The following is a 115,190-nucleotide window of genomic DNA, read 5'->3' on the forward strand; positions in this document are numbered from 1 at the left end:
AGAAAGATGCTTAACCTTGCCCATAATCAGGGACGCCTGGGTGGCTCAGTTGGTTGAGCAGCTGCCTTCGGCTCGGGTCGTGGTCCCGGCGTCCTGGGATCGAGTCCCGCATCGGGCTCCTTGCTCGGCAGGGAGCCTGCTTCTCCCTCTGACTCTGCCTGCCACTCTGTCTCCCTGTGCTCTCTCGCTCTTTCTCTCTCTGACAGGTGAATAGATAAAATCTTTAAAAAAAAAAAAAAAAAAAAAAAAAAAAAGAATTAACCTTGCCCATAATCAGAGAAATTTATTTTTTAATTTTTTTAAAGATTTTATTTATTTATTTGTCAGAGAGAGAGACAGAGGGCACAAGCAAGGGAAGTGGCAGATAGAGGGAGAAACAGGCTCCCCACTGAACAAAGAGCCCAATTCGGTACTCAATCCCAGGATCCTGAGATCGTGACCTGAGCTGAGGGCAGATGCTTAACCGACTGAGCCAGCCAGGTGTCCCAGTAAAATAAATTTAATTTAAATCTACAATGTGATCCTGTTTCTCACCTATTAGATGGGCAAAAATCCAAACTTTAACAATATCTCTCTGGAAGTGGGAAAACGGGTTCGCTCATTCATTGTTGTTAGAAATGCAATAGGATACAAATGCTATAGGAGAGGAATTTGACAATATCTTGCAAAACCACATATACATTTGCTCTTTGACCCAGCAATTTAATTTTTTTCCTGGGACTCTATCTCAAAATCTCAAAGATATTTTGCAAAGATACGGAATGACACATGCACAGGCGTGTGACATTGTGTACCAGAACAAAGTATTTCAAATAGTTCAACGGTCCATCACTGGAGGATGAATGGAATAAACTGTGCCGCACACACACAATACAGTACCATGCAGCAGTACAAAGTTAGGAAATAGTGAAGGCACCAGGTGTGTCCTGTGCGGAGGCTGTTGGCATAGAGAGCTGCAGGTGGGCTAACTGGAAGCAGGGTATATTAGGTGACTGGTTAAAGGCACATATTTGGCTTTCTCCAGTAGGTCCTAAGTTAGAAGTGGGAGCCAAAATTAAGGAAGTTGTCAATTATTAATGAAGTCCAGGCCACTTGGACCAGGCTATTTGACTTTCTAGGCTGATTGTTACAGATAGTACTTTGACTTACTTCCTGGACTGGTTTTTGCACCTACTAGGTTGGCTTCCCAAGCTGACTGCTGCAGGTTTGGGTCAGAGTTCTATTCCTGGATGTAGTCTGGTCATGGTCAATTGCATATTCAGAAATATCTTAATTATGGTGGTAGTCACATGACTATATATGTTTGTCAAAATCCACTGAATGTAAACCATATTCTGAAGTTTAATTATTCCTAGTAATAATGCTAATGTTATTTTGACACAATTGTCACGTAGTATTGTAAGATAAAACATATGTTATCATGTTAATGTCATTAGAAACTGAGACTTCAAGCTTAAGAGAGAGAATACATTCAAAGAAATTAAAATCCTGAAAGAGTAATTTAACTGAAAATATTAATATAAACCTGTCTTTTAAAAAATAAACATGCATTTTCTAGATTTGTCCACCAAGACCTTGAAGCAAAGACATCAATGAGCAATAAGCATCTTAGCTTTCAAGAGCCATCTATAAACACTATTCCTTACTGAAAAGAATGGGGATTACTTAAAGAAACTAGTAATTCTAAGCCTGGGGCAGAAAATGCACAAGATGAACAGGGGACATCCACATACACCAGGAACAAAGGAAGCTGTCAAAGTCGATTGGGATCAAAGGACAAAGGAGCCAACTTGAAGTAGCTCCCACCGGCCTAAGAGGGAGAAATCTAAGCATAACAAAGAAAATGACTGTAATAGAATGACAGCAAATATATAAATCCAGGAATTTCATAATACTAAAAATCTCATTTATCATCATTGGAATATCTGAAGATTGATAAATAAAAGAAAGACTCAAGTGTGTATCTCGCCTTTTCTGTAGGAGCTGTATTGCGGGGAAGATTTAAAGTAGAATTCCAAATAATAAATGCCATTGGAATGATAGAACTAGAAAATTGCTGTTTTGCAATCTCTAATGAAATAATGGATTTAGGCAACAATTATCAGTCAATGGTAAAACCATTAGGGGAAAGTTAATGGGGAACTTACAAGGAAGGGATCAGGCTGACAACACTTGAACCCAAAGAGCCATCTTAGTATCACTAGAAGTGGATCAGCTAGCTTGAAGTACTCAGGAGGTGATGAAGTATGTACCCAAGACCACCAATGAAGGAGTCTCACCTAAAAAATGAACCTGGATCTAATCCATCTTCTAGGTCTAGTCACAGGAAATACGGAGAATGAAAGAATGAGCTAAATGTCACCCAGATACAGAATGTGAAATTCTACAACACCAGGGACTCATTTTCTCTAATGAATCAACTATTTTAAAGCATGGAGTGTGAGGAGAAGCAATGTTTATTATTATCTTATTTCTTAATAGAGACTTAAGAAATATGGTGTCCAAGTACTACACACACACCTGGTTTGGATCCTATTTTGAATATATTGAGTATAAAAGGACAGTTTTGAAATAGGGAAATAAGAACTTGTAGAGTATTAGATATCGAGGAATGGATTGTTAATTTTGTTAAGTGTGAAAAGAATGTAGTGGTGTGCTTCATTAAAAATCCTTATACAGGGAGCCCCTGGGTGACTCAGTGGGTTAAAGCCTCTTCCTTCAGCTCAGGTTGTGATCCCAGGGTCCTGGGATTGAGCCCGGCATCAGGCTGTCTGCTCAGCAGGGAGCCTGCTTCCTCCTCTCTCTCTCTGCCTGCCTCTCTGCCTACTTGTGATCTCTGTCTGTCAAATAAATAAATAAAATCTTAAAAAAAAAAAAAAAAGCCTTATACAGGGTGTTTGGGTGTCTCTGTCCGTCAAGCAGCTGCCTTCGGCTCAGGTCATAATCCCAGAGTCCTAGGATCAAGTCCCGCATTGGGCTCCCTTCTCAGCAGAGAGCCTGCTTCTCCCTCTCCCTCTCCCTCTGCCTACTTGTGCTCGCTATCTCTCTGCCAAATAAATAAATAAAATCTTTTTTAAAAATCCTTATACATTAGACAAGGTAGTTAGATACTTGGACGTTTATTGGTAACATGCCATGAAGCGGAGATTTATTTTCAAATACTCCAGAGAGCAAAAAATGGAAAATGATAAAAAAAATAGGATGGGCATAGTCATTAACAAAACTGGATGATGAAGCCATGGGAGTTTATTATACTAGTCTCTCCACTTTTGTGTACATTTAAAATTTTCATAATAAAACATTTAAAAATACCTGCATCTATCATCTTGAAACAAAAGTTGGAGCTCATTTTGGAATCCCATTGTCCTATAAAAGGAGCCAGAGTTCCTTGAGAAGGATTCAGCAGGGAAAATACTAGATAAGCCCAGAACATCTTGTGCCAGAGGATGAAGAAGCACTCAAAAAAATAAATAAAAAATCCATGGATGAGGAAAAAAGACTCAGGAGACAACTTGAAATAGCTCCCAATGGCCAGGGCTGGAACAATTTGAGCAAAACTAATAATGGAAGTATTGGAACCCAACCCAAAGAATTAAGTAAATATTAAAAAAGAAGAAGAAAGTAAAGATGAGCACATACTGATAGAAATGAATGAGTAAGGGGAGCAGAGACAACTCTTCCTTGCACTATAATTCCAAATAATAAAAGCAAAAGGAAACAATGTAACTAGTTAATGTAGAAAAATGAGAGAAATAGAAAATCACCAGTTAAACACCACAGAGTAATAATCGTTACAGGCAAGATAAAGAGATGAATGCTTGAATTAGTGAGTGAAAGTGTAAAGAGAAATAGGTTGCTTTCATAGCCTCAGAGTGTTTCCCTTAAAATATTTGTTGACTAAAAAGGGGAAAAAATAGTAACTTGACGTTGGCAGATACCTGATACACACCCCCTTAACCAGGAGATTCAAGGTCAACATCATCAGCAGTAATGGGACGTATCAATGTTGTATGCCCCCTGATATGATGCAGGAGAAAGGTGCATCACTTCCATAACCTTATTCTAACCATGAGGAAACATCAGAGAAATCCAAATTGGGAGACCTTCTACAAGGTAGCACTCTTCAAAAGTGTCAAGGTCCCAAAAGATAAGGAAAGACTTGGTGTACTTTCTAGGGTTGCCATAACCAAGAACCACAAAGTAGGAGAAGCAACAGAAATTTACTGTTCCACAGTTCTGGAGGTCAAGCTAGAAGTTAGAAGTCAAGGTGTCAGCAGAATGGATTCCTTCTGAGAGCCATACAGAAAGGATCTGTTCTGGGTCACCTTCTCCTGTCTCCATATCATCTTCCCTCTGTACACATCTGGGTTCACATTTCCTCTCTTTATGAGGACAACAATCATATAGGATTAAGCCCCATCCTAATGACCCCATTTTAACTTCATTACCTCTAAAAAGACCCTATCCCTAAATAAAGTCATATTTTGAGGTGCTAGGATTAAGGGCTTCAACAAATGATTTCACACAAATTCAACCCATATTAGCACTCACAAACAGTTTGAGGAGGTTAAGGGATATGATAACTCAACGCATTATAGGATCTTAGAATGTATCCTGGAACAGAAAAGGGATATCGGTGGGAAAACTGGAAAAATCTGAATAAGATCTATAATTTAGTTAGTGATACTGTCCTAAGGTTAATTTCTTAGTTCTTATAATTGTATGATGGTGTGTGAGATAGTAGCAATGGGGGAAGCCAGACAGGAAGTATGGAGCTCCTTGTACTATCTTTGCATTTGCTCAGGAAGGCTTATTTTTTTTCCAAAATAAAATTTTTAAAGTCCTATATGAGTTGATTTCTATGAAGCAGCTAAAAGATGAACAAGGCCATGATGTACAAACAGCATCAAAATGTGGAAAAGTTAGTGGTGTCTCACTCCCTGAAACCAAAGTTACTTAGTTATCTAGTTGCTTTGAAAATGGAATTGCCCTCTAGTTGAGTACAATCTTGAGTACATCTTTTAATCAAAGCAGGCAGTTCAAATGACGATATGCTAGAAAAATCTCATATATCCCGTGCCAAGTCTTACGTTGCCCTTTCAACTAATAAAAACCGATCCATATAGCTCACATGTTTGTTCCTCAGGTAAAGAGTTCAGACTGTGGTTAACAGAAGTGACCACTTCCTACATTGGAGTGATGTCTTTATAGAGAGAATAAAGATAGTATCTTATTCACTTTTAGAATATACACAGGGGGCACTCAGGACATATGTATTTATTTTCTTGACATGCAATCCTTATAAAGGAAGTCTGACCCTTTAAGTACTTATTGAAAACCTCATCAAATAAACATTATTTTGTGTTTCTTCTCTCTTCCCTTTGCCTTTTCTGTGTTCTTTTTTCCAACTTGTTTTTAGTTGAATTCCTCTGCAAACCAAAATGTCCTATTTCTCTATACTCTGTTCTTAAATATGTTTTCTTGTACTCCTCTTTATTTTCACCACTGTAAGCAGTTTGAAATTCCCAGAACCCAGTTCCCAAGACCAGCAGGGTCACCCATACAGGCATTCATGTTGCACACTGTACAAGAGCACCACATCTAAAGGGGAATTTCGGATCACCCAGCTGAGTTCTGCAGCAGTGGGGGGGGAGGTGCTGGGGTTTAGGCCTGTCCGAATTGGGCCAAGGTGGCCTCCAAGCTTCATATGAGTTCAGGTTTGCTCCACATCTCCCTTCCTCCTTGGACCAATGACTACCCAAGATTTTGCTTCTTGTGGTCAAAGACAGGAAAATCTTGAAATTTTTTTTTAAAAGGGCAAGTCCAGTTGTGCAAGCAGATTTCAAAGTTCTGCTCATATAATCTCCACTAGCAAACCAGTAGTCAAAGCAAGTCACCAGATCAAGTCCAAAGTCAAAGTACGGGGAAGTATACTCCACTCACCACAACATCACCAGGAATATAGATGTATAATAGGAATCCAGGGGAGTAATAGAGACCAATACCAAAATCTAACAAACTCCTCATGTTGCTTCTCTTGCTCACCTTCTTCTCTCAGAAGGCTTAGCCATTCTGGCTTTGTTTCCTCACCTAGATGGATATTGGAAGGACGAATGGTAGCACAATATGCATTCTGCCTGCCTGGGCTCTGGAAATCTCTCTCAGGGGGAGTTATTCAGTCGTACAATAATACATTACCTAAATTTTTTTTTTTTTCCAGAGACAAGAGTGTGCAAAAGCAGAGAGTGAGGTAGGCAGAGGGAAAGGCATCGAGAGAATCTCAAGCAAGCTCCATGCTCATTGCAGAGTCCAACACAGGGCTCGATCCTATGACCCTGAGATCATGACCTGAGCCAAAATCAAGAGTCAGACCCTTAACCAACTGAGCCACCCAGGTCTCCCATATACTACTAATTAAAATTTAATTTTGGGGGACGCCTGGGTGGCTCAGTTGGTTAGGGGACTGCCCTCGGCTCAGATCATGATCCTGGAGTCCTGGGGTTTGAGTCCCCCATCGGGCTCCCTGCTCAGCGGGGAGTCTGCTTCTGCCTCTGACCCTCCCACTTCTCATGCTCTCTCTCTCTCATTCTCTCTCTCTCAAATAAATAAATAAATAATCTTTATAAAAATTTTTAATCTTTTACTTTAAATTAAGTAAAATAAGGTAAAATAAATTTACTTTAATTAAGTTCATATCAAGGCATTGCATGGATGAGAAAATGATAGTCTCACAGGGTGGATATGCCCAATGGTCATCAGTTTTCATTCTAAAGTCCTTGAAGACATGATAAAAGCTGTTCATCTTTGGGTTCCTCATGGCACATAATACAGTACCTGTCCCCAGCAATGTTTTATAAATATAAAAGTGAGGTTTTATTTGGAAAACCAGATTTATTTTTTATAATACAGAGACCTAAATTGTAAAGGCATTTATTTGATTGATTGCTGTCATACTTCCCATTTGCAAATGATACACATTTTTTTTATCCTTAAACAAGTAGCAAATAAGTCTATGATCCTGTAAGTCCATTAATGTGTTGCCCCTGAAGGCTGGTTGTAGGAGAAACTTGGAAACTTTCAGTTCTCAAGTAAGTGAAGCCAAGTCCTGACAGAAGAGAACTGATGGACATTTCAGCCACTTGTTTCCACATCTTCTGAGAGTAGCTTATTCATGACATGAAAGCAGCCATTTCTCCCTTCTTGGGAAAGTCAGCCAGGAAATTATTCATTAACATAATTACTTCCCAGATATTATATGTAGGATACTTAAAGAGATACAATTTTTAATCTAATGTAATATTTTTAATCATCTAATTTTCTATTTTTAAAAATCTCATTAAAAGAAGACATCAGTAAGAATAGCGATGATTGGGGCACCTGAGTGGCTCAGTCTGTTAAGTGTCCGCTTTCGGCTGAGGTCCTGATCCTAGGGTGGTGGGATCAAGCCCTGTGTCAGGCTAGAGAGCTCAGCAGGGAGTCTGTTTCTCCATTTCCTTCTCCCTCTGTGCTCTCTCTCAAATAAATAAATAAAACCTTAAAAAAAAGAAGAAGAAGAAAAAGAGTGACGATTGCCAGGGACTTGGGGGAGAGGGTGATAGGGAGCTATTTCTTAATGGGCACAGAGTTTCAGTTTTGCAAGATGAAAAGTTATGGAGATGGATGGGGTGCTTGTTGCACAACAGTATGAGTGTACTTAATTCCACTGAATTGTACACTTAAAATAGTAAAGATGGTAAATTTTATGTTATGTATATTTTTACCACAACGTTTAAATATTGGGAAAGAAAGGAAACACTGAAAATATTAAGGAAGTGAGTAATCCACTGTGCTTTCAAAAATTTTCCTGCCCTTATGCAAACAACCAGACAAAATAAAAACCGTAAACTGTCCTGATAATTAACACTGATCAGAATATTAAGTCAAGTAAAAATACTTGCAATATTCTCCACCAATGCAGATATTAACAAGCTCCATTTGTTTCAACATCAAGAAAAGAAAAAATAAATTTTGTAGGCATCCATAGATTTCAGAAACAAATCTTTGATTTCAACCATGCTGATGGAAATGTAGTCCAGGTGAGCTCACTTTTCACGGATGGTTAGACCTCATACCAAGTTTTTGTACATTCTTCTTATATAACCATTCTAGGCTGGACAACCTCCTGGAGGCCACTTTTACTGAATTTCTCATAACCGTTGTGCTTTCCTATTTCATGGTTTGACTATCCCTTCTTTGCTCACTACCGATTTTAAATATTGTGCCTGAAAGACTGAAGATGCTGTGAAAAAATAGGTAATAAGTTTACTGCAGAAGTACCAGATTTTATATACATTTTTAAGGGAAAAGCAGTCTTGGAAACTCATTTCATGCCTCTTCTAGGAAGTCCTTGATCTTCAAGAGGCTTCATTAAAGGTAAAAATGAATTATCTATACTCCTTGCCACTGAGTAATGACAGTAACAGCAGTCTTACCTTTGTACAGTGTAAGTGCTACTTACTAGAAAGTTACTTATTGACTGTTGTTTAAACACATTACTTAGTATATGTGAAAATATATTGCCATTGAGTTTAATCCATAAAATAACTAACAATTTAGTAATGTCTTGGAATTAAGGAGGGTTATAAGTCTGAAGCGGTTGGAGTATTCAACATGAAATCTGATTTTTAGCAAAAATTAATGTGGTCAAGCCCGTGTATTCATTTATAGTCATCTTAGTTTCTTTCACTTCTAAGGTGCAGGTGTAGGTTTGCCAGTGGCATTGTTCCTGAATTCCCCAAGTGCAGAGAGAAGAAAAATCCTGTGTCCTGTGCTTGACCCAAGTATATTAACAAAGTCATGCTGAGAATCATTAACTTCAACTTCAAGCCAAAATATGTATATTTTTGTCCATGGTGGCCAGTTCCCAGAAGAGATTCAGAATTAGTTGGAGAGCTGATCTCTGCACTTCTGAAAGAATCCCTCTGAGTGTGTGCAGGGAACTTAGCACCATGTCTTTTATTGTAATATCACCCCACAATATGTACCTTGAATAAGGCAGCTGCATTAAAAAAGCATGAGACACAATGTGATTCTGCAAGCCAAACTTTGCCTTCCTTGTATCTATATATCTTATTGTATTACTTTCTGTGTTGTTCAAATGTGCATCTGTTACATAGCAAATATTCATTTTTTATATTTACTTAATTAATAGTGGCACAGAGAATTATCACTCTCATTTAATGGCTCCCTGACTTCCTTCACTAAAGCTGCAAAGAAATGAAAAGTATTATCATGGGATATTTACATCTGTTTCTAATAAAGCTTAAAACAAACACCAATTATTATATTCATAAGAGTAGACACTGTTCTGTCATCCTGACACTTCTAAAGCCATTTAAAAAGAAAGAGTGTGGGAGGTGGAACACTGCGATTCTCATTGTTGCAAAAAATACTACTTGGTTTTCTTTGTATTCATACTAATGATCTGACATCTCTGAGAAGTTCTTCCTTCCTTAGACAGAAATGTGCCTAATTGAATTGTGAAAAATCAATGCTAAGAGAAAGAAAAGAGAGAAATCCAAGTAACTGACATAATCAAAGTCCCCAAAGTTAGGAATAAGGAAAAAATGAAATGATATAAACTCATATGGCAATTAAAATCAATCAGATGTCAACTAGGGGACAGTTGGACTGCAGTGTTAGTAGGCTCTGTGAAAGTCCACTTCTGTGAGCCCTGTGGTTTCTCACTAAACAAAGTCCACAGAGTCAGTTGTGCTATCCATGGGTGTATCATCAAGCAGAGCCCTGGAGAAGGGCACTTCTGTTGTTCCTCCCTCGGGGTTTCAAACAGAGGAAAAGGGCTTCCCCTCTGCCTCCAAGAGGTGGGAAATGAGGAAAAGAGTTATTCTGAGTGCTCCAAGATCATCAAGAATCCACAAGCTTCCCACCTCTGCTTTTTTGGAGGAAGGTATCAAGAGAGATTTCTCTGAGGAAGCAATTAACTTCAGTAATCTTGCTAATGCTGTTGATGAAGTTCTAGAACCTAGGTGGGGTTCGGTGGGGTGAGGTCCGGAGCCGATGACCAAGAAAGAATTCTTGAGACATCTTTGGTGCAAAATGGTGGTTTATTAAAGCACGGGGACAGGACCCGTGGGCAGGAAGAGCTGCTGCCCCGGGTTGTGAGGGATGGCAGGTTATGTACCTGCGGTTGGGGGAAGGTGAGGAAAGGGAGGTTTCAACGGAGCTTTCATATGCTAAAGAGGGCCTACAAGGTGCCGGGATACCGGAGGTCTTGCGGCTTGATCAATGTTGTCTTTTGGCAAGCCATTAACATCAAGATAGTTGGGAGATTCCTGGTGGGATGTCACAATCCTGCTATCAAGCGTCTTTGTTAGTGAGATTTAGGTATAGAAGAAACTTAACTTTGGGGCGCCTGGGTGGCTCAGTGGGTTAAAGCCTCTGCCTTCGGCTCAGGTCATGATTCCAGGGTCCTGGGATTGAGCCCCGCATCGGGCTCTCTGCTCAGCAGGGAGCCTGCTTCCCTTCCTCTCTCTCTCTGCCCACCTCTCTGCCTACTTGTGATCTCAAATAAATAAATAAAATCTTTAGAAGAAACTTAACTTTACTTATATTTCCTTCTACCCCAGCCTCCTTCAGTTTTGTTTGTGGAGGGGAGGGTGACATTAAGGCTTGAGGAACTGAGTTATTTGCCTCTGGAAATTGTGCTATTGATAAAGTAACTTCTTTGTTTGTAGATCTCTAGGACATTTGTAAACCAAGGGAGACTCCAGTCCTGCAGGATTGTGATCTCAGCAAGTTAACTCTTTGTTTCTCGTTTATGGCAGTCAGGGGTGCCTGAGGAATGTCACATGTATTACCGAGGGGAGGGGAGCGGGTGGAGAGGGGGTGCAAGGTGCCAGCTTTTGCTTTGTCCTCAGCCAGCCTCCTACCCCCTCATCACTGTCATCATCAATATTCACCCCTCTTGGCTGCTTGGAAGAAACTTATCCCTCAGAGCTTTTTAACAATGGAAAAGTTATTTCATGCTATCCAAACATGAGATTACCTCCTATGTGATCTATGTTCATACATGTGGCCTTCTATCTATGAAAAGGAAGCAGGATCTCAGAGCCTGAGTGACTATCACACTTTTTTCAAGAACATCGATCTACCCGATCTAATTTTCTAAATCAACCAGCATGTCATAGCAGCTATCAGGTTTTGACTGCTTACTATGTGTCAAGCACTATCCCAAGTGCTTTACCAGAAATAGCAAATTGCATGAGAGTCCCAAAAGTTGGGGATTGTTATTTTGAACTTACACATGAGAAAATTGAGGGTCGGTAGAGTTAATTAAGTAACTTTCCCTGTGGTCACTTGAACCAGTAAAGACCAGACTTAAACCTAGTTCTGCATGACCCAGTGATGATAGTAACATAAAGAGATATTCATTAAAATACTACTACGTGTTTATTATGTGTCCTGGGGCTAAGTAATTAATCTGTGCCTCCATTTTCTAGTCTTCAAAGTGAGGATCATAAAGATTCTTACCTCACAGTATTGTAGTGAGGATTAAATTAGTTAATACATGTAAAGTGTTTAGAATAGTATATAGAACATAATAAGCACATTGGTATGAGTTCTCGGAACTGGGAATACAACTGTGAACAAAATGGATAAAAGTCCTTGCCTCATAAAGCTTCGTTCTGGAGAAAGAGAAAGAGCAAGCAGACAAATACCATATATGACAGGATGTAATGTCATAGTATTCCAGGATGTAATAAGAACCATGAAGAGGAAAACTGAAGCAAAGACAGAAGATAAAGAGTGCTAGACTGGGGCACTATTTTATTTTATTTATTTTTTATTTTTTATTTTTAAGTAATCTCTACACCTAGTGTGGGGCTTGAGCTCACAACTCCAAGATTAAGATTCACTCATTCTACTGACTGAGCCAGCCAGACACCCCTGGGACACTAATTTAAATTGGGCTATTGTGGAAGCCATTACTGAGGGGACATTTGAGCAAAGACTTGAAAAGGATGCAGTAGTGAGTCATGTAGATATTTAATGGAAAATCACTCCAAGCAGAGGAAAAGGCAAGCACCAAGGTCTAGTTTGCCCGGACTTTTTGTGGAACAACGAGGAGGTCTGAGGAACTAGACTAGAGTGATCAAGTGGGGTAGTGGAAGATGCAGTCCTGGCCGCTGGAGAGGATCAGATTGTGTAGAGCCTTGTAGGTCATTGTGTGACCGTTGGTTTTACTCTGGAGCTACTGGATGATTCTGAACAAAGGGTAACATAACCTGACTCGTGTTTTTAAAAGGATCGCTCAGGAGGCTGTGTTAAGAACGGACCGTGAGGAGACAAGGATAGAAAAGCAGAGCGCAGGGAGCTGTAAGAGGGAGTCTGGACAGCAGTGATTCAGGAGAGACATGATACTGCCAAAAATCAAGGAAAGAATAGCCATGGAGATAGTGAAAAGTGGTCAGATTCTGGATTTACTTTGAAGGTAGAAGCAATAAGATTTCTTGAAATATTGGATGTGGAATGTGAGAGAGAGAGAAGAGAGAGATACCAGTAGCCCAAATAGAAAAAGCTGAGGGAGAAGCTGTGTTTAGAAGCCTTTCACGCAGGGGCACCTGGGTGGCTCAGTGGGTTAAAGCCCCTGCCTTCAGCTCAGGTCATGATCCCAGGGTCCTGGGATTGAGCCCCGCATCGGGCTCTCTGCTCAGCGGGAAGCCTGCTTCCTCCTCTCTCTCTCTGCCTGCCTCTCTGCCTACTTGTGATCTCTGTCTGTCAAATAAATTAATAAAAAAAAAAGAAGTCTTTCACGCATCATTTATTTTTTTTATACATTCTTCAGCTGAGGTATCCTCTAAGTACCCACTTCCAAGTCATGCATCATTTTAAATATTTCCATCTTTGCCTCCTATTCTAAGCGTTGGGCAGTGAACAGCTCTGTGCAGGTATCAACTGGCTTCTCTCAACAGCAACAGAACAGCACCTTGTCTCTCTCACTCCCTGCTCATAGCATGGGATACTTGCAGAGAACAACCCTCCACACCCATGTGCAACCAGAAGCATGCGTAGCAATCTTGATCAGTGACAGGTAGACAAGAAGTGATGGATAAATGCTTTCCTCTCTCTCTCCTTCATTCCAGTGAAGAATTCTGAAAGACATTCCATAAGTCTTCTCAGAAGGCACCATGAGATCAATCAAAGTAGCCCACAGCATAGGACACCTCAATAAAGTACCCCTGTATTGGTTTTTCCTCCTCTAATTTATTTCCCCTGTGCCTCATCCTGTTTCCTGAACCCATATTCTCAAATAAACTACAAGCATGTAACCTTTCATCTTGGGTGCGGAAGCCTGGGCTCTAAAACTGGCTCTAGACAGGAAACCTTCAGGAGCACATTTTGGAGGCTGAGCCTACAACACGGATCACAAGACAATAAGGACCCCTGCTGGTGGTAAGTGGTTGGTGGTAAATCCCAAGGGGTGATAGCCGCTGGCATCCAGTAACGTCACAATTACCAAGACTCTCAGCTCCAGTAGATTGGAAGGAGGGACAGACAGAAGATGTAGCATTGGGTTAAGTGGCACATTCAGTACTTCAGCATTATGGCAGTAATAGCAATTCTAAGATGGGCTGATGTCTGTTAACTGCTTTGGAGATCTTAACGAAAGAAAATGACAGGCTGTGTTCAGCCGATCATGGCACACTGTGAAAACCATAAGTCCTCTAGGACCATGTAGCCACAGAGCAAACTGTGCTAAAAATCAGCTCCAACAAATAATCATAAGTGTGGCAGAATTATGAAGAAGTCTGAATGCACAGCTTTTGAAACATCACCCATGTCAAAGCCTGGGTCCTAATAGAAAAACAATGGGACCTTGAGGTCCAGCATGTGGACGTTTTTGTGGGCATGCCTTATACTCCTAAGCCCTCAGATTTTTTGTTATCCTCTGTGCCAACAGTCTCTTTCCTCCTGATAAAGCCTTGTCCAGAAATTCTGCAGAGAATATATCTGAGGCAAGGGCTTCCTAATATAATCTTATTTCCCTCAATATCCACCCCCATTACCTTCATTACCTCAAGCCTGTAACCACAGTCAGATCTCAGCACAACCTGTGCAGGCGATGGCAATCCCTGCTCTAAGGGTAACTAGACCAGGATTTCTCAATCTCAGCCCTTGTGACATTTGAGCTGGATAATTCCTTGTTGCGGAGTGCTGTCCTGGTATCGCAGGTTATTTATAGCATCCCTGGCATCTCACTACTAGATTCTAGTAGAACCCCTCTAATAATGACAATCAAAAATGTCTCCAGACCTTACTAAATGTCCCCTAGGCATCAAAATCACACCTGGTATAGAACTACTGAACTAGACTAACTCATAAGGAATTGCAAGGTTGTTACAACATACCAATGTGAACCAGGGGAATATTGGTGAGAGTGACTATTTAGAGTGTTAAACCAGAGGGATCTGGTTATAAGGCTGTACAGGGGAGAATTTATATCAGGGGGCCATTTGCCTGTGATTCTGGATTTAATGTTCCACAAAGTCATCTGGAGTCAGTTCTAATACAAAACCTCGATGTCTCCTTAAAGCTGGATATGATGATGGTCTGTGCTAAATGAGATGTTAGAACAATTCTTTTTTTCTTTTTTTTTTTTTATAAATAATGACTCATTTAATCCCCTAATAACCTTATCAGCCCCACGTTATTAGAACAATTCTGAATGAGTATTGAGAAAGGAATCAGAAAACAGAGAAACAGAAATGTTAGAATGAATTTATTGAGGTGCCTGGGTGGCTCAGTCAGTTAAGCGTCTGACTTTGGCTCAGATCATGATCACAGGGTCCTATGATCGAACCCCACGTCGGGCTCCCTGCCCAGCAGGGAGCCTATTTCTCCTTCTCCCTCTGCTCCTCCATTGGTTTGTGTTCTCTCTCTCTCTCTCTCAAATAAGCAAATAAATAAATAAAAATTTTTTAAAAAGAATGAATTTATCACGTGAGACTAAAGAACCAGCACTAGAATGTATTTCTTAGAAGTAAGGATGTTGGAATGAACTTTTTGTGAAACTAAGTACCCATCGCTTAGATATGCTCTCTCAAGGGCTGTAATGCAAGTTACTTAATGCTCAGGTCATTTGTCTGAGCAGATTTCATTGGTGCTAGAGGGATCTATGACAGATTAAAAAAAAATTTTTTTTGACATTTCTGGAAAGCCCCCAGTAAGAGAGTTGCATTACAGGTCCCTCATGTTCTACAAGGTTATGGTTTCTGAGGCAGAGAACTAGTCACTGGAAAAACTAGAGCTATTTATCATGACCTGCATAGGATCAGACCCATCACCCGTCAAGTGACAGGTACAGCAGCAATGAATGAAGTATGGAAATGGTATAGAATGGAGCCTGAGCAGATCCAGCAGACACAAGTAAAAACTACATGACTGGATGAATCCGACTCCTGGCACTTACTTCTACAGCAGTCACATCTGTTCATCAACTCACTCCTACGTCCTTTTGGGATGTTCCTATGTCCACCTAACACAGAATAAAAAAATTTAAACCTGGTTCACAGATGAGTTGGCATATTATGTTGGTAGGTAGACAGGACTGGACTGCTGTTGCTCTATAGCTCCACAAAGGGAAGGATCTAGAGAACAGAGGTGAAGGGAAATCTTCCCAGCTGGCAGAACTTGGAGGATTATTCTTCGTTATTTGCTTTTGAGAGAGAGACAAGTGGCCTGAAATAAAAATCTTTACAGATGTCTAGGTTTTTCTCTCTTGCCTGCAGTGACTCTGCCAATGTCTATGATCACCAGAATTATAACATTCGTGCTCAACATTATCTCAACCAAGGAAACCATTTCACAGCTAAAAACCAAACCAACTGCATGGTGAAAATATACACATCACCATGGAATCCACTGATATTGCAAGATCCCTCTTCGCTCAGTAGCAGCCAGTCTTATAAAAATAGTAAAATGTCTTGCTACAAACCCAGTTAATGTAGCTGCTGGGAGTTGTGGTGTTGTCATAAAAGATGCGGTTAATGCTCAAAACCAACCAATAAAGGGTATCCCTGGACACTCAAAGACATGGCTCCAGAATCACAAGAATTGAAGAAGGATTGGCCCATCTTATCAGTGACTCACTTATAGATTTATGTTTCCTAACTCCCAAATTTAGGTTTTGCTAGATAATAATGATTAGTTCTCCAGGGGTTGGGTGGAGGGATATTTCCACCAGAATACACAGCACGGAATTCAGTGAACTTGAAACTCTCACTATTTCTTGGTCACTTCGGTCTCCATTCTTGCCTTCAGTGGGCAGTTTTGAGACTGAAACTTCTCAGAAGGTCTTAGGGGATCAAGAAAACTTTCAAACGTGGTGATAACCAATTCAATAACACATCATTATATTGCCTCTCCCTCTTCCTTGTTTTACTTTCTCTCTCCCTTCTCTTACTCTTGCTCTCCAGGGTCAAAGCCCTAACAAACTTCTGTACACAGGTCTTTATTTCAGCCTCTTTTTTGGGGAAAGCCAAGAGGGGAGAGGGGAAAGAATAATTTAATTTTGGACCCATTAGGTTGAGGTACCTGAAAAGACATGCAAGTGGAGATGTTAGGGAGGTGGTCTGTACCCAAATTTGGAGTTTAAGGAAGAAGTCCAGACTTTTGAAATGCAATTCACTTTCCAGCTTTGAAGAGAGCCACAAACATACAGTTGTTTAAAAAAAAAAAAAAAGGGACGCCTGGGTGGCTCAGTTGGTTAAGCCGCTGCCTTCGGCTCAGGTCATGATCCCAGCGTCCTGGGATCGAGTCCCACATCGGGCTCCTTGCTCCACAGGGAGCCTGCTTCTCCCTCTGCCTCTCTGTCTGCCTGTGCTCACTCTCTCTCTCTCTCTGACAAATAAATAAATAAAATCTTTAAAAAAAAAAAAAAGCATAATAGGACAAAAGAGCACATGCAATTGTCACCTAAATAGGGTCCACGGTAAGAGTTCTAGGACTGAGCACGAAGAGCCAAATGGGTCCTTTTAAAGATAGGGCTAGATACAGATCCTGCTTTTAAAAGGAAAATCATTTAAAATCATCCAAGTAGCATTAACTAGAGCATATTAATCTCAGCAGCAAATAGGTCCTTATTAATTCTGAATTTTTCCAACAAATTATATATTCAGATAAACACTGAAAGATGCTTTACACAGTTATCTTTCTCTTTCTCAGTGACTCCATACCTGAGAGAATTAGTCCCTTCTTCTTTTACAGTCCCATGGTAGTCTCTTTTGTGTTTACCTCACCAAACTATAATTCATCCATGTGTTTCATTCTGTTTCCCCAATCAGTGTGCCCTCTTTTTGAATGGAATCCCTGCCTTTGTATCTCCAGCACCTGACACAATGCCTGGTATAGAGATGGCACTGTTTGTTCAAATAAATTGAATGCACACATAAATGGATCCCTGCAGAATGCCTGCGAAGGGCTGTGTTGAGCAGGACCAAAGAAGTCACACCTTTGAATTCCCAGCACGCTTATCTCACCTGCACATCTCTTTGGTCCCTTATTTTGTATCTTATTTTATATGTATTTGCACCTACCAACCTGTGAACTTGTCAGCATCGGATTCACATCTGAATCACCTCTGCACCTGGGTTCAGGTGCCTGGCATAAAACCAGGGTCAGGAATATGGAATATGAATTATCTGCCTGCAACAGCAACCTCGGCATCATCTGTGCTTCTCAAACTTAAATGTGCATAGGTCTCATTTTGTTAAGATGCAGATTCGGATTCCATAGATCTGAAGCGAGCCAGAGAGTCTGCAGTATCTAAAAAAACTTCAGCTGATGCCCAAGAAGCTGGTCTGTGAACCACACTTACACTGTCAAGGTCACTACATCAATTGTTCTCGACTGGAGCTGCATTTTAGGATCTCCTCGTAAGATACTGAGAGTACTGAAGTCTGAGTCCCGCCCCTCAGAAATTCTGATTTAAGTCATTTAAACTCCCCATGTTGTAAGTAGCAAGGACCTCGGGTTAACAGACCTTTACATATACAAAAAAAGAAAACACTTAATCGGATAGCTTCCTAATGAAATTGCGGAAAATATCCGAATAAATAACTCTTCTAAAGAAGGTAATAGCACACAACACCAAATTCCCGGGAGCCAAGGCGGTCTCCGGGCGACAGACGCCCCGCCCTTGCCTATCCTTGACACGCCCCTCCAGCGGGAAGCTGATCGCTTCGCCACGCCCATCACCGCCTCTCCTTCCTATTCTACGGGGTCGACTTCCGGCGTGGAGTTTGTCATGTGCCCGGAAATGGGAAGTGGTGGCGGAACGGCTCAGGTGTCGGGTTCATGGTAGTAGCGGTGGCCGTTGGGGCCCTGTCCGGTCTCTCTCTTGGAGGACCCGCCTTGGCACGGCCGGGCTCGGTCGGGCCTTGCGGTAAGCCTTGGGACGTGGCTGCTCAGTAGTTCCGGCGGCGGTGGACAGATTAGCAGACAGGCGGTGCCCGGGTCTGAGACGGCGCTTCAGTCCCGCTGCTGGCTCCGCGTCCAGGGTCGGGTACCTGTCTCTCCCGTTCTGGCCTCCCATCCTTTCCCCCCATGGCTGGGTGAGGCGCAGAGTCCGCTAGGAGCATCCGCCAACTCCTCGTTGTCCTGGGGGCTGGGAGAGCTATTCCCACACATCCCTTCCCTGTTTCACCCGTAAGAACCAGATTTCATTTGTGCAAAATGGCCCTGATCATTCGCTCTTTGGCGTGGACCAGGAGAAAAGGACGTGACAGTGCTTCTTCTTTATCCAAATCCACATTTTCTTCTAGATCTCTGAAGCGCATTCTCCTGTCTCTGTGCACAGTTTTCTCTTCTGGATGACAATGCTACAGTTGCTGAGTTGCCTCGATAGCATACAGGGCCCAACCCACGCGGACACTCAGATTGACAAGCTCTTTGTCACGCAGTGTAATGGCCCAGCTGATTTTAAGGAAACAAGAACCAGTACAGAGAACAGTGGCTAACTATTTCTGGAACGTGGTCAGACATGGATTCTTAAACTTGGAAAATAGCTTTATTCGAGGATCTCTAGTGATTTATTCACTGACTTACACAAAAGTACTCTAACGACTCGACCCTTAGAAATGTAAATGCTACTGGGGCACGATGTTCTTGTCTTCCTGAACATGTCTGTCATATTCACCTCTAATGTAGAACAGTGCTTGGCAGTTAGTAGGCATTGGTACTTGCTGAATGAAAAAGGGTGGCATAGTGCTTTCCATTATGCCTAACTCCTTTATGAGGTATAACCAGTCCTCTCTTGCTTTACACTTCCCATGCACTCATTGTTGCTTTTGACCAAAGAGGGACTGTGTGGTAAAGGTTGGCCACTATTACTCATTTGACCAGTTTTTACTATTCAGTTCAGGTTACCTCAAGAGGCATTTGCTGAGTACCTGCTAAGCAAGAACACAGAACTTCTCCTCTCTCTTCTCTTCTTTCAAGAGCATTCTTGAGATCTACAAGCTTATGGTCTCATGAATCAATTGGACAGCAAGTGCTTGATTATTTAGTAAATACAGAAAGTGCTCTAGCAATTGAGAGGAGAGATCGGTTTGGATTAAAGTCATTATTGAATCCATTCACATAAACCATGAAGTGTAATTAGGGTTTGGATGGATGATATTCCCTGAGTGGAAAAGCACTAAGCAAAGATGCAAAGACTGCGCTGAGAAGAGGGCTTGGACTGGAAGATCTATATTTGGGAACCTTGGGAAAATGTTGAGCAGGGGCATGCTGTGATGAAAGCTATGTTTTAATATTATTTGTTTACACAGAGTTTGGGGATTGTGGAAACTTGCAGAGAGATAACCAGATACTGAAGTGTTAAATGGATATAGTTGATGCGAACCTGGGTTAGTGTGGTAGCAGTGGGAACAGAAAGGAAGGGTAAACTATATGTAGATGAGGGGAAATCAGCAGAACGTGGCAGCAGATTTCATGTTGACAAAGGAGAATAATATATGACAGATTTTGAACTCAGACATTCGCTTACAGATGTGAGAGTTGGAAAAGGGAAATCAGGGAAACTATGGTTGTCATGTCATTTGGTGCTATCATTTTTGCTTAATTTTGAAATGCCTGCTATGTCTTTGCCAAGTTCTAGGAATATGAAGATGAATAAGTTATAGTCCTTTCCTACAAAGAGCTGTTTTTAATGGGAGAAAGAATACAGTTAACTAGAAAACAGGGTTTGTGTTATGTTAGCAGAGTAGAGGTGAAATGTCTGAGAAGTATAAAATGATTATTCTTGTTATGCATGTGACTACCTCACAGAAGAGTTGATATTTTAGTGGGATCTTGAAGAATGAGTTGGAACTTCCTGGGGGAGGGGGTGGGGCGGGGGGAGAATTCCAGGAAAAGAAAATTGCATGAACCAAGCCCAGAGATAAGAGAAAAAAGTGGCCATTATCCAGAGTTAATTTCCTAAGCAAGTTCACATGTATGAAATACCACACATTTGCATTGGAAGATAGTAATATGTATATATACATAAATATATATATTTTAAAATAAAGTTAAAAAGAGATTTTTAAAAATATTTAACCTAAGTTGATATTTGAAAAAAGGCATTGAATTTAGTGAGAAAAAGGAGGTAAATGGAAACCTTTTTCTTTATAATAGCTTTATTGAGATATAATTCACATGCTATAAAATTCACCCTCTCAAGTGTATAATTCAGGAGTCTTTATTGTATTTACAAGGTTATATAACCATTACTATTATCTAATTCAAGGACATTTTCATCACCCCAAAAGAAACCCCATACCCATTACCAGTCCTTCTTGCTCCTTAACCCTGGCAACCACAGATCATTTTGTCTTTATGGATTTGTCTAGTCTGGGCATTTCATGTAAGCAGAATCATAAAATATGTGGTCTTTTTTTTTTTTTTTTTTAAAGTCAAACAAAGCTTTATTTCCAAATATGTGGTCTTTTAACTGGCTTCTTTCACTTAGCATAATGTTTTCAAGTTTCATCAATGTTGTAGCATATATCAATACTTCGTTCCTTTTCTTGGCCAAATAATATTCCACTATGTAGATATACTTCATTTTATTGTATCAGTTCATTAATTAGGGCATATCTGAGTTGTTTCTGCTTTTTTGGCTATTGGAAATAATGCTGCTAGAAACATTCATGTACAGGTTTTTGTGTGGACATATATTTTCAGTTTGCTTGAGTATATATCTAGGAATGGAATTGGTGGGTCATATGGTAATTTCATATTTAACCTTTTGAGGAACTACCAAACAGTTTTTCCAAAGTGGCTGTGCCATTTTATGATCACCAACAATGTATGAAAGGGTTCTTTTTCTCCACATCTTTACCAACACTTGTCTTTTTATTTTAGCCATTCTAGTGGGTGTAAAGTGGTAGTTAGCACATTTGGTTTTGGTTTGCATGAGCATCTTTTCATGTGCTTATTGACCATTTGTATATTTTCTTTGAAGAAATGTCTCATCAGATCCTTTGCTCAGTTTTTAATTGGGTTATTTGGTTTTTTATTTTTGAGTTGTAAGAGCTCCAAATATAGGAAATTTATATTTTAAGATTGAGCATAGGTTTTTATTTTTTTTTTCTTAAAAAATTTTTTTGTTATCCTATTTGGGTAGCACTCCAAAGATTATGGAATTTGATAATGCTGGTTCTCTAATTTCTTTTCCAATCATAACGACTTTTTATTTTTATGATGTTGGTATGTTGATGTATGAAATCATTCTTCCTATGCTTACTAGCCATAAATAAGATAATTTTTTAAATCATAAATGGAACAATATGAGATAGAATGATTTTGAGATTGAGCTTAATATCTATACTCTCAATTTTTTTCAGCTGATTAAAAATGACAGCAATCAAGCATGCATTACAGAGAGACATTTTTACACCAAACGATGAACGCCTGCTGAGTATTGTCAATGTCTGCAAAGCAGGAAAAAAGAAAAAGAACTGTTTTTTGTGTGCCACAGGTGGGTATTTAGTAAGAAAAAGCTCTTATTTGGTATTCTTTTATTGTTTTATTACCCACTTTTCCCCCTTGTTTTTAGTATTTTCATTGTCTCAGGATGGCTGGATGGCTCAGTCGGTTAAGCATCTGCCTTCAGCTCAGGTCTGATCTCAGGGTTCTGGGATCGAGTCCCACTTTGGGCTCCTTGCTCAGCAGGGAGCCTGCTTCTCCCTCTGCCTATCGCTCCCCCTGTGCTATCTCTCTCTGACAAAATAAATAATATCTTCAAAAATATTTGTATATTCTCGGGGCACCTGGGTGGCTCAGTGGGTTAAAGCCTCTCCTCGGCTCACGTAATGATCTCAGGGTCCTGGGATCAAGCCCCGCATCGGGCTCTCTGCTCAGCGGGGAGCCTGCTTCCTCCTCTCTCTCTCTCTGCCTGCCTCTCTGCCTGCTTGTGGTGTCTCTGTCAAATAAATAAATAAAATCTTAAAAAAATATATATATATATGTATATGTATATTCTCATTGTCTCTATAATTGGAAAAACTGTTGGGCCAACAAATTCATTTTTAAAATTGTCTTTAATTAAACTTTGGGTAGATACAACAGAATCTATATCATATTTATAAGGTGCAAAGACTAACCATACAGGGAACACTCATGTGCTTACCACCCAGTATAAGAAGAGTATTACCATAACCTTTGAAGTGTCCTGTGTGCCCTTCCCTAATCCCATTCTCTTCCCCTCACTCATTAAGAGGTAACTAGTATCCTGAATTTTGGTTCAGTCTTTCCTTGCTTTTCTTTATCATTTTACTATATTTGTTTATAGTCTCAAGTAACATATTGTTTAGTTTTGCATGTCTTTGAAATTTACGTCATACATCATAGTGCATGTATCCTTTTCTGACTTTTTCCACTCAACATTATGTTCGTGTTCATGAGTTTAATTTCTGTTTCTTCATATAGCAATAATTCTTTCATTTTCACTCCTATGGAGTGTTCTACCCTGTGAGAGTAGCAGTTTACTTACGCATCCCACTAATGAAGAACATTAGGTTTGTTTTCAGGTTTTACTGTTCAGACAGCACTTCTGTGAACATGTTTGTCCATGTGTCCTCGTGTATACAGGCAAGAATTTTCTAGGGTTGATACTAAATGTAAAATTGCCGGGTCATAGGCATGTAAGTGTTCAACACTACTCTAATACCAAATTATTTTCAAAAGTAATTACACTGGTTTTCAAGCCCACAAGCAGTGTGTGGTTGGAGTTCTTTCTCTACATCGTAGTGAAAAGTTGGTTTTGACACTTGGTTTTGACAGGCTAGTTGATTCCAATCTGGTGGAAATAGTATGTAAATAGTATGGAAATAGTATGTAAAATAGTACTCATTGTGGTTTTAAATTTCATTTCCCTATTAGTGATGAAATTAAGCATCTTTTCATTACTTTATTGGCCATTTGGTTTCCTTGTCTTAGAAATTTGCCTTAAAGCCTTCTGCTCATTTCTCTATTGTGTTGGTTGTCCTTTTACTGATTTGTACAAGTTCTATATATTTACTAATCCTGTGTTGGTTATATGTATCCCAGTATGTGGCTTGTGTATTAGCTTTTTGATACTTTTTAATGAAATTTCTAATTCTAATGAGATCTCATTAATCAGTCTGGTCCTTTATGGCTTCCACTTGTTTATCTTATTTAGGATATGTTCCCTAGAAGGGCGCCCCTTGGTTGGCTGAGCATTTGACTCTTGACCTCAGCTCAGGTCTTGACCTCAGGGTCGTGAGTTCAAGACCCACATTGGGCTCCATGCTGGGTGTGGAGCCAAATTTAAAAAAAAAAAAAAAAAGATAAACTTCCCTGGAGTAGCAAAAGTATTCTCCTGTACCGTGTTCTTAAAGTTTTATAATTTTGCCATTCACATTCTGATATTTAATTTACCTCTTTCCATGTTTGTAGTGATGAATATGAGTGTGCCTGTTTCTGGGTTCTCTCCTGTATCTGGTTTTTATTATGTCTTGTTTTGATTCTTCATTCTTCTACCTAAATTTTAGAATCCACTTGGCAACTGGCAGATTTTGTTTGGATTTTAATTGGAATTGTTTTGAATATGTAGTTCAGTTCAAAGAGAACTTGTATTTTCATGATACTGAGTCTTCTTGTCCATGGATATGATATAGTTCTCCATTTACCTTGGTCTTCTTTAATGCCTTTCAGTAAGTTTAACAGTTCTGGAGTGCCTGGGTGGCTCAGTGGGTTAAAGCCTCTGCCTTTGGCTCGGGTCATGATCGACCCCCAATTCGGGCTCTCTGCCCAGCGGGGAGTCTGCTTCCTCCTCTCTCTCTGCCTGCTTCTCTGCCTATTTGTGATCTCTGTCTGTCAAATAAACAAAGAAAATCTTTAAAGACAAAATATTAAAAAAATAAAATAAAATAAAAATTTAAAAAATAAGTTTTACAGTTTTAAAGGCTTTCAATAATTTTGCACATACGTTGTATTTATTCCTAGATTTTTTGATACTATCATAAAAAGTTATTAGCACTAATATATCTTTAAGACTTTAATTTTTTTTTAAAGATTTGTTTATTTATTTATTTGTCAGAGAGAAAGAGAGAGAGCGTGCACACAACCAGGGGGAGCAGCAGGCAGAGCAGGCAGAGAGAGAAGCAGGCTCCCAGCTGAGCAAGGAGCCCAAGGTGGGACTCAGTCCCAGGACCCTGGGATCATGACCTGAGCCAAAGGCAGACACTTAACCCAACTGAGCCACCCAGGCATCCAAGACCTTAATCTCTTAGAGCAGTTTTAAGTTTACAGCAAAATTGAGGAAGGAAGTGCACAAATATCCCCTACCGTACAAATGTGTAGCCTCCCCCTTTATCAGTACCACTGGCAACAATGGCAACAGCTAGCAAGAATGAACTTTCATTGACATATTGTAATCATCCAAAGTCCATAGTTTACCTTAGGGTTTACTCTTGGTGGTGTTCATTGTATGGGTTTGGACAAATGTATGATGAAATATATCTACCATTGTTGTATCATACAGAGTATTTTCACTGCCCTAAAAATCCTGTGTGTTCTGCCTTTTCATCTCTCCCCCAACCCCTACCCTTTCAACCACTGTTCTTTTTACTGTTTGCATGGTTTTGCCTTTTGCAGGATGTCATATCGTTGAAATTGTACAATATGTAGCCTGCTCAGTGTGGCTTCTTTCACTTAGTAGTATAAATTTACGTTTCCTGCATGCCTTTTTATGGCTTGATAGCTCATTTCTTTTTAGCATTGAATAATATTCCATGCCTGGATGTACCACAGTGTATCTACTCACCTACGGAAGGATATCTCAACTGTCAGTTGGACAGTTACGAATAAAGCTGCTATAACCACCCATGTGTGGATTTTTGCATGGACATAAGTTTTCAGCTCCTTTGGGTATATACCGAGGAGTGTGATTGCTGGATCATATGGTGAGAGTATCTTTAGTTTTGTAAGAAATCACCAAACTTTCTACCAAAATGGCTGTATCATTTTGCAACCGGCAATGTTTGAAAGTTCTTGTTGCTCCACATTTTTGCCAGTGTTTGGTGTTGTCATGTTCTGGAATTTGGCTGTACTAATAGGTGTATAGTGGCATCTCGTTTTAATTTTCTTTGCCTTGATAAAATATGGTGTTGAGTATCTGTTCATTTGCTGATTTGTTTTCCATATACCTTCTTTGGGGAAACATCTGTTAAGATCTTTGGCCATTTTTTAATCAGGTTTTTTGTTTTCCTATTGTTGAGTTTTTAGAGTCCTATGTATAGGGGCACCTGGGTGGTACAGTCAGTTAACGGTCCAACTCAGTTTTAGCTCAGGTTGCAATCTTAGGGTCGTGAGATAGAGCCCATGTCAGCTCCGCACTCAGCATTGAGTCTGCTGAAGACTCTCTCTTCCTCCGCCTCTCCCCTACCATGTCTGCAGGTGCTCTCTCTCAAATAAATCTTAAAAAAAAAAAAAAAAAGACCTTTGTATATTTTGGATAACATTCCTTCATTAGATGTGTCTTTGGCAAATATTTTCTTGCAGTCTGGCTTGTCTTCTAATTCTCTTGATGTTGTCTTTTGCAGAGCAGAAGCTTTTAATTTATTGAACATTAATACATTTTAAAAATCATTTATTAGAATCTGGAAATACAGTTGGCTTTTTATATGGATTTCTATATCAATCTTGCTAGACTTTCTTATTAATTCTGATTATTTGCCCACAGACTCTAAGTAGTGATATTGTCTTCCTTTATAGTCTTTATATATTTTTTTAAAGATTTTATTTATGTATTTGACAGAGAGAGATCACAAGTAGGTGGAGAGGCAGGCAGAGAGAGAGGGGGAAGCAGGCTCCCTGCTGAGCAGAGAGCCCGATGCGGGGCTCGATCCCAGGCCCTGGGATCATGACCTGAGCTAAAGGCAGAGGCTTTAACCCACTGAGCCACCCAGGTGCCCCAATAGTCTTTATATTTTTTATTTATTTCTGTTGCTTTAGTCTGCTGGTTAGGACCATCAATACAGTGTTGATCTCAAAAGGAATGGCTTCACTTTTTAGTATAATTGCTATTGGGTTTTTTACAGTGCAAAGGAAGCTCCCCTCTGTTCTTGACTTTTTTTTCTTTTTGGGTTTTTATCATTGAAAGGATGTTCAATTTTATCAAATGCTTTTTCAAATCTTTGAGATTATTGTATACTTCCTTAATTTATTAGTGTGGTGAGTAATTGTACTTGGTTTTTCAAATGATAAATTGAATTCTTGGAATGACATAACTCAGTCATGATGTACCAGATACCATCAATTATATCATATATTATTTTATGTACCATTTAAAAAGTGCTATGATATTACATCAATTGTTAAGACATACTCTGATTTCAGAAATACTGAACTGTGGAAAAAAGTGTACATCTCAGAATTGTTGAAATGAAATACTACCTTTTGTATATGCCCTTGGATTAAGTTTGCCAGTGCAGTATTTGTTGGTAGTTATTGGTATATTTGTAGTTGTAAGATTTTTCACCCAGGTTCATTAATGACATGGTCCTGCAATTTTCTTTTATACACTCTCTTTGTCCTTACAACCAAAGCAATAAAGTAAGTTGGGAGTGTTCTCTTGTTTTCTGTACAGTGCAGTAGTTATGTATGTTGGGAATGTTTCCTTGGAAAACTTGGCAAAAGATACCAGTAAACCTGTGTTGGACTAGGTTTTGGGGAAGAGATTTTTCCCTTACTAATGCAATTTCTTTAATACAGAAGATTTTCCGTATTTTCTGTTCTTAAGTCCGTTTTGGTAAGTTACATTTCTTAGAGATTCATCCACTTCATGTAAATTTTTAAATGTACTGGCATTCACTCCTATCCATCCACTATTCTGCTGACAGAGTAATTTTTAGAAACAAATTAGAGCAGTTCATTTCCCTAATTAAAGTCCTCTAAGAGCACTCCACAACCTCAGATGAAGACCCTTCATGATCTGAACTTTCACCTTTTTTTGTAACTTCATTTCCATCTACTTTATTGCATAAACAATCCATATTGAACCACTTAGCACTGTTCTGAAATGGTGTTAGGCTCTTTCAAACCCCTTGGCTTCACTTAGGTCAGTCATTCTTTAGGGCTCATACTGTTCTTTCAAAACTGGTCTGAAGCTTTGCTTCTCAAGGAATCTGCCTCCTACCCTTTTGTCTGATTTAGATGTTCCCTTTGATGCTCTGTGCATTCCTCGGTTGTGGCATATATCGGGATATACCACTCCTGTTTTAGTACCATGTACAGGCACCTGACAGCTGTATTTGCAATGAGTGGATGAATGGGTGAAGAGTAAGTGAATATTTCTGATGAAAGTGTGTTTTTTTATTTTATTTTATTTTTTTAATAAACATATAATGTATTATTAGCCATGAAAGTGTGTTTTATTCAACAGTGACAACTGAACGCCCTGTGCAGGTGAAGATGGTCAAAGTCAAGAAATCTGATAAAGGAGATTTCTACAAAAGGCAGATTGCTTGGGCCCTTCGAGACCTTGCTGTGGTAGATGCCAAGGATGCTATTAAAGTATGTTTTTCTTAGTGCTTTGACCTGTGTTCAGAAAGTGTCTTTCATTTTCTAACGTAGTCCTCTGTCTTCTAAGATGATCTAAACTTCTTGTTTTATAACCCTCTCCTCTACCAACTCATCAAGAATTAGTCTAAAGTGTATTATTAAACCTTCCATTCTCCCACTACTAAAATAAATCTGTGTGCATATGGTTTCATTGTTTTTGCTTTTTTTTTTTTGAGCTGTAGTTATGTTTCTGTGCAACTTACGTACACTGGAGCAAAATAACTATGTATTTTGGTATTTAGGTATATTTAATATAAAATCCACATATTAGTACACATTTGTAAAGTGTTGTGAGTAGTTTTTTTTAAAAGCCTTCATTGTTTTGATAAAACCTAGTTCAACATCATGTGTAACGCTATAACCAAAGTGAGTCTTCCTTAGTTTGTCTTCAACAAATTAATATAGAATCATCAGCAGAGACAACCAGGCTGGCCTTTGAGGCCATGGTTTCAAATTTGTGGCTCAAGTAAAGGAAGTGATGGTGAGTTACACACCCTTATTTTAAGGAACTTAAAGAATAAGATACAAGAATGTAAATACTATACTTTCCCCTGAAGCCACAGTCAAACTTTAAGAAAATTGAATAATGTAATAATCATGTTAAAGGACCATGTTTATTTTTGACAAGTCCAGGCTTTTCACAGCAATATCCTTTTTTCAAGGAAATTAAGTAGCGCTCCTCTGGTGAAATTAGATACTCCTTCCCCATCAGCCTCTCTCACCCTGCCCCTCACGTTCCTTCTGCAGGAATGTTTTGCATCACACCCCCTTGTGATGGGGCCGGTAGCAAGGCTTACATTAGTGTAACTGCAGGTGCCCTTTGACTTCACCCTTCAAGTCTCACACATTTACTTCAAAGGCACAAAGAAGTAGAAGCTACCTTTGTAGAACAATCCAATAAAATAAAAGTCTGATTTCACCCTTTTCTCGGTACAGACCTCTGGGGAACTAAAGCCTGGACAGAATGACAGGCAGCTGAGTTGAGTGTGAAATACTTTTTAAATGAAGCAAAAACAACTTAGGAGAGCTTCGCATGACTAAAATACGCAATTCAGAATTCAGATTTCTAACAAAGGTGGTGAATGCCTTTCTGGAAGTTTTTTAGGCACACTGGGTTGCAGCTTTATCCCTAAGGGGTACCCAAAACACTTTAATAACTTATTTAATATATTCTGTTACCCTGGGAAAAGAGCGAGAGTAGAGACTTTTTTGCTAGGTTTCTATTTAAGAGAAAATGCTGTAAGAGCTTTTTAGAAATGTGTCTTTATTAAAGAGGCTTTTTCCTTCAATAGTTTTGCACTTGATAAGCTCACTGACTTGCATAATTCACTAACATTGCTGATGCTTATCTGCATGCTTTCTCACAGCTGATGCCTCCTATTGCTGGCTTTCTTAATGGATATTGTTGTTTTTTTCATTTTATGTAGGCACCTTGGCGTGTGCACCCTATATATGGATATAAAACATAAAATTTTTATACATAGCCTAACATTAGCCATTTAGTGTCACACATTGATCTGTGTGAGCGTTGCCACTGGAGCACTCAGCTTCTTTTATGGCATTATGGGAAGTATTCCCAGGGAAGTGATCATTTCCCATCAAGTTTTAGATTAGTTGCCAATACTCTTAGATTTTTTTAATAAGTAATACAATTACCTTTTTATTGGAAATGCAAATTTTTAATCTTCTGATACGTCGGTTCTGCTTATTGAGCTAATTAGTAGTTCCGTGCTGCCTTTATGTGATTGTTGTACCAGGGCAAGTCCTGATCCCTAAATTATCCCCACTCTTCACAGTGGAAGTCTGATATCATCGCCTTTACCCTGGAGGCAATTATTTACATTTCCACCCCCCCCCCAAAATGACACTTTGAATGAATCGGATATACTAGTAGCCTTCCGTAGGACATTAAGAACAATTTGGATCTATTTTTAATTCTTTGGATGTGAAGAAGAGCATACATCCGTATGGTTTCGTGTTTTAGATAGCAGTCAAGTGATTCTGCATTCAGTGGGAAATATTAGCCTGGTACGGAATCACGGCTGCAAGCCGGCCGGAGAGACGGAGCAGACTGCACTTCTCCCACAGGTTGAGCTTCTTGGTCGTTTGAAAGAACTTCCAGGCTAGCCAGGATTTTTTTATTTTTGAGGCACCTTTGATCTTTCTCTGTTTGCAGAATTGAAGGCAGAATCAGTCCCTGCTTTCACCTCTTTTGTTCTTGGGAACCACACCAGGATGTAGAATGTATTTCTTTCTCATATGTTATAATTAGAAGACATATTCTTTACGAAGGAGCTAGTGTCTGATCACAGTTATGAATAATCGTGTGTTATCATCAAAGAAGAGGTATAGCTCTAAAACCCCAGAGGCAGTTTAAAAAGAAAAAATAGGTCCACATCAAAACTGGAGACCATTGTCATCTTATAGACCAGGAAGTCGGGCCACAAAGCTTTTACCTAGACATCCTGTACTTCTACTCATATACCTAAGGGGCATAGGAAGGAAAATACTGAAACACTGTGTTGTTTTTTTTATCCAGCTTCTTTTGGGAGGTAAACAAAGTTTTTCCTATAAATTGAATTCTCTGAACTGTTCTCTGTAAGTCACTTTGCTGATGTTTTATGGTGATTTTTTTTTTAAAAGAACAACTTCTTTTCATTTTATTGAAATATAGCCTTTATAATAATGCAAAAGGGATCTGATCCAAAACAATATCTTTTGTATATTTTTATTTTAGGAAAATCCTGAATTTGATTTACATTTTGAAAAAATATATAAGTGGGTTGCCAGCAGCACTGCTGAAAAGAATGCATTTATTTCATGCATTTGGAAATTGAATCAGCGATATCTCCGGAAGAAAATCGATTTTGTCAATGTTAGCTCACAGCTCTTGGAAGGTAAAGTTAAATAAAAATGCTTATGTGAAATCAGTATATCTATAAGTGAATATATAATTTGACATTACTCAAAATGATTAGCTTACTGATTTACCTTAAATTGCAAAGGAGTTGAAAAATAATTTTTCTTGTTGCAGAAATGATACTTGCTCATTATAGAAATTGATACATTAAACTAAATAGATAAAAATCACTTATAAACTTAATCTTCAGATAACTGCTGTTGATGTTTTGTTAGACATTCTTCCAGTCTTTTTTCTATGCATATTTAAAAACTTTTTTAAAATTCACATTCTGTTTTCTAACATACTTTTTCTTATAATGAGCATTTTTCTTATAATGAACATTTTTCACGTTATTAAATAACTTACCCCAACATTATTTTTAGTAGTACCATAGTATTCCATTATATGAATATATCCTATTTTATTTAACTAATCATTTATTTTAAAATTTCCAGTCTTTGCTTATTTTAAATAATTTTGACATGAATATTCTTGTAGTTGTATTTTTGTGCAGAGTGTAAGTGTAGTGGTTAAGAATATAACCTGGCTTTGTCACTTACCAGTCATGTGACCTTGGATTATTCTATGTTTCAGTTTTCTTTATCTCAGAAATAGTGATAATTAGTAGTATCCACTCCATAGGATTGTTGTGAGGATTAAATTATTTGATAAATGGCAGTGATGAGAATAGTGCCAGGTGTATAATAAGTACTCAACAAATATTAGCTCTTATTATCTTATCAGGGTAAAATCCTTAGACATGAAGTTAAATAGGATATTTTTGATCAGTATATCTTCAGGGATGTTACTATGGATTATTTTGTGTTACAAGATGAAAACTTATTTATTAAAAATTCACAATGAAATGTTATTCCTTTAAAATTTCTTTCATAAAGACATAAACATTGTAAGAAAATGATTCTGTATGCCTTGTGGATACAATTTGTGTTGTATTTATCTCAAAGAAAGCAGTTGAAATAACAGCTAGTAGGCAGAAGAAGAGTTGTTGCTCCTCTTTATTAATAAAAAAACCAGATTTATTCCAAATAATATATATTAGTAAGAAAACTCAGATTTGTCCTAAGTTGTATATTAGCATTTTAAAATAGGAGCTTCATTCTGTTCAGTTAAAACATCTGAAATAGCTAGTATTCAAACATTTTGACCTATAAAAATGGTGTTTCAGATGCTTCAAACTATTTATTTACTCAGCCACTTGCCTCTGTCCTTTCTCTATTCTGTTTTACTTGCTCCTTTTCTGTTTGCCTGTGGATATTTCCCTGAAATACAGTATCCCTTCCCAACATTTAGTAATTAGTAAGCCCGTTACTGGTTTCAGGTTTGATGCTTGAAACTGGCAGAGGCAAGTCCCATCTGTCAGGCCCTGTGCTACTTCCCCCAGTGAAGCCCTTGTGAAGCCCTCGGCGTTGCCATTTCACCAACAGTAGACCCCAGTGTCTTGTCAATTGAGTATATTGAGGGAATGACCTTAAAGAAATTGATGGTAATTTTTCATGCCTTGAATAGTGGTTTAATTTGTTTTGAACAGCTTTTATTTTATTTACTTTTTTGCCATTTCAGGGTTGAACATTTAATTGAGGGAATGATTGCTCTTTGTTTTTAAACATTGTGTATTTCCAGATGTTACTCATTGCCTACGACATGTTTTAAACCAATACATTTCATTGAATTATGGGAAAATACCTGGTTTTTCCCTCATTAAGAAATATTATCTGGTTTCCCTCATTAAGAGATATTACCATAATCAATAAAAAGACTTGCTGTTTTTTAGAATGAAATGTCTAGCTTAAAAAAAAAAAGACATTAATTTTTCAAGGCCTAAAGCAAAAAATGTAGACATTTTCATGTTTATAAAAGTTGTAAGTTCAGACTAATTTTAGGTGTACTGCGAAGGTCCTTAAGGATCTCACTATTAATATCATTTTTCATAAATCAATAACTGTGCTTTGGTTTAGAGGAGGTCCAGAGAATAGTTTTCTTTTCTTTTTTTTTTTTTTTAAGATTTTATTTATTTATTTGACAGTAGGCAGAGAAGTAGGCAGAGAGAGAGGAGGAAGCGGGCTCCCCGCTGAGCAGAGCAGAGCAGAGAGCCCGATGTGGGGCTCGATCCCAGGACCCTGAGATCATGACCTGAGCCGAAGGCAGAGGCTTTAACCCACTGAGCCACCCAGGCGCCCTGAGAATAGTTTTCTTAATGTCTGCAAATTTGTGTTAATGTTTTAATGGATTTTGAAATCATAGCAGTTGATTCCCATTTAGAAAAAACAATAAATGTGTCTAAGTTTTGGGTGATGTTAGAAAACAAGTAAGAAATTATCACCATCTACTTTTAAGAGATAAGTAATCATCCAAGTCATACTTCACTGTAAATGCTAACAGTGGCTTCTTTAGTGGTTTTTATTGGTGACAATTGAATGTTTACGCTAGTAAGTAGGGTCTCTCAGCAGAAGGCTTTCAAGGTTTTTAAAGGAGGATTTTTGTTAGCAGTCAAAGTAGAGTCAAGTTTTTGTTTGGCTTTTTCTTTTTCATTCTTATAACCAGATTTTAAAAAAGAAATCTTTGACTTGAATCCTTAAAAGCCAGCTTGAACACATATCTCGTGTGTTGTGGGTTTTGTTTTTGTTTTTGTTTTTTAATTATTTCAATCTCGTCCTTTCTAACAGTGTTTTATGACTAATCTATTATGAGGGAGTGTCTGGGTAAAGTTTTGGGGCCTTGAGTGAAAATAACTAGACTAAATGCATGAGTCAGATCTGACCTAAAAATAATTCTCAGGAAGTGATCTATTTCCCAGTTTTCTCCAAGGACTAGTTGGTGCTGTTTCTTAAAAGAAAGGAAAAAAATAGGAAGATAAATGTATTTTTAGTCATTGTCAGAAAAAGAATAAGAGAATTAACTTTGGAAATTTAGTTTCTGAGGATCTTTCCATTTTGTACTTGATTTGGACGTTGTCTTTTAAACTCTGATGTATCAGAAGTTCAAATGAAATATGGGTAGTATTTTAAAAATTTTAAACCTGTATACTTTTCTACCCAGCTAATATTCTTTGCTTACTTTCCTCTGCTTTTTTCATACCTTTTTACTCTCCAGAACTGCCTAAAGTTACAGAAGGTGCGTAACACCTTTTCTTTTTATTCTATTCCATATATTTTTTATTACTTGCCATTGTTATGTACTGTTGGTTGCATATTTTATGAAATTGTGCATAGGGACAGGTTTATTACCACAAAATCCATATAGTAATAAAATTAATGATAGGATTCATTATTGACTTTCAAAGGACTGTTTCATAGAAGAGAAAATACTTCTGAAGCAATTATGGTCGTTTAAAATATTTATTTATTTTAAATATCTGCTTGTGTAAGGAGCTGTATAGTTTCGGCAGTCCCTGCCCCCTAGTGGCTAATAAACTGTCAGATGTGACAATTTGACATTTCCACAGTGAGCTAAAATGGACTCGTTCAAAGGACAGGGAACTAGGTGATGCCTGTCTAAAGAACTATTCATATACTGTAATCTGTAATTGCCTGTACCAAGAGTTTTATTCCCCTCCTTTTTTATTCTGGGATATTATCTAAACCTTCCTAATTATCATTCTTAAGAGTAAATCATTTATTACTTTGAGTCAGTTGGTTTTTTCCTAGAACAAATTAACATATGTCAAGTCATGCAGCATGTAAATGTTTCATTTGCATACAAAATAATGAATATTTAAAGTGTCCGAAGATTGTGATTTAAATCATGTCCTATTAAGTTTATGAAAATCAATAACTTTATTTAGAGTTTTAGTTAGGGGATAAAAATAATTTTTTTTCACGTTACCTCTCCTAACCTCACGCTTTATGTAAAATCCCACAAGCTAAGTATATTTTCTCAAAAAATTGAATTAAAAAAAAAATTGAATTGAAACATTTATCCAGAAACACCTTACGTTTGACCTCTTGGTCTTTTGTAAGAAGCATGAAGACCATTTAAATATTTGTAATTTTGAATAGCCATGTTATTGTTGCTCTTGTTACTCTAGACTTATTGAGAAAACTTTTATACCTGATCTTTAGAAATTTTATCAATGCATGTGAAAGTGTTTTAAACAAAGAGATGGAGAATTCAGTTATTATTTTTAATACCCAAAATAAATCGTGAATACACTTTTCATTTCAACTAAAAGTTATTTGGAAAAAGAAGCATAACCAGGACAAAAAAGAACAAAAGAAAAATGTTACCGGGGGAAAAGAAGGAAAGCAAATTATTTTTTATGTGCCCTAAATTCATAGTCATTGTTTTGTTAGACCAACAACCACCTCAGATAGGAAAAAAAGATTAGGCTGTTCCCATATAGTTTGTTTCTGGTTTTGTATTCATTTTCATAGTTTAATTATGTTTTGGGAAATTGTTATAAAGCCTGTTTTAACACTTAAAAGTGAGTGAATTAGACTGCATGCTTTGTGTTTGTTAAAGTAAATGTTACAGTAAAAATTATATTAACATATGCAGTTTTTCATAAAAATAAGGTTTTTTTAATATCCTGAATCATTCTTTCCTATTTTCCAGCCACTAAATGTGACCTGTGCTTATAACTGACTATAAGTACCATGCTATTGTCCTTCCTCCTTTTTTACTACTTTATTTTTAATTTTTACCCTCTTTAAGAGTCTGTTCCAAGTGGAGAAAATCAGAGTGTGACAGGAGGTGATGAAGAGGTAGTAGATGTATACCAAGAGTTAAATGCAAGAGAAGAGCAGGATATTGAAATAATGATGGAAGGCTGTGAATGTGCAATCTCTAATGCTGAGGCCTTTGCAGAAAGGTTGTCCAGAGAGCTGCAGGTGCTGGATGGGGTAAGACCTTTTTATAATCTGTAAATGACTGATATGTAGTGGACTGAGAAGACCAGGGATGTTCAGATTTTACTTCCTCAGCACCTAAGCCTTTATACTGTGATGATTGCTGTCTCTCTCCATAAGCACATTACCAGATGCCTTATCTTCCACTGCTCTTGTTCAAAAGACGGAACCATTCCTGTTCATCAGGCCAGCGAAGGCAGTTGGCTGAGGTTGGGGATTTGGGGAGGTTCTTGACACAAAGTGATGGGAAAAAAGTAGCCAACCAGAAACCGACTTGGGGTCACCTCTCCCCAGCCTCTGAAATACCGCAGAATAGTTCAGTGCAAAAGAATAGCATTTTTGTGTTTGGGGTGGGGGGGGGAAGGTACAAATTAGAAATAGAAAAATTAGTTTGAAATAAGTGAATCGTGTCCCCAAATGGAGCAGAATACGTATAGTGAAAACAAGGAGCCAGGGGAAAAGGATGTTTGGCTCTCCTGCTAAAATGTTTTGGGATAGCTCTTTTTAATTCGTATGCACAGTTTCTGAGTCTGTAAACTAAAGCACATCTTTAGAAAGTAAAAAGCTAAAAGACAGCTAAAAATAACACCACTAATATTGGTAAAGTCTAGAATAAGAACGTGTTTTTTGTTTTGTTTAGACAAAGTAAGCATTTAAGAAAAACCTCAAATTTGAGAGGCAGGGAGGGGGGTTGTGGGGGGGGTAGGAAAGGAAAAAATGAAACAAGAGGGGATCGGGAGGGAGACAAGCATGAGAGACTCTTAATCTCACAAAACAAACTGAGGGTTGTGGGGGATGGGGGGGTAGGGATAGGGTGGTTGGGTTGTGGACATTGGGGAGGGTATATGTGCTATGTTGAGTGCTGTGAATTGTGTAAAAGTGATGATTCACAGACCCGTACCCCTGGGGCAAGTAATACATTATATGTTAATAAAAATGATTTTTTAAAAAACCTTAGAGAATGAAGAATATTTTAAACACTTAAAGAATTTTGGCATATTATACATGAAAGGTGCAGAATTTATGAGGTTGAACTCAGGCCCTGAGATTACACAAATAGTGCAAGTTTACAAGTTTATAAAACTCACCAGAAGCTAAGGCTAGAAGAAACTTAAAGATGTTACAGTGGAAGTTGTCCTGGACAAGGTCAAGCCCCGGGTCTGCTTCTTGAGAGATCTATTCAGTGGCCCAGAGCCTTGCTGACTTTTGCAGTTGGGTTGCACTCACAGTTGAATATTGAATATTATGAATAGCATATACAATATGTGCGAAATTACAGTATCTTCTGTCCAGTGAAATTCTTTTCATTCCTAGTCCAAGTTTTTTGCTCATACCCCATTACCTGCCTTCTTAGTGTGGCTTAGTCGTTTATAATTTCTTTTCTACTAAATATTGCATCTATGTTACAAGTTATCACATTGCTTCCCAGTTTTATTTTGGATTTGACAGCTTCCATATTTCAGAAAATTTAGAATCAATAGTCAGAATCACTTAGAAAACAATGATAAGGGGATGGTGGTTTGTTCCTGCTTTGCCTGGAAAAAAAACGTACAGTAGTTGCAAATGAAAGAGAAAAGAAAGAAGAAAATAGAAGGAGCTATCTTATGGATATATAGTCTGTGGCCATATGGTCTTATGGTCATGGCTCTTCCATATCACGTAAGTACCAATTATACTACAGTTTTAAGTTAGTTCAGTGTATCCTTCAAAGACTGATATACTGCTGCTACCCTCTTGATTAAAGTATTACACGGGTGATTAGGCATATTTTTTTTAGCATTTTACAACAATGTTAAGAAGTATAGAAGATTTTTATAGCTGGTAGAATTGGAAATACCAGAAATGGGAAATATCGACACTGATGAGACATTGTGGGGCAAAACCCTACTTGTACAGCCTGGGGAAATATGAAATACTGAGGCATGGTCCCTAACCTTGATAGAGAGGCAAGTGTATCTGCTTGAAATACTGTGTAAAAAGGGAGCATAAACATAGAGTGATAAACTAAAAGAAATGTATAGATGCATACCAAGCTTTGTTACTCGGCTGTCAAAGGGATTTTGCAATATTTCATCTTATACTTCTTTTATCCATTTAAATAATGGGAAGAGTTACTTTTGTTTTTCAATTTGTAGGCCAACATCCAATCAATCATGGCCTCTGAAAAGCAAGTAAACATCCTGATGAAGTTGTTGGATGAGGCTCTAAAGGAGGTAGATCAGATTGAGTTGAAACTGAGCAGCTACGAGGAAATGCTCCAAAGTGTGAAAGAACAAATGGATCAGATCTCAGAAAGCAACCACCTAATTCATCTGAGTAACACTAATAATGTAAAGCTCCTGTCTGAAATAGAGTTTCTTGTGGTAAGTATGTTGGTAAATTGCTCCCACCAACAAAAAATAAAAAAAGATAATCTAGTATATAAAACCCTTTTGTGAACATTTTCTAAATTCCTTATGAGAGTAAGATTTAAAATAATTCTAATACCTTATAGGATTAAGTAGCATCTTACCTGTAAATTTCCCAAAATTACATGTGTAAATGGTATATTTATATGTAAATTCCAGAACCACATGGACTTGGCCAAAGGTCATATAAAGGCCCTTCAGGAAGGAGATCTCTCCTCTTCTAGAGGCATTGAGGCCTGCACCAATGCTGCTGATGCCCTTTTGCAGTGCATGAATGTAGCTCTTCGTCCAGGTATGTTCATTGAAATAGTAAAATCTGACCAAGAATCTGAGACTAAGCCTGTAACATGGTATAAAGCTTTTAACAGGAAATACATAGTGCAAGTGGTGTAGGGGACTGTAGTATTAGCTCCTCAAACCAGTTTCACATCTTTCCAAACATGTTTCTCTTGGCACTAAGAACTTTTTCCTTTAGTTTCTGTGATTGATCATCAATGATTCTAGTCAACACCATGATTTTTCTTTAATACTCTCTACAGAACCTAGCACAGAGTCGATGATTTCAATAGACCGGAGAACAGGAGGTTTTATTAGGCCAGTGGCTCCAAAACTTGAGTTTGCTCAGAATCGTGGAGAGGGTTTGTTAAAACATGTTATTGCCTGGCCCCAGCCCCAGATTCAGTAGGTCTGGGCCAAAGCTCCAGTATCCCAATTTCCAGCAGTTCCCAGACAATGCTGAGGCAGGACCACTCTTGGAGAACCACTGTGCTATACCGTTTTCTCCTCTTTTTACCTTCCTTTTATAAAGCAAACGAATAAACCAGTAAAACTTGGGGTTCTTCAAAATATAAATATGGAGACTGTTATAAATGTATTCATTGGGGGCGCCTGGGTGACTCAGTTGGTTAAGCGACTGCCTTTGGCTCAGGTCATGATCCCGGAGTCCCGGGATCGAGTCCCACATCTGCTCCCAGCTCCATGGGAAGTTTCCTTCTCCCTCTGACCTTCTCCCCTCTCATGTTCTCTCTCAACTCTCTCACTCTCAAATAAATAAATAAAATCTTTAAAAAAAAATAATAAAATAAATCTATTCATTGAAGAGCAGAGAAATCTTTTTATGTCTTAAATCAGTCAAGAAATGTTCTGGTTTCAGGCCATGACATGCTCCAGGCAGTCAAACAGCAGCAGCAGCGTTTCAGTGATTTGCGCGAGCAGTTTGCCCGGAGACTGGCCAGTCACCTCAACAATGTTTTTGTTCAACAGGTAATTTTATTTCATTAATAACACTGCCATGTTTCTATTAGCTTTTATATATATATTTCCACAGAAATTATAATGTGTTTAATTGAGATCACAGTATATTCTTTCACATGTTTATTCAATTTTGAGATTTTTAAATAAGATTTTTTTTTAAGTATTTGCTCATAGGTGTATGTTGGGCCTCAACTGTCTCAGGTAGACAGTCTAGTTCCTTTCAACTGAAACTCTGATTCTAGAAATCAGATAAGTAACTCTGCCTACTTGTTACATATACCACTTATATGTTCTTATTTATGGAAGTAAGTCCAAACTTGTTACATGTTTGCTGCTTAGCCTGTTTTATTTTCCAATATTTTGAGGTGAGGACCAAGACTTGACTCAAGTGTTTTTAATGTTTCATCGGCTGTGTGTATTTTTATATGGGAGAAAACTGAATATAGCTGAGTTGTAAATTCCATTTGATTTAATTTTTATATGAACCCTTTGTCTACATTTTTATATGGAAAAGGAGGTTATAATTAAGGTTGTGGCAATAATATTAATATAAATAATATTAAGATATATAATATATATATATTTATGTATAATATAAATAATAATAAGAGTACCTCAAAAGAATTTAAATAGAAGGCATTTTAATCTGGCGTAATAAATTAGGTTTCTTAATGTTTTTCATCTCTTATTAGGGTTATTGGACCAAAAAAGTTGAGAGAAATTTTGTTCTTCAAGAAATGCTGTCTGAAACCTTTCACTTTGCAGTATTCTGAAACAATTGTATTTACTATATTTTATTTCTGATTAGTTTACTCAGGCCCTCCTTCAGCTCTATAACAGGTCCTACTTTCTTTCGGTGCCTGTGAGTACATCAAATTTGGCTCAAGCTTCTCTGATTCTTTTTTTTTTTTCTATAAAGTTTGCTAAACTTAACAGCAGCAGAATCTTTATAGATTATAACTTTACTGACTTAAGCTGCCTGTTAACCATATTTATAGCAGTTTTTTAATATCCCATAGCAAAAAGTTTATTTTCGCCAGAAAGGCATTTCATCTCCTTCTGCTTGCCTCTCCTCCTGTCATTCTTTCACTCACTCCTTCATTTATTTAGAAACCTTTTACCAAAAAAAAAAAGAAAAGAAAAGAAAGAAACCTTTTACCAGGTGACTGGGATACACACCAGACATTTACTTGGGATAAGTGAGAGGCTGATCCTGTTCTCAAATGACTCACAGTCTAAGGGAAGGAGGTAGATATACTTAGGAAGGGTGAATGTTATCATAGTGGTCACACATGCAAGCATAAAGGAAGACCATCCAGCTAAGGGTGTGAGGGAAACACTGGAGAAGACTCTTAACGTTTCACTTGACCTGAAAAGTATCAAGAAAAAAGTAAATCTAGAAGTCACACAAGAAATACTAATCACATTTTTCTTACATTAGTATTTTAATATTTATTTCTGCCCAATTCCATAGTTTTTAAAAATGACAGCATTGATAGTGATGTTATCCACATTTGTAGATGGCATTGGAAATGTTGGAATGTTGAAATGTTACTGTAGGTCAAGAGTAGTCCTTTCTGAACCCTTCATTGTTTGTTGTAACATGCAGTTAATTTATGATTTTGCTTCCTTGCCTTGTAAACTAATGGCTTTGTTTACTATGAATGCTTCGAGTTCTGAAAATCTAATATGTATTGTAACATGTGAGTGATGCATGTTGAAAAACCAGAATGTTGTAACAACCTAGAATGTGCTGAAGAAAGTGGAGGAGGGTGTCTCAAGTACAGAAAATAGATTTTTGTGTGTGTCAAATTCAGTCATCAAGCCACTTAGCAAAAAGGTTCGGAAACATGGGTATTTCTAGTCCTAGCTTTGGAACAAAGGAGCTGGGAAAAGTTGATTACCATATTATAGTGCATCTCTTTGTCAGTTAGCAGATTTTCACTGTGTGCCTCGTAAATACTTGTTGCCATATATAAGAAATGCCTCCTACACTCCAGATGCTTCTAAGGAGGCATTAAGACTAATGTACTTAAAGCTCTACAGCAATGCATATATGAAATTGTTAATTGTATGACTATGTATACATAGTTTATGTGTATATATGTACAAGTGCTAAAAAATTTTAATAGAAGTGAGTTTACAGAAAGTATAGGTAGTCAAGTATGGCATCATGGATAAGATAAGAAGACTTGAACAGAGTCTGCAATGCGGTTTTTGGCAAATGTATCTGTATTCAACATCTATGACTACCGTACAGAAGACTACAGTGGAAATAATCTGTTGATCACAACCTAACAGTAATTTAAGAGCACTGATTGCCAGTCTTTAAAATTCACACATCAGTAAAATTAAAAGAAATAAAATTTGGAGACTTACTAAGTCACCAATTTTTTTTTTTTTAAAGATTTTATTTATTAGAGAGAGAGAGACAGCGAGAGAGGGAACACAAGCAGGGAGAGAGGAAGAGGGAGAAGCAGGCTTCTGGCTGAGCAAGGAGCCCGATCCAGGGCTCGACCCCAGGACCCTGAGATCATGGCCTGAGCCGAAGGCAGACGCTTAACAGCTGAGCCCCCAAGTGCCCCTTAAGTCACCAATTTTTTATTTTACCAAGTAAAAACTTTTTAAAAATTTTTTTTAATTTATTATTATTATTTTTTATAAACATCTAATGTATTTTTATCCCCAGGGGTACAGGTCTGTGAATCGCCAGGTTTACACACTTCATAGCACTCACCATAGCACATACCCTCCCCAGTGTCCATAACACCACCCCCCTCTCCCGACCCCTCTCTCCCCAGCAACCCTCAGTTTGTTTTGTGAGATTAAGAGACACTTATGGTTTGTCTCCCTCCTGATCCCATCTTGCTTCATTTATTCTTCTCCTACCCCCCTAAACCCCCATGTTGCATCTCCACTTCCTCATATCAGGGAGATCATATGATAGTTGTCTTTGTCCGATTGACTTATTTCACTAAGGATGATATACTCTAGTTCCATCCACGTTGTCGCAAATGGCAAGATTTCATTTCTTTTGATGGCTGCATAGTATTCCATTGTGTATATATACCACATCTTCTTTATCCATTCATCTGTTGATGGACATCTAGGTTCTTTCCATAGTTTGGCTATTGTAGACATTGCTGCTATAAACAGTCGGGTGCACGTACCCTTTCGGATCACTACGTTTTTTATCTTTAGGGTAAATACCCAGTAGTGCAATTGCTGGGTCATAGAGTAGCTCTGTTTTCAACTTTCGAGGAACCTCCATGCTGTTTTCCAGAGTGGCTGCACCAGCTTGCATTCCCACCAACAGTGTAGGAGGGTTCCCCTTTCTCCGCATCCTCGCCAGCATCTGTCATTTCCTGACTTGTTAATTTTAGCCATTCTGACTGGTGTGAGGTGATATCTCATTGTGGTTTTGATTTGTATTTCCCTGATGCCGAGTGATGTTAAGCACTTTTTCATGTGTCTGTTGGCCATCTGGATGTCTTCTTTGCAGAAATGTATGTTCATGTATTCTGCCCATTTCTTGATTGGATTATTTGTTCTTTGGGTGTTGAGTTTGCTAAGTTCTTTATAGATTTTGGACACTAGCCCTTTATCTGATATGTCATTTGCAAATATCTTCTCCCATTCTGTCAGTTATCTTTTGGTTTTGTTAACTGTTTCCTTTGCTGTGCAAAAGCTTTTGATCTTGATGAAATCCCAATACTTCATTTTTGCCCTTGCTTCCGTTCCCTTTGGTGATGTTCCTAGGAAGAAGTTGCTGTGGCTGAGGTTGAAGAGGTTGCTGCCTGTGTTCTCCTCAAGGATTTTGATGGATTCCTTTCTCACATTGAGGTCCTTCATCCATTTTGACTCTATTTTCGTATGTGGTGTAAGGAAATGGTCCACCTTCATTTTTCTGCATGTGGCCGTCGAATTTTCCCAACACCATTTATTGAAGAGTCTGTCTTTTTTCCATTGGGCATTCTTTCCTGCTTTGTCGAAGATTAGTTGACCATAGAGTTGAGGGTCTATTTCTGGGCTCTCTATTCTGTTCCACTGATCTATGTGTCTGTTTTTGTGCCAGTACCATGCTGTCTTGATGATGACAGCTTTGTAATAGAGCTTGAAGTCTGGAATTGTGATGCCACCGGCTTTGGCTTTCTTTTTCAATATTCCTTTCGCTATTCGAGGTCTTTTCTGGTTCCATATAAATTTTAGGATTATTTGTTCCATTTCTTTGAAAAAACTGGGTGGGATTTTGATAGGGATTGCATTAAATGTGTAGATTGCTTTAGGTAGCATAGACATTTTCACAATATTTGTTCTTCCAATCCATGAGCATGGAACATTTTTCCATTTCTTTGTGTCTTCCTCAATTTCTTTCATGAGTACTTTATAGTTTTCTGAGTATAGATTCTTTGCCTCTTTGGTTAGGTTTATTCCTAGGTATCTTATAGTTTTGGGTGCAGTTGTAAATGGGATTGACTCCTTAATTTCTCTTTCTTCTGTCTTGTTGTTGGTGTAGAGAAATGCAACTGATTTCTGCGCATTGATTTTATATCCTGACACTTTACTAAATTCTTGTACAAGTTCTAGCAGTTTTGGAGTGGAGTCTTTTGGGTTTTCCACATATACTATCATATAATCTGCGAAGAGTGATAGTTTGACTTCTTCTTTGCCGATTTGGATGCCTTTAATTTCTTTTTGTTGTCTGATTGCTGAGGCTAGGACTTCTAGTACTATGCTGAATAGCAGTGGTGATAATGGACATCCCTGTCGTGTTCCTGACCTTAGCGGAAAAGCTTTCAGTTTTTCTCCATTGAGAATGATATTTGTGGTGGGTTTTTCAAAGATGGCTTTATAATATTGAGGTATGTGCCCTCTATCCCTACACTTTGAAGAGTTTTGATCAGGAGGGGATGCTGTACTTTGTCAAATGCTTTTTCTGCATCTATTGAGAGTATCATATGGTTCTTGTTCTTTCTTTTATTCATGTGTTGTATCACATTGATTTGCGGATGTTGAACCAACCTTGCAGCCCTGGAATAAATCCCTCTTGGTCATGGTGAATAATCCTTTTAATGTACTGTTGAATCCTATTGGCTAGTATTTTGGTGACAATTTTCGCATCTGTGTTCATCAAGGATATTGGTCTGTAATTCTCTTTTTTGATGGGATCCTTGTCTGGTTTTGGGATCAAGGTGATGCTGGCCTCATAAAATGAGTTTGGAAGTTTTCCTTCCATTTCTATTTTTTGGAACAGTTTCAGGAGAATAGGTATTTAAATGTTTGGTAGAATTCCCCTGGGAAGCCATCTGGCCCTGGGCTTTTGTTTGTTTGGAGATTTTTGGTGACTTTTTCAATCTCCTTACTGGTTATGGGTCTATTCAGGTTTTCTATTTCTTCCTGGTTCAGTTGTGGTAGTTTATATGTCTCTAGGAATGCATCCATTTCTTGCAGATTGTCAAATTTGTTGGCATAGAGTTGCTCATAGTATGTTCTTATAATTGTTTGTATTTCTTTGGTGTTGGTTGTTATCTCTCCTCTTTCATTCATGATTTTGTTTTTTCATTCATGATTTTATTTATTTGGGTCCTTTCTCTTTTCTTTTTGATAAGTATGGCCAGGGGTTTATCAATCTTATTAATTCTTTCAAAGAATCAGCTCCTAGTTTCGTTGATTTGTTCTATTGTTTTTTTGGTTTCTGTTTCATTGATTTCTGCTCTGATCTTTATGACTTCTCTTCTGCTGGGTTTAGGCTTTCTTTGTTGTTCTTTCTCCAGCTCCTTTAGGTGTAAGGTTAGGTTGTGTATTTGAGACCTTTCTTGTTTCTTGAGAAGGGCTTGTACCACTATATATTTTCCTCTCAGGACTGCCTTTGCTGCGTCCCACAGATTTTGAATCGTTGTATTTTCATTATCATTGGTTTCCAGGAATTTTTTCAATTCTTCTTTAATTTCCTGGTTGACCCATTCATTCTTCAGAAGGATGCTGTTTAGTCTCCATGTATTTGTGTTCTTTCGAAATTTCCTCTTGTGATTGAGTTCTAGCTTCAGAGTATTGTGGTCTGAAAATATGCAGGGAATGTCCCCAATCTTGATACCGTTGAGACCTGATTTATGACCCAGGATGTGATCTATTCTGGAGAATGTTCCATGTGCGCTAGAGAAGAATGTGTATTCTGTTGCTTTAGGATGAAATGTTCTGAATATATCTGTGATGTCCATCTGGTCCAGTGTGTCATTTAAGGCCTTTATTTCCTTGTTGATCTTTTGCTTGGATGATCTGTCTATTTCAGTGAGGGGAGTGTTAAAGTCCCCTACTATTATTGTATTATTGTTGATGTGTTTCTTTGATTTTGTTCTTAATTGGTTTATATAGTTGGCTGCTCCCACGTTAGGGGCATAGGTATTTAAAATTGTTAGATCTTCTTGTTGGATAGACCCTTTGAGTATGCTATAGTGTCCTTCCTCATCTCTTATTATAGTCTTTGGCTTAAAATCTAATTGATCTGATATAAGGACTGCCACCCCAGCTTTCTTCTGATGTCCATTAGCATGGTAAATTGTTTTCCACCCCCTCAACTTTAAATCTGGAGGTGTCTTCGGGTCTAAAATGAGTTTCTTGTAGGTAACATATTGATGGGTTTTGTTTTTTTATCCATTCTGATACCCTGTGTCTTTTGATTGGGGCATTTAGCCCATTAACATTCAGGGTAACTATTGAGAGATATGAATTTAGTGCCATTGTGTTGCCTGTAAGGTGATTGTTACTGTATATTGTCTCTGTTCCTTTCTGATCTACTACTTTTAGGCTCTCTCTTTGCTTAGAGGACCTCTTTCAATATTTCCTGTAGAGCTGGTTTGGTGTTTGCAAATTCTTTCAGTTTTTGTTTGTCCTGGAATCTTTTTATCTCTCCTTCTATTTTCTTTTTTTTTAAAGATTATTTATTTATTTTTTTTGACAGAGAGAGAAATCACAAGTAGGCAGAGAGACAGGCAGATAGGAAGGGAGAAGCAGGCTCCCTGCTGAGCAGAGAGCCCGATGTGGGGCTCGATCCCAGGACCCTGGGATCGTGACCCAAGCCGAAGGCAGAGGCTTAACCCACTGAGCCACCCAGGTGCCCCAACTCTCCTTCTATTTTCAATGATAGCCTAGCTGGATATAGTATTCTTGGCTGCATGTTTTTCTCGTTTAGTGCTCTAAATATATCATGCCAGTTCTTTCTGGCCTGCCAGGTCTCTGTGGATAAGTCTGCTGCCAATCTAATATTTTTACCCTTGTATGTTACAGACTTCTTTTCCCGGGCTGCTTTCAGGATTTTCTCTTTGTCACTAAGACTTGTAAATTTTACTATTAGGTGATGGGGTGTGGACCTATTCTTGTTGATTTTAAGGGGGGTTCTCTGCGCCTCCTGGATTTTGATGCTTGTTCCCTTTGCCATATTAGGGAAACTATCTCCAATAATTCTCTCCAATATACCTTCTGCTCCCCTCTTTCTTCTTCTTCTGGAATCCCAATTATTCTAATGTTTTTTCGTCTTATGGTGTCACTTATCTCTCGAATTCTCCCCTCGTGGTCCAGTAGCTATTTGTCCCTCTTTTGCTCAGCTTCTTTATTCTCTGTCATTTGGTCTTCTATATCACTAATTCTCTCTTCTGCCTCATTTATCCTAGCAGTAAGAGCCTCCATTTTTTATTGCACCTCATTAATAGCTTTTTTGATTTCAACTTGGTTAGATTTTAGTTCTTTTATTTCTCCAGAAAGGGCTTTTATCTCTCCAGAGAGGGATTCTCCAATATCTTCCATGCCTTTTTCGAGCCCAACTAGAACCTTGAGAATCGTCATTCTGAACTCTAGATCTGACATATTACCAATGTCCGTATTGATTAGGTCCCTAGCCTTCGGTACTGCCTCTTGTTCTTTTTTTTGTGGTGAGTTTTTTCCACCTTGTCATTTTGTCCAGATAAGAGTATATGAAGGAGCAAATAAAATACTAAAAGGGTGGCAAAGACCCCAGGAAAATGCGCTTTAACCAAATCAGAAGAGACCCCAAATTGTGGGGGGGGGGGGGAAGGGGATAAAAAGAAGTTCAGAAAAAAAAATTAAAAAAGAAAACAAATAAAGAAAAAATATAAAAAAGAAAAAATATATATATATATATATTAGATAAACTAGTTAAAAAACGTTAAAAAAGAAAAGGGTGAAAGTTAAAAAAAATTTAGCAGAAGAAAAAAAAATAAAATTAAAAAAAAAATTAAATTAACCGCAAGACTGAAGAATCATAGGGAGAAAGCCATGAGTTCGGGCTTTGCTTTCTCTTCCTTTGGAACTCTGCTGCTCTCCTTGGTAGGTGAACTTGGTCTTGGCTGGATTTCTTGTTGATCTTCTGGGGGAGGGGCCTGTTGTAGTGATTCTCAAGTGTCTTTGCCCGAGGCGGAATTGCACCGCCCTTACCAGGGGCCGGGCTATGTAATCTGCTCGGGTTCGCTTTCGGGAGCTTTTGTCCCCTGAACATTTTCTGTAGAGTTCTAGAGGACGGGAATGAAAATGGCGGCCTCCCAGTCTCTGGCCTGGAGGAGCTGAGAGCTCGGGGCCCCACTCCTTAGTGTGCCCTCAGAGAAAAGAGCCCAGTCACTCCTGTCTCCCTGGCCTCTGGCGGTGCTCCGAGCTCACCCAGCCTGCGACCGGGTTCAAGGTAACCCCGAGCTGAGAGCTCACTCCTTGTCTCTGTCTCTGTAGCTGGCTTCCCCGGTCTAATACCTGCGAGCTCTGCGACACTCAGACACCCCCGATCCTTCTGTGACCCTGCGGGACCCGGGGCCACACTGACCCCGCGTGGGCTTCCCCCCGGTTTAGCCTCCGGAGCGATGTCCCTCCGTGGAGCAGACTTTTAAAAGCCCTGATTTTGTGCTCTGTTGCGCCGCCGCTTGCCTGGAGCTGGCCCCTCCCCCCGCAGTCTATCTTCCCGTCACTTTGGATTCACTTCTCCGCTGGTCCTACCTTTCAGAAAGTGGTCAATTTTCTGTTTCTAGAATTGCTGTTCTTCTTCTCTTCGATCTCCTGTTGGATTTGTAGGTGTTTGCAATGGTTTGATAAGCTATCTAGCTGATCTCCTGCTACCTGATGCCGTCTCAGCCTGCTACTTCTCCGCCATCTTGACTCCTCCTCCCCAAGTAAAAGTAAAAGTAAAGTACTTTTACTTTTAAAAGTAAAAACTTTTAAAAAGAAATCCTGGCATCTACTTTCACTATCTTCTTATCTTGGCACTGAAAGAAAAAATATAAGTTCAAACTTCTAAATTGAATACATTTCCCTTTATGAAAAACTCTCTACCATCATTTTATTTGTTTCTTAGAGACGTAGGCCAGTAAAAAACATCTTCGCATTTGGGAATCACTGATCTAGAGCATGCTGTCTATGATACAGCTTTCACATTAGGACTTCCACAGAGCTGTTTTTTAATGAAACTTGAAATGCATTTTTTTAAGATTTTATTTATTTATTTGACAGAGAGAGATCACAAGTAGGCAGAGAGGCAGGCAGAGAGAGAGGGGAAGCAGGCTCCCTGCTGAGCAAGGAGCCCGATGCGGGACTCGATCCCAGGACCCTGAGATCATGACCTGAGCCGAAGGCAGAGGCTTAACCCACTGAGCCACCCAGGCACCCTTGAAATGCATTTTTATTTAATACTTACTTCTTACTATATATACACATAGTAGAGTAATATTTTTAACAGTTGCCTAGATTCTTCGGGCTCTTCTAGATCTTAAACACTCAGCTTCCATTGAAATTATAGACTCTTACCTATAACTTTTTACACTTACAAGCAATTTGTATATCTAAGAAGATCTTCAACTAGAGACTCAGGTCAGTTACACTGATCAGCATTTTGATACTGAAAACAGGCAGTCAAATTAAAGCTAATGAAATTGAGGGAGTACTTGCATAAAATGTATATATTTAAAAAGTTCTTTGGTTGTGTTTTGAAAGATTCAGCTTGAAAGGATAACTCTGCTCTGCCCTTTTTGTCCCCCTTGGGTTTTACAGAGACCTCATTATTTTGTACATTGTCTTTTGCAATATGATGAGAACTGATTATGCACTGAACTAAAAGTAAAACTGGAAAAAACTGAGATTGTGGGGGTTTTGCTATATGCTTAAGCCTGGGAATTTTTCTTTCAACGTGTATTTATAGAAACATGGTAAAATAAAGTCTGTGAAATATACCACCAATATTCAGTTCATTTCACAGAAGTTGTTTCCTTAAGCATGTTTCACAATTTCCTAAACATAGGTTAATCTGTAGTTAAAAGTTTAGAAAGACTTATGATCATTTAAGATGAGTTTTTGTGATGCTTGTTGAAACTTTCTCAGACTTTCTTTTTTCTTTAAGAAAACAAAAATAAGTGTGTCATAACACAGAAAGAAAGAGTTCCCAAATCTTGAGAATTTAGTCACCATCTGAAATGAGTGTATCATTTCTGTTTGAAAATCAGTTAGAGTGGTTAAGAGTACAACGGTGGAGCCAGACTTCCTGGATTCAAAACCCTGACTCTCTACCTCCTAGCTGGGTGAACTTTAGCAAGTTACATAACCTCTTTGTGCCACAAATTCTAGTAATATATACAGTAATGAGAATTCATAATTTATTAAGTTTGTAGAAAATGCATCTGTCTTAGATTAACTTGGACAAAACCTACTATAATATTTTAATTATGTTAATAATAGAGTTCTGGTATTTTTTAAAAAGATTTTATTTATTTGATTGAGAGAGAGAGTGTGTGTGTGTGTGAGAGAGAGAGAGAGAGACCGGGAGGGAGAGGGAGAGACAATCTGAAGCAGACTCCATGCTGAAGACAGAGCTCAACACGGGGCTGAGTCCCACAACTGCAAGATCACGACCCCCGCCAAAACCAAGATCAGACACTTAACTGACTGAGCCACCCAGGTTCAAGTTTTGCTATTTTTTAAATGAGAAGGAAAGTACTTTACAAGGTTATCATGAATATTAGAATTTATATACATATAGAGAGAGATAGAGCACATCCAGCATGACAACGGGCATTCAATAAATTGTTATTAGTTTATTATTTATTGCTTATTATTAATTATTTATAATAAGAACATATTTTAAAATTTAAATTCAATTTAATTAACATATAGTATATTACTAGTTTCAGAGGTAGAATTTAGTGATACAGCTAGTTGCATACAACACCCAATGCTCATTCCATTAAGTGCCTTCCTTAATGCCCATCACCCAGTTACCCTATCCCCCCACCCTCAGTTGTTTCCTATGTCAACATATAATAAGAAACTTTAAACAATGTCTTAATTTTTTTAATATATAAAGAATAAAGTTGTGTGCACATGAGAGTTCTAGAAGTGACCATAACTTATGTTAGTGATTGAATTAAACAGTTTATATAATTTTCCTATTTTCTATAGTTATTTTAGAACAGTTTCTCTAAAATGAAATCTTCTGTTAGCACTAATCACATTTACTCTATCTAAATAGTAATGGTTTGAAGGTAATGATGTTCTTCATATTAGAAGGCAAATTTTCCGTTGATGGTGATCTTAAAATGCTGTTTGCAAAAGAATAGTAACATGTGTAGTTGCTTTGAATAGTAACATGTGAAAGAGCTTTATAAACTGTAAAATCCTCTACAAATAATAATTAGTTCTTCCATTTTTAGGGGAGGAGAAGGTTTTTAAGTGAAGAGCTTTCCTGACACTAAATTAAGTAATATAACTTAACATGTAATGGCCTGAGTTAACAGTTGCAAAAGAACATAAACAATAATCAGCCATGCAAAAGAGAATGTTCACATAGGTCCATGCTCCCCTATCCAAAACTCTTGGGATGTTTTTAGAATTTTTCAGATTTTAGTAAAGTAACATAGTACACATACTAAATATTACATAGCCACTCCAGGAGGGGGCTGGAATAGGGCCCTGTGATTAAGCACACAATGTTCCTACAGCAAAAAAATATGAATAGTCATTCCAAATTCTATAAATAGCCTCATGTCAGTTCAGGTCAAGTTTTGCCACTAAAATAGATTAGGCACCTAATTTAAATGGAGGTTTGAGAGTTTTTTGTATATTAGAATTGCAGAAAGGGATTGTAGACATCTATAATAGCTGTGAACTTCTGTTGCCTCGCCACTTCTGGTTCTTATTTTGAATTGGTCTAGTTTTCTGATACTTTTCTGCTGTCTCTGGTCCAGTTTCCTAAGTAGGTATCAGTAATCTTAATCTTAAGTAATATCAGTAATCTTAATCTTTGGGTTTTTTTGGTAATCTTAATCTTAGACATATATTGATTGGAGCACCTGGGTGGCTCAGTCAGTTGGGCATCTGCCTTTAGCTCGGGTCATGATCCCAGGGTCCTGGGATTGAGCCCCAAGTCTGGCTCCCTGCTCAGCGGGGAGCCTTCTCCTTCTCCTTCTGCCTCTCCCCCAGCTTGTGCTCTCTCACTCTGTCTCTCAACTAAAATAAAGTCTTTAAAAAAAGAAATACATTGATTGTTCTACATAGTTTTATATGGAATTTCTATATGGGTCCTTATTTTTCTTTTTTCTCTCCATTTTTAAATTGGGTATATAACCTTACAAGAAGAAAATTCTCCCAACAGGCTGATTTGAAAGCTTTAATGAATAAGGTAGTCAAGTAGCAATGGTTTTAGTACTTGGCATGTCTTATTCTCCTGCCTTTCTTGCTCTAAAAGTACTTCTCAATTGCTAGAGAATTCTTCATTGCCTTAAACTAGGAATTTTTTCTGGATACTCTGTAGTTAAATTGCTTAAAAAATCCATAGTCACTAAGTTCTTACTTTGTGTGTATAGTAAAGCATATAAATTAGATAGAGGAAAGAAACCTCTTTTAACTTAAAGAATTTAAATTCAGGGGCACCTGGATGGCTCAGTTGGTTTAGCATCTGACTCTTGATTTCAGCTCAGGTCATGATCTAAGGGTCATGAAATCAAGCCCTACATCGGGCTCCTCGCTCAGCACAACAGTCTGCTTGAGATTCTCTCTCCCTCTGCCCTTTACCCCATGCTGAATAAATAAATAAATAAAATATTTAAAAAATAAAAATAAAAATAAAAGCGTTTAAATTCAGGATATTCATAAGGTAATTTATGTCCACTAGTATAATACGTATATAATTAGGTTTAGGTAACTTTACTAGGAAATTAGTTAATGAGTGCCCAAACTCAATCCCTGTGTCATTTTAACAGAATGCTAACAAGTAAGTTTTAACTAAGCAAATTAGATTGAATCAAAATGAACATCAAATAAGTCCATCTTTTTCCTTTTCCTTATTCTTGGGAATTTATATTTTCAAGGGGAATCTACTCCTTTAATCTTTCAATTCCTCATCTCTTAGACACTGGCTTTGAGTTCATGACAAATATTGACCAAGTAACAGAGAGCTAGATTGTTTCCAGAGATGGCTCGGAAGATTTTTAGTGTTTGTTTATTTGTGTGTTTGTTTTTTAGATACCAATAACTAGTAAGCATTTGCAGTTTTTGACTCTGGTTGAAATGATTTTGTTAGATATCTTTTTAAAAGAAAATGGAAGTGAGACTCACATGACTGAGGTTCTACTTCTTCCCTCCAGTGTGACCTGAGCAAATCACTTAACCCTTTAAGTTTCCACTTCTTCTAGAAAATAAGGTCTTTGGAACAGATAATCTTCCAGGCCTATATTTTTCAAAACAAAAGTCAGGATGCACCATCTAAGACTGACTGATAACTCACAAGTTTATTTACATAAAAGCCTTGTCAAGGTTTTAAAATAAAATCTCGTGTAGTTATTTAACAAATTCCCAGAAAAACTAAAATGACACTGTTATTAAGTATTATCTAGGAAAGCCCAGGATATCATCATCTGTGGTGCTTCATAGTTTTAAAAGTTTATATCCTGTATGTCCTTATCTGTTGTTTTAAATATGGTAAACTCTTAATAGTAGAAATACCATAGATGTAGACAATTTGTTTTGAATGACTTCCCTATTTGATGTGTTTCTTAGTACAGTTGTATCGTGAGGTTTATTTGCTTAGTAAACAGTAAAACGATACAGTATGGGAGAGACAGCCTTGATTAAAACATTCATTTTCAGCTCCTTTAGAAGATGAAATGGTTAGTTGATGTATCCCAGAGTGCCATTCTTGCATGTTTATGATTATTTTATGGTGATGGTATACAGCAGATTTATACGAGATGATGAAAGAAAACAAGTAAGTACTCAGTTTTTAATCCTTCTATCTTCTTTCGCTCTTCTTTGGCTGCATTTGGTCCCTGTTTAGAATTTTCAGTTACATCATGTGTTTCTTTTACTGTCAGTGTATTTATTTACTTATTTACTCACTCTAGGGTCATGATCAGAGTTCAACTCTTGCTCAGCACTCTGTGGAACTGGCTTTGCCCAACCATCATCCATTTCACAGAGACTTGCTTCGATACGCCAAGCTGATGGAGTGGCTAAAGAATACAGATTATGGAAAATATGAGGGACTAACAAAGGTATGAGTTTGATATCGGTTACTCACTGTGTATGGAACATAGTCTTCTAGAAGCAAGATGTCATGCGTTCAGTTCCCCAAGTAACGTTTGAAGTACTGTAGTACATTCTTAGCAAAGCAGAAACTACTTGCATTTCTGAGTGCCCATTAACCAGGCAGGACACTTATTTTATTTACTTGGGTAAGGAAGAGCTAAATTTCGAACTTCAGTTTAGTGTAGTAATGGGCCGTACTGTGGCCTTAAGCATCATTCAGTTTAGTTAAATGCAATAATTATCTCCTGCATTTTTTATATGCGTTATAGAAACTAGAGACTAGATGATGTGTAAGTGAGGTGTTTGCCCTCTAAGAATGGATAACCTGTTCGATGAAGCAAATGCAGAGTACCTCTTTGTTAAGCAAGCATTGCACTATTCCAGGCACATGGGCCCTAACAAACAACCCCTACTTCTAACGAGCCTTACATCTGACAAGAACAATTGTGCTTAAAATAGTCGGGAAAACATTAAGTGCCAAACTGAAAATGAGTTTAAGTGCATGGCAGTTTAGAAAAGAGAAATCCATGTCCTAAAGCCATGGAGGAAAACTTTAGGACAGAAATTGGACTTGAATTGAGGTTTTGTTTTTGTTTTTTTTTTTTAAGATTTTATTTATTTATTTGACAGACAGAGATCACAAGTAGGCAGAGAGGCAGGCAGAGAGAGTGGGGGGAGGCAGGCTCCCTGCCGAGCAGAGAGCCCGATGTGGGGCTCGATCCCAGGACCCTGGGATCATGACCTGAGCCGAAGGCAGAGGCTTTAACCCGCTGAGCCACCCAGGCCCCCCTTGAATTGAGTTTTAAATAATGAGTGGGATTAGATAAACCAGGAAAAAGAGAAAGGGCATTCCGGGGATGCGGAGCAAGACGTGCAGACAAAGGTGGGAAAATACGCCATTTTGTCAGGACAATGGAGGGTGGAGGCCCATGAAGCAGAAATTTCATATTCTGGAGCAGCGAGAAATTATGTTGAAAAAGATGAGCCATGAGACCTAACAGCATTCCTCATACATGGGAAAAGACTAGATGAGGCAAATTCATTAAGAACCTAATATAATATTCAGATGAAATGAAATCTGAACCAGGAAGATAGTGGTAGGAATAGAGAATAGAAACCAAAAGAGAGACTCCAGGAATGGAAGGGACAGGATGATGCCAAACTTTCTAGACTTGGAGACTAGAAGAGCAGCGGCAGCAACATCAGCAGTTGGAGAAGATGAGTCATTCATTCATATACAAATTTACTGAGCACCTGTTGTGTTCTAAGTAAGCGCTAGAGATACAGCACTGAAGGAAGTAGGCGAATGCTTGCATTTTCAGAGCGCATGTTTTGGTGGAAGAAGACCGACAAAAAAGTCAGTTGTATGGTAGGTTAGAAGGTACTGCTGAGTGCTCTGGAGAAAATAAAACAGAGAATGCTGGGACTGGGGGAAGACTGTAGCTTGAGATAAGGCATCATGAGAAGATAACATCTGAGCATAGATTTTTAAAATGAGCAAGAGGGAGGGGTGCCTGGCTGGCTCAGTCAGTAGAACATTCCGCTGTTTGATCTCAGGGTTGTGAGTTCGAGCCTCATGTTGGATGTAGAGATTACTTAAAAATAAAATCTTAAAAAAAATAAATAAGCAGAGGTGAGCAGGGGGAGTTTCTTGGGGAAAGCGTTCCAGGCACAGTACAGCTGTTCTATGGCAGGAGCTTGCCTGCGTACTGGGGGAGCAGCAAGGCACTGTGGTTGGAGCACAGAGGACCAGGAACAGGACCTTAGAAAGAAGGTAGGGGAGGTGAAGTAGGGGTGGGGCAGAGCAGATCTGGAAGGGACTGTGTACCCCTGGTAAGGACTTGTGAAGGAGATAGGGGAAGGGGTTTTGGTGGGTTGTGAGCGGTAGAATGACATGATCTGATTTAGCTTTAATAAATGGCCATTGTGGCAGGAAGCCATGAATATAATACTTTTCTGGCATTTCTGCTATGACCTTTAGTATTGAAATTGACCATGTCACTTAGGGAACTGAAGAATTGCTACCTAATTCCAAAATATAAATAGCTGTATTTATGTATCAGATGTAAGAGCAGTTTACTTAAAATTCTGAAATATCCTGGAAAATGTGAAATCTTTTAAGTTTTTATGAATTTGGAGTTTAAAACTAAAAAATTTAAGTAAGGCATACGTTATTTTAATAATTAGTAATAATTTAATTATGTGGACAATATGACCTTAACAGATGTTCTCGAATTGGAAAGAGTGATGTATTTTGTTTCTTAGAATGAAAACAAAAATATTGAGATTGTTAATATAAAAGCCTTTCCCCTTAACCCATATGCTTGTGGCAGAAAATTTCCTAACAGAATTTAGATAGCAAAATCATCTTATTTTTCACTAGTTTTGCTAGCCAGAGTTTTTTCCCGGTTTTATTCAAAAAGTGGTGCTCTCTTTCAGAGTGTTTTATAATGAAGCTTATTCTCTCTTAGGAAACTAATGTTTATACATGAACCCATTTTATCTTCATACTTACTGAAATAATTATTATAACTTCCTCTAGTGCTAGGTTCATACTTTCTGAGAAGGCAGAGGATTAGGCAGAAATTTATGAGAACTATGATGAGAAGAAAAAAAGCAGGTCGTTCATGCCTATCAGTGTATCAGTTTGAACACATTTGGCATAAGGACGTTCTTGTGTATCAGTCTTTATGTGTTTCAAAGAGCCTTTGCCCACTTAAAGTAAGATCTGGTCCCTTTACTTCTAAACTGAGATCATAAGAAAGGGGACATAAACCTTGGTAAAAATAAATAATATTTTAAAGTATAATTTTAAAAATGTTTTTCAAAAAGAATATAAGTATCCTGAGGTATTTATATATATCTTATCTGGTCAGCTATTTTTAAGACTACTTTTGTTCCTCAGAATTAGTCTTTTAAGTGTTCTGCAACTCTACTGTTGTGTTATATTTTGTTTTCTGTTTTGTTTTCATTCAACAGAATTCTGATTTGGAGATATCTTAAGGAAAAATATTTACAGTACTGGAATTCTTTGCCTTTTGAAGTTTAGGAGGATTAATATTTTGAATAATTAAACATTATTATATCTCCTTAAGAGTTTTGTGCCAACAAGTGCTTTGTCCCTTAGTGAATATTCAAATAAGTAAAGTAATCAATAAGCTTTTTGCCTAATTGTGTTCTCAGTGAGTATTATTGCCCTATCTTTATATATAATGCAGTATTCATGAATGTAATTTAAGTAAAGAAACAAGATGATAGCCAACCTAGCAATGATTTATGGACTCGTTCTCTGCTCACAGTATAGTTTTGATTGACACTATTAATGAGCTTTTTAAATGAAATTGACTTATTTCCCAGGAATGTTACTTGATCCTGTGGCTTGAACTTTTGACAGACTATGTATTTTACCTCATAATCTAATTTGGTTGCTGAAGTCATCAAAAACAGGAATTTGACTAAAAAGGAAGAAGGAAGAGAGGAGTGAAAGAAGGAAACAGACAAACCAGTACTTCTTTAGTAAGAAATAATAACGAAATGCTGTTTGCACTGGATTGGGTGTACGTAGCTCTCCTGCTTTCTGACAGGAAAGAGAAAAGCCTTTTTCTGTTCTTTAAGGGATAAGAATCACTAGGCACTGCCCAGCTGTGCTTCTAATCTAATCTAAGCAAAGCGGCAAGTTTAAGTATACATAATTAGAGCCTAGGGAAATAGATCAACTGCCCAGATTCCTTCCTCCCCAGGACTATAGCCCCTATCCATGGCTCTGGATTTTTCGTGTAGGGCAGTTAAGAATAGAGATGTTCCATCCATGCTTAGGGAGGAAATGAGCTTTCCTCTCCCATTAATTTCCTTGAAAATGACTCGGATGTCTTCTTTCAACCCCAGTTCTGCATTTGTGGAATTTACCCACTTGTGTAAAGAAAAAGTAAAATATAGAGATCTTGGTAAGACTGCACAGTCAAAACAACGAAAGTTGAGAAGACTGCCTGAGACAATAGTATTTAAACTCTTGATAGTTAAATGTAAGGTGCTATATACAAGGTGCTAAGCTCCTTCTAAGAGACATTCTTCAGAATTTGGTAAATGAATGAACTGATGGTTACACCTGTCTGTGGCCTTGCCCACCAATGAGTTCTGTTATGTAGCTGGAAAAAGGTGTCTAGTCATTCAAGTTGCATTGGAAAAGGGTGACTTTCAATAGTCTGCTCATGTCATTGTTTTCTAGATACCAAAGAAGCTGTTTTCAAATGGTTTAAATTGCTTGGGTGGTAATGTGCACTTTAGACAATTTGGGTATTGGAATGCAGTCTGTTATGTTGAATGATTTGAGTAGAAACCACCGATGAAGATTTCACAAATGACGTGAAACTGATTTTCTGTCTGTCAACTCTTCACTGATTTGCAGTGATCAATATATTTTTTAAAGATTTTATTTATTTAATTGACAGACAGAGATCACAAGTAGGCAGAGAGGCAGGCAGAGAGAGAGAAGGGGAAGCAGACTCCCTCTGAGTAGAGAGCCTGATGCAGGGCTCGATCCCAGGACCCTGAGATCATGACCTGAGCCAAAGGCAGAGGCTTAACCCACTGAGCCACCCAGGAGCCCCTTGACTAAGTTTTCTTACAGAGACTATGCGGGAAATATATATGGCCTACAAATTGAAAAACCAAGGATCTGTATGTTTCATCCAAATATATTTTATAAGGAAATATCTGTGAACTAAGAAAATCACTGGTAAACTATGAGTCAGGATACAAATATTCATATAATATATACCCTTTGAAAGGTACACTTGATGTTTAAAGCAACATAAACCTGCTCTAAAGCTGCTTGTATTGGGGCGCCTAGGTGGTTCAGTCAGTTAAGTGTCTGCCTCTGGCTCAGGTCCTGATCCCAGGGTCTAGGGATTGAGCCCCACAATGGGGAGCCTGCTTCTCCTTCTCCCTCTGCCTCCAGCTCCCCCTGCTTGTGCTCTCTCTCTCTCCCTGTCTGACAAATCTTTAAAAAAAATTTTTTTAAAGTGAATATTAATTTCAACTAATAAGGAAGCAGAAGCTTAGATCCCAGGATAAATTTAAAAGAATAGCGAAGTACAGTGGATTTATTTACATTTAGTCAGACTGTGTATGGCATTTAACTTAGGACTTGGTAAAATGTATGGTTTCCCACTAGTGAAGAATCTTTCCTGAGAGCATAAAATATTTTTATGTGATAATAAGCAGATATGATGAAGAAATGAGTTTGTATGCTAAATTATAGATGAGATATTTCCATTTGAGCTAGAATAAATCCAATTTGTTTCTAAAAAATAACTGTGAAAACTGTAAGATGTACTTGTTATAATTCTTATTGAAAATAACTTATTTTGGAATACCTAAATACCCTAAGCTTATTGAAAGATTATTTTTTAAATATATTTTAAAAATTTTTTTTCTTTTTTAAAAGATTTTATTTGACAGAGAGGGAGATCACAAGTAGGCAGAGAGGCAGGCAGAGAGGGAAGGGGAAGCAGGCTCCCTGCTGAGCAGAGAGCCCGATGCGGGACTCAATCCCACAACCCTGAGACCATGACCCAAGCCAAAGGCAGAGGCCCAACCCACTGAGCCACCCAGGCACCCTTTGAAAGAGTATTGAAAATAGCCTATTTTGATATGCCTTACTACCCTAAGTTGGCAGGGGACACTGACACTGAATGTGCCCCTTTGTTGCCATTGACACTGTTGGTATGATTGTTTTTAATAGCAGCATGGCAATATGGAGGAAGTTACAAAGATTCCCATTTTCTTCGGCCCTGTATTTCCATCCTTAGAAATGATTCCAAGAAAACAATTCATTAAAGATGAAAAGGTTATTGTAACATTGTCTATCATAGCAAAACATTGAAACCACTTAAGTGGCCTCTGCTAGGGGATTGATTTGCTGAATTGCGGTGTATCAACAAAGCATAACACTGTACAGTCATTAAAGTGTGAGGCTGGAGAAACACGATTGCTCAGACCCAAATATCCTATACAGTAGGATTGCAACTCTATTTAAAATATATGAAAGAAAATACATAAAAATGAAAATATAAGTATGATTATTTTCGACTTTATATTTTTATAAATTGCTGTTTTGATGCCTGTTCACTTATTTTTTTTTTTAAAGACAGAAAACAGCCGACTTTTTATATCCTATGAAATACATCAGAATTTTAGACCAGAAAATTTAAAGCAAGCACGAAGGATTTGGGGGGACTGAATTGCTATATTTGTTTAATTAATAAGAAGTACCTGTTACTTTTATTTCAAGAATTACATGGATTATTTATCACGACTATATGAGAGAGAAATTAAAGATTTCTTTGAAGTTGCAAAGATCAAGATGACTGGCACAACTAAAGAAAGCAAGAAGTTCGGTAAGCTTAGACACCTCAGTTCATTGTTTTCTATTCTATTCTATTAAAAGTGGTTTTATTTATGACAAATAAGTCTAAGATTTTTTAGAGCAAGGTGGAAGAAGATACGGTAGAATTGATGAAAAAGTAAGTCTGATGTGTTGGTTTGATTTATAGTTATTTCACAGAACAAATATTTATATCTGTAAATACAGCTTTTACTAAAATTCTCTAGTAAATGAATCTGACAGCAGTTGTGTATTCATGCCATAAATGAAAGCATCTGTTCATAAGAAAAGCAGTTGACCAGAAAATGAAGTGCAATCTGGTGGAGAAAGTATTAGGCTCAGAGACAAGTTGAAAGTCCAGTTTCCGACTTCCTAAAAGGCCTTCTGTAGCAGTTGGTGGCAAGTCATCGATCTCTTAAGTCATTGCTCTTTACAGGGAAATGAAAAGTAATTCCTGGCTTCTTACTTCTCACTGGCTATTTTGAATCAAAAAGAAAGTTTGTGTTTCCTCCCTGGTCAAGGGGCTATAAAAATGTCCTCCAAATTTCTCCTGGGATTATACCTTATTTTTCCAAAGGGATATTTTCCAGGCATGTTATTTTTGGTTGCTTCGAAGTATGTTAAGCGGACAGAAACGTGATTTGAAAAGATAACCAGTGAAAGTCTCAAGTTGCGAGGAAGGTGATTTGCCGAGGCCACATTCTGCTCTTGCATGTGTACCCATTTCTGGAGTTCCTTTTGGATGGAGTTCTGTGCCTACTCAAGTCAAAACCCGGCCTTAAATGGCTACAATGTGTACTCCTCAGTGTGTCTGCCTAGTTTCCCTTTAGAACAATGAGTTTAGCATTTGCTTGTTGAAAGGAGCCTATGCCCTAAGCAACTTCTGGTAATCAGGAAACAGGATTGAAATTGATAGCACATCTTTCCATTCTTTTCCTTTAGGACAGAGAAGACTGTCTTTAGTGGGTAATTATTTAGTAATTCACTGTTGTTGTTGTTATTGTTGTTGTTTTAATTCAACACTAATATATTGATTATGCTAGTCCAGACTGTTGAAATGTTTTGAATCTGTGTACACGTATGTTACACTTAGGTAAAGATACTGTTAAGTATCTTGGGACCATAGGCTTTTGGAAACAGAAATGCTAACTCATCCTAAAGGTTAATTGTTCTGAAACAGCAGTGTGTTTATATCCTTGTTAATGTTTCACTGTGGGTATGTTATGCTTTTTTTTTTTTTAAGTAAGCAACATATTAATTCAGTTACATGTTTAATGTTTTCATTTAGTATATTTGTCACCACTTGTTAGTGAACCATTTTATTTTGAGAGAACTCTTCTAACAGAATATGAAAACTGGAGGTAAAAAGGAAATCTTTCTAAAATTATCTCCTTAGGAGGCCGTTAATCCCAGTATCATAATACTTTATCAAGCCTAAGATTCACATTGAGATAAATGACATAACAAAAATGTAATTTAAAACAAGTACAACACTATCTTAATGGTGTCATTGCCTTAACCTGAAAATTAATTTTTTTCTTTTTCTCCCTCCTGGGAAGTTCTTTAAATTATCTTGTTTAAAATAGTTTTAAGTTAGAAGTTTAGAAGGCACTTTTATAGTTTTAAAATAGCATTAAAATCACATTTCTTCCTATGTATAAAATAATAGCAGGAGAGTAATTTGTGATGGTTGAAGGCACCAGAAAATCATAGTTTCAGTTATTTTGATAACATCAACTACAAGAGAAGAAAAACTAAATAATAAACAGAATTCAGAAGACAAGTTAAAACAGATGATTTAAATTCTAAATAAGGTAGAGTAAAATTTTTTTTAAATATCTTTTCATTCAAATTGTGTTTAAATTAACTTTTAATAGTAATATAATTAAAATAGAAACCTGAAATTTTGGAAAAATAACTTGTCCATGAATCAAAATGAAGTAATTATAAATAAAATCTAATTTTATTTTGTTTTTTTTAAGATTTAATTAATTAATTAATTTTTTTTAAAAAAGATTTTATTTATTTATTTGACAGACAGAGATCACAAGTAGGCAGAGAGGCAGGCAGAGAGAGAGGAGGAAGCAGGCTCCCTGCCGAGCAGAGAGCCCGATGCGGGGCTCGATCCCAGGACCCTGAGATCATGACCTGAGCCAAAGGCAGAAGCCTTAACCCACTGAGCCACCCAGGCGCCCCTAATTTATTTATTTGACGAAGAGATCTCAAGTAGGCAGAGAGGCAGGCAGAGAGAGGAAGGGAAGCAGGCTCCCCAGCGAGCAGAGAGCCTGATGCGGGCCTCAATCCCAGGACCCTGGGATCATGACCCGAGCCGAAGGCAGAGGCTTTAACCCACTGAGCCACGCAGGCGCCCCTAATTTTGTTTTGTTTTTTACTTGCTCTGAAAATTCTGGGTCATAGATGCTAATAAGAATAGAAAGTCAGAAATGTATAGTCAATATTGTTATAGAGATTCAGGGGAATATCTCTTTTTGAACCACTTTGACTCAACTTTAACATCACTTTAGCTCAGGTAATTCAAAATAATGTTGAAATACCAGCAGACATCTTTTCTTTGTAATAAGGTCTTTAGTAGGTAATTGCCTTTTTTAATTAATAGGTTTACCTTGATAAACTCAGAGGCATGGAATTTTCTCCCCAAGAATAATACTTTGGTGGAGTTTTTCCCCTTGTGTTCTACAAATATACTTAATGAAATGGCAGGGAAAGAAATTTAGAAATTATTTTTTAAATCACCAATTTTTTTCTTTCTGTAGCTAAGATAACACAACACACACACATGCATATTATTTTAGGCCCTTAACGTATGCATTTATATAATTACTGCCTCCCTTGTATTTAATATTCCAAAATTTTAATAGTGGTATGTCAGAATTATTTTTCAATCTATGTTGTTCCAGTAAACTAAGAATCTTGTTGATTCCAAAAGGAGTCTTGAATACAAGACTAAATTCAGTGCTGGCTAGAAAATTCGTTTAATAAATACTGATTATTATATAATAAGCACTGCTAAGTACTGAGAATGCAACAGTAAGCAAAGACCCTACCTCATGAAGTTTACAGTCTAATGGGGATTATTTAAAGATACTTAAAAGGTTACCTGAAGGGGCGCCTAGGTGGCTCAGTTGGTTAGGCATCCAACTCTCCATCTCAACTCAGGTCTTGATCTCAGGTTCATGAGTTCAAGCCCCACGTTGGGCTCCATGCCCAGTGTGGAGCCTACTTTAAAAAAAAAAAAAAAAGTTGCCTGAATATTGCTTGTTGCTGATAAATAATATAGGCTTTGATGAGCCCGAAATTATTATTAATTGGCACTGTTAGTAACTCTGTATTCCTTACTGGGTATAAAAAAAAAGTGTATGAAGTTCAGGCTTTGCTCTGAAACTGGTGAACTTAGTATAGTGACACCTTAAGGCCACTAGAAGGTACTGTTCAGATTGGCCCACTAGTTGATCCAGCACGATCCCTGCTTACCACTTAAATCTCTAGACTTGGTGTTTCATACTTCTTGAGCTTCACATAGCTAGGGCTGCAAAGATATACATATCCCTGGTATGACAAGTCAGTAGCTTTTACTTGGGCTTTTGCCTGGAAGTTTGGTAGGGATGGTGACAGTTTGATACATTGTTTTCTGTATTTGAATTATTTCTAGGTTATAGTTATATTCTTTAATTTTCTCCTTCATTCTATAAGTTCTTTCTTTGCCTTTCACATTAACTTCTAATTTGAGTTGAGAATGTTTCACAAGATGATCTCTATAATTGATCTAATAAATATTATATAGAGAGAAGTTTTAGAATAAAAGAAATGCCAAATGATCCCAAAAGAACTCAGATTCCTATATTAAACCTGTTCCTTTGGCTTTAAGCCTTCCATCCACCCATCTCCTGATAACTACTATTTTGATATCTAATTTCCATTCTAGGTGTTCATAAAGCCAGCTACTAAGTAGTTCAGCTTGATATTTTGAAATGATTTTAACACCCACCCATGTAATTTTTTATCAGATGTGGTAATAACATTATTCAGTACAGTGGAGACTCCTCTCAGGACTTTTCAGGGAGTGAAAATGTTGATACGCTTAATATCTAAGTCTACAACTTCATTCTAATAAATTTCCACTTGATTAAGTTTTTACTTGACCATATGATCTCACTCGTATGTGGAATTTAAGAAACAAAACGAATGAGCAAAGGAAAAAAAGAGAGAGACATCAAGAAACAGACACTTAACTATAGAGGACAAACTGATGGTCCCCAGAGGGCAGGTGGGGGGGGTGGGTGAAGTAGGGGCTGGGGATTAAAGAGTACACTTATGATTAAAATAAAATAAAATAAAATAAAATAAAATAAAATAAAATGACTTTTAAAAAATTTTAAAAACACTTTTACTTGAACTGTTTTTTCCCAGAAACCAAAACTTACAAATGTAGTCTTTTAAATTTTAAGCGCACTAGCTCCATAAACTTTCAAAAAAAAAAAAATCACTTAAAAGTGTTGGGGGAGGGGCTGACAAATACAGATATTTTTGCCTATTTGAGTAAAAACAAACATTAGACCAGTAAAGTTTTTCTCTCAGAATTTGTCAAACAGTAGCTGACCAACTAAACATACGTTGCACCTCTTGTTACTTGATGCTCATGGTTCTTTGCATGTGTCTTTTAAACTAGAGCTTTAACTTCCTCTTGTGCATGGTTTGTGCAAATTGCAGTTTATTAACTTGTCTTTGTCTTTGATGCTTGCAACCTAATCCATCACAGCTACACTGCCTCGAAAAGAAAGTGCTGTCAAACAGGAAACAGAGAGTGAGTATGCTTAGTGTATTAGTAGGTATTCTCAATGCATGTTTGTTTAATGTCTAGAAATTAGTTTTTTGTCTTGAAAAAAGTTACATCAAAAATATTGATTGCTCTGAGTTGCCAGGTTCGGTGGAAGAAAACCAGCATGATGGTAGTGTTATGGCTACATTCCAGAAATGTAATTCAAAATATATGGTGGGTAATCAGAAATTATGAAAAGGCTTAACCATTAAACTTCTGTTTTCAGGCTTTGTTTAGAAACTATAAAATTCTTACAAATATGGTCAGATTTTTGCATAATGAAACCAAAGTGTATCTTTAATTGTCCTTATTATATCTTCATTTGTCCCTTCTGACCATCAGCAAATAATATAGGTTAACTGAGAAATATTTCAGAAGATTAAAAAAATTATTCATTGTTTATATTTAATTCTGAATAAAAATATTACATTGTCTTGTAAAAATGGAAGCCTTTAATTCCTTGATGGATGTAGAATATTGTCCAGCCACATTGTTCTCATTTTTCCTCAGAAATGTCTCATATTATACAGTTCGTGATGTATATATTACATATTAGTTGTATTTTAAGTGTAACAAGTTTTCAGGTGGTTTTTTTCTCTTCATTTGGTTTTTAAAGAGCTGTAGGTAATCAGTTCACTTACTGTAAAAACAGTTTCTGGATTCAGGAATGTGTTTAGTTGCATCATATGTAATCTACTTTTTGTAGGGCAAGAATGATGGCGTATCGGCAGTTTTGTATGGTTCAACCCGGTATTTTCATTTAATGTGGAGGCATGTAATATTGGGATATGGCTGTCTTCTTCAGAAAGAAAAAAAGTCATTAAAAAATAAAAATAAAAAAGACATCTTAGCTAGTACACCAGGGAGTCACTGGCCTTCACCCATATTTCTATCTTTTGAGTAACTCAGGAAGGAAATCTTCATCTACTTTAGCCTAGAAATACTAGGCAACTTTGGTGGTACTGGGCAGGGTATAGATCATGAGGTCCTTAAGACTGCTTTTGGTCCTATTCTGTAGATCTGTGTAGTTTTCTTTACTCCTTACGGTATGCTCAGGAATAGGACACAAATGTTAATGAGAGAGCAGGACACACTACCGCACAGCCCATGTGGTCGGCTTGTGTGATAACTGATATGAGCACTGAATACGAAGACAGTAGGCAAGAGTCCTCATTCACACTATGGGTCTTTTATTCATGAAGGTCACAACTTTCAAAGTTTTATTATTTCTTAGGTCTTCATGGAAGTTCTGGGAAATTAACTGGATCTACTTCTAGTCTAAATAAACTCAGCGTTCAGAGTTCAGGGAATCGCAGATCTCAGTCATCTTCTTTGTTGGATATGGGAAACATGTCTGCCTCTGATCTCGATGTTGCCGACAGGACCAAATTTGATAAGGTAAAATAATATAGCAAGTATGTCTTAAACACGAACATTTGTTTTCTAATAGCAGTTTGTTGTTGCTTTAAGTGTGTTCAAGGATTTGGGCTATGTTGGCTCTCTGAATTAACGTTATCTTTCAAATTCTGAATCTGAAAAAAAAATACTATTCAGATGGCAACTGAAATGTGTATTATCAATTCATTGACATAACAGCTTTATTAAAATTTTTTATAAATCATTAAGAGTTTCTATCTTTAAGTTCCTTGAGCCAACTACAAAGTAAAGTGAAAATAACAGCTTTTATGAAGCTAAACTGTTCTCTGCAATGCATTAAGTTTAAAAAGTTTGTCTCTGTGTTCCTCTTTCCAGATTCCAAGTGAATAATTATTGTGAGTTAGGTGTGTCTGGCCCTTTTAAGCCTTAATACTTCTACATCATCCTATCAATCTTGGAATAGTTTCTTTTGGGATTCTATTGAGATTAAACGTAAAGCATTTATGATCTCTACAGAAAAGTGAATTAAATGTAGAAGATGTTTTTAAGCATTTGGTGCAGTTCATTTTTGTTTTCTTCAGATCTTTGAACAGGTACTAAGTGAACTAGAGCCCTTGTGTCTGGCAGAACAGGACTTCATAAGTAAATTTTTCAAACTACAGCAACATCACAGTATGCCTGGAACTATGGTATGGCTCACATTTATTTATTAGCTAATATTTATAATCAGTAGTATAATTAGCCTAATTAATTTATTTTCACAATTTCAATGTCAGAACAGAAAAAGAAAAAATTTACAATGCAAGGATTTTTTCAATAATTTTTGTCATACCACAAGATAATAAACAGTGATAGTTGGAGTTCGAGCTTCTAATGCTCCAAATTGTCTTGGACCTAAATAGCCTCTAAATTAGTAAGACGGAAATGTCTGAATTTACTTTGTAAAAAATATTCTTCAAAAGGAAATTTTAGCATTTTAGTAGTCACCGAGAAAAAATGCAATTTTCAAAAGAAAAAGATAAATGAGTGTATGTACCATGGTCTAACAAAAAAAAAAGAAGAAGAAGAAACAAGCCCCAAATCTGAAACTTTCCTATGCCTTTATTACTAACTAGCTACAAGACCTTAAACCAATTATGTAATCCCCAGTTTTCCTTATCTGTAAATGAATATAGTAACTGTTCAGCATGCCTCTCAGGTGGCATAAATGTAAGAAAATAAAATGAGAGACTGCTGCAATATTTTGAAAAACTTAAAAGCACAATACAAATAAAATGATTTTTAAATTAAGGTCATCTTGGGCGCCTCGCTGGCTCAGTTGATAGAGCATGTGTCTCTTGATCTCGGGGCCATGAGTTTGAGCCCCATGTTGGGCATAAAGCTTACTTGAAAAAAAGTAAGGTCATCTTAAAATACAGAACCAATGTATAAAAAGCAATCGTAAAATGAATTTGTTGTTATAGGTGATGGTGATAGTAAATTTGCTTATTTGTTAGCCTCTGAAGAATTTTTAATAACATTTTTTAAATGCCAAAGTTTTATTTAAATGATTGATGAAATTCTTTAATTTTTAAAATTCTTTCTTAAAAGTTGTTTCTGGTTTTTTGAGCTTCCCTCCCCCTCTGAACCTCCGGTACCTTCTCTGTCCCTGTTTTCCCCTCATATGCATACACACAGGCACATCCTCTCAGCCCACAGTAATTCTTAGATAAAATCTAAGAACAAAACATTTCCTGGGGCGCCTGGGTGGCTCAGTGGGTTAAAGCCTCTGCCTTCGGCTCAGGTCATGATCCCAGGGTCCTGGGATCGAGCCCCGCATCGGGCTCTCTGCTCAGCAGGGAGCCTGCTTCCTCCTCTCTCTCTGCCTGCTTCTCTGCCTATTTGTGATCTCTGTCTGTCAAATAAATAAATAAAATCTTTAAAAAAAAAAAAAAAAAAAAAACATTTCCTAACCGTTCTTAAACAACATACTAAATTATAGAGTTTTATCAATAGTACTACCTTTAAAAATCATTGTTTTTCATAATGTATTCTCTCCTAGGAATTTTAGGACTGAGCAGGCTTTTGCTATATATACTAGTCAAATTGTTGGTCTTTTATTATGTAAAGTACCCGAATAATTTTTGCAGACTGAAGCAGAGGACCTAGATGGAGGAACATTATCCCGGCAACATAATGCTGGCGTGCCACCGCCTGTCTCATCTGAGTATGTGTTTGTTAATATCTGTTGTTTATCTGGGGAGGGGGACACTTAAAATTGAACCTCAAGGAGTGCTGGTCGTTGAAGAGCCAGATGATTCTGGTAATGTGACAGCACTCAGAGCACTGATGTGTGTGCCCAGTGTCTTCTCAAACGTCTTACTCCGTTAAAATTGGTCCTGTTGTCTGACCCTTCAGCTCTTTTTGGCTCGTAATCACAAAAAAGTGCAATCAGTTTAGTGTTTGCTGGTAAGAAGTAGCATTTGAATTGTAGGGTATTTCTTAGAAATTACAAAGCACATTTCAGGATCCAGCTTTACAAATGACATGAAGTTATATTTTGAGTAATAAAACTTAACTTCAAAAAATATTTTTATGTTGGAAACTGCTATAGAATAATTAATTCATCCTATCTGGACGTTTTTCATTGAAATGTGAAATTTTAGTCATTTTGTATATATGCAGTAGATTAAAGATCAAGATATGAAACCTATAATCAATTCCCGTATTTTGTTTGTTTCCTGAACAGGAAAGATATGATCCGTCAGATGATGATTAAAATATTTCGCTGCATTGAGCCAGAACTGAACAACCTGATTGCATTAGGAGACAAAATTGATAGCTTTAACTCCCTCTACATGCTTGTCAAAATGAGCCATCATGTGTGGACCGCACAGAATGTGGACCCTGCTTCTTTTCTGAGTACTACGTTGGGAAATGTTTTGGTGACTGTCAAAAGGAACTTTGACAAATGCATTGTAAGTTTTTTGGTTTTTTTTTTTAAATAACTTAGAGTTCTAATCATTGCAAAAAACAGGTAAATCTATTTAAATCAAGAGAGAACTGGGTGTTATACGCAAACAGTGAATCGTGGAACAGTACTTCAAACCCTAATGATACACCGTATGGTGACTAACACAACACAATAATTAAAAGAAGGAGAGAGGGATTTTCAGTTTTCCATTGAGTGTCTACTGTTCACATCCCTCAAAGCCCTGAAGCAGAGTGTTGGCTGCAATTTATAGGCACATAGTTGGATGCTACTATGCCAGCTAGCTGCCCTTCTCCACTGTGTGTGAGTCTTGGCAAGTTCTGGAGTAAGTGGCATAGAGGCAGCAGCTGTTTGAGAGATCCACTAAGTAACTGAAATCTCATTTAACTGAATGGTGACCGTAGGTCACATAAAACAAATGAAACTCTCATTTGGATTTATTGTTGTTTTTCTTAAAATATGCTCTGATAAGAAAATTAATAATCGGATCATTTTAATTGATTCTTTAAATTATTTAATTAGGTTTATTAGTTTGCTAGTTTTATACCTTTAATTAATAATCATATTGTTTTATTTTAAGAATACATTGTTTTTTGGGGCACCTGAGTGACGAAGTCAGTTAAGTGTCTAGCTCTTGGTTTTTGCTCAAGTAATGATCCCAGGGACCTGAGATAGAGCTCCACATCGGGCTCTGTGCTCAGTGCAAGCCTGTTTGTCACTCTCCCTCCCCAAGATAAATAAATAAACCTTTTTAAAAAATGCCTTAACCTGTACCCCTGGGGCTAATAATACATTATATGTTAATAAAAAAATTTAAAAAAAATTTTTTTAAATGCCTTAAAAAAATAGAGAATACATCGTTCTTATAATAACTTCCAGCAATCGTTATGTTCTATAGGAAAGAAAGATCATTAATAATTTTATTTTGTCTAGGTTTTGGTAAGCTTGTAGGTATGAATTGGGCTGGGCCAGGTTCTAAAATAAAAGCTTCATTTTATTAATGTAGTTAGTATACAAAAGTGGATATCTATCATTTGAATATTTCTACTGTGTAACTTCTAAGTCATATCCAGCTCTTGAATATCCATAAAACAATAGGAGATAAAAATATTAAGGGCAGTTAAAATCCACATCACTTTTGTACTTTTAAAAAACAATATTTATTGAGTTTTTAGAATATAAAGGCAATCTATGTTCATTATAGAAACTTAAATGTCGCCTCAGTAGGCTTGTTAATCCTCTTTTCTTACCACGTGACTTCACTTGACATTTGAAATATTATAGAATTTGACCACTTAAGACCTCTTGCCTCTCCTACCTTCTCCAGCAGTGATGCTAAACCTAGACAATCTGACTGCAAGCTGGGAGCAAAGGGCAAAGAAAGCTGCCAACGGCAGAGATAATGAGTCCCGTGTGACATAACAGGAACACTAAATCATGAGGATGCTACATTTCCAGACTATGAAGGCTTTGTTGCTTTTAGTAGTAAAATATAGCTCTGTGTAACACCTGTCAGTCCAACCGAACGTAATTGTTAAAAGCATAGGATGTAGTGTCAGGTAAATATAGATGAGGCTTCAGATGACATGCTTATTAGCACACTGCCTTACACAGAAGTGAGACCTTACTAACTGATCGCTCATAATGGTGGTGCTGCTGTTGCCGCCAGTGGTAATAATTCGTAATAGTTTATTAAACAATGTTCATGTTATTCTCAAGACAGAATAGTGGAAAAACAAAGTAAATGAACTTAGACAAAGGTATAAACTCATTATTTTCTCATAAAAGTACATGTATTTCTCATAAAATTACAAGTATTTCTAAAGGATCTGCCTTTTCTCACTAAAGGCACATCACTAAAGGGACATCTCTTATTTTAACTTATCTTAACTCATGTCTTCTCACAGTGTCTGATGGATAGTATGTACTCAGTAAGTGTCGCATTTTGGTATTTGGGACAAGATTAGACCCTAAGGTGTACCTTGAAAAAGTAATAAATGAGCCTGTTTGTATTGAACCAAAAGCATGAATGTCAGATGGCTGCAGAAAGTGGAACAGATAGCACCTCAGTTTGGCTCTTTCATCTGGCGACTAAGCTCAGAGCACCTGCTGTTCTTCAAAGAACCAGACTAAGAAAGCTAGCCTAGCCTGAGCTAAAACTAAAGTTAGAAAGTAAGTGACATACCCATTTAAGCTGGCAGACTTAATCAATATCAAGGTAAGCTCTGCAATCCCATACATTCTTATCTGCACTCAATTTGCTTCTCAGGATTCTTCACACTATAGTGGTGTGGACTTGCCCTCTTAAACCTTTGAGAATGTTATGATTTGGTTACATTGCCGTGGGCAGAGAGGATGGATAAGTAATTCAGTGATCTGTGCCTCATACCCAAGTTCTAGTCTTAATCCCTGAATAATCTCTGTGTTGAGCAGTCAGCTGCAAATAACGTATGAATTGAGCTTGAGAGAAATTTTATTTTTGTAATATTTAGTTCGTCGATGGCTTTGTTTTGAGAGAGAGAAAGTGTGCACGTGTGTGCAAGCTGGGGGGAACGGGCAGAGGGAGAGAATCTTAAGCAGGCTCCACGGCCGGTGCGGAGGCCAGCGCAAGGCGATCTCACAACCCTGAGATCATGACCTGAGCTGAAACGAAGAATCTGTTGCTTAACTGATTGAGGTACCCAGGTACCCCCTTATGGCTCTTTTCTTAAACAAATGTGTTATTTCTATTCTACCAGTTATAATGCCAGGACAGACAACTGTCATTTAGAATATTTCCTGTTGATGTTTAAGTATATTCAGGCTATAATTCTATCCTGTGCCTTTAAATGCCACACTGAACAAAAATCTTCATGCAGCTTAATAACTACTGTAGACCAGCGTTCATAAATTAGTGCTTCCTGGGTACCAGGCACTGGTCTGAGCATCTTGCACACTTTATGTCACCTAATCTTGACACTATCCTTCCTCCTACATTAAGTAGACTCTCTGAGGGGTTATGTTACTTTGCCCAGGTCAACAGTAAAAAGTGATGGAATTAGTATGCATACCCAGACCGTCTGGTTCCAGCACCTGCAGTCTTACACTACCCTCTCTGCTGCATCCATTTTTTACTTTTCATAATTATCGATACCAATGAAATGGAACACAGGGATACCTCAGAGAATCTTGAGGCTCAGTTGGCCCAAGCTCCTGCCATAAAGCGAGAATCATAATGAAGCAAGTTATTGAAATAAAGTGAATTCAGATGAATTTTGTGGTTTCCCAGTACATATAAAAGTTATGTTTATATGTACATAAAAGTTATGTTTATCATACTATATATTTATCATACTAGCATGCTATAATCTGTTAGGGTTCAGTAGCATTTTGCCTAAAAAACAATGTCCATAACTTAATTTAAAAATACCTTATTGCTAAGAAATGCTAACCGTCATCTGAGCTTTCAGCGAATTCTAATATTTTTGCTGATGGAAGGTCTTGACTCCATGTTTTTGACTACTGACTGATCAGGGTGGTGGTTGCTCAAGGTTAGGGTGCCTGTGGCAGTTTCTTAAAATAAGACAACAGGGAAGTTTTCCCCATGAATCAACTCTTCTTTTCTGTTTCTCTATAGCACGCAAAGCTGTTTGATAACATTTTACCCACAGCAGAACTTCTTTCAAAATTGGAGACCGTCCTCTCAAACCATGTTGCTTCGTCAACTAAGTTTGTATAATATTCTGAATCTGTTGCCATTTCAACATTCTTCACAGCATCTTCACTGGGAGTAGGTTCTATTTCAAGAAACCACCTTCTTGACTCACCCCTAAGAAGCAACTCCTCATCTATTGAAGTTTTATCATGAGATTGTAGCAATTCAGTCATATCTTCAGGCTTCACTCATAATTCTAGTTCTTTCCCCGTTTCTACCACATCTGCTGCAGTTACTTCCTCCACTGAAGTCGTGAACCCCTTAAAGTCCTCCGTAAGGGCTAGAATCCTGTTCACATTATACTTTTGCCCTCTTCTCATGAAGCACAAATGTTCTTAATGGCATCTAGAATGGTTAATCCTTTCCAGAAGGTTTTCACTTTATTTTTCCCAGATACACCAGAGGAATCACTATTTATGGCAGCTTAGCCTTATAAAATACTTTTCTTAAATAATGAAACTTGGAAGTTGAAATGACTCCTGAATCCACGGGCTACAGAATGGATGTTGTGTTAGCAGACACATAAACAGCATTAATCTCATTGTCCATCTCCATCAGAGCTCTTGGGTAACCAGGTGCATTGTCAATAAGCTGTCATATTTTGAAAGGAGTATTTTTTTCTGAATAGTAGGTCTCAACAGTGAGCTTAAAATAGTCAGTAAATAATGTTGTAAAAAGATGAGCTGTCATCCAGGTTTTGTTCTATTTATAGAGCACAAACAGGGTAAATTTAGCATAATTCTTAAGGGCCCTAGGATTTGGGGAATGATAAATGAGCGCTGGCTTCAACTTAAAGTCACCAGATGCATTAGCCCGTAACAAGTCGGTCTGTCCCCTGCGGCTTTGAAGCAGGCATTGATAATCTCTCTGGCTATGAAAGTCCCAGGCAACATCTTCTGCCAACGGAAAGCTGTTTTGTCTCCATGAAAATCTTCTGTTAAAGTGTGACCACCTTTATGAATTCTCTCAGCTGGGTCTTCTGGGGAACTTGCTGCAGCTTCCTCCATCAGCACGTGCGGCCTCACCCTGCACTTTGTGTTCTGGAGATGGCTTCTTTCCCCAGACCTCGTGAACCAACATCTGCTAGCCACCAGCTTTCCTTCTGCAACATCTTCACCTCTCTCAGCCTTGACAGAATGAGTCAGGGCCTTGCTCTGGATTAGGCTTTGGTTTAAGGGAATGTTGTGGCCGGTTTGATCTTCTGTCGTGACCACTAAAACTTTCTCCACATCAGCAAGAAGGTTGTTTTGCTTTCTTACCATTTGTGTGTTCACTGGAGAGCACTTTTAATTTCCTTCAAGAACTTTCCTATGCATTTACAACTTGACTTTGGTGCAAGAGGCCTAGCTTTCAGCCTGTCAGCTTGTGACATGCCTTCCTCCCTAAGCTTAATCATTCTTAGCTATTGATCTAAAGCGAGAAACATGAGACCCTTCCTTTGACTTGAACACTTAATTGGCCTCATGTCGATATTGTGTCTCAGAATAAAACTGTGTCTGGACCTAAGGAGAAGGAAAGAGAAGGAAGAATGGCTGGTTGATGGAGCAGTCAGAATTTACACATTTATTGATTAAGTTTGCCAGCTTAAATGGGCACAGTTTGTGGCACCCCAAACAAAAGATCACTGATCACAAATCACCATAACAAGTATAGCAATAATGAAAAAGTTTGAAATATTGCCAAACAGTTACCACACTATGACACAGAGGCATGAAATGAGCAAATGCTGTTGGAAAAATGGTACTGACAGACTTGCCAATACAGGGTGCCACAGACCTTCAATTTGTGTTAATAAATAAATAAATAAATAATCAGTATCTGTGAAGTACAGGAAAGCAAGGTACAATAAAATGGGTGTGCTGTAGTAGGAAAGATAGTATCAAGTGGTTGACAGTACCCCCCAGGACTTTCTAATACTAATGCCTATAGCCTACAAAGAATTACTTTTTTTTTTTTTTTAAGATTTTTATTTATTTATTTGACAGACAGAGATCACAAGTAGGCAGAGAGGCAGGCAGAGGTTGGGGGGGCGGGGGGAAGCAGGCTCCCTGCAGAGCAGAGAGCCCAATGAGGGGCTCAATCCCAGGACCCTGGGATCATGACCTGAGCTGAAGGCAGAGGCTTTAACCCACTGAGCCACCCAGGTGCCCCCAAAGAATTACTTTTCTAACCCGCATGTCATATGATTTTCAAATTACACCGAAAAAATCATTTATGATATTTAGGTAGAAATAAAAATGTCTTAACAGTATTTGACAGAGTAATTCTTATCGAGATCCTCTGAGAAGTACGCAGAACTGTAACTGAATCCATGGATTTTTTTGAAACCAAATGTCTAGGTTTTGTCTATGTGAGACATCCCTTTTGTACTTTGTCGCCATCATACACGAGCACTTTGCTGAAATAAATAGAGAATAAGTACGATAAGTAACTGATAGTTACAAAGCACACTTACATAGTATAAATCCATTGTGGAAATGCCTGTTCTCCCTCTCTGTTCTTATATCCAGAAATTAAAGAACTGGTCTGTCCAAACACAGATTTTAGGCTGATGAGAATTGGAAATGACTATGATTCTCAAACTTGGCCACATGACCACCAACTAGAAATAACCCAGAGAAATCCAGTGTGGGCTCTGGTATCTGCTTTACCCCAAAATGAGCAATCGCCTTTTATTTACCTTTCATGAATGACAGAATCGTTTATTGCTTGTTTTCACTTTAAACAAAAACTTGAACTTCACAAAGTTTAATTGTATCTTGTTTTAAATAATTTGGCTTTTTTCGTCGACTTCATTTTCTTAAAATATATGTCCATTTGAAGCACCTGCCTGGCTCAGTTGGTTAGAGCTTCCGACTCTTGATTTTGTCTCAGGTTGTGACCTCAGGGTTGTGAGATTGAGCCCCAGGTCTTGCTCTGGGCTGGCCGAGGAGCCTGCTACTCTCTCTCTCTCTCCCTCTGCCCCTACCCCACTTTCTCTCTCTCCCTCTTTAACAACAACAACAATAAAAAGATATGTATATGTTCTTTTTAATCTATAAAAATAGTGTTTCTTGGTTACCCCTGTTGTATTAATCTGTAATTAGTAAACATCCAAAAGGTTCTAGACACTAAATTGTGCCCTTCCTCTGTGATATATACGTTCGCTTACAATTATATGTTTCTAAGTTGCTTATTTCTCTCTCTTGCTTTCTGCCTAACTATAGAGTAACCAAATAAGGCAAATGGAAGAAGTAAAAATTTCAAAGAAGAGTAAAGTAGGAATTCTTCCATTTGTTGCTGAATTTGAAGAATTTGCTGGACTTGCAGAATCGATCTTTAAAAATGCTGAGCGTCGTGGAGATCTAGATAAAGCATACACTAAACTTATCAGAGGAGTATTTGTTAATGGTAAGCCTTTGTGATGTACTGAAGAATTTTTTGGTTGGTTGGTTCACTATTTATGGTCACTCAAGTTGGGAGATAGATATGTTCATTATTTCCATATTCTATAGTCTTATTTAAGGTTTTTGAAAGTAGATATTTCTTTAATCTGAAAAAATAAGAAGCAGTACCTTAAACCCATTCATATTCATCAGGAACCGCTTCTATTTTAGGGTTCATATGGGATTATCACTATGCAAAATTAGAATTCCTTTTTTAATCACAAAAAAAACCCCTTTTAAAAAATTTAAAAATGAGATTTTACATTTGCATTTTAGCGAGACTCTTTGGTAGATGATAGGCAGTGATGTCTTTATAATATTAAGCAAATCAATTTACTTCTTTAGGCCTCGGTTTTTTTATCTGTCACGTAAGGTAGACTATTGCTAAACTACGGTCTTCCTGTGGCAGATACTACAGTTAGGTTACAGAAGCAGTATGATGGGCCATTTAGTTTGAAATAAATGATATGACTGCATATATTCAGGAACTTTAAAAGCTAAAACAGTTGACAGGAAGTGGAATCATCTTTCCAGTCACATACAACATTTTCAGTGGAAGCAGTCCTAGGGGAAAGGTGGATAAATTACATGATTGAATGTTCATATGATTGATCATTCATTCATTCATTCATTTTGAGGGATATTTCTTTTAAAATTAAAAGTAGCTTTGGGGCACCTGGGTGGCTCATTTGGTTAAGCATCCAACTCTTGATATCAGCTCAGCTCAGATCTTCATCTCAGGGTCATGAGTTCAAACCCCAGGTTGGGCTTCGTGCTGGGTATGGAGCCTACTTTAAAAAATATATATATTAAAATCAAAGTAGCTTTTCTTTGTCTGACTGTAAAGTAATATATGCTCATTACACACCCCTCAAAATGAAAAATCAGATTTTAAAAATCAAGAAAAAAATAAAAATAATTTGTAATTTCATCAGGCAGAGATAACATTTAATTTTTATTCTTCTAAACTTTTCAATATTTCTCCTTCATATGTATGTGCCTATTGTATATATGTATATGTGTATTCTTGAATATAAAAGTTTTTATCATACCTTACACTCTGTTTTGGAACCTGCTACTCTATAATTCTAATACCTCTCCTTGTCAATTTATATTATGACTATAATCATTTTTAATGAATGTGTAATATTCCTTGTATCATTATTTATCAAATCTTCATTAATAGGCATTTAGTTTGTTTCCAATTTTTTGCATATATTTTTGTATTCTTGCCCAATAATTTCCTTGGGGTAAATTACTGAAAATGGAATTACCAGGTCAGAAGGTTTGCATATATCTCAAGGCCTTTGCCAGACTGCCTTACAGAAAGGTGAGTTTAATATGCCAGGCTGTTGATGAAAGTTTTCATCACATCTCATTAATGCTGAATATTAGTAAGTATTATCAGTTTTTTTATTCTTTGTCAAATTAATAGACTAAAATTGATTTTGTTCACAGTATCTTTTCTTTTGCCATGCGAGAGCTTTGGAAATTTCCTCCCAGATTTATCCATCTCTCCTTCTATGATTTCTAAGTTTTGGATTATCTATAAAAAAATCATGCAGTCACAAAATTATTTTTTGTAAGATTTTATTTATTTGGCACAGAGAGAGACAGAGAGAGCACAGGCAGGGGGAGCTGGAGGCAGAGGGAGAAGCAGTCTCCCTGCTGACAGGGAGCCCGATACAGGGCTCCATCCCAGGACTCTGGGATCATGACCTGAGCTGAAGGCAGACGCTTAACTAGCTGAGCCACTCAGGAGCCCCAAAATTATTTTTTAAATTAGATTTATTTTCCTTAGTACTTGTGATTATATTTGTTTATTTGCTTTTTACATTTTTAAGTACTTGAGCAATTTAGAATTTGTTTGGCTGAAAATGGGAAATAGGCATCCAGATTTATTGGTGTATTCGAAAGGACCAGCTGGTTGTCCTACCACATTCTGAATAATTCATCATTTCCCCCACTGATTTGAAAAGCTACCTTTATTATATACTACATTTCCATTTATATGTTTATAACTATTTTATTTTATTTAAAGATTTTATTTATTTATTTGACAGAGAGAGATCACAAGTAGGCAGAGAGGCAGGCAGAGAGGGGGACACAGGCTCCCTGCTGAGCAGAGAGCCCGATGCGGAGCTCGATTCCAGGACCCCAAGACCATGAGCTGAGCCAAAGGCAGAGGCTTAACCCACTGAGCCACCCAGGCGCCCCTGTTTATAACTATTTTAGTGTGATTTTTATATTAGGGCTAGGTGGATATGGAGACCCTTCAGAATATCTTAAGTCCAGAAATGTGCTTACTTCTTAAACTTAAAAATGAAATAAAATCATGTAAGTATTTTATAGCTAAATATGGTAATCCTCATGTCAGGATGTTATTATATTTTTTCTTCTTTTATTTTAGTGGAGAAAGTAGCAAATGAAAGCCAGAAGACCCCCAGAGATGTAGTTATGATGGAAAATTTTCACCATATTTTTGCAACACTTTCTCGTTTGAAAATCTCATGTCTAGAAGCTGAAAAAAAAGAAGCCAAACAAAAATACACGGATCACCTTCAGTCTTATGTCATTTACTCTTTAGGACAACCTCTTGAAAAACTAAATGTAAGTATATTTTCATTCAGTATTATTTTCCTGATTTTGAACCTCTGTACATAAGTTTACATATGAAAAACACGAGACATTCATCCTAAATTTGCTCATGCATCGATGGGAAGGATAAGGAAGGAGGGACCCAGTTATCAAAGGTTCCAGTGTACTAAGATACTGCTAGATGGTCTATATTATTGCTTTTAATTGTTGTAAACAGTGACATGGGGTAAGGTGGTATCATCCCATTTTACAAATGAAGAAACTGAAAATAAATAAACTTGCTTGAAGTTACAACAACTGGCAAGTAGCAAAGCTGGGGAATGAACCCTAGGTTAGGCTTTTCCATTATTCCAGACTCTCCTATTTCATGCCTCACAAATGGCTGATCTGAACCTTAGTTCAGATGAAGATTTTAAAAACTTTTATCAAGATAAAAGGAAAAACCAAAAATTGTTTTTTTCTTTGTCTCTTTCTTTCCCTTCCTTTCCTGAACTGAATCATTCCCCAGAACATATTTGATTAAAATTAAGAAAGGATGGTTTGGGGGCACCTGGGTAGCTCAGTCCCCTGAGCCTCTGACTTGGTTTTGGCTCAGGTCACGATCTCAGGGGTTGTGAGGTTGTGAAGTCAAGCACCACATCAGACACACTCACTGGGAGTCTGCTTGACGATTCTCTCCCTCTGCCCCTCCCTCTAGGGTAAAAGGTCTGTCTCAGACCTAAATCCTGTGTGATACTTAACTGCAACATCAGAGACATTCCCTGTGAAATCAAATTTAAAGCAGAAACATTGCTAGATCCTTTAATATTTAACATTGTTGTGGAAGCTCTAACCAATGCAGTAACACCTAAAGCATAAATAAAAGATATTGAAGGAGAGTTTACAGGGCACCTGGTGGCTCATCTGACTCTTGATTTCAACTCAGGTCATGATCTCAGGGTCATGAGCTCAAGCGCCTGCATCAGGTTCTGTACTGAGAGTAGAACCTACTTAAGATTCTCTCTCCCTCTCCCTCTGCCCCTCCCCATCCTGCTCACATGCACACATACTCTCTCTCTTTAAAGAAAAAGAGAGTCAAGATTATAATTACAGGTATATAATACATTGAAATTACTGATCTATGATAAATAACAGGATTCAAAATAAAAATATAAAAAACAACTTATTTCCTGTGTGTCATAATAACCAATTAAAAGTTTGTATAGAAATAATCTAAAAGCACCAGCAATAGACTTGTCAAAACAATTATTAGCAAAAACATAATAATAATAATTTAATGAAGAATAAACAAATAGTAATTGCCAAGAAAATTTTAGAGAAAAGTAATGAGAGGGGGATTTGCCTTTTCAGTGTTAAGAGTATTGTATAGTGATAAAATACAGACTTGCCAATCAATAAAATTGCATATTTAAAAAACAAATATAAAAAAATAAAAAACAGGGGCGCCTGGGTGGCTCAGTGGGTTAAGCCTCTGCCTTCGGCTCAGGTCATGATCTCAGGGTCCTGGGATCGAGCCCCACTTCGGGCTCTCTGCTCGGCAGGGAGCCTGCTTCCTCCTCTCTCTCTCTGCCTGCATCTCTGCCTACTTGTGATCTCTGTCTGTCAAATAAATAAATAAAATCTTTAAAAAAAATAAAAATAAAAATAAATAAAAAACATATATATTTCAGAGACAACCTGAGATGAATATTTGTAATAATCCATAGTTAGTAATATAAAATATAAGATACCTTTTTTAGGGGGAACCTGGGTGGCTCAGTGGGTTAAAGCGTCTGCCTTTGGCTCGGGTCATGATCCCAGGTTCCTGGGATTGAGCCCCGCATCGGGCTCTCTGCTCAGCAGGGAGCCTGCTTCCTCCTCTCTCTCTGCCTGCCTCTCTGCCTACTTGTGATCTCTGTCTGTCAAATAAATAAATAAAATCTTAAAAAAAAATTTTTTTTAATTAAAAAAAAAGATACCTTTTTTAAATCAATAAGACAACCACTAAAATCCCAAGGTATAAATGGGCAAGGGTTCTGAATATACTATGAAATACATGGAAGCAGGTTAACTTCATTTATAGCCAAAGAATTGTGAAATAAAGAAACAAGTGTTTTTCATTCATCAAAATGCAGTGGTTTTTTTTTAATTGTGATAATATGGTAAATAGCAGTCTCATGTACTGTTGCCAGAAATATAAATTGTTTGAACTTCCCTGGAAAGCAATTTATGTAATTAAGAGTCTTCAGTATACTTAAAATTATATAAAATTATACTCCTCAACTTAGGGATTATAGTCATAGAAATTTGTGCTGAAAAGTAGTCAGTAATGTGGGTAAATAGTTATGTATGAAAGATACTTACGACTTTAACCCACTGAGCCACCCAGGTGCCCCAACAATTGTGTTTAAAATAAATTTCTTTTAATCTGAGTAGATTCTGCCAACTTTAAAAAAAAAAAGTCAAATAAATAAAATCTTTTAAATAAAAAATAAATAATTAAAATTTAAAAAATAAAAATATAGAATCTTTTAAAAAAAAAGACTGGAAGGAAATCTAAAATGTTAACACTGGTTATCTCTGAGTAATGGAATAATTGTTATTTTATCCTTCATACTTTTTTTTTAAAGATTTTATTTATTTATTTGACAGAGAGAGAGATCACAAATAGGCAGAGAGTCAGGCAGAGAGAGGGGGGAAGCAGGCTCCCCGCTGAGCAGAGAGACTGATGCGGGACTCGATCCCAGGACCCTGAGATCATGACCTGAGCCGAAGGCAGAGGCTTTAACCCACTGAGCCACCCAGGCGCCCTATCCTTCATACTTTTATGTATTTTCTGAGTTTTATACAGTTAATAAACTGTTTTCTAAGTAGGGCTTTTTAAGTGATAATAAAAGCAGTGCTTAGCCATTATTTCTTTTTTTTCATATTTTTGTTTTTATTTATTTTGGCTTTTTTTTCGTAGTTTCAAGTTTTTATTTAAATTCCAGTTAACATATGGTGTAATATTAGTTTCAGATATAGAGTTTAATGATGCATTACTTACATACAATACCCAGTGTTCATCACAGCAACTGCCCTCCCTTAATACTCAGCACCCCTTTAGCCCATCCCCTCACCCACCTCCCATCCAGCAACCCTCAGTATATTCTCTGTAGTTAAGAGTCTTATGATGGGGCACCTGGGTGGCTCAGTGGGTTAAGCATCTCCTTTGAGGGGGAAAAAAAAAAGTCTGCCTTCGGCTCAGGTCAGGATCCCAGCACCTGGGATCAAGCTGCACATCAGTATGTCCCTGCTTGTCGGGGAGCCTGCTTCTCACTGTCCCTCTGCTGCCACTGCTCGTGTGTACACGCTCTCTCACTTGCACGCTCGCTTACTCTCTGTCAAATAAATAAATAAAATCTTCAAAAAAAAAAAAAAGAGTCTCTTATGGTTTGCCTCTCTTTTTGCCCCCTCTGTTCATTTGTTTTGTTTCTTAAATTCCAGGAATGAAGTCATATGGTGTTTGTCTCTCTGACTTATTTCACTTAGCGTAATACTCTAGCTTCATCCACATTGTTGCAAATGGCAAGATTTTGCTTTTTGATGGCTGCATAATATTCCATTGTATATGTATTCCACATCTTCTTTTTTCATTTCCTTGAAGCATTTCTTTGAAGGCGTTGAAGCCCGAGTAGCACAGGGTATAAGAGAGGAGGAAGTAAGCTATCAACTTGCATTTAACAAACAAGAACTTCGTAAAGTCATTAAAGAGTATCCTGGAAAGGAAGTGAAAAAAGGTCTAGATAACCTCTACAAGAAGGTTGATAAACATTTATGTGAAGAGGAAAACTTACTTCAGGTATGCTTCCTTCTGTTAACCATCCTAGATTGCACATCTTAAAATATATTGCTTTTCTCCAAACGAGTCCTCTGGAAAGGCTACAGATTGTCTAATTCTAGTGCAGGAGGACATTTCCATGAAGTGTCATAAAGTACAGACCAGATCAATGAGTTATGAGGAAGAAAGGAATAATATTTATTATGTGTTTATATGGCTATTCCTGTTTACTTTATATTTCTACTTTATCGTTTTGAGGCATGAGTTGTTTTTCTTTTGTTTGGGGTTGGGGCAGGGGTTTTTTTAGGCTGTTTGTTTTTTGAGATTTGAGAGGAATAACTAAATTGAGTAGAGTATATAGTACAGTGGAGTGATTCTGAGCATGGGAGCCAGCGTTAGAAACAGGTTCATAATGTGGCTCCAGATTAAGCTGCATGACTTTGGGCAAGTCACTTAACATCTCTGAGCCACAATTTTCTTATTTGAAAAGTAGAAATAATACCTCTCTCATATAGCGGACACTACTATTATTGCCATTTATAGATGAGAAAATCCAAGCTTAGAAAGGTGGAGTAACATGACCAAGACCCCGCAGCTGATGGGTGGTAGAGCCAGATTTAAACCCCAAATGGGGCCATTTTTCTCTATAAACCACACTGGAAGGCCCAGAGATAAGTGAGAATAATTCTGACTTCAATATCATCAAAGCCTTTTTGAGGGCTGTTGCATTTGTGTTGGCCTCTGAAAGTCAGAGAGATGTGGATAAAGTGAGAGGAGTGGCAGGTAGAAGAAATACCATAAGCTAAAAGATGTAAAGCAAAAAGTGTAATACTATTCGGTAGGTAGACTTAAGGTGACAGGATGCAGGATTTATGAGATGAAAGGTTTACAAGGAAAATTCCTGGAAAACATATTCCCTCATCTGTTGGATAGTAATGATGGTCATAGCACCGACCCTCACCAGGTAGTCATGAGACTTAAGTAGGATAATACATATATAAAGCACTTTGTACTGTGCTGATACAGAGTAAGCCTCGATAAATGTCACCTGTTCGTATTAGCTAATGTGTCGATGTATATATCAGGTTCTGCCTTGATAGTTATCTACATAGTAGTTTCCACTGCTGAATCATAAATATAATCCTTCTATCTCATCTTGGTATCCTTCATGGCATCAAGCAATGTTTTGTATCATCCATTTTAGATAAATGTTTAAACTTCCATCTAGAATGAAATGTAAGCATTAACTGTTGCATTTCATTTAATTACTAGTCTTAGTTCCACGAATAATTGTGCATATACACATCTCTATTGGATATCGTAGTAGAAATAATAATAGCTAAAATGTAATGAGTGCTTAACCATGTCAAACACTGGTAAGCACCTTACATACATGCACTCATTTAGTCCTCACAAGAAACTTATGAGGAAGGTATTATTGTTACTACCCTGGTTTACAGATGAGGAACTTGAGGCCCAGAGCAGTAATGTAACATACTCCAGGTCACATGTCTTGTAAGTCGAAGGAGCAAAGATGCGTGTCCTTAACCATTACCCTCTACTAAAATCTTAGAATATATCTTGATATTATTTCTACATACTTGATTATATATTTCCATTCATAATTTAATGACTTTTATTTTCATTTTTATAATAGGTGGTGTGGCACTCTATGCAAGATGAATTTATACGCCAATACAAGCACTTTGAAGGTTTGATAGCTCGCTGTTATCCTGGATCTGGTGTTACAATGGAATTCACTATTCAGGACATTCTAGATTATTGTTCCAGCATTGCACAGTCCCACTAAAAAAGAAGAGATAAATGAAAGGAGTGTCTACTGTTTTGTGTGTGTGTATATATACATATGTATATGTGTGTATACATACCTACACATGTATATGTGTGTATACATACATACACACACACACATATGAAAAAAAAGCAAAGATTTAGGTGCTAGGGAGCCCCGTTGCTTTAAGTCAACAGATTGAGTAGGAGGAATGCTTATATACAGCTTTCCTTATCTGTGTAACTAATAACATGAGAGCTACCTGCTGCAGTGGTCACTTGGCCCTATGTAATAACAGAGACACGTGAAAGGATGAACACCAAATTAAGTGGCCCAGAAAGTGACAAAACCATACTTTTGACAAGTTTATTTAATCCATTGTGGTAGAAAAGGTACCACTCCAAAAAATGTATCATTTAAATGTTTAAAATTTTTAAACCTTCTGAAAGAAGAAAAAGATAAATGAAAAAAGCACTCTGAGTACACCAGACATTATTCAAAATTATCAAGTAACTGTTTTGAGAACCCAGACTTGGAACTTTATGTATTATTAAATGTCAGATAAATGGGTAATACCATACTACAAATATTCAAGAGCGGAAGTACCAATTTATGTAGCAGTTTTATCTGCCCAATAAGTTGTGTACTAACTTAAAACATTTCTCTAATCATAAAATGCCTTTAGCATTTTTCTGTGACTGAGCAGAAAATCTTTTATTGCCTACTTTCTTGTATTTGACAAGGTTATCCTGTGTTTAAGGCATTAGGAGTTCTTCAGTTTTCACTAATTCACTCTTGCCTACAAATCATGTAACTACTAAAATATTGTACAGAATTTTTTTCCCTTCTAACTAATGTGTATATGGATAAGGAATCTTGTGATGATCAGTTATAAATTTAGATTTTGAGAATTATGTGACTCATGTGGCAATGAATCTGAAATAAAGAATTTTCAAAAAAGTTGTTTTCAGAAAAGTTAAAGTTTGATATTCTTAGGTCTGTTATATGCTATTTTTATAAAAGCAAATTCTTAAAAAAAATCAATATACAGAAATTAATTACATGTTCATTTACCACAAAACACTTAAAAGTATAATAAGAAAAATGGAACTGTATATAACAGCATCAGAAGTATTTAGTATATAGGACTAAATCTAACAAAACATTGTACTATATATTGACTTACGCCTTCTCAAATTTCATTTGTTGAACCCCTAACCACCAACCCCCCCCCAACAGTGTGACTGTATTAGAGATAAGACCTTTAAGGGGGTGACTAAGGTTAAATGAGGCCATAAGGATAGAGCCATGATCCAGCAGAACTGGTACCCATAAAAGAAGACACTGGAGATCTTTGTTTGCCATGTGAGGACACAGCAAAAAAGGCCGCCATTTCAAGGCCAGAAAGAGAGCTCTAGAATCCAACCATGTTGGCACCCTGATCTTGGATTTACAGCCTCCAAAACTGAGAAAATAAATTTCTGTTAGCCCATTCAATCTATGGTATTTTATTATGGCAGCCTGAGCTAATAATACAAGATGTGAAAGACCTTTAGGAAGAAAATTATAAAAACTTGAAAGATATTAAAGAAGACCTAAATAAGTGGAGGATCATTTCATGCATCCAGATAAGAACACATAACAGAAATATCAGTTATTCTCACATGTAAAGATTTGGTACAGATTTCCAATTTCCAGTCCTGTGCAAAAGAAACTTGGAAGTCACCTCTCTTTTCTAACAAGGGAAAAGCTGAACAAACTGAAAAATTAACTCTTCTTAGATTTGTAAGAGAAGTGAGGTCGCAGGGCAAACCACTGCCACAATTGGAGAGATCCAACAGGAGAAGACAGAATCAGACTTATGGGGCCAGAAACCCACAAGCTGAAACATCCACAGGAACCAATGTCCAGGTAGGGAAAACTGGACTGTAATTGACAAATTCCTAGAGGCTGAGTGTGGGTTAAGTCTGAGAAATAACTCCCGGTCATTGGGAGTCCCTCAAATATTAGTGAGTTTTACCTCCTGTAGTTCTACCAGTGAACATCAGAGAAAAATCCTCTTGTGCTTCTGGCAGAAGGACAAAGAAAGGATCCATTTTGAAATACGGCAGAGTATTCTCCCCCTGACAAATTGTGTTCTCAGGAGAAACTACTTAACCAGAGCTTAAATGACCTGGGAGAAGGGAAGTCCCCAGCTCCAGCTGGCTCTAGCCTTACACATGGAGGAAGAGAAATACCCAACTTCAGTCCATTCTATGTGATCTTTTCCCACATAAAGGGGGAAGGATGACTGAAAAGCACAGGTAAAGTTGTGCCCTGGAAGTACAGGCTCACTAAAAGACCTACTCATAGGGCTGTATAGCAGTTCCTCTCCCCCACCAACACCCCACCTTCACATTATTAATGGCCTATATACAGCAGCTCCTTTTACTTAGCTATCTGGCTATCAAGGGAAAAATTACAAGACATATTAAAGGTCAAAAAAAAAATTTAAAGAGACAAGCTTCAGAACAAGACCCAGATATGACAGGGTTTTTGGAATTATCAGAGCAGCAGTTTAAAATAACTATAATTAGTATGGTAACTGGTCTAATAGATAAAGTAGAGCACATGCGAGAACAGATGGGCAACATAAGCAGGGACAAATTCCTTAAAACCCTGGGAAATCATAGTGATCAAAGCACTGGAATATAAATGAAGAAAGCCCTTGATGAGCTTATTAGTAGATTGGACACTGCTGAGGAAGGAATCTCTGAGCGTGAGGATATCTCAAAGAAACCTCCAAAACCAGAAAGTGAAAAGAACAAAGACTAGAAGGGGGGAAAAAAAATAAGGACAGGGACAACTACAAAAAGTATAATATGTATGTAATGGGAATACCAAAAGGAGAAGAGAAATGAACAGAAGAAATATTTGAAAAAAATAATGCTTGAGAAATTCCCTGAGTTTGTGTCCAACACCAAACCACAAATCCAGGAAGCTGTTCCAAAAACAACAAGCAGAATGAATGCCCAAAAAGCTACACCTACACATAACCATTTTCAAGCCTCAGACAATAAAAGATTTTTTTTTAAATCCTGAAAGAAGCCAGAGTGAAAAAAAGACTTCACTTCTAGAGGAACAAGGATGAGAATTACATTCAACTTCTCAGAAACCAGGAAAGCAAGAAGAGAGTGGAGTGGGATATTTAAAGTATTGAGAGAACCCCCCCCCCACCTAGAATTCTATACCCTGTGAAATTATCCTTCAAAAGTGAAGGAGAGATAGTTTCTCAGATGAGCAAAAACTGAGGGAATTTGTTGCCAGCAAACTTGCCTTAAAACAAATGTTAAAAGAACTTCTTAGGGTTCCTGGGTGGTTCAGTCAAGTAAACGTCCAGCTCTTGATTTTGACTCAAGTCATGATCTCAGGGTTGTGATATTGAGCCCCACATTGGGCTCTGCACTCAGTGGGCAGTCTGCTTGAGATTCTCTCCCTCTGCCTCTCCCCCCAGTCATGTGCTCACTCTCTCTCAAATAAATAAATCTTTAAAAAACTTTGAAAAGAGAAAAAAATAAAATGAGATGAAACCAGAAAGGGAGACAAACCATAAGAGACTCTTAATCATAGGAAACAAACTGAGGGTCGCTGGGTGGGAAGGAGGTGGGGGGATGGGGTCACTGGGTGATGGACATGAAGGAGCGTACATGATGTAATGAGTACTGGGTATTACATGAGACTGATGAATCACTGACCTCTACCTCTGAAACCAATAATACGTTTTATGTTAATTAATTGAATTTAAGTTTAAAAAAAAACAAAAAAGAAAAAAAATTTTTAGAAGGAAAATGGTAGTGAAAATGAGTGAATTTTAGCTACACACAACAGTGTGGATAAGTACCAGGAAAATAATGGCGGATGAAAAAAAGTCACAGAAGAATGCATACAATATGATTCTATTATTATAAAATTCAAAAACCTTCAGAATTAAACACTATGCTGTTTAGAGTCACAAATATGGTAAAACTGAAGAAAAGCAAGGGAATGATGTCAAATTTTGGAGAGGTGATTAAGGGACAGGAAGGAAAGTATTGGTATCTGACAGGTACACGTGGGATTTTTTTTTTTTTTGAGTATTTTATTTATTTGAGAGGGAGGGAGCACGAGCAGGGAGAGCAGCAGGGCAGAAGGAGAAGCAGGCTCCCTGCTGAGGAGGGAGCCCGATGTGGGGCTCAGTCCCAGACCCCTGGGATCATGACCTGAGCCAAAGGCAGACACTTAACCAACTGAGTCACCCAGGTGCTCCCAGGTACACATAGGAATTTAAAGGCATATTATAATAAACTAGGCAGTGGGCACATGGATTTTATTGTATCATGATTATTTATCCCTTACATATTCATTATAAATCTTATTTTCTATCAGTTCAACATTTAACTTAAAAACTTTAAATCAGATCTGTCTGTGTGCATCTTTATTGATATACAATAAAACCTGAACATTTATAGGTAACAATCTGGAACCAAAAGAAATCCAGTGACTTGATCGAGGTCCAAGCCAAGTATTAACAGAGCTGATAATTCCACATGATGCTGAACTCTCTCTCCAAGTGCTGGCCTTTCTTTTTTTTTTAGGAAAACAGGAATGATACAGATATAAATATATATCACATCGAAAGACCAGACATTAATGTCCCCACTAGCAGGCAAAAACAATGGATGACTCCCACCAGCCAGTTTTCTGGACCCTAAAGATCTATACTACCATTTACTGGAAGGGAACACTGAACTTCTAAACAAAATGCTGAAAATGATCATTTAAAGAATAACCGTAGGGTAAAAAGTACTGAGAAAGTAAAAATAGCTATACTGGGTTGAATATGTGATAGACTGGTGTCAAAGAAGTACGATTATGAATCCTCATAGTTCATCTGCTTTGGAATCCTCTGCATCTGTGCTTTTCAAACTTCAATGTAGATATGAAACAAATGGGGATCTTGCTGAAATGCAGATTTTGATTCAACAGGATTTGTATGGACCAAGAGTCTGCATTTTGTTTTTTTTTTCTTCAAATTTTTATTTAAATTCTAATTCGTTAACATATAGTGTAATCCTGGTTTCAAGAGTAGAATTCAGTAATTCATCGCTTACATCTAACAACTCAGTGCTCATCATAACAAGCTTCTGCATCTCCGACAAGATCCTAAGTAACATCAGTGCTGACGCTCTAAAGGCCACAGTTTGAAATACTAAGCTTTACTGTGTAGAGTTATACCATGGATATGTCTGAACAGATCAGGATTACTCGTGCTTTTCTTCCTGGGGAGACAGCTGACCATGAATGCCATGGTTTTAAGAGTTCTCAGTTTGCTAAATGTGGTGGTGCTATGCCATAATGTTCACTCACCTAAATTCCCAAGTGAGTACAGTACAGGGTGCGTTTTGGACTAATCCGTATTTTCAAGAGGATGGGGGAGCAGTCAAAAGGCAGTGAGGTAGATGGAAAGATGGGAGGAAAATATGAAAAAGATGGGGAAAGCATGTACTAAGAGGCAGTGGGGAATACAGCAAGCAAGACAAAACAACCATCCATCTATGAGCAAATTGCTTGTCCAACAAGCTTAAGAAAGCAGCTTCTCTGAGATCAGCATCTCAATTAATTTCACTTGTCTATGCAAGATGGTGGGTCTTTCTAGAAGTTAAATATTTGCCTAGTTGGCTAGAAGAAAGGTAGTGGAGAAGAAATTAAGAAATTAAAAATAAAAAAAGAAATTGAAGGGAAGTTGAAGGAAAATTACATTGTCCTCTAATTCTCTGAGAAGAGCCTACTCTTCTCTTCATGGCACTATAATTTGAAATATATTTGTTTTTTTATTTCTTGGTGTCTTCTCTTCCCTACTTAGACCACAAGCTTTCTGACTCGCATCAAGACCGCTTTGTTGGGGTGCCTGGGTGGTTCAGTTGGTTGAGTGGCTGTCTTCAGGTCAGGTCATGATCCCAGGTCCTGGGATTGAGCCCCACATCAGTCTCCTTGCTGAGCAGGGAGCCTGCTTCTCCCCTGACTTCCGTCCTCCCTGCTTGTGCTTGCTCTCCTCCGCGCCCCCAGGGTCAAATAAATAAATACATAAATAAATACATTTTTTTAAACGCTATATTGTTTACAAGTATCCATCTACCACATGTAAGTACTTACAGAACAATGATTTTCAAAAAGTGAAAAGTGAGTAAGTAAAGCCTGAATTGTTAATTCACGAAGGGAGGAAACCATCACTCCTATTTCTTTACTATTCTCTTCAATACAGACAGCACAATCATCTTCTCAAATCCAAGTTCCTTTAGGGCAGAGGCGCTACCTGCTTTGTTCACTGATTGAGCTCAATGCCTAATTGGCTGCCTCGCCTTTAAGTGCTCCCTAACTAGATGTTGAAGACTAATACTCATTCTAGGTACGGAGTGAAGGAATTATTATAAGGAAACTGACCCACGAGATAAAAATTGTGCTCTGCTCACCATTTACTTTCTACACATAGGGTCTTGCAAATACAGTAGTATAAAGTCACACACGCTTGATGAATCGAATTCATGGAGGACCTGTTAACAAAATTGAACCAAATAAATTTGGAGATCTAACTGGCTTTATTTTTTTAAAAAAAGATTTTATTTTATTTATTTGACAGACAGAGATCACAAGTAGGCAAAGAGAGAGAGAGGAGGAAGCAGGCTCCCTGCTGAGCAGAGTGCCCAATGCGGGGCTTGATCCCAGGATCCTGGGATCATGACCTCAGCCAAAGGCGGAGGCTTTAACCCACTGAGCCACCCAAGCACCCCTCTAACTGGCTTTATTAAATGATTCATGAATCAGGCAGCATCGTATCTAGCAAGGAGGTAGAGGGCGAGCTCCATAGGCTACAGAAAGGGAAACGTTTTAAAAAGGAGGACAAGGAGGACAAATGGGGGAAAAAAAAAGATTATTTTATGTAAGGTCACTTTCATTTGGGGACAAGAATTTTAGTAGGTGGCTTACCTCTCTCCCTTTGGGGATGAGGAGGGTCCATTTGACAGATTCCGTATTAATGCTGACCAGAAAATTCCTGGCTGGTTAAAGGTGATATTCCTGGTGCAGGGGGGCAGGGCAGAGGTTGTTAAACCTGCAGTTCAGTTAGATATTAAGTCTTGGTTTGCTGACCTGGCCCAGGTGATACCATCTGGAGACTGTGGTTTACTTTTTAAAAACCTAAATGAACGATGCCTTCTATAGAATTCAGATATGCGGGGCGCCTGGGTAGCTCAGTGGGTTAAAGCCTCTGCCTTCGGCTCAGGTCATGATCTCAGAGTCCTGGGATCGAGCCCCACGTCGGGCTCTCTGCTCTGGCGGGAGCCTGCTTCCCCCTCCCACCCCCCGCCTGCCTCTCTGCCTACTTGTGATCTCTCTCTCTCTCTGTCAAATAAATAAATAAAATATTAAAAAAAAAAAAAAAAGAATGCAGATACGTTCTCTTTAGGAGGCGGGTTTCCTAGACCTACGTCTGTAAATTCCTCAGATAACCACTGCAGGCTGTGGGGTCTTCCTCCAGGTCCTTGCTAACAGAGCTCTACTTTTCACAGGGTAGGAATATGGCCAAACAAAGGCAAAAAATCAAGATTGGCATAAGCCATTGGATCTCAATCTGCTTTATATTAACAATACTGGGGACATGTTTAAAACTGATATCCTGCGCCCCACCCCAGACAAATAAGTAAGAACTAATGAAGGTGGGGCCCAGGTTTTTTACAAATCTCCTGGATGATTATAATGGGCAGCCAGGGTTACCCTGGTCCAAGGTGCCCGTGACAGTCCTGGTCTCCTTTGCCTGTGTTTCCCCATTTAGAGGTTATACATCTATGAGACCCAGTTCTGGTCACTGAGAAATAAGAGAAAATCTGCTAAGAAGTCCTAAAAAAGATTTCTACCTTGGTGAGCAGTTTATAAAATATACAGGATGTTTTGCCTCCAACTCTTCTTCCGTCTTAGTGTGTCATGATATGAGACCATTAGAACTGCTGTCATGAAAAGGGATGGCTGACACACTCAGATGACCAAGCACAAAAAGCAAGAGTCTTGGGGCACATCGGTGGCTTAGCTGAGCCTCAGACTCTTGGTTTGGACTCAGTTCATGATCTCAGGGTCATGGGATCGAGCTCCGCATCGGGTTCTGTGCTTGGCGTGGAGTCTGCTTGTCCCTCTCCCTCTGCTCCTCCCACTGCTGGCTCACTCTCTTTCTCCCAAATAAATAAATAAATAAATAAAAAGCAAGAGTCTACTTAACTCCAAATCTGCCCACATTCTTGTTAATGTGAAGTGATTTGAATTCTGTGACTTGCATATAATTGCCTTTTTCTTCCTAGTTATAATGTAACACTTACCCATTCTGTCATTCATAAAATACATTCATTATCAAAATAAGATGCATAACAGTTAAGGGCATGAGCTTTGCAATCAGACAACCCTATTTATCTGTTACTAGTTTCAGTCCCAGTCCTATTTACCTGTTACTAGTTGCATGTCTCTCTAAGCTTTGTTCCCTCTTCTATAAAAACAGTGGTGTAGGGGCGCCTGGGTGGCTCAGTGGGTTGAGGCCTCTGCCTTCGGCTCAGGTCATGATCCCAGAGTCTGGGATCAAGCCCCACGTCGGGCTCTCTGCTCGGCGGGGAGCCTGCTTCCTCCTCTCTGCCTGCCTCTCTGCCTACTTATGATCTCTCTCTATCAAATAAATAAATAAAATCTTTAAAAAAAAAAAAAAACAGTGGTGTCTACTTTATAATTACATCATGAGAATTAAATGAGATAATATGTGGAAGGCACTTAGCACAGTGCTGGGCACTTAGTCAATCACGGATGGCCATTGCTGCTCCATGCCTGCTCTGTACCAGAAGTTTCCTCTGGTTGCATTAAATTAAAAACAATGAAAATCATACCTATTCTAAATGATATTCAGTTATGCATTTGAGTATTAAATACTACCTCAGGGGGTGCCTGGGTGGCTCAGTGGGTTAAAGCCTCTGCCTTCGGCTCGGGTCATGATCCCAGGGTCCTGGGATGGAGCCCCGCATTGGGCGCTCTGCTCAGCGGGGAGCCCGCTTCCTCCTCTCTCTCTGCCTACTTGAGATCTCTGTCAAATAAATAATGTCTTAAAAAAAAAATACTTTAAATACTACCTCAGAACTTCCCCAGGCACAGTAATCCTAATTTAACATCTTGTCATGCACAGTGGATACTTTAGAATCTCCACATACCTCTCCGAGTATAAGATCTGTAACGCAATAGTGATTTGTTTGTTTTCTAGAAGCATTGTATGCAAAGATAAACATATTCAATCCGTAGTCTGGCTCCATTCATTTGCAATTAAAATTAGAAGGTGAGATGTGGTAGCAGACACTCTATTGCAGATTAGAAGACTACAATTTAATTTCACAGATGGTTCTCTAACCTTGATTTGACTCCTTAAGAGAAGTATCAAGTTATTGTTTTTGCACTGGATGAACTGGCTTATTAGTTTTATAGTCATGTGCCCATTTGGTAGTTTAGGGCTAAACAGAGAACAGAAGATACGCCTTTGTTTGCGAAGGGAGGAGGAACTTCAAATCTTGCTGGATTAATATGCAAATGCTCATGTGAGCGTTCTGAAGAGGTATTAGGTTGATTTCTGGTGTCCAACATGAGAAGAAGGGTAAAAGGATTATACTGAGGAATCAAAGAAAAATGAAGATCGCAGAATGATATGAGTGCATGAATAGCAAATATGTAAAAATAACATGTATAAAACAGTAGAAAGAAGAGGTGCAATTATGTGCAATTTGGGGGGATTGGGTTTAGTTTTCTCAGTGGTTATCTATATGTTATTATTAACCATTAGAGCTTTCTATTCAACATTCATTGCCTAATGGATTAAACATAGGGTGAAAAAATTCTTGCCCAAACTGACACTAATTTACTGGGTGACTTTAGGCAAGTGATTTAACATTTGATGGTCTTGAGAAGCACTATCATGATCCTTTTGTGTTTTGTAGATGAGTTTAATAATATGTGCAGAAAGGTTTGAGGGTTCTTTTGGAAGAAATCTTACATTGTTTCATTAGATTATAACATATCTTGCATTTGCCATAATTTTTTTAAAGCCTTTTATCTTTGGATGGTTTTTCTGGTCCAAGAGCTCTCATTAGTTTACCTCCCAGGCTTTGCCAAGTTGTAACCAAACCAGTATTGATTCTCTGCAACTACTTTGAGCTCAGCACTGACCCGTCAATATTATAGCACTTAGAGAAAGAGAACTTTCTAAAAGGATTTCTAAGTAGTGGAATAGTACAACATTTAATCCAAAACATTATATGGTTTCATAAGAAAGTTTGTAGGCCCTATAATTTAATTTGGAAAAAACCTTTAAGTGATGTGTATTAAAATTTACTTATTATAACTTGTAATTTTATAAACCAAGTTTGTTTTGAATTAACTATAGCTATGAATGTATTACTTCTAACTTGTGGTCATAATAATTCATTTCCATGCTTGTTTATTCAGGAGGTGTAGTCTGCTGTAATATTGATCAAATCATAAAATTCATCACAGTGAACAGTTCTGTAAATAGAAGAAAATGGGGGGCCAGTTAATAAGAGTGTAATAGATTAAGTACTTGATTACTGATGAAGCCTGTAGTAATGTGTCTCTCCTTAGGGCATCATCCTAAGAATGGTGATTTCTCTGCTTATTCTCAGGATCCCTTTGCCTGAAAAATCATATTATTCTTCATCAAGGGGTACACAATTTATCAAAATACTCCAGAAGCAAATATAACTATTGCTCATTCTATATCACAGTAGAGTCATTCTGGATCCTGGTCAGTATCCATCACTGTCCCCTGCGCTCTAGAAGGATTAGGCAGACGGCCATGCTGGTTGGACAAACCAGACTCTCTGTCTCTTCCAGGGATCTGAATCTTGAGCTGAGTGACACTTGATTGGAATGAAGGCCCTTGGAGTTAAATCATTCTAGTGATCATACAAAAGAGACTATACATAGATGTTTTCACTAAAGATCCCCGGAGTTGTTCTGGTTGCCATTCCTCCCAAGGTCCAGTGGTTCTGTTTTCCTTTGATTCTATGAATCACCCAATATTCTTCCCATATCGAGGGCAAGGAGTGATAGGGAGCACTTCAGTTAGTCTCTGTAGTTTGCAATCAAAGATCCCCAACTGAAGCAGGCAAAACACGTATTTACACAAAATCACACACACTGTATAAGCCAATAAATGATAGATGCCAAGTGAATGATACAGACAGCAAGTGTTGTAATAACTCAGAGGAGCTAGCTATTCTATGCTCTGATAAAGTCAAGGCAAGGAAGATTTTGTAGAAGAAATGGGACATGTGTCATCGGACAACATCCATGAAGACCAGTGACAGTATAACATTGAGCTAAGACCTCATACCCTGAAGCCAGAGAGAACTGGGCTCAAATCCTGGTTCTATCTGGCTTTATGATCTTGCTCAAGTGAATTAGCTTCTTTGTGCCTCCGTATCCTTTATTTGTAAAATGGAAATAGTTGTACTTCTCTCATAGGTTCATTGTAAGGATTAAATCAAATAACGTTTATAAAATGTTTAGCACAATGCTAATAAGCACTCAATTTTAAAAAGAAATAAATCAATCATGTATTTCTTGGCAATGGTTGAGAAATCAAACTCAACTCTCCAGAGTGAATGGATGAAATGGAGCAACATAATTGGTCCAAGAAAATGACAACACATAAAAGAGATCCATTCCTTTTCCCACCACCCTACCTACCTCCCTCCACACATGCACAAGTCTTCTCAGGTTACAGGGAGTCCCACTGAGGTCTTTTGACTGGGAAACCATTATTCACTCTTAAAAGTCTTTAATAATTTGCTAATGGTGTTTCATCAGCTTTTAGTAACCCGTGAGAGAAACATTCTTGTTGCTAATATTCATAGAAAGACACAATGAGTAAAATATCCTCACTCAAACAATCCAGAAGAGATGTGTCTGGGTAAGTCAGTCGGTTAAGCATCTGCCTTCAGCTCACCTCATGATCCCAGGGTCCTGAGATCAAGCCCTGCATCGAGCTCCCTGTTCAGCAGGGAGCCTGCTTCTCCCTCTCCTTCTGCCCCCTCCCCCCTGTTCATGCTCTGTATCTGTCTCTCTAATACATAAATACATAAATAAATAAGTAAATAAATAAATTCTTTTTTAAAGAATCTAGAAGATTAAGAAATTGATTTTTACTAATTTAACATTTTTCCTAATTCATAAAGTCTATGTTCCTTTTATATATGGCCAAACAAGACTAAGACAACTATTTTAATATTTCTTTTCATTGGGCAATCTTTCAGGATTTTCAAACAAAAATTACTTTCGCTTTCCTAAAGAGAAAAACTACTAAACTCTAAGCTCCTTGAGGGAGATGTAAGCCAATGAATAAAATACATTTATAGGTGACACGCTAGAAATGGTCGAGTTGGAGTAACTGATTCTAGCTGGGACACATTAGGGAGTCTTCGTAAGACTTTTTGCTTCTACTCTGTGTAATTCAGTCTTCTCACCGAAACCTAAATGACATTTTAAAACATGAACTAATCACACAGACTTCCTCATTTGTACCTTTTGTCCCAGTTACTGTCTATGTAACAAATGCCCTCAGACTGTTGTGAGGGGAAAAAAACCATTTTTTATGCTCATGAATTCTGTGTGTCAGGAATCCGGACGGGACACAGCAGAAATGACTTGTCTCTGCTCTGTGATGTCTGGAAGCTTCGCCGCTGCACTCAGAGGTTGAGGCTGGAATCATCTGAGGACTCACCCTCTCACCTGACTGGCGGTTGATGCGGGCTGCTGGCTGGGAGCTTCGGGGTCTCTCCACACGACCCCCTGCTGGTGATCTCTCTGAGAAGATGATTTTGTGGGCGCCTGGGTGGTTCAGTGGGTTAAAGCCTCAGCCTTCGGCTCAGGTCATGATTCCAGGGTCTTGGGATCGAGCCCCGCATCGGGCTCTCTGCTCATCAGGGAGCCTGCTTCCCCCCTCTCTCTCTGCCTGCCTCTCTGCCTACTTGTCATCTCTGTCAAAATAATAAATAGCATCTTTAAAAAAAAAAAAGATGATTTTGTGTTTCATCACATCACGGTTACTGGATTCCAAGGGAAAATGTCGAGAGGAACAGAGTAAAACTGTATTTTTTATGACCTACCTGCAAGTCACATGGTTTCACTTCAGCCGTACTCTCTTGGTCAGAGAAGGGATAAGCCCCATGCCTAGGCCCAAACTGAGAGGACATAACCCCCACCTGGCAATGGGAGAGTTTCAGTCACTTTGTAAGGAGAGTGTGTGAATGGGATTTATCCTGGTGCGGCTATCTTTGGAAAATTCCATTTGCCATACTTTTCAATGGCTCCTGCTGCTCCTAGAAAAATTCAAACTCCTTGAATGGTCTCTAAGGCCCAGTGGAGTCTGGATTCTCACCTACCTCTCTGAACTCATCTCCTCCCTCTCTCTCATTTCCTGTGCTCCAGTCACTCTTTTCTGTTCCACAAACCGATTAAACTAAACTCTTCTTTGCTGAAAATACTTTGACCCCAGATCTTTTTAAGCCTGCTTCCTCGACATTCAGCTTTTGGCTCATATGCTCTCTCTCTCTGAGGAGAGAGGCCTTTCCTGACCACTTTCCTCCTCCCATTATTCTCTGTCACTTTACCCATCTCGTGTTCTCAGTCACCTATCCTAACCTGAAGTTAAACTATTCACTTATTTGTTTACTTGTTTATTTTCTACCTCCCACCTACATTCCCGACTGAGAGCAGGGTCCTTGCTTGGCTCATTCCCCTCTCTGTCTCCAAGCCCAGAACAAGGAGGCTTGGCACACCCGAGGTGTTCAGCATTACTGAGGGAACTGGCTGAATGAGGGGGGATGATGTCTGGGGTGCCTGGGTGGTGCAGTCAGTTAAGCATCTGACTCCTGGATTCAACTGAGGTCCTGATACCAATATCAGTCGTGAGATTGAGCCCCACGCCTGGCTCTGTGCTCAGCACAGAGTCTGCTTAGGACTGTCTCTCCCTCTTCCTCGCCCTCTCCCCTCCCCTCGGCACCCTCGCTCTCTCTCTTTCACCTCTCTCAAATAAGGAAATAAATCTTTAAAAAGAGGGGATGATGTTTGTTTCAAGCCTTAAAAGACAAGCAAGTGGGTTGGGTTTTTTAAAAATAGTTTCACTGAACTATAATTCACATATCATATAGTTTGTCGGTTTAAATTTACAATGCAATGGAGTTAATATATTCACAGAATTGTGCAACCATCACCACTATCTAATTTCAGAACATTTTTATCACCCCAAAATAAATACCATCCATGCCCATTAGCAGCCATTCTCCATTCCTCCCAGTCCCTGGCAGGCATTAATTTATTTTTTCTATCTATTTAGATTTACCTATTCTGGACTCTTCATATAAATAGAATTATACAACACGCAGTCTTTTATGATTGGCTTCTTTCTCTTAGTGAAATCTTTTCAAGCTTCACTTCTCTTTATTGACAAATCATATTCTATTCTATAGACACTTTTTCACCCATTCATTCGTTGATAGACATTTGAACTGCTTTCCCATTTTGGTTATGTGGATAATTCTGCTTCTGAACATCTGTGCACAGGTTTTTGTAGGGCCAAGTGTTTTTATTTCTCTCGGGTATATTACCTAGGAATGGTATTGTTGGGTCATAGTGGTAACTTTTTTAAAATTTACATTTAATTTTAAATTCCAGTATAGTTAGCATATAGTGTTATACTAGTTTCAGGTGTACCATATAGTGATTCAACTCTTCCGTACATCACCCAGTGCTCCTCGTGACAAGTGCATTCCCTCATCCTCATTACATGTTATACCCATCCCCCACCCACCTCCCTTCTGGTAACCAGCAATTTGTTTTCTATAGTTAAGAGTCTGTTTCTTGGTTTTTCTCTCTCTCTTTATTCCTTTGCTCATTTTTTTTTTGTTACTGGTTTTCTTAAATTCCACATATGAGTGAAATCATATGGTATGTGTCTCTCTGCCTGACTTATTTCACTTACCATTATTATACTCTCTAGCTCCATCCATGTCATTGCAAATGGCAAGATTTTATTCTTTTTTATGGATGAGTAATATTCCATTGTATTTATATATCATATCTTCTTTATCCATTCTTCTATCAGTGGACACTTGGGCTGCTTCCCTGGTTTGGCTATTATAAACAACATTGCCATAAACATAGCAGTGCATGTATCCTTTGGAATTAGTGGTTTTGTATTTGGGGGGTAAATACCCAGTAGTACAATTATTGGATCATACTCTAGGTTTAACTCTTTGAGGAACTGTCAAACTGTTTTCCAAAGCAACTGAACTGTTTTATATTCCCACCAGCAACGTATGAGCGTTCCAATTTTTCCGTGTCCCTGCCAACACTTGTTATTATCTGTCTCTTGGATTATAGCCATCCTGATGAATGTGAGGTTTTATTTCATTATGGTTTGTCCGTATGGATGGTTATCCATTCCTGATGGAAAATGATGTTGAGCATCTTCTGAGGTACTTCCTGGCCGTTTGTATATCTTCTTCAGAGAAATATCTATCCAAGTCTTTTGCCTCTTTTTAGTTTATCTTTTTATTATTGAGTCATAAGGTTTCTTTACACATCTTGAATGTAAGACCCACATCAGATATATGATGTGCAAAAATTTTCTCCCATTCTGCAGGTTATCTTTTCACTTCATTGGTGACATTGTTCATAGCACAAAATATTTTCTTTTAATAAAGTTCAATTCATCCACTTTTTCTTTTGTCACTTGTGTTTTTGGTGTTGTATCTAAGAAACCGTTGTCTAACAAGCAAATGTTTTTATATTTCAGGAAAATTCAATAGAAGAGAGATATAACAATGATGAGGGGAAACCATCGGATGAAGTCATGGGAGAATGAAAGCTCCAGGCAAAGTGTCTTCAGAATTGAGTATATCTGGAGGCAGAGGGAGAGCGGGTTGTCTACAGTGCCCAGAACATGCAGAGGAGGGGTGGAGATTTAGGAGTCATTGCCACGAGGATAGTAGCTGAATTCACAGAAGCCCAGTGTACTAAGAAGGGAAGAGCTCTGAGGCTTGAACCCTAGGAAGCACCAACATTTAATGGGATTAGGGAAGAAAAGGAACTCACAACAGAGGTTGATCAAAAAAGTGAGAGAAGGCCATGAGATGTTGTGTCACAAGGATCAAGAGAGGAGCAGTTTCCAGAAAGAAAGGTATGATCAACGTGTCCAATAAGGCAGTGAGTGTCCAATGATGGTTAATAAGACAAGGGCTGAAAAAAATCTACTGAATTTGGCATTTGGTGCGTCATAGCTGATCTTGATCAAGGCATTTTAGTACTTTAGTAGCAGAGAGGAAGCCTGATTGTTGTAGAATTGAGTACAAATAGGAGGTAAAGGACAGATTTACAATATAGAAGGACAACTCTTTGCAGAAGCTCGATTATGAAGAAAGGAAGGATAATGTCCCAGACAGGGACCCAGGATCAAAGCTGGGACTTTATTAAAATGATCTTGAGTCTGTGTACCCATCAGAGTTCAGTGTAGGAAATAAAAAACATTCTAGGTATTTCCAAAAGAAAGGAATTTAATTCATGAAATTATGTGCTTTAAAACTCAATGGAAGGGCCGGGGGGCCAGAAGTCAGAAGCCACCAATGACTTTCAGCTTCAAGTTCACATCACTATAACAGTAATCCATGGCTCCCACCACGGCTACCACATAGCTTCCCTACTCTGAGATAGGGATGGGGAGGAAACAGGTACTGGTTCAGATGACTATAGATGTGGATGAAGGAAATAGAGGTTTGCTCCTTCTAGTGGCAAAAACATATCTTGGTTAGAAAGAGAGCCCTCGTTTCTAGAACAGCGAGTAGTTTGTAGTTAACTTTGAGCATTACGTGTGAAGCACTATGGTGAGAATGTGTTTGTTGAATTCTTATAACAAGCTCACTTAGTGAGGTTAGTTTTCCCAAGGCCATGCTGCTAAGAAATGATGGAACAGGCCTGTCTATCTTCACATGTCTTCTGTGACCACGCAAGGACAGATGTCTGCTATCTGCCCACTTGGGACACAGCAGGGAAGAAGCGCTTCTATCAACTGATCTTCCAAGAAATTGGTTTGGAATCCTCCAAAATGACCTGGGGAAGAACCCCATTACCAATTCTGGGAACAAGACATAAACTGGATCTTATTTCTTATTCATGCACCAATAATCTATTCACTAGATTGGTATGTCTTTTCCCTATTTTAATCAGACTGCCGAAATTATTTATTTTTTTAATTTAAACAAGAATCATGTTACTGCCTTTTAAAACATTGATGCATCCAATTGATCAATCACCAGCTCATTCCATTTTACCTTAGTACGTTAGACAGCAGAGGCTGTATTGGTTAAACTCGAGAACACATCAAAAATAAAATAAACATGAAAGCTTTGGACATTATTGCTATGGTATCAGATATTCATATAGAAGCACAAAAGCCTTGATGAAATGCCTTGTCATCGTCCAGTCTTCATTATTCGGTATCAGGTCTCTGAAGCATAATAGGAAGCATTTAGAAGAACACTGTAAATAAATTAATCTCATAATTTAATCTCTGTTCTATTTTAATCAGAAGCGGTGCTCTCAAGAGAGCTCAAAAAGTGACTAAGCATCTTAACATATTTATATATAGCAGTAAATTTTTTTCTTAAAGACATTTTATGTGGGGCGCCTGGGTGGCTCAGCAGGTTAAAGCCTCTGCCTTCAGCTCAGGTCATGATCCCAGGGTCCTGGGATCGAGCCCCACTTCAAGCTCTCTGCTCCGCAGGGAGCCTGCTTCCTCCTCTCTCTCTGACTGCCTCTCTGCCTACTGGTGATCTCTGTCAAATAAATAAATAAAATATTTTTAAAAAGACATTTTATGTAATCTATATTATTTCATAATGCATCATTCAATTACTTACTCACTCATCAAGCACTTATTGGGGACCTCTGTTGCTACAGGGACAAGCTCAAAAAGCTCGTGGCATCATAGGGGAGATGGACAACTAGAAAAGATTCAACAGTTATTATTTTTGGGAAAAAGAATAAAACAGGGGCCAGGTCAGGGACAATATTAGAAGTTTCCTGAGGGCTTTGTTTTTGTAATCTCCTATATTGTTTGAATCCCTCCACAAGCATATCCTAGTTGAGAATTTTGAAATGTGGTAAAATGTAGATGTTGGTTAATAAGATTAATATTGTAGAACTTATCAGCACGATTTTTCTCTTTTGCTTTTCCTAGCACATATTTTTCCTAGTTTATAGAAGACACCAACCAGCCTCAGAAGGAGATTAAGAGATTTATTACAGAATGAGAACGCTGATGGCTTACTGGGTGCCAGGCACTGTTCTAAACAATTTACATGTAATGCAAACAGAAAGATCAAATTAATATTCAGCTTCTGACCTTCAAAGAAGATTGTGCAGCCAAACAACACCCTCAAAAAATAGGTTATTATATCTAGAGGTGATTTCCTTAATACTTTTATTAAGCTTCATCCACCACCCCCCCTGCCATTAGAAACCAGGCCTGGATGACTTGGCTCAGACTGTTCTTTCCTTGAGTAGAGAAGACACTCGGTTGAGCTCTAACTACTCTATGGTAGAAGGAAGTTGTGATAGAAGGAGTAAAGGAGGTGGAAGCCATGCCTCTTCAGCCCCAGAATTGTGGGACAAAGAACAAGACAGGAACACAGCAGTCAGACACCTGTCCTGAGTATGTAGTATGGGACTGGGGAAGATACCAAGGGCAAGAGGAGGTCCTTCTCCCTCCTTCCTCTATCTGAGACTCTGAGAAGAGGCCGCATCGCAGGCTACCTCATGTCTAACCCAAGTAGGGCCAGCATGGCCAGGCGGAGAAAAGTCATGAGATTTAAATTTAAAGTTATCTATACTTTCCACATCAGGCCCTTGTGACTGAGAATATCTGAGAATCTGGCTGGGGATCCACAGTGCCTGCGAGGTAGCTGAGCGACTGCAACATGGGACGGCGATAAAATGGAAGTCACAGCCGGTCAGAGGGGGATGTATTGGTGGGAGGAGGCCAGGGAAGGCAGAGTGGGTCAGAAAGGGCCATCAGGAAGAGAAACAGAGACAGACAGAAAGATATCCATGCATCACATCAGCCACAGACTTCAGCCCAATACAGCAATGCCAAGAGCAACAAAGAGGACAAGAGGTGAAGAGGTTCCCAAGGACCGGTCTTCCCCTCATCCACAAGGTCAGGCAACTCCACACCTCCCCACACGCCCCCACGCAGTTAACATCTGGGAGCGGAAAGGGTGGAAAATCTGACAGACTGAGCTTTTATTTTCCAAGACAGACCAATATCACCTTTCAAAGGGGCTGTTTAAATTATCGGACCAGATTACATTTAAACCAGGAAGGATGTAAATGTTCGCTGTTTCTACTCCTCACCAGCAGGGGGGGATGGAGGAAGGAGGCTGGATTAGTTAACAAAGGGACCACAACTTCTCCATATTTTGGAGAGGTGGTGTGAGTTAAATTCACAATCCTGCTGAATAAATTTAAAAATCAATTACAATGCAGAATATTAAATGGGGTGAAAAGAAGCACAGGGTGCTATGGGAGCTCTACACCGCAAAAGTAATTGCTGTATTGGATCAGACCCACAGCACATCCAGCCCAGGATTTGGTGTTTCTAGTAAAACCTCATGTGCTGAGCACTAGAGTCGGAGCAGGGCTGATTTTGACTTTGCATTTCATCAACTGGAAAATTAAGGGTATTCCTTAAAATATCATCAGCTTCTCATAAAATCCCACTACATATTTGGCATCCACTGATCTCTCCAAAGTCCTCTTGAACATTTTTATACATCTGCACCATCTTTCAGAGGCTCTAAGTCTCTATAGAGGGTGTTTTTGAAAAACTTCTGAATTTTTTTAAAAAGATTTATTTATTTATTTATTTATTTATTTATTTGGAGAGACAGAAAGCATGGGTGCGAGGGAGAGAGAATCTGAAGCCGACTCCGCACTGTGGAAAGAGCCCCATGTGGGGCTCAATCCCACAACTGGGAGATCATGACTTGAGCTGAAGCCAAGAGTCAGACGCTTACCCGACTGAGCCATACGGGCACCCCTGAAACTGTCTATTATCATCCAGTTTCAATGAGTTAGGAAGAGTGAGGTGAGGCAAGTTCTGTGTATCTGATTCTTCCCCTTCAGATGGTTTTCCCCAACCCTGAAAAAGAAAAAAAAAAAAAAAAAGTCCAAGTATATGTTCGAAGTTTAGATAGTACATATGGTTTGCTCAGAACGGCTCAAAACATGAATGTTATTTCCTCACATGAGGTACTTCCTCTTGCCCCTAGAAATAACACCAGTATAACCCATGAGTTTTTTGGTGTCTCTGAAGTAGAATAAGTTCATGGTCAGTAGCAAAAATATCCAGATCCCTGTCATAAACAAAACTTGAAGCGTGTTTTCTCCCTTTCCTAGCTCGGGGCTGCTGCAGGGAGAGAAGATAAAGGGAAGCGGTCACTTGCTTTACTCTTTCCCATCTTCATTTCAATTCCTCCTCTACCCAAGTTGCTCAAGAAAGGAGAGGAGGGGACAGGGAAGTTCTTACTTCACCAGTGTTCCTGTGAACCACTGTCTGCTCTCAGGCCCTGCCAGGGTCTAAACCTCTTTCTTTGTTGCTCTGTGTGCTTTGGAAACTCCCTCTCCTCTTCCCTAGGGTTCTCTGTCCTGCAGCTCACCTGCCAAGACTCAAGGCATCCCTATGCCCAAAGGTTTCTTATTCTTTCTCTGCCCTGGAACAGGCACGGTCTCCAGCTTCCCTTCCTGTACACCTTCCTAGACAGGACCCTTTCTTATCAGGGTTCAGTAGCGGACCACAGAAATCTTTCTAGTTCACTTAAACAGAAGGAGCCTTACAACCAGGTTATAGGAGGCTGACAAAAATAGTTTGGAAGGACTAGAAGAACACGCTCCAGGAGAAGCATCTCAAAGCAGCTACCGAAGCCAGGATCACATGTCTCTTGTGGTGAGGAAAGCTCTCACAGGCAGGATGAAATCTCTCTTGATTTGAGATGAAGAGACAAGATCTCCAAAAATTCATGATCCCTTTTAGCATTCTGTTACACTGCTAATAAAACCCTAATTTGGTCTCGTAATGAAGCAAAAGTGATCCAGGCCTTCTTTGCCAGGGAATGCTCTTGGGAGGGGGGCGGGGGACATGGAACCTAGTTCTGGCCAATAAAGGGAACTCTACTAGGGGATTCTGGGCAACATTTTTCTCCCTGATGAGAAAGAGGTCTCTGAGCATAGTCCTTTTTTTTTTTTTCTTGTCATGCAATCTCTGTCCTCTGTCCTCATTTTTTTTTTTAAGATTTTTATTTATTTGAGAGCGAGAGAGCACAGAGGGAGAGCGAAAGTGAGAACAGACTCCCTGCTGAGCAGAGAGCCCAATATGGGGCTCAAACTTAGGACCCTGGCATCATGACCTGAGCCAAAGGCAGATGCCCAAACCACTGAGCCTCAGGTGCTCCATCTGCCTTCACTTCTTACACTGGCTATCATTGCATGCACACCTGTTTCTTAGAGTTGTGACAACCATCCCAAAAACAATGGGGCAAAAGGTCTGAGACAGAAGCCATCCACTGAGAAGAGAGAACATGAATGGATGAGAAGTGATCAGGTCCTTGATGGCAACCCTGAACTGCACACCAGACCAGGACCTGCTACCATCAGGGATGTTGTCAAGTGAGACCTTGAAATGCTTTATCACTTAACCAATTATTCGTCAGGTGTTCTGATACTTGCAGCCAAACACATGTTGACCAATAGGCTCAATCTCTGGAAACCATGATGAGTCCTGAGAGAGGATGAGAGAGCCAGTCCCAGCCAAGGAAAATGATGCAAAGGCCGCCCAAGTCAACAAGGAAGTATTTTCATGTTTCTGCACAGTTGAGACTTTCTGAGCAAGTTTCACTTTGTTAAAGAACAAGCCAGGGGCACCTGGGTGGCTCAGTGGGTTAAAGCCTCTGCTTTGGGCTCAGGTCATGATCCCAGGGTCCTGGGATCGAGCCCGGCATAAGGCTGTCTGCTCAGCAGGAAGCCTGCTTCCCTTCCTCTCTCTCTGCCTGCCTCTCTGCCTACGTGTGATCTCTCTGTCAAATAAATAAATAAATAAATCGTTTAAAAAAAAACAAAACAAAACAAGAACAAGCCGAAACCAGGGAGGTGTCCCAGGAGGTACAGACCAGGAGGAGCTTCGCTTGTCTTCCCCCTGGAGACATTTACAGTTGACCCTTGGACAATATGTATTTGAGCTGTGCAAGTCCACTTACTTGCAGATATTTTTCAATAAATACAGTATAGTAGTGTAAATGTGTTTTCTCTTTCGATTTTCTTAATAATATTTTCTTTTCTCTAGCTTACTTTGTAGTAAAAATATAATACATAATACATATAACTTGCAAAATATGTCATCGGGTTTATATTATCGGTAAATCTTCTGGTCAACAGTAGGCTGTTAGTAAGTATTAAGGAAGTCAAAAGTTATATGTGGATTTGCAGCTGTGCAGGGGGTCTGTGCCCCAACCCCCCACACTGTTCAAGGGCCAAACATATTTATATTCCAGAATGTAGACCCAGGACCTTTCCCTTCTCTTTCTTTTTTTTTTTTTTATATATGGAGTAATTTATTTTTGACTTTTAAAAATTTTTTAATTTTTTTATTAACATATAATGTATTATTAGCCCCAGGGGTACAGGTCTGTGAATCGCCCGGTTTACACTTCACAGCATCCCTTCTCTTTCTAAGGAATATGAGTATACACCATAGGCAGCAAACATTTCTCTCCCTTTCTCATGAGGGGAAGGGTGAGAGCTGTCCCTCTCATATATAAACTCTCAGATTCTTAATTTAGAAGGGCTTACTCTCCTGCAGCACAGGACCCAGGATATATTAGGTAACATCTGTCTTTCCTCTTATCACTCTGGGGGGTTTGGCAAGTGACCCATAGTTATTGATGTGAGTAATAATAACTTTGATCTTTGCTCCAAAAACTCAAATGTGCCTTCAAGATAATATAAGTAAATATAGGTATTAAAAATATATCAGCCATAGAAAGAAGTCTGTATTTTTCTTTACTGGTGAACACGTGACTCAGTTATAAAAAGGGTAAGGTGATACTAGATCGTGTTGATATATATTGAAAGTGTTGTGCCAGATACATCAACAGAAACAAATACATCCCAGTCCTCAGTCCCAATGCGATACAATAATTTGTAGGTGCAAACTTCAATAAGAAAACAGAGACGCTAGAGTGTTTCTACTCCAGACAAGGCAACCAGTTAAATTATAGGCTTGGAGACCATGTCATATGGGCAAAGGTTGAAGGATCTGGAGTATTTTGAAGAGTCATCACATGAATGAGGGAGAAGATTCACGTTCTTTTGATTGCCCAGAAAAAAATACTCACATTCAAGGAGTAGCAGACTTTAGCTTCATAAGAAGAAGAATTTTTCTAACAAAGCTTTCAGCAATGCAATGAGCTTCTTTGAAAAGCAGTGAGTTCTCCTGTTGTTGGAAGTTACTACAGGGTAGCTGGGGTGACCATCTGTTGGAGAGGTGGCACAGAAATCTGTTTATGTGGGAGGCTCGTCTAATTAGCCTTTTGGGACCCTGGCAATTCTATGTCTCCACAAAGTTTAATTGGTCATCATCCAAATATCCTCTTTTTTGGTCCTTGTCCTGAGGAGTTCCTTTCCTTGACATAATGTTTTAACTTCCAGACTTGAAGCCAACACTCTTATCACTTACTTTGTGACTTCTGATAAGTTAATCTGGTCGGTATAACGGAGATACCAATACTTCCTATTTTATAGGGTTACTATGGTGAGTAAATGAACTAGTACCTGTAAAGCACGCTTGGCACTTAGAACATAACCTAATATGCACTTGATGCATTATGAGTAATATTAGTTTATTCGTATCTTTGCTTACTGCGTTTCTCTACCTTTCACTTGGCTACCTACTCATCCTTCACACTTCCACTACTTTCAATTTACATGCCTCTTATTTTCAGTCAGTCCCTGTTCATACGTGTAGAGAGCCATGTGATGCATTACATGTTTATACCTTTGCTCATTTTAAAATTATTTTCCGGCTGTATTCTATTATTTGCTAGTCATTTTACTGTCGAGTTATAGGAGCTTTTTATATATTAGGTCTATGATAATAGTGGTAAATATTTTTCCCAGCCATCCTTTGTCTTTTGACCACAGAACTTTTGATGTGCAAGAAAAAAGTTTTTTTAAATATCATACTGGTGTTTATCAATCTTTTCACTCATGCAGAGCCCCTACTCTTTTCTCTATTCTTACTGACTCCAAATGGTGATTAAAAAGTGTAATCCTGGGGTGCCTGGGTGGCTCAGTGGGTTAAAGACTCTGCCTTCGGCTCTGGTCGTGATCCCAGGGTCCTGGGATCGAGCCCCGCATCGGACTTTCTGCTTGACAGAGAGCCTGTTTCCCTTCCTCTCTCTCTGCCTGTCTCTCTGCCTGCTTGTAATCTCTGTCTGTCAAATAAACAAATGAAAAATCTTTTAAAAAAACCAAAAATAAAAAAAAATAAAAGGTGTAATCCCTTGCACTAGCATTATGCAGTGAAAAGTTCTGATGTCTTCATAGACACAAAAAAGAAACTGCTATGTCATTAAGATGCTCTAGCATTGTGCTTTTAAAAGCGACCCCTTTCTTGGAAATAATTTTCTAGTGTCTCTGCTGCTAAAGAATAGCTTCGCATAACATCTGATCACTTCCACAGCTTGTGTTTTGTGGCCAAGTCACTACAAGGCTCCACTGCAAGGCTCCAGACAGACGGGAACTATTGTAATCATTATCCCTCTCTGCCAGTAAAAGTCAGGTTTCCAGCCAAACCACACACCTGTGATAATAGGGAAACTGAGTCCCTGCTCTTTAAATAAAAGGACCTGAATGAGCTCATGGTCATGTTGACATTTTAGCCCCATCTCTGGGCCAGTCACTGAGGGGAGGCAGCTGTGCTATACCGGGCTTGGTGTCGGAAGATCTGGTTTGTTCGGTTCTGCTCAATTCAATTCGCATATCCTGGTCTTTGAAGTGCCAGTCACTCTGCTTGGTTATGGGCACAAAGAAGATCCCATGAGTCTTCTGTGTGTGACATTTAGTCCTGGTGAGCAGGAAAACAATCATGCCTATGTAATGTATAGTATAAGGAGCCTGTGGTCTAACAGGGGAAATGGGATAATCAGTGACAACAGCAGAGTTAATATATCCAAATACACAGAATATGTTTGGAAAATATGGAGAGGAAACTTGAAAAAGAAACCTCAACTTATCTCTGCTAAGTTTCTCCTAAACATTATATGCACATACCTAGTTGTTTCCTGGTGAGTTACTTTTATTCACAACACTTTTGACACCAGATGAGAGGTGTTTGGTTGTTTGTTTGTTTGTTTGTTTTTCCCTCCTGACACCAAATACAATGTCTTTTCCAAAACCACTTTTCCAAGTGGTCCAGACTTCAATTAAGTTCTGACTCAAACTACCCAGAGTTACTGCAGACTGCACAGGTTAAGACTCTACAAGACTGGGTGCCTGGGTGGCTCAGTCGGTTGGGTAACTGTCTCTTGGTTTCCACTCGGGTCATGATCTCATGGGTCATAGAATCAAGCTCCTTGGGGGTGGGGTAGGGGCTTGAAGATTCTCTCCCTCTGCCCCTTTCCCTATTTGTGTGCACGTGCCTGCTCTCTCCCTCTCATTCTCTCTAATAAATAAATAAATCTTTTTAAAAAAGATTTTATTTATTCATTTGATGGAGTGAGAGAGAGGGAACATAAGCAGGGGAAGTGGGAGAGGGAGAAGCAGACCTCCCGCTGAGCAGGGAGCCTGATGCGGGGCTCCATCCCAGTACCCCAGGATCATGACCCAAGCCGAAGGCAGAGGCTCAACGGCTGAGCCACCCAGGCGCCCCTAAATAAATAAATCTTAAAAAAAAAAAAAAAGACTCTCCAAGACTGCTCCTACTCTAGATGCCATTCATAAGTCCTTGGCCTCCCATACTTCTGATGGACCAACCCTAAACTGAGGTTCCCATGACCTCTCTCAGGTTAGGTCATTTACTAGAATGGCTCACAGAACTGAGAAAGGCACTTTACTTACTATTACCAGCTTCTTCTAAAGGATAGAACTCAGGAACAGCCAAATAGAAGAGATGCACAGGGCAAGGAAGGGGGAGGGGCATGGAGCTTCCACGCCCTTTCCAGACGTGTCACCCTCCCAGCACCCTGATGTGTTCACCAACCCGGAAACTCTCTGGATCCTGTTGTTTAGGGTTTTCACAGTGGTTCCATTACATAGGCATGATTATTTTCCTGCTCACTCAGACTAAATGTCAAGAACTAAGGGAGTGTGGTGGGTTGAGTGGTAGCCCTCCCAGATATGTATGTGTGTGCCAGGGACCCTGACCTTAGGTGCTGGAGTCCAACAGTGAGCCTGACTCTGGTCTTTCATGTCCCCTGCAGCAAAACAGGCCCATAACGTCAGTGTTTCACCCACTTTTTTGAATTTCTTTGATTACTGTGTTTTTGGGGCAAAGGAAGTCATCTGGACTGGATGGCTGTTGCACAACTATTTTGCCATATGATTAATTTATTTATGCCTCCCTGTTTCCAAAAGAGGTATTCGTTTTCAGCAAAAAAGTGTGTTTATTGTATATGTTCAAGACTATGAAAGCCATCGACAGTACCTAGGTCACTGTCTCCTAGAAATTCCATAAAACAACTCTTTAAGACATGTGGGGAAACGAAGTACACATAATGGGAACATGTGTGTATGTCGATACCTGAATGGGTAGAAAGTTATTCACAACCCACACTGCAGTTACACGACATACAAAGATTAAGTACCTCGTCTGATTCCAAGGCCTACTCGGGAGAGTAGTGAACAGAAAGGAACTGAGCTCCTCTCTGATTATGCAGAAATCCTCAGAAGAGACGTGGGATTCTAGGATTTGACCTATATGGTTTAAGTAAGCAAGCTCTCTACCCTACAACCAGTTTATTTCAATTGAATTCCCTTCACAAATGTTTATTCTGTTGGGTGCTAGAGAAACAGAGGTGAGTAAAATAAACTCTGACTCAAAAAGTTCACAGTCGTGGGGGGCCCAGAGAGACGCATACAACTACGTTTTGATGGGATGAGCTATAACTCATGGAATCAAAATTTGATATTTTACTCGTGATGGGATGAGTACAATACATGTGTCAACACAGTTTTACAGGGAGAGGGGTGTGGCAACAATAAAAATTTAATTTTATTGGGCGGTTGTCAGGGAAAGTTGCAAAGAAACGTGATTATTAGGTGAGACTTTTCGTGGTCAGCAGGCGTTCACCTGGCGGGTGAAGCCTTATCCGCTGCAGGGACCAAGAGCTGGGGAGCGTTTTAACCCCGCGCGGGGCAGACAGGCAACGAATCTCCGAAAAGGGAAGATCTATTTCTGGCATCTGCGAGGTTCGGCGTTAGCTCACCGGCAGGGGGCGCCGTGGTCGCGCGCCGTCCGGCCGTTGCGTTTCCGGGCACTTGGGTCCGCGCCGCCGTCGCCGCCGAGCGCGCCCCCGCCGCGCGCCGCGCATCGCCTGCGCCGCTCCCGTTACCGAGGTAACCGCGGCGCCGTCTCCGCGCCTGCAGGGATCGTCTCTCCGCGCCATTTTCAAACTGTCCTAGCGCCGGAGCCGGAGTCTGGGGCGGAAGGAGCCAGCGAGGGAGGCGAAGCGTGAGGGGTTATGCGGACGCAGGTGGAAGAAGCGGCTGCTGGAGCCGCGGGTGAGTGCCGCTGTGGGGGCGGGAGGCCCGGGCGCGGCGGCGGCTGCGGCGCTCTAGCCGTGGCCTCCCGGGAGGTCCCCGCGGGCCGGGCCCGGGTGCTGCCGGGACGGAGGCCGCGCGGCCGCGGGGAGGAAGTGGGGCCCGGCCGGGCGGGGCGCGGCGCTGAGCGGCGCGAAGATTCCCCGCCGGCTGCGCGTCCCACACCTCTCCCCTTCCACACCCGGTGGTGAAGCTGCGTCCCGGAGGTCGACCTGGGGCAGCTCGAGCCTCCTCCCTGTTTCCTCCGCGCCGCTCGCCGCGGGCGTCTGTGCGGTGTGTGCACACCCGCCTCCTGCCAACCGCGGGGTTGATTTAAAAGTTAATAGTGCCCTCTCGTGTGAGAATCTTACAGGCTCTTCGTAAAAACAAAGTGTCCAAAAGCGTAGGACGGAAGCCATTTGTTAACCTTTGCCCTGCACCTTCCAAAACATCCCCTTTACCTTCCAGTCTACTATTTTAAGTTTAGTGTGGAAGGACTTGGAGGCAGCCCTAGTTAAGGCTGGTGTTTTGTTTTGTTTTGTTTTGTTTTGTTTTGTTTTGTTTTTTGAGCCGCTGCGCGTACAAGCACACGGACTACTTTTGTAAAAACATGTCCTGGCTTTCAGACGCCCACCTCCGCAGAAGTGAGCTAGCGAGTGGTTCTAAACAGGTGTGCGCGGGGGACCTCCAAACTAAGCTTCTAGGTCCTGCTAGAAACTTTTAAGTATAGCCACAGTGTTTGCCTGATGTAGGTGGGGGAAGACAGCCGCCCATGGGTGAGGATGTTTTTTGTTCTTCTTGAGGGGATTTTACTCTTTTCCATCTGTCCTGTGTTTCGATGACTTTGGGGGAGAGGGGATTCGTATTCATTCTCTGTCTCAGCCAGTATGTGAGGAAGTATTATTTCTGGGTAATCGAAGTTGGTACCAGACAAAAAGGAGAAATGTTGGAAGGGCGAGGCCCTGCTAGTTCTTGACAGGTGTATTTCCGATGTCTCCAGGAGTTTCTCCAAAAAGCCCTTCATTAGTCAGGTCCCTCTTGTGGAAGGAACCTAGAAAGTCCATGGGGATGCCACTAAAAGAAAAGGTTAGCAAGAGTGTGGAGAAAGAAGGATTTGTAGAAAGAGTAGATTAGAAGTGATTGGTGAAAAAAAAAGGAAAAAAAAAGAAGTGATTTGGTGAGTTGCCGCAGCTTGGTACAGATACTACACTTGATCTTAGCCCAAAGGCCAAAAAGCGGTTGCAGCTTGGTACGGAAGCCAGAGTGCTGGACCAGGGCTCAGGAGACCTGAGTGCCCACCTTCTTTGTGGCCCAGTGGTTTGGGATAAGTTGCTCTCTAGAAGCAGCGTTTCCTCGCCTTTGAATAGAGAGGATGTCTAGTGTGCCCTGTCTCCTTTACAGGGTAAGTTGTGAGGATCCATTTTGCGTGTATTCTCATGCATTCACATTTTATAAATTGTGAAAGACAATAGAGATGTTAAAACAAATTTTATTTGGCTTAGGAATATGAGTACTAGGACTATGTTTACCTGGCAAATGTTCTACACAAGCAGTCTCCAGAGAACTCCATTTTAGGGAACATTTGTAGAGAATATATTCATAAATGTTGAAAAAGACAAAGATAAAAATGTGTGTAGGGATTCATATGTGTTTGTGTCTTTTTTGTGTGTGGAATTAAAATTTACTTGGGGAAATGCACAGATCTCAGGTGTCCTATTTGAAAAGCTTTGATAAATGTAATACACTTGGTGTAACCAGTATCTCAATTAGCAATATTTTCATCACCCCAGAAAGTTCCTTCTTAACCCTTCCAGTCTCCACCCACTCCTCTTGACCCAGGCCACAGCTCTACTGATTTCTGTCTACATAGTTTCATTTTGCCTGTTCTTGAAAGTCATGTAAATAGAATCATGCAGTATATGTGTCTGGCTTCTATTGCTCAAGTAAGGTTTTCCAAATTAATTCATGTGGTTGACCTTTTCTTTTATTATTTATTTCTTTTCTTTTATTCTTGAGTAGTAGTATATTGTACAAATATCTCATGGTTTATTTGTTGTCCTGCTCCAGTCTGGGGCTATTATGAAAAAGCTGTTATGAATATTCTCGTAGACCCCGTGGATGTTTATTTTCATTTGCTTGAATAAATACCTAGCAATACAATTATAGAGTTCTAGGGTAGAAGTTTAACTTTATAAGAAACTGCCAGACTTGGGGTGCCTGAGTGGCTCAGTGGGTT

The 115,190-nt window shown here is 38.6% G+C and overlaps 1 protein-coding gene across 5 annotated transcripts; it reads left to right on the plus strand.

Annotated features, from left to right (window-relative positions):
• The first annotated feature begins 18,308 nt into the window (after positions 1 to 18,308).
• On the plus strand, positions 18,309 to 85,978 carry EXOC1 (exocyst complex component 1). Of its 5 annotated transcripts, XM_080797496.1 has the most exons (21): positions 18,309 to 18,442; positions 21,888 to 22,021; positions 27,950 to 28,080; positions 30,866 to 31,025; positions 34,142 to 34,162; positions 35,702 to 35,889; positions 38,031 to 38,258; positions 38,463 to 38,595; positions 39,457 to 39,566; positions 40,366 to 40,419; positions 53,939 to 54,088; positions 60,415 to 60,520; positions 61,450 to 61,473; positions 66,579 to 66,742; positions 67,303 to 67,410; positions 68,851 to 68,927; positions 69,450 to 69,678; positions 76,593 to 76,776; positions 79,222 to 79,421; positions 83,035 to 83,229; positions 84,866 to 85,971. In XM_080797496.1, exons 2-21 carry the CDS (start codon positions 21,898 to 21,900, stop codon positions 85,016 to 85,018), a joined length of 2,739 nt encoding a protein of 912 aa, XP_080653622.1. In that variant the 5' UTR covers positions 18,309 to 18,442; positions 21,888 to 21,897; the 3' UTR covers positions 85,019 to 85,971. The 5 variants fall into 5 exon arrangements, with proteins under 5 accessions (XP_080653622.1, XP_080653623.1, XP_080653624.1 ...); XM_080797497.1 differs by lacking the exon at positions 34,142 to 34,162; XM_080797498.1 differs by lacking the exons at positions 34,142 to 34,162; positions 61,450 to 61,473.
• The last annotated feature ends 29,212 nt before the right edge of the window (positions 85,979 to 115,190 follow it).

This window comes from Martes martes (assembly GCF_963455335.1).
Source record: "Martes martes genome assembly, chromosome: 2".
In the NCBI taxonomy this organism is placed as follows: domain Eukaryota; kingdom Metazoa; phylum Chordata; class Mammalia; order Carnivora; family Mustelidae; genus Martes; species Martes martes.

Excerpts from the sequence above, each read along its gene's own strand:
- EXOC1 (XM_080797496.1), top strand. The coding sequence starts at position 21,898 with ATGACAGCAATCAAGCATGCATTACAGAGAGACATTTTTACACCAAAC. Across the intron at positions 39,567-40,365 it reads ACAATGTTTTTGTTCAACAG|TTTACTCAGGCCCTCCTTCA; the intron begins GTAATTTTATTT and ends ATTTCTGATTAG. Across the intron at positions 69,679-76,592 it reads GGAACTTTGACAAATGCATT|AGTAACCAAATAAGGCAAAT; the intron begins GTAAGTTTTTTG and ends GCCTAACTATAG.